Genomic DNA, 144,179 nt, shown 5'->3' with positions numbered 1-144,179 from the left:
CATTTCAACCGCCCTATGGTCAGTGTAAACCATCAAAATGTTAACCTTAAATTACTTTGAGTATATGTTAACGTGATCGTTTACCTTTGCCCAATAGTTAACTGAATAAAGAATAAAGCCATCATAAAGTAGCATTCTGTATGTTAGCTGCTCCAGGGCTGCTAACGTCACTCGGTCTCCTCCTGCCGACTTCCAACATCGATGTGTTGTTCGCAATGAATCCCAATCAGGGATCGGTGTCCCGATCACATATTTCTTTACTAAATATCAGCCGATAACGATCACCAGTAAAGCTTGATTTTCCCGACACGATTGTGCCTTAGAGAGAGGGTAAGGAGCTCGGCCATCAGGAGGGAACTTGGAGTTGAGCCTCTATACTCGAAAGCAGTCAGCTGAGGTGCAGGCATCTAATCAGGATGCCTCCTGGACGCCTCCCAGGCACGTCCAACTGGTAGGAGACCCCGGGGAAGACCCAGGACACGCTGGAGGGATTATATCTCCCAGCTTGCCTGGCAACACCTCGGGATCCCTCAGAATGAGCTGCAAAGTGTTGCGGGTGAGAGGCAAGCCTGAGTCGGCCTGCTGGGCCTGCTGCCACCGCGACCCGACCCCGGATAAGCGTCTAATAATAGATGGATGGATGGATTGTTGTACTGGGTAATTAACCGAACCGCGAGAGAAGATCTGTACGGATCACCGATCAACTACAGTCTGTTACACCACTACTGTATTGTGTTCAATTTAATTAAATGAATGTGTCCTTCTTGCTGTGAGCACTGCAGCCTCTCTATGAGGCAACCTCGACATTTATCATCATTTCCATTCAAACTCAACATTGGTAGTTTAGACTGACCGTGAAAGAGGTTCACGGAGAAAGCGCTGCACTAAGCAGTTTTCCACTTGCTTACTCAACCTTGTAAACATGTAAAAAAAAAAAAAAGACTCCCTATTGCTTTCCATTTGTGTAGAAGAGATAATCCCGTTATATTTGTGTTAATGTACTCCCTATGAACCTAAATCATTTGACAAGTGAGCAAATAAATTTCCGCACAAGGGTTACACTAATTGAAGTCCAAGCAACTCTGCGTGAGGCGTACGAATCATGGAAAAACAAACAACATGCACAACAGCATGAATATTCAAGCTCAGCCGGTACAGGAGTACATGAGCCGGTAACTTGTCACCTTAATAATTGCAGCACGGATGCATTGCGACCGACACACCAATGGTCCCCAATCTCAGCAGCTCGTTATTAGAAAGAAGCCCAGTGGAGCTCGTTAGCGGAGCAGGGGAGACACGGTAAATAAGGTTAATTGGCCGATCTGTCAGACCCAGGAAGATGCTCACGCTGACACGAAACAACCGGTACACGGTTTCACCCTTTGCGCCCAGCGCAGCCTCCCTTGTTTGCCTGCATTAGCATCCGAGGGTGTGACGCGGTAGCCGTCGCTGTGGAGATTGTAGTCAAGGTGCTGAAAACTGACGATGAAGAGATCGACCGGAGAGTTTAAACCTTTTTTTTGTGTGTGTCTGGCGAAATAGCAGTGTGTCACATCCACTGAAGTAACTGTGGTTGTTTTTGTGTGGAATAAATAAAGAAGATGTATTTGCGCGTCTGCAGTGGTTGGCATGAACACCAAGGCTGTTATTTCTGTAGAAGAGCAATGATTTTGGCTAGAAACTAGATTGCCATCTAGGTTTCCAATGAGTTTTTGTATGTACTCAACAGAAAGACTATAGTTGTTGTGAGAGATGAATAATATGTGAGCCGTCCTACCTGCGTGAAAAGGAAACAACCCAAAAGCATTGAAAAGAAATAACCCTGCTGTTAATGAGACTGACATGACAAATACTTGCAAGGGTAACTAATGAGCTCTCAATGAGAGCAGACAGAATAGTGCTGATTCTTATGGTTCAGCATGCTCTGCTTTCCTTCTTCTTCCTGCCCTCTTCATTCATTTTTTCAATCACTATGGGTCTGGTATTGTAAAGGCTAATGATAGCTATTGTCTTGATTGTCCTCTAAAGCCATCACATTTTTTTGGTGGCTCCTGACAAAAGACAGTTAATTAAAGGTATTGTCTCGTGGGAAATGTGTGCATCGTTGCGTTTGCTGAACCAATCGCAACCCTGCAAGGTGGAAAAAAGGAACTTCCAAAAGGATGCCGCTGCTCGTATGTCTTGATTAGCCGGAAACTGCTCCACCAAGATGGAGATTGCACCGAATTCACGGGGAAAAAAAGCTGAGAAAATCATCTATCCTGGATTGCTGCAGATGGAAAGAGGAAAAGAAATCACTTGAGATTATCGTCTCTTAAACTGAACATGAAATACTTCAATAAAAATACCCCCTGTACATTTGTGGGATACATTAACAGGAGCAGGATTATATATCCTTTGACATTTGAAAAATTTAACCGTGCTCATGTTTTCTCAATATAAATCCATGCTAAAAACCACTGCAGTTACACATGGATCTGTTCTTACCCCTCAAGACAATTGGATGCCAGCGATGTTCGATTATCTGGTGATGTGAGCAACGGTAAACGTTCTGGCCCTTGCGGCTAACGTTAGCTAGCATACCGCTCTTGACGGAGTAAAATCTCACCACAAGCTCTCTTTGGACAGTTGACAACCCATATTGACCGCGTCGCTGCGGCCATTTTCTCACCCGGACGACCCCATGAGATCACGTGCTCCCTCTTGCAAGAGAGGATCTTTAAACAAAACAAAAAACCCCTGCAGGGCGCCATTATTTTGAGAGAGAAGAACATCTGTGAAGCTTCTCAGGTGTGTGACGTGACCCTAATTTCAAAATCCGTTCGGTTTTTTAAACTCCTGCAGTTTGTAAAGAAACATCTCCAGTGAAAATAGCCCCTGTCCTTGAGCGACGCTCAGCTGTGTTCCAGCTAAACTCACGTTCACAGCCAGAAAAAGAGGAAATCGTGGTGGTTTAGTTTCCCCTCGCTATGATTTAAACAACATAGCTGCAGGTGCAAGTGGAGCCAAACCAAAAGTCTCGGAGCGTGAACTGAATACGGATATTATTCTTTTTTACATCCAAGTAGCCTTTTAAACCTGCAGCTGTGATCTATTGCAACATGACAGAACATTTACTAATTCAGTTTCATAACCGTCATCCCCTTGTATCTACCAATGCACGTTTCTTTCTTTTTTTTCCACGTACAGGGTAATTTGCCAAGTTGAGATATGGTTCTGTTACGGCACTGTCATTTACGAATAATGTCAAAAATAATTCAGCTGTTAATGGTTTTATCATTGAAATTTGACAGCTTGAATATTAGAGGAAACTCTGTTTAATCAGATGAGCGCAATATAACTCCACATGGCCAAATTGTGACATTTACAAATACATATATGCTTACAAATCATACATTGGAAATTAAACCTATATATAAGCCACTGGAAACTATTCTTTCTACATATTATTTACAAAGAACTAAACTATTAACGAGAATAGAAACATTTTCAGGCTTCAAGCAATGTCCCTGATTCATGTAGAATAATTAAAACAGGTATTGGTACTCATTTTACTTTCTTTGGGTATGAGGCGGACCTTTCCCCATTAGCTGATCTGCCTTTGATGTTAATTTATACTGCCGGATCTCCTTGTCTCCACTGAGCCAAAGTAAATGGATTTTGAACTCGCGATCAAAGCACCCTCAAGAGTTCCTTCTCTCGCCTTCCAGCGTGTAATCCTTCTGCATTTAAGCAGTCCATGTTCAACAAACCACTTGGTGGGATTTATAAACTCTGTGCTTTCGCTCCGACCTCCAGAAACATGCAACTTCCAATATGATTCCTCTAAGTGTCAGGATGCTGATGGAACAGCCTTCTGTTGATTTCATGTTAAAAAAAAAGATCGAATAACTGACTTGGAGAGACATGTTGTAGAAAATGTAAACTGTCAGTCGTATATTGAACAGAAGCTGTCTTTCCACTTCAGTAGACGCCTTCACCAGATGTCTCATTTCGTTAGGAAATAGTGATCCACAAGCAGATACTTTGACCCGTCATGTTCTCAAGACACTGACCCCAAAATGATGACTCCCCGAGGAGAACAAATGTGACTCATGACAGTTTAAGCTTTTTCTTTCAGCTAATTGATGTCACCCCAGCATGCACTGCAAGACATAACACCCGTCTTCACCTCGTAGAGGACCTTAATGTTTTAATACTCCCCCATTAGGTTGTATAGAAATAATGAACCAAGCTAAATGCCCCTCATCTCAGATCCCGATCTAAATCATTTTCTAATCAAGCGAGTGCCCTCCCTAATAAACGCTTGTTCTGAGAAGTGGTAGTTTGTGAGTGTGACCTTGTGGTGCTGATGTAACCGTCAGTGCTTTTATTTATGCACCCATCTCATGATCGCGCACCGATAAATCCTAGGTTAGAGGCAAGCATGTTCAAAAGACTAAAGTGTCACCTAATGGGATAGGAGGACTTTATGAGCGCGAGGAACAAAAGCATGTAAAATAGCCCCTCATTTAATCTCCGGCGGATCGAGCGGCATTCATCAATACAGCCATTAAGAGGCACCAAGGCAAGAGCTGCAAGACTGATAATAAATCAATAGTTTGCCAGGCATTGGGTTTACTAAATGCTTGGTTGTCAGAGTTTGAATGTTTGGGCTCAAGCACTTCTACAGGAAAAATAAATAAATAACAAGATATGCTTTTCTGATTATTTGAGCAAAAGTCAGGAATGTAGAAAAATTGCAGCTAATGTCAGGACTTCTTCGGTACACGGAGTAGTACGCTCATGTTTCATGCCCTGAGGCTGCTCCACTTTTTCATGTAGAAAACACTATTTTGGTTTTAGTACGAGCATCATTGAGGTGCTCCAACATAAATGTATGTTGTCAGACTAGGGTGAATGTGAGTTGTATTCCCAATATAAAGTTTCAATAAATACAAAATACAGTTGCTTCCCAATGCATCCCCAAATGTCTTCGTTTTGAGGAGGCTTCAAATTCCAGTAGCTCCATGCAAGCACGACTTACTGTGAGTGATAATCCATCAGCACGCTGCATCCCTGTTTTGACATGGTCTTCTTTTTAAAAAAGGTCACATTTAAAAGGTGTAAAAGGTCCCGGGCTCAGCTCAATGCCTGTAAGACGGTCAAGGTCAGATGTATACGAGTCTGGCAAAAAGTGGATCCCACTCGTTTCCTGTTGGAGGTTATTGTTGTTTTCCACCCACCAGCATGCTTAACACCCACCCAACTGTAATACACAATGCTGAGTGTAAATCCAGTTTACTGTTCAATTATGAGGATAATTGTTAAATATTGAGGGAGAAAGTGTTGAGAAACAAACAAGAAGAGGAAATGATAGGGCACAAAATGAGAGAAGAAGAAGCATCGAAGAAAAAAACTGGAAAACAACCTGACAACCATTTGAGCAACGTACTTATAATTGGGGGGATATTTGATTGAATCTCAATCATTTAATCCTAAACATGATAAAACATTGAATTCAAAGGAACAAATTACTGGCGGTGGCGCTGAAGTGCAAATGGTTAAAAGTGTCAAGTGATCATAAATCCCTGCTCCTTCTCCTGCGCTGACTTTTTGGCAAATTGTCTCCTGCACTCTGCGAGTGGAGCTCGATAGCTGCAAGAAAGCATCGGCTCACTGCAGAGCCTGCCTCTCTGTTTTCCAGTCAGCCTAAAATGGAACGCCCGGGCGCTATTCATCATATCCTACTCAATTATGAATGTCTGAAAACTTGAACGTGCCGCAGTAATATATTTGCAGGGGATAAGAGGGGAGAGAGAGAGAGAAAGTTGTGCTCGGAAAGCCAGAGCGAGTCATGCCGCTATTAGAATGCAGAAAGGATTCTTTTGGCAACGAGACTTTGAAATACAACCTTCCTCATGTTGAAAAAGATGGTTGCATTCACAAAAAAATTGAATCACACATCCACACTATCGTATAATATTGATTTTACAGCCTATGCTCTATATATATATATATATATATATATATATATATATGCAAGAATACCATGAATTACTGCTCAGCCGGTGGGTGTGACTAATAATACCTTTTAAAAGCTAATGCATTGACGTACATGCAGCCCTCTAGTCATTTTCTTCTTTTTTTGGATGATTTAGAAAATGGCTAAATAATCAGGGCAGACTTATTATTCCAATCATTGTCCTCTAACTAATAACAGTGAATCAGCCAAAGCCATTGGGGTTCCCAGACTTAATTGCCAAAGCTCTCTTTGTCTGAGGAAGCTCAATGGAAGATCTGAAGCAGCCTTAGATGTGTCCGATCTGATCTTCTAGCTGTGATGAGATCCCACTTCCTTTATGGCTCTAATTACTGAAATTAGATCTCCAGCAGAGACGTCTACTGTATGGCACTGCAGTAGGCGGGCCTTTTATCTCCGTGACTGTAGCCAAGTGGCTTTGTTCTGGCGCACAAGCCTTCATTTCTTCGGGAGACGCCTATTCTCTCAAACGTGACAATTGCTGGTCCTCGGTTGTAACGTGTTTTGTTTTGTTATTCTATTATTGATATTGTACTAGTGAGACATTGTTGCTCCTAACTGGCTCCACTTTCTAATGTGCATAATAAGGAGGTGGCCTGGCCCCTGGGTGTTTATAGTCCTAGTCCTTGACCTGTGAGAGCAAAACCACCGCTTTAAACTCAACCACTTGTTATGTAGTGCATACATAATTAAAAACTGAAATCTCCTGCTGCTTCCGACCAGGTTCAACCCTTGGAGGTTTAATATTTTAATGAGATACTCCGAGGGCCAATCCCTCCCTCTGCTCCCTTGCTGACTTCATGGTGTGACACAATTTGCATGTCAACATTTCATTTAAAAAAGGTATTTGCATCACGTTTCACCAGCTTATTAAACACCAATTTGTGTTTTTAAATAATATTCTGGGGTTATTTAACAGACGCACTGCTTGGTTTTTAGTGAGAGGAGAAAAGGTAACACTTATTTCCTGTCTGTAATAATATTAATAGCGTTGCATCAGAACCAATTAGAGCTACTCTGCAGCATCTTATGTCTACATGTCTCGTATCACTTCTGGTGGAGGTCAAACACCACGCAGAGTGTTGGAAGAAGTCCAGAAGGAACCTTGGGAACCGACCAGCTGCGTGGAAAAGCTCATTTTGCACAAGCGGAATCAAGATGAATCTCTAATTGATTAGAATTTCAAACGAAATTTGCCTGCGGCATTTGAGAAAACAGCTACCAGCTTTGCCTAAAGCCAACACGATAATTTGTCATAGGACTTTGGCAAAGCTATCACAGTTGATTTCTTTGAGGACAGTCCTTAATTGTGAGGACTCCTACACTGTGAAAAAGGCAGATGGTTGACAAAGAAGCTCTCTATGAATAGTATATATCAGCCTTCCAGCAATACACACGTTCCAGTTAAACTTCTTAGCTCCTATTCCTGAATGCATAGGAGTCCTGAGCATTTAGAGCCCATCTTAAATGTTGATCCAATCTTTTAAAGATCCTTTTTCTTTTCCAAAATCGGGCCCGAAAGACAATTTCATTGTTTGATATTTGATTAAACGATGCTTTCAACGGTCCATTAATTCCCTGAGCGGCTGTGCCGAGTTCATTGTTCACGGACACACTTGATTCGGCTACAGCGGCGCTTGAATGGGGTGTCAGTAAAATGCACTCCTGCACAGATTTTAATTATATAATCTAAAGGCATGTTTGGAATCAAGCTTTTTTTTTTCATATTCCAACTCCGGATCGTTCACCCCTTTTGTCTGTTGGCCAGCAACAATAGCAAATTACCACTGTGAGACGTCTGGAAGTCTTTTTCCTCTCCCAGGAGACCTGAATTAGACAGTTCATTACGGGCAAGAAAGACTTCCAAAGCTGTGCGATTAAATGACCCCTAAAATGTGAGGTTTTACTCGTACAACACTCTATAGGGCTACATAATGGTCTATAACCGCGTTGGGACCTCGAGCTTCATCTTTGTATTCTTTGCTCGCACAACAACCTGATAGCACAGAAAGAGTGGAATATGGATTTGGCTTCATTTTTTGTTTGGAGTTGTGCGTCGTAAAAATGTAAATACCGCCACAGACTCCAGGCAGAAGAGCCGAGTAAGGAGCGGGCAAATATAGCCGAGATTATTTTTAATCAATCACGTCGCTTTTTTTCCACACCCGCCTTCTGCGGAAAATGTATTGCTTTATGTTTTTCTCTTAACATAGTAACTAAAACAACCAAATGCAAGATTTACTTATTCAAATATGTATTAGTTTGCGGAGGGGGGGGGGGGGGGGGGGGCACATTTGCAATAACAAATAGATCACTGATGTCTGTTTATCGTACACCACAGCTGATTTACCATCGTGAAGGTCTTCCACGGTGGAAGAGTTCCGGAGAAAATTGATGGTATCAATATCAGAGGACTTTTTTTTCTCCTTCCCTCTGGGATTGAATCTATTCTCTCCTGAGAAAACCTTGCAGGTATGAAATATAAGCATCCCTGTTGAAGAGCTATAAGAGGGAATAACATGTCTCTGGCCCGAAGCTAAGTGACGCCGTGGTGCTGCGTGTTCAAAGGATTAATGTCTCAAACACGGGTCAACAAGTAGTGAAAAGACAATAGAGCATTTCACTGCAGATCACAAACCTTATGACATTTTTTTGGTCCATCATGGCATTCATCAGCGGTGGAAAGTACATTTACTCGAGTACAAGTGTCATTGAGTACCATTTGGAAGCTGCTTTCTACTCCACTGCATTTCAGAGGGAAATATTGACCTTTTTTAACGACAATACATTTATTCATGAGTTCATGAAATACAACGCTTTGTTTTTCCAGTAAATTAAACCACACAGAAGAATAAATATGAATAAAATGATCATCATGCACTCGCATCAATATCACAGTTCTCACAGCATCCGTATGTTTTAGTGGCGTTTTAAGACACACATATTTGAAAGAGTATCAGGATACTATGTGGTGAATGGCGAGGAAAATAATGAAATAAAATGCTCATACCGTCCCATGCCTAACTCGTACTGCGACACGTTCATCATTTGGCAAGAAATACTTGCAACATATGGAAAATAATGAACAAACAATGTATTGTTTCCATCTAAGGAGCAATATAATTCTGTTTTAAGGATTGTTAATTCAATTAAAAATCACCAAAACTGCTCGCTAATTCATTTACAATGAAAGGTTCACAAATATATATATATATTATATATATATATATATATATATATATATATATATATATATATATATATATATATATATATATAAACAAAATGCAGTGTCTTCTGGTTGTGCACTCACACCAACAGCAGAGACAAAGTGTCTGATTGCAATTAGTTTGAAGTGCTTAGAGAGGAACAGGACACATGAGAATGGGAAGAAAACAAGAACAGAAAGTCTAAAAGGTGAAAAAGGTGGAGCAATCAGTTCTTGTATTGTCAAGGAAGTGTTACTTTACAACCTACAGCTTTGTAAAAATATAAACAAAGTTGTTTCCCACAGATTTCATACCCATTTGACTTCACCGCCTCCTCCAACACGCAACATGATGTCTGGAAATAGATCCAACAAGTCCTTTCCCGAACAGACTGCATCACTCCAAACGTGACAACCAGAGCACACGTCGACGTTAATTTGACATTGTTTAATTAATTACTTATTAATTATTATCCCGGTTCCGTCTCCTTTTCTTTTTTTCTTTTTTCCGAGATGACATTACGTTCAAAGTGAAAGATAGTAGAGGCAACAAACACACTTGGTTAGGTTAAGAAAATACATGATGTTTGGGCTTAAAAAACTAATTACATTCAGGTTTAAGCAACAAAACCACAAAGCAGTGTGGAAATCTTGGACACTTGCTCTGACTGTTGTTTAGATAAGTGGATGCATTTAATTCAAAGGATTTTAATTAACCTTACATTGGCATTATTTTCATCCCGAGCGACACACACAAAAGAAACAGACAATTCATGCCCAACATAAAACCAATAATTTATGATTTGGGTATTCATGTTTTATATTGCAGTTATTAAAGTGTGCTCCCAATGCATTTTGACTGTCTGAAATTACATTCATATAAAAAGGTCTTTTAGTGAAATATAGCAAACTCCTTCATGAAATTGAAGTTGCGTATTTATTTTCATATTATATTATAAAGGTTGCTGTTCAGCTTCGAGCAAGCAATTAAAGAAATGTGCTCTCTAATTAGTTGGAAGGAGAAATCCCACTAAGTTGCTCTCCAGGTTTGTTGAGTGCTTTGGCTGTAGATTCCAAAGGTGTCTGGCACAAAGCTGAATCTTTATTGTTTTGTTTTTCAATTATATTAGAAATCAACAAACCACTCAAGAAGTTATTTGATTTGAGAGCAATCTACTGCAAAGACCCAAAAAATAGGGCCAATTCATTAATGGGAGAGTCCATGAAGGGCATTAATTATGAAGCAATGAAAAACAAAAGCAGAGTTTTACCACCTTTTTGATCTGCGCTTGGCCACGAAAGAAGCAATCACAAGCACTGTGTTATGCAGCCAGCGGCCTCTGAAACGGTGCCAGCACTAAATACTAGCGCTCGTCTCATATCCCGACTGCAAATAAGCCATAAAGGAGAAACAGCCGGTGGAAGCGACAGCTTGGGTAAAACACCATCTATAAAGAGCAGAAGCAGGTTGGCTTACTCCAAAAATAAGCAAGTCTGCAGCTTTAAGAACACACAACCTGTGTTTGTTTCGCAGTGGAGCTGGAGTGGAACGCTGCCTTATGCATGCACCAGCTATGAGTGAAGGGATCATGTGACTGTGTGATACTGACTCTTTTGGCATCAGATTCAATTCAGTTTATTTTATATAGCTCAACATAACAAATACAAATTTGCTTCGGAGGGCTTTACAATCTGTACACATAACATCCCTGTCCCGGGACCTCACATCGGATCAGGAAAAACTCCCCAAATAAAAGATAGTAAAAACCCTTTCACAGGTAAAAAAAGGGAAGAAACCTTCGGGAGAGCAACAGAGGAGGATCCCTCTACCCGGATGGACAGAAGCAATAGATGTCATGTGACCAGAGTGAACAATGTAACACAGTTACATCACATTCAATGAATATGATATACATTAATCATATAATGAGTATTAGGCATGGTCCACGATCCAGATAACCACGATCCATGAAGCAGAAGGAGGGAGAGAGGAGGGGCATCAGCAGGGCCATGGCAGGAGGCAGGACTGGCTATTAGCAGGGCCATGGCAGGAGGCAGGACCGGCTCCATCAGCAGGGCCATGGCAGGAGGCAGGACTGGCTCCATCAGCAGGGCCATGGCACGAGGCAGGACTGGCTCCATCAGCAGGGCCATGGCACGAGGCAGGACCGGCTCCATCAGCAGGGCCATGGCAGGAGGCAGGACTGGCTCCATCAGCAGGGCCATGGCACGAGGCAGGACCGGCTCCATCAGCAGGGCCATGGCACGAGGCAGGACCGGCTCCATCAGCAGGGCCATGGCAGGAGGCAGGACCGGCTCCATCAGCAGGGCCATGGCAAGAGGACTGGCTCCAGACACAGCCACGATCCATGGAAACTTGATCCATACACACACTTGTTAGTAAAGTAAGGAACGGTAACGTCTAGTGTGCAGAAACCTTCTGCTTCTCTTTCCTGGTAATATTGCATAAAATAATATTGCATAAAATACTAACGCTGAGGTTTTTCACGACTCATTTCTGCTGAACTCTACTACTAGAGATGTTCTATAGGTAAATCTATTGGCTATTTAACGTCAGACTATTTCATTTAAGTTGTATATTTTAACAAACCGTAGGCTATGTCCGTGTATTACACACAAAACTAAAATACGCCACATCCAAAATCTTAAATGAAGCCACAAAGCCGGCTGTTTCCTTTCAAAAATATTTTTTAAATAATGTAAAGGGTAGCAGGCAGACGCCTTTTTGGCTTTATGAGTGTATTATCTTGTGTTGATTAAAAAAAATACGGATGTTGACGGATTTTCAGTTTAATTATACCGTTTTTTGTTTTTGTTGCTTTCAGCCTTAAAGTGCAATTGTTATTTTCTCAGCCCAATTAACACATGCTTTGTTGCAAGTGGATTATTATTTAAAAAAAATTATAATTTCATAGAAACAAAACATTTGCAACAGCAGATATAAAATTGTTGCATATTGTAAATAGATTGGATTTCACAGAAGTGTATGATTGTCACATTAGTCCTGCGGTTACCCAACCACAGCGCTCAAACTTTCTTGGAAGCATTTTGCGACTTCTGCGTGTCAGTGACACAACAGGGCCACAGATAACGCCCCGTCTCCTCTCCACTGTAACTCCACTTTGAAGTCCAGTCGAGGGATCAAGCAGAACATTTTAAGCAGTTAATCCCTCATTTTTAGTCCAATGCACAGTATCCGCTTAATATTTACCGCGGAGGTTTCTAATTGTCCTGCTTACTAGTTCAAACTCTAAGTAGCGCACTGATATTTTTATGTGACCGCTAGAGAGACGTATGCTGCGCGTTGAGAAAATTGGGGGAATGGTGGAAAAAAATGCTCTCAAATTATATAATTAGCATACCTTTGAAAATAGCATTTCTTTTTTAATAACTGCAAGGTCATAGTGTTTAAGTACGGTAGTTTAATTAAATTTGCTGTCCATAAAGTTTTTGAGGAACATTATGCAAATACGATTTTAATTACTGCCCATTCGGAACGTCATCAAAGTGCTCGTCTAAAACGGGGGATTGAGTTCCTCCACCAGTCCTGATTCGATTTCCCCGACCCTGCATTTCCTTTCCATAAAGAAGGGAAATAAAAAAAAAAAAAAATAGTGATGAATTGAATTAGTTACGGTCCATAACTACTGCAGAAACTTTTTCACAGATATTAACGCCTTCTGAAAATAACTCTAAATCACTTTAACACCCACAGGTTCACTAAACTGCAAAGACTGCCATCCATTTTGAGTAATTCATTAGCACTTTGACAGTGTGAATTCACACACACACACACACACACACCAAAAAAAATCCATCTGTTAAGTATGAAAACATTCTGACAACACATGTGTATATTATGTGATAAAATCTGAATTTTGTGCAAAACCTCCTATCTGCAAAATCATCCAGTGAAAGTTAATTTTTGTATTTTATTTTTTTTATATGATGTATTGGGTTTCCTTAACAAATAGGATTCTGCAAGAAATGCGTTGTATTCTCAAAAAAGTGCATTTTTCAGATATATTCAGATTAACATTTATGAGCTCGGACTAATACTGCTCATTGTACATGAATACTGCAACATTTTGTAGTTTTGCATTCATTATTTTCTCCGTTTCGTTAAAGCTTTTGATCAACTTTTTGTCTCATCACATGGCGGACGTGTGGCCAGAAACCCTGAAAGCGTTTATAGACCACGACCTTTGGGTCAATTCGAGGCCCAATGGAAGCTCCTCATGCCTGAAATGATCCAGGTCAAAAGGGCCCTGATTGTGATTGCACACTTGGAGAATCAAATATTGGCTAAAGCTGCCATCCCAGTTGAATCGGATGATCAGATTTCCCTGGGAGGGAATTAAAACGGTTAAAAACGTGGTTTAGCGTGTGCTCTGATGAAGGGGACCCTTGATCAAATATCGATTGTGGACAGTAGGGGAAGGTGAATCTGCTCAGAAAACCCAAACACATACTGTGGAATGTGCGAGACGTGGGCCTCCATTGTGTAATCACCACCATCCTTGAGAGAGGTCAGCCCTCCGGTCAAGTCCCGACAGCTCCTCTTGAAGTGAAACTGCCAGAAGGAGGTGAGGACTTTAATTTGCGAGTTTTCATTTTTCTTTCAATTTCCGCATTACCGGTTCGGGAGTCGATCCAATGCACCGCAGTGAGGAACACAGAGCTGCTGCAGCGTGACTGACAGGTACTGGTAGAGGGGTTCATCACCAAAGACAACATTTAAACTGTGAGAGAAGACCTCACTCTCAAACTTCAAATGAACATACTTTGTCTGTGAATGTTGTTGATATAGGACATATACCTGGTAGTGGTGTTGCATGTGTTAGAGCACTTATTCCTAAAATGTGTTCATCCGGAGACTTCATTTGTCCTTGTGTCAATGGAATTTCAACATGGTCTTTTATAAGTCTCTTTCTTTGTGTGTGGTTTGTTTGGAGCTGAACAACACAGACAATTTGCCGACAATTTTCAACATTTTATCATTTCAGATTCAAAGGTTTTGGCAGGGACAGTGAACCTAGATTCAAAAGGATGTTTTTCTCATCTTGGTTTTTTTAATAAAGGGTGTTTTCTGTTTTTCAGTGTGTGTTTTGTGTGTGTGTGTGTGTGTGTCTGTGAACGCATTGATACCCCAACAGAAATAGATCCACAGAAGAAAGCCGTAAGCCCCGGCTCTCACGAGACCTTCATTATGTTGGGACCTCAGGTAATTAATGAACTATCAACAACCTCTGTGGTCTGTGGATTATATGTTGAGACAATATGAATTCTCTGAAACCACCCATTGGCCTGGATACAGCACATTTACATTCGTCCCCGTGTGATTCAATGCAACAAAAAACAAGTCTCATTTGTCCTAAATAATATATTCAAAAGCTTCCCTTCTTTCCCTAAAGCTTGCATTTTTCATATCGGGAGATGCAGAGAACCAGCAGGTCTGCAACATAAAGACAAAGACACCGTTATACATAACACATACAATAATGTAATTACATGACAAGAACTAAATTAACATGAGCACCAGTGTCCTCACCCAAATATATAATCCAAACTAAGGATGCATGATTCCAAATCAATCAAATTAAACGTCAAAATTAAGATCAGTGATTCCCCCAGTGAGTATTTTTCTTATTTTTTTTTTACTACTTGCTAATAGCCTGCAGCTCCACTTTTCAGGACACTTCCCTGAAGTCACAGAATCAGAAGAGGTGGCAGTGCTGTAATCATCCCACCATCAACTTAAGTCCCCATGTGGGGTTTAAAAGAGGGAAGAAGAATAGGGGCTTTAATATTGATTCTGTGGGAATAGAGTTTATAATCAATACCATATCGGAAAGTCAGCTAAAATATGTATTTTTTTTCCTTTTTTTTGTTTTGCAGGGATGAAATCATCTGACAAAAGGTCAGAAGAAAGCCAATAAAACAATAATGCAGTCTTCAGGCCTTTGGATGAATCTATTGACACACAAGGAGTCGCTCCACCTGACTGTCCTTGCACGGTGGAAAATGCTCAGAAAGTTTGTCACTTGAGTTATTTCCTCTCTTGTGATAAAAAACTTGAAAGCAGCTGCCAATCCAATTTCTATAGGGTGGGGAAAGTAGCTCATCGCTCCCGAAGGAGCGACGGGCTACTTTCAAAGAAAGACAAGTTACCGCTAGCTCACTACACTTACTGCAGTTTATGAAAAATGCTTTCCCAAAAGGCTCAGCTGTCCACCCTGCACTTCCTGTGAACCGAGCCCTAAAAGAGTAAATGCATGAAACAGATAAATAAGTAAACACACACTCAAATTTATATTCTCTGTCTGTATACACACCTCCTTTCATATTGTTGGGACCGGCTTCAAACAAGGTGAAAAGATACATCCCTTCAAGACTTCAAGAGTGCATTTGATATCTCAAGCTGGACATTTGGCGCATTAATAATTGACTGTGTGACTTTATTATAAAAAATAAAAAAAATGAGCGGATGTCTCTTCTCCCAGGACTGTTTTCCCTTTCGTCATCTTTATGTGCAAACGGGTCGAACACCAAGACGGCAACACGCGGCATAATAAAGGGGGAGCTGTCAAAACGGCACACACTGGAGTGCTTCATTTAGATTTTTTCAAAAGCCCTCCTCTGCTGCATGCTGCTATGAGGCCCATAATGCATTTGGTCCCCTCCACTATGGAAGGTTGAGCTGATCAAAGGGCTGTGTTGGTGAATGACCCCCCGTCATTCCCCCCCAATCATCTGCACATATGAAAGTCAATGGCCCACAGTTCACCTGCGTCTCCCGTAACTTTTTCTGCATTGGACAAAGACCACAGCAGCTTTTTATCGCTATTTGTTTTTTGTTTTTTCCCCATCTCGACTCAATGTCTAGAAAGCCAGAGCTCTATCTCGAGGTTCCAGGAACTTTATGAGGAACTCACCACAGATTTAGCACCATTTTAGGAAAAAGAGTGAGCATTTTTCTGCGTCTGATAACTTATTTTAAAGTTAAGCTTTCCTGTCGATTCATTTTAGTAAATTCAAAAAAGGAGACCGTGCAAGCAGCTGAGAGGGCGAGTGGGAGATGAGTGGAAAATATTTATTTTATCGAAAAATAAATATATTTTCTGATTGTTTAATGCCAATTACGCTCCACAGCACAAATAAATACCAATCAAACACTCAACAGATGATTGACTGTGGAGACGAACGCTACATCTACCGTGCATCGGTAAATACTAGTCAATTATTTATTATAGACAAAACCTGAGGTTTATTTATGTTTTTCTTTAGATGGAATGTGTGTTAAAACTGCAGTTATGAAGAGTAAACCAAAAGCTGAAGTGTCTTAAAATTTGCATAATATCTCCTGACCACCAGGTGGTGACTCCTCTGGTTGTATAGAAGTATCTGCTGCATGTGTTAAAGCTGCTTTCTCTCTCCTAAACCACGGGGCGACTCCTCTGGTTGTATAGAAGTATATGCTGTATGTGTTAAAGCTGCATTCTCTCTACCAGGGGGCGACTCTTCTGGTTGTATAGAAGTATATGCTTTATGTGTTAGAGCTGCATTCTCTCTACTGAAAAATATGAGTTTATGGGTCTTGCTTTTTCACGCGTTATTCATGCAGACTACTTTGGCTCATCTCTGCAGATCATTAGATCGCGGTGAAAACGCAGACAGGAACCTTTTAGTAACTAGAAAAGTAGTCCTGGAATCAGTGTTGGGGGTAACGAGTTACAAAGTAACGGATTACTGTAACGTAATTACTTTTATAGGTAACGAAGTAAAGTAACGCATTACACTCAAAATATTGGTAACTACACTACTTTACTAGACCTCAGTAACGCGCGTTCCTACGTTACTCAAGACATTTTTACCAGTCCGAAAAGTTCTCTTTTAGCGGCGCGCGAGTCACACGACACTTCCTGCATGTACAACCTATCACAGAACTCCATCTGAGTGATTTGAGTGACGTAGCTGCTGGTGCGTAGAAGGGAAGCGGGGAATGGATGAGACGGAGACGGAGAGCCCGGATCCAACTGGGAGGTTCTCTCCAGGTTCCCTAGGATTAAGGATATTGCAAAGCAATACAACACTCCAATACCATCAAGTGCACCTGTCTGTAATGACGTGGAGCTTCTAATGAGGACAAGACACGTCTGGTATGAACAGAATCCCTCTACTGGTGAACCGCAGTATTACAACTGTTAAAGCATTGAGAACGCGCTCTTGCACCAGACATGTATATATTTTCCACACGTAACATCAACATTAGTTAGCGTCAACAAGCACGTATCATTGTACTTTCTGCCTTCAAAGTAAAAGCACTTCCTGTTTACACGCTCTTCACAATAAGAGTAAATCATGTAATAAAACAAGTTACAACACTGTGGAAAGGCTTTCAGCCTGGGCAGTATTGTTCTGACCCCAAGGAGGAACAGGCTGTCGGATAAAAGATTCAAGAGACTTTTACTCATGCGATACAATCGCTATTTTGAAGAATAGAGAAAAATGATAAACTTCATAGGATATAGTGCACTTTCTGTTTATTTAGGCAAAGATGGAGTGGATTTTCTGTTTATTTAATTGCCTTTTCTATTTCTACTTTTTGGGTTAAGTGCATTTCTGTTTCTAATGATTCCTGACAATGATTCCTATAACAAGCTGGTTTTGTTCTTAGGAGTCGGCCCCCATTTGCTTTAGTGGGGTCTCATGTTTCCCAAAGCCTGTTTTCAATGTGTTATGCTGTCTGACCTGAATGTCCCCACCATACACAGCCTCTTGTATCCTGTTGTTTGTGGATTTTAAAGTGAGGCATATTTCTTTGGTCAGACAGTGTGAACAGGGTTAATGTTCGTTCAAGTTAATGGCTGAGTTTTATATGCCATTTGGTTTTACATGTTTACAATACACTATGTGGAAAGGCTAAGAGATGCCCTTTATTGAAAATAAAGTGATGAAAGGGCCATGATGTTTGTCCATGTATCTTTGCGGTTAATTTGGACATTTGCTTAAAAAAAAAGGAAAGGAAAGTAACTAGTAGTGAAGTTACTTTTCAAATGCAGTAACTAGTACAGTAATCTAGTTACAATTTTCAGAGTAACTAGTAACTTGTAACTAGTTACTTTTTCTGAGTAACTACCCCAACACTGCCTGGGACTAAGATTACCAGGAACTTCAGAAAAGCATGAACAAACAACGGGCTATATTCCGTGGAGAAGGCAAGTAAATCCCTGTTGTTTACAAGTAGCACAGTACTGCACTGGACCGCCCGAGGTGGAAATGGATGTAACTGAATGTGAAACTGCACATTCCTGCAAAGGAACATAAATCTCTGAACATCTGCACGGAGAGAAATAGAAGTTATAAAATATGTATTAGGCTTATGTTGTGAAGCTAAAGGGGCTGCCATTTTAGTTGCATTTATTTTGCAGATTGTGCCTGAACATGTTTGTTTAGACGGCGTTGTTCTGCTTTCGTTTATTAATTTCATTATTTGCGGTACAAGAGCTCTGAGGGCGGATCTCATTTTTCTTTTCTCCTTTCACCTGGACTTTATAGTGTTATTGATTTATTTATTTTTTATCTGATTACACGCTCTCTTTCTGTTTCGCCCGAGGAGGGAGCAGATTGAGCAGTTTTGCTTGCTTCCACTCAAAAGCACCACATACATTAACCATGAGTGGATTTGTTGTGATTAGAGGAGCGACACAATCAGCCGAGCAAAAAAAAAAAAAAAAAAGTCACCGGAGGTTTCCACACAACCCGACTGCTTGACTCCAGCGCACGACGTCAGCAGCGGATTACGAAGGCGGTGACGCGCCCTCCGGGGTGGGAACCTCTTCGTGGGTTTTTCACATTTTACTGTATTTTTGTACTGTTTAGGACTATGTATATACTTGCTCAATCCAATATGTCCTCCAATTTTCCTGTTCATCTCCTTTCAGTTTCTCTCACGTAATAAAAAAATGTCCCATGGTGCATTTTACAGTGTTTTTATTACAACAACAACATACTCAAGAGTATCATTCCCTACAAAAGGATACAATAAGACCCTTAATAGGCAAGTTATTTGTTTTAAGCAGAAATGACAACAACAACAACAAAAAATCACTGGTTCCAGCTTCTTAGACGTGGATGCTGCTTCTTGTATTTTGGACAAAATGGAGGAAATAATCAGCGGATTAATGTATGGAAAAATGAGCACTAGTTTCAGTGCTTAACCCTCAGACATGACACCTTTGATGAGTAAAGATATTCCAAATTAATGAAATGTTGTTGTTTGCCCTACACTACAAAGGTGATTAATATTCTCTTCCCTTCTGAAAGGTCTCCTTTCCTCCCGCCTCCGAATTCGACGGACACTCTTTTCATTTCTTAAATTCCTTTCATTACCTCGGTCCGTCCCCGAGCCTTTTCCACACTTCTGAACCGACACATTCTGGCCTCGCTGACAGAGACCAATTAGTGAGCAGCAAGGGTTGAACAGCTTGAGACCTCCGGCTGCCAACACACTGCTACGTAGCGCCCGCTGGAGGAAAGCGTTTGATAATGATCCCACGTCCAGCATCACCATAAGCTCAGTGCTATAATCACCAGACCCCTTATTGAGAAGGCGGGACCTGGCTTTAGAAAAGTACGTGTTGAAATAGCGTACAGTGACGACCGTTCTCCAAACCCGGACCGAGGTGTCGTGCAGCTGTACATAATGAGCCCCCAGCAAGACACTTTAATTGTATATACCTCCGATGTACTCTGTACATGTGTATTTCATTTTTTTCCAGATTGGTCTAAATGGGAAAACACATTAAAAATCTCCTGTTCGCTGTGAGCAGGAGCGGCATTGTTCCTCTGTTGATGTTAGTGAAGAATGTCTGTGATTGTTTCTTTCCTTGTCAACAGATGCAGAAATGCAGAACATCTAAAAAAAAACTTGATTTCCTTTGGTAGAAAAAGAAAAAAGAAGAAAATTGAAAATGCCCTTGCATGTAAGACGATCACACGCTGTATTTTCCTCAAAGAGCTCGCATATCCAGAGCTTGTTTCCCTTCTTACTATGATACACAAATGTGTGTCAGTGCTATGAATTATGTTCCCAGTCGAGGACCATATCAAATGATATTCCACTATTAGCTCACACATTCAGAGGCAACGGAAAGTCCCAGTAGCCTCTGGTGGAGATTACAGAAGAAATGGGGTGGCCTTTTTTTTTTTTTGCAAAGCACCCACTCCATCTGTGGCACCTTTTTCTTTTTTTTATTCATTTCATTTTCGGATTTCCCTGCAGAAATTACATAAACTAAGAATATCCCCCTTTTTTTTCTCATTTGCCACACATGTTGACCACTGATAATACATGTATGCCTAATGGATTGGACAACTCATTTAGCCGACTGAACGATGCAAACCCCAGAGTGAGATGCTTTTTGATGAATTGAGGGGGGGAAATATGTTTTGCGACATAACAACCACAAGGTTTTTATGTTCAGACAGATGTGGCTCAGTATAAAACGCAAAGAAAACAGCTGGCAGTGAAAAGAAGTAGCTGCATGTACTAATGAAATACAGCAGGTGATACAAGTTTATGAAGCTCAGTATTTATTCCAGAAACTTTAGGTACCCTTGTTATCTCCGGGGAAAACAGCAGAATGAGAAGGTGAAGGCGGTCATTCGATTGCACTGGTATCATAATTATATATTTTTTAAATGCGGTGTCTCCCGCTCTCGTTATCTGTTCCTCCCTGTGTGTGTGCATGCAAAACAATCCGGCTGAATATTAATTTAAACCCTCGGCTTGCCAAGTTTTGGAGGAAGCAGCAGTGCTGCAACAGCATCATTCTGGCTTTAATGACTCGGTGCCAAATAAATTAGACTGACAGCAATTTATTGACCCAATTTTGAAAACAGAATTGCTGGAATCATCTTGAGTAACAAATTGGGCTCTGGATGGTAACTGCTGCAGAGCCGCCTTGTGTGTCTGCAACATCCCAGGTGTTCCTGAACGTGCAGGTGCTCGTCACAATTTAGATTTCTTCTTTTTTCAATGTTATTTAAAGAGATATATAATAAGGGACATGATGATAGATAAATGTTTGGTCAAGCTGAACGAGGAATAATTCAACAATAGTGTTTTCTCCCCTACGGAGAGAGAGATGCCGCGACTTACACATCGACTGTATATAAGAAACTGCTAAATTATCTGGAAAAGCAAATTATCTGGTTGCAAACAGCATCTTGTTTGCGACCTGTCAATCACAAGGTAGCCCCGCCCTAAAGCATTTATAGTCTATTTTACTTTTAAATGGAATATTAATTTGCATTATGAATCATCAAGAAGACGTCTAGTTGGGAGCATACACTTGTGTTTACAAAGTTTACTGAGGGAATAAATCAAGAGTGACTTCTATACAACCAGAGGAGTCGCCCCCTGGTGGTCAGTAGAGAGGATGCAGCTTTAACAAATTAAGTATATACTTCTATACAACCAGAGGAGTCGCCACTGGTGGTCAGGAGAGTGAATACAGCTTTAACAAATGATGCATAGACTTCTATACAACCAGAGGAGTCACCCCTGGTGGTCAGGAGAGAGAATGCAGCTTTCACACATGAAGTGTATACTTCTATACAACCGGAGGAGTCACCCCCTGGTGGTCAGGAGTGGTCAGTAGAGAGAATGCACCTTTAACAAATGAAGTATAGACTTCTATACAACCAGAGGAGTCGCCCCCTGGTGGTCAGTAGAGAGAATGCAGCTTTAACACATGAAGTATAGACTTCTATACAACCCGAGGAGTCGCCCCCTGGTGGTCAGTAGAGAGAATGCAGCTTTAAAACATGAAGCGTATACTTCTATACTTCCAGAGGAGTCACCCCCTGGTGGTCAGTAGAGAGAATGCAGCTTTAACACATGAAGCATAGACTTCTATACAATCAGGCATCACTATGAAGGCACATAACCGCTTGGGTGAATATACTTGCTATTGCTACATTAAATACAATATAGCCAACAGCCACCTTTTTTTATTTTTTCTGGAGAAACAAGCAGATTTTTAAAAGGAATATTCAAACATAATTTTTGCTCGGCTGATTATTGTTTGTCCGACTGTTAGTCAGTCAATGTCACTGCTCAAGTGTTCAGCTGCATTTAAGCTTTAAAATCACACAAGCTATCATCAGTTAACTGATTGATTTCTCAGAAGCGTGTTCCCTGCAAAGACCAGCTTGCTGCTATTTCCATAATGACACAAAAAGAGGATTTCTTTTTTTATGTGCGATTTAAAACAGAACTAATTTCATGTTCACAAATGTGGTACACTTCACATTTACGACAACAAGCCTCGAGCTAAGTGTTGTATTTTAGCTAAACGACAAAGCGTTCGATCAATGTCAGTCACATGCAAAACACATTTGCAAACAATACCCTGGCAGCGCTGACGAATTTGCCGTGTTCAGTTACATGATAGAATATCACTGGCTGTGCGTGAGGCTTGTCGGGAGGCAGGACAAATTCTGTTTAAACACATCTGTTGATTGGCCACACTGTGGGAATTCAGAGAATAATAACCCCGTGAATGCCGTGTGTGTGTGTGTGTGTGTGTGTGGAGTGGGAGCAGGAGGATGAAGGGATCTAAATCCGTGCCGTGGACAAACAGGAAAGCCGTTTCCCTGGCATCGCTCTCTCCCTCAGAGATTACATGTCTAACGTTTTCATCATAACATCCAAGTTGGCGCGCCACCGCTAACAGGACAGACCTCAGTGCTTATCCCATCACATTGCAGTGGCCAGAAAAGCAGACCACAGTGGCGCAACTGTGTCATCCGCACACCAAAACAAACCCAGTGAAAAGCATGCTGACACAAACTGCCTGTAACCAAATGAGTTGACAACATCCTTTTATTATTTGTTTTTTTTTGGCGGTACTTTTATGCAGCAGTAAAATACTAAAATACTCTCAATAGGATCAAGTGCGGCGCCGTGGGCTGCAGTCAGGTGGACAGCATGAAAAGGTAATATACTGTAGCTGCAGAGCACAATTCAGAGTCGAGGCGCTTTTCTGCACTACACCCCCCCCCCCCCCGGCTGTTCAGTCACGTCCTCATCTTGTTCAATATACCTCCACCTCTGCAGGCTAGAGCCCATATACCGGCCGCTCCGTCTCTCCACAGTATTTAATACGTTTCTTCCTTCACCCACTCCCACTCTAAAACCGTTGCCAAACGCTTGCTTGACAACGCATCCCTCAGCCTTTGCAGCAGACGAGTAATACGGGCTCATTTCGCAGCGGCCCCCGTTGGCGCTGACAGCAGTGGGCTTGTGTGTCTGCCAGAAGTGATTACTTGCAAAGATCGCTGATCAAATTGTCAAATCGGCCAAAACTTTTGGGACGGTTTTCAAATCCTACCTGCCTGCGCAAAAAACGTGACCCCCCCGTTTCCATTTGAAGCCCGATCACTCGAAATTCAACGTTCGCCAATCCTGGTGGAGAATACGCCTCCCACTCATCGTTATCTATCGTCGGCTTGCTTTTATCTTCAAAAAACATCATCATGGAGAACGTCCGTTCGTCCTCAAATAAGCGTTTTTAATCTCTTTCATTAGCTCGGCATTACGGCTTTGAGGGAACTGATTAGACGTCTCGTTCCTCGCGCCTCGGCTGATTGTCGTTAACGGCAACCTGCATTGCCGAGGCATTGTGCTTGGCTCGCTCCGTTCAGGCAAACTCTTCTGGAAAACACACGGCTGTGTTTTTTTTAATTACCGCTCCATTCAGATCAATGCGCCGCCGGTGCCGGGATCAGTATGCAAGTTTTCCCTATAAAAAAAATTAAAAAAACACTCTCCCGCTCAAAGTGCCTCGGGTCTTGATTTTGAAGAGCCTGTTCGTGTGAGCGAGGCCTAATCAAAGATGCTTTGGCTCTGATTTAACACTTTAGATGTGAAGGAGTTCTCAGAATCGAACGCGCCCGCGTTAGCTAGTCGAAGCGCTGCCCCGACTGAGTTGTTGAAAAACCCCAATGTTGTTTTGCGGAGATCGCGTTGCCCAAAGCACACGTGTTGCCTGCGACAAAAAGTGAGTGATTACGTTGGTATGAAATGTTCCTCTATCATCCATATAATGCATTAATGACATTACTAGCTGCGTAATGCAAGGACAATACATTGTAAATCAACTTGTCGTTATTTCTTCATTAGAGAGAGGAGGGGGGGGATATATATGAAGATGTTCTGGTAATACTACAATCTAATAAATATCTCGGGAATAGAACAACATTCAATCACAAACCACATTAAAAATGTAAAACAAATCTAGCAGTTTAGATTAATTTCAACGATTTATCCCCTTTCAAAAACAAGGTGCGCTTCATCTAAGAGGCGCCCCAACCAGGCAGGAGTCATGAGCCACAGATTTTGTGCATGTGTTGCAGGATAACGCCCCGTCGCTCTCTCTCTCTGCTGCTGGTAATTGCGGTACGTCAGAGAGGAGGAGGCAGACCGAGGCTCCAGATGCCTCTTCTGGGCCAGACCTCCCTCAGGACATGCCGGTCTCGTCTTGAGCTGCATCAGCCGGCGAGAGGCAGACCAGTGATTCCATTAACTTAGCCCGCTAATACGAAGACCCACCTGGGTCCTTGTTGTCCGGCAACACATCCACATCCATCGGCCCCGACCCCCAACCCCCTCCCAGCCCTACTATCCCCAGTCATGCTCCAGAAAAAATAACGAGTGGCGAAGAAGAAGATGAATCAATTATTGGAGTAGGACGGGAATATTTCAGCTACGTGTCCGCCGGTCCAGCCGCTTTGAAACGACACTGGAAGAGTACGCCAAACAGAATACGGAAAATGATCAATGTAAAAAAAAAACATTATCAAAGCATGCGTGATTAATTTATATCCTTTCATATACACTCGTGGCAATAGAGAGGTTTCATAAAACGACACATCTTGTACTTTAAACGCATGAATATATGCTTTGAGATGGACCGTCTGATAATTGGACGAGGGGTTAAAGATTGCGTAACGCTTCCCTCACTTCTCCCTCCTCTTCTGATGCACCTTGCCCTCCAGTAGTTACGCTCATCCCTACTGTCGTTGCCCAAAGACATTTTAAAGAGAATGGGGTTGAAGAATCGTACTCCTCTGATGGCCAATTAAAGTTAACAGATAAACCCGATGCAATTAATTTGGAATTATTACCGCGCATTAGTTTTACAGTGTACGTACTCCCTTAGCTCATCAACAAGTTCACTCATGTTCGTAAGCAATATTTCAATAGTTGAATCAAATCTGTGGGACATGGCTTTGACCTGTGGATCCCAGTAAACTGCAGTTAAGTTTAAAGTAAAAGTTTTACTATTTTTGACCATACTATATTTACCTTATCTTTAAACAGATCTCCTAGTATTCCCTCAAATCCCTGTTGATGTTTTTGAACTCATCTGTGACAGGCAGGTGGGAGGAAACTGAGATTCACCGCCACTTTATAGAGTCTATCAGTCCTCCTCCTCCTCCCCGGTCTGAACTGCGTTCACACGGAGCGGTTATCCAAAGGAGCCCTGCACTACAACAGCTTAACTTATCAAGCATTATGTAATGTTGATTCGTCAGTTAGGCTCCATATGCTGTGTGCCACACAGCTTTTCTTTACTACGACAACAAATGGGTTGTTGGTGCCCGAAGCCCATATCTGTTCCAGAAGGTTATGTGTTCACAGCTGGAGCCTCCGTCGTATCGGCGGCGCCCTGAAACGTATCATGACCTTCAATTAAAAGTCACTCAATCCCTTTGTGTGGACCGAGTCCAACGCTTCTCTCCCCGTGTCCTGCAGGCGTACTTTGCGCGGGACACTTCTGTGTTCCCGTTACAGCAGTTGGCCGGTCTGGAACCCGCCCTGATTGACGCCTGACTCTGAGCATCCGTTCCACCTCTTGCTTAGCTGAGCCCGTGCCAAGAGGATTAAAAATTGAGTCCTCTAGGGCCACGCCATGCCATCTGGACAGGGTTGATCTGGGAGTGTGGTTGTCAGCCAGGAATGCTGAGTGTATAAAACGCTGCATAACTACATCAAGTACAGCTTTCAGCTTTTTCTTTTACGCTTCCAAAAGTGTCATTTGCACACAATTTAGTGTTTTCTCTTTTCCCACTCTACACACACACTCTTTACACTGCTTCCTCTGGCATTATTTGAGTTTTTACTTTTCTGCTGACAAAGGAAATGGGATGATTGGCAAATTGGAGTAAAAGCGGGAATCTTCAGAGTGAAATGCTACAGTGATTTAAACATGTGTTGTTTCCTGTCAAACACAATGCTTTCATTTTATTTTTTGGTGATTGAGGAAAATTGCTTTAATTTCAGGACAATCAAGATGGAGAACAAACCAGAAGTTTTTACTTTTCACATCATTTTAAGCAAAAGGAAAGACAAAAATAGATTTTTTCCCCCCACACTGTGGGCCCTGTCCATCTTCAAGACAGTGAAAAAGAAATATAGAGTGCACTAAATGCTAATGCCTCAATAACCTTTTCCATAGAGTGATGTGTGCCACCTTTGATTCGCCCACCGTATCAAGGACTAATTTTAAAGGTTATGACTGGTGGTTGCTCCTCGAGATGCAAGATTCCATCTGTGTGCTGCATGACCAAGTAATGCAAGTGGGAGTGCATTAAATCATGCAAAACATCAAAAACAGAAAATTTAGGTCACCGTCGGTGACAACTGCCAGACTTCAGAGAGACCCGTAAAAGTTTTGATGTTTTGATGATGTAATTCTTTCTCTGTTTGTGATCTCTGTTGGGAATCGCGGGGGGAGGTGTTGGGTTTCTTTAATAGCGCGTTCTCTTTGAGAGGTTATGGGTATTAGCAGGAACCAGCTGATGCCTCCTCTTCCAGCCGGATTGCCACAACCCCCCCAGACTATTGCCCCTCAACCATTAGCTGACCTCAGACATCCTCCTAATCTCAATTTAATCCTGATAAAACTTCTTCGTACCTAATACAAAAACTAACACTGACCAAAAACTAGTCGTCACCTTAAATAGACGCTTAAAATCCTCCCCATGAATATCAATACATAGTATACTCCTATATTAGATAAATGGATAGATATACTTTATTAATGCCGCAGGGGTTAATGAAACAATTTCCCCTTGCAGGATTAATAAAGTATCTATCTAGCTATCTAATATAGGAGTATACTTTAAATGAAATTCAATCAATATAATTGAGGTCAAAGGTCACCTTAAATTAACCCTGGATCCCCTCTTGACTCGTGGACTTATTCTCTGTGTATTGAGTGATTTCTTTTGTTCCCCACAACATCACCTTGAAACTTGCAGAAGAAGTGAGCGCATGTGGCACTTTGTGGAAGCTTTTTCCTGGATTATGACGCACGTAGAACATAGAAACGCACCAATGCTCCCACGCGTCGCCTCCTTTCCGCTGCCGTTGAAGTTGAAAATAAAAAGTGGTTTATGTGCCACTTCAACATGTGTCATTTGCTAACGAAAAGAAACAAACTAAGATTATTTGGGGTCTAAAACCTCCCCTGCTGTGTGTATATGCCAGTAGGGATGCCAGCGGGTATCTGCTTATGTAAATTTGGGAACCACATTTGCATAAACGGTGGCCGACGAATACATTGTATTTCCTAACGTTATTAGCATGAAGCAGGAGGTCGTCAGACACCTTCAGCCGGGTGGGATTCGGATTAAACGGGACAGGTCTGTTGACGTTACATTACGTATCCGCTTATCCCCCGCCAGTCAAACAAAGACCAGCGAACCCCCACACCAGAACACCTTTCACCCCAAACCCCCCAACCTCCACATCACAGGATGTATCCTCAGAGAGTATTTATACACACACACACACACACACACACACACACACACACACTTTTCTTTCACCCTGAATTAACCCCCTTCTGACTGCAGAGAGTCAGTTGGGACTTTAAAGGATCTGCAGAGCGCTCCAGCTCCGGACAAAAGGAGCCTCACCGAGTGTCTCTTCGATTAGAAAATCCCCGGTGACCACTGCACACACCACTGGCTCTGTGTGTCATTGGGGGGGGTTAGGAGTGTGTGTGTGTGTGCTTGCTAGTTAGCTCTAATCTCGTTGATGATGAAGATCCCTCTGTGCTCAGGGGACCTAACAAGGGGTGGTTGCACTACAGCCTTACAACCAATGCAATCACGACTGTCGCTCGCCACTGAGCCAGCAGCGCTCACACAAACCCCCTCACATCCCCTTTCCCTCCCTCCCTCTCTCTCTCCTTCACACACACTTCCCCTCTCACTCTCCGATGCACGCGCACACACAAGCTTCTTTCTCTCACTTCACCGCTCCCTCTCCTCTACCTCCCTCTCCTCTCTCTCTCAGTCGTCATCCTGTAGCCGCACCGACGCGCACCACTTTGGTAACGGCTCCCTTTCGCGTTCCACATCTCTCGATTCCCGGGAAAAGACCTTCGTCTCTCTTCCCCGCAAGAGCGTTTCCAGCGTGGGCTTCCCGAGTGGGATGGTGTGAGAGGAAGGCACCAAAAAAAGAGGACAGCAGGGTGAGAGAGGGAATTAAGGAGAGGAAGCGAGAAGCAGCAAAAGGAAAGAGAGTCTGCTCTTGCAGGAAAGAAAGAAGAAGTAAGAAGGAAAAGGAGGACAGTTTGATTCAGTGATCGCTTGGATTAAACTGGCTGCGTCTCCGCTCTGAAGTGTCCCACTAAGAGGTGAGTGTCTTCTTTTCCTGCCCGTCGGCATCCATCTCCCCCAGTCGTCAGCTTTGTGGGAATGAAACTGATTCCCCGGCAACTCCTCCGCTATACTTGGCTTATTTTTTGTGCAGGTGTTTGACGAGACGCGTTGGCGCTCACAGGTCGCCTGTGTCGTCCCCTTTTTTTTTTTGCAAAAAGAGAAACACAGTTGAGACACTTCTTCTCCCGTCGGCGAAGTGGGATGCAACGTGGTCTCGGCTGTGCCCTTGACCGCTTCCACCCGAAAGAACGGGAGTTGTGAGAAACAAGAGGACACAGCGCGGGTACTTGGTTCGTGCCGCGTGGCTGCTGTACTTCCTGACTGCAGCTGTCAATTAAAGCAGATTGTTGTTTTATTCTCTCCAGCACGTGCGGCGGGCCCCCATCGAGCGCGCTGACCCCATTTGCAGGAGTTGTTTCGAGTGGATTTGCATATGAAAAGGCGACGCGTCTTTTTGAACTCTGCGAGTGTTGACACTGATTACCACGCCGTGGCACGTCGAGTGACTCCGGCGGGTTGATCCCGAGCTGCGAGTTAATAAGCAGACAAACTGCGAATCAGTTTCACCGCGGGTTCATGTCCCTCTAAATGATCAAAATGCGAATCGGCTAAAGTGTAAATAGTCTACTCAGCTATTTGTGCAGCTGAGTTGCAAGCCCCCCCGTGTGCATTGGGGTTTGAAAAGTAGCAGTGTTTACACAGTGCAGGGCTCGTGGAAGTGCTTTCAGCCGAGAGTTGAGGGCACGCGGGGTCCGACGGCTCAATCGCAGGCGTGAGATTACGCCTTTTTTGTTTGCACATATCAGCAGCGCTATTAGTGCCGTGGAAAAAGGGATTAGGGAGCGCAATCTTGAAGAGGATAACAAAGAGGCTCCACGGTGTCTGATTTTGCTGAGAAACACGGAATCACAGATGCAAACCTTGCCCCCCTCCTCCTCCTCGTCCTCCTCCTCCTTCCCATTCCGCAGTGGCAGATGCTCGTTTTTCGGGAAGAGGCAGAAAAAAATGAAATAAACCTGCAAAATATAAAAATGTTGCCCGCCCCCCCACCCCCCCGGAGCGCCGTCGAGCTCCATCTGCTGCTGAAACGTAGACACATTTGATTGTTGCGTCAGCGGTCCCACTGGAAGTTGTTAAAAACCTCAACTTTGCATCCCTTTCAAACACTCCGAGGCTCAGTCACACTGTTGGGAGTCCGCCTCTCTCCAAGTGGCTGCCAGTCACTCCATCCAATGACGGACGTCACTCTAAAGACTTTTTTTTTTTTTTTCAAACCAGTGCGCATTGCTGTTATTACATCAGAAATGAAAGGAGATTACTCGCTCGCCATCCTCGGGGTGCGTGTACCAGTATCTCAGTCAGACTGAACAGATGCCTTGTGAACTCTTAGCGCAGGTTTTTCAAAGCCAATCCCATCTTCACTTACAGATCAGATCTAGAAAAAAACAGAGAGAGAGAGAAAAGAAAAAAGCTACTGCCTTCCACTACCTTTTTAGCACATCTAACGTAACTCACTTTAGTGTCGGAGTCTCGCCGAGGCTTCTTATCGGCATTCGGCTGAAAAACACCTGCTTTGGAATAATCAAATTACGCTGCGAGGAGTCCACCTTCAAGAGGGGGGAGAGAGGAGCTGGACCCTGTGAGTGCACAGAGGAGACAGTGTGCAAGGAATGAGCATTCAGGGCACGCGGCCACCGACCACTCAGGTATTAAGAGCGGCATTTCAGGGGATAAACGGAGAGACACGCGATGGACTGGTGGCGTATTATTAAGTGATGATGGTGACACGGCCGGGCTGCAAAAGATATTCAGCGACAGGGTGAAGCAGGAGAAAAGCGTTTGCATTGGAAACCATGTCAGCTCGCTGCTGTTTGCTTACTGTGGTGTCAGCACATTCGGTGCCGCCCCTTGACAACTTCAACGCAGGATCAGGACGCCGCCCCTCGTCGCTTGGATCATGTTGATACGTCAGACCCCCGCCCCCCTTGTTTCGCTATTCATTTTTTGCTTGCCAATGAAAATGATGTGAGCATGTGCAGTTTTTAACCAACACATTAACTATAATCACCCTGCAATCAAGTTTGATTAGCATTTATTTTGCAGATTTATGATGCATTTAACCCAAAACACCTGGAGACAAAGGAAGGTATCTACAGGCAGCGGTGCGCTGTCTTTTGGGTCGCAGAAGCGCGTACATCATTCTGTAGCGTATCACGGTGAACGGGTCACCATCACACAAGTTATTGGTTCATGTTTGGTGGGGTTTTGAAACACTCACGTACTGTAGGACCAGAGGAACCCGGATACGGCCCAAGTGGAGCGAGTTGTTGTCGATCACCATCGAGGCCAAGACAGCGGGGGCAAGTGGTCTGGGTCCACGTAAAGTTGCATGTAAATGCAACAGGAAAGACTTTATTGGTGGCCTTTCGGCGTTTGAGGTGAACCACAGCGATCGGTCATCCGGATGTGCCACCTATCTCAGCATTTCAACAGCCTTTTGGGCTTAAAAAGAAAGAATCAATGCTTGAGAATTATTAAGAGGTCTCCAGACTCTCTTTACCTTTGGCTCTCTCCAATCTCCCCCCCCCCAGACCATTTTACCATCATTCCGCTCTAAATCAGGTGTGTCCGAGTGTGCGTGTCTGGCTCTATGAGTGTGCCTGTGTGTGTTTGAGCGTCACAGCATGTCCGCCTGTGTGCCTTCCTGTAGCACGATAAGACGCAATAAGCCAACTGTCAGAAACTGGCCTGCACAGTTTAAAGCGTCTGAATGCTAATCAGAAAGTGGATTTGGGTTTGTTTTCCGTCTGCACTCCCAAGGCCAATCTCAGATGGTATTATTCTACTTGTACGAACGTGTGCCCGAGTGTCCGGCAGCAATTTCCTCCCCACCCACAGCGTGCCGACGCTCTGCCGACCGAGACCCCCGCAGACCTTTAAGACACGGTGCTCTGCCGGGCTCTCAGCAAGAGCCCTAAAGATCTCAAATTAAAGTCGTACAGTGATGAATGAATCTCAGTCTCCCGGAGATATTGGGCACGCTTGTGGTCTGAGCGATGGGCGAGTCCTCTTCCCTCCCGCTATATTATTTATATAGATTTGTCTCCATTCGTTTGGCACGGTGTTTCTTCCTCTATATGGTAAACAATTTTTGGGAGAAAAAAAAAAAGCTCTGCGGAGGTAAAACCTCACAGATCTCTTGCAGCCTACCGATGCTTTCTTCTTCTTTCTTTTTTTCTGGAAAGCAAAAACAAATACACCCTTCCCTGTGGTATACGCCTGTTGTTTGAAGTAGTGGCGAAAATAGAAGTGGGAAGGATGCGGTTACCTGAAGGCACCGTTTTCGAGGACACGTCTGCTTTGCCCTGTGATCACAAGAAACGGGGTGGGGGGGACTCAGTGTGTGAGTTTAAACATCGATTCTCGCTCGTATCCGAGCACCGCCGTGGCTTATCTCAGAACGGCCACATTTGGAGGGGGTCAAGGAAAAAATCCCGACTCCATTGATATAATTAAGCTGCTTTTCTCGGCCAATCCGCTCGACTGCATTATCGTACGCGACCAACTCCCTTTGAAGATGTTTGGTGGAAAGTTAAAAAGTGAGGTCAGCCCCATTGTCTCTCCTTTTTTGTTCGAGTACTGTGTGCATGAACTTTCTCTCAGCCTTTGCTGAGATGTCTTAAAAAGAAGAAGAAAAATGCCAAACGAGACGCTCGGGGCCATTTGTGCCTCTTCTTGAATACATTTGTGCCACATCTTTGAGAAATCCACCACACACTCTCCAGCCAACGGTTGGTTGTGGTCATAAAAATCTCCGGAGGCGCAAGTGGATGATGAATGGTGCTTCTTTGCCGATGCCTATGCTCTATTTACAGTTCATAAAGTTGTTCGTTGTTGCGTCTCCATATTTGCGAGCACTGAATAGCAGGTTTGTCATTGCTCGCCAGCAGCAGAAAGACAAGGCAATTAGTGGGTTATATATATGTAACCTCCGCCTCCCCCTACCTTTGCATTGGTGATGAAATGGTTTCCACCTGACACATTTTAATCATCAGGATCCGTCTAAACAATAAACAGTCATCTCTGGCTGGCCCTCAACTCCAGAACCTTAAACACAACCTCCTAGGCCCCCAATGGCAACTTGGGAAAGATTTCCTGTCACACAGGTGAATGACTATTAGTTTACTGACCCTAGAGGGAGAAGGAGATTGTAATGATTCGGAGAGAGGGTGCTAGGGGGCCTTTCATTATAGGGACTGAGCCGCGCTGTAGCACTCCTGCAGTAAAGCGTGAGGTAGAAATAGATATGGAATACACCATTCTGGTGAATTGATTAAATCTCGCTGAGGACTCCAAGGCTATCAGCATACTTCTTTTTTCATTTTAAAGATAATGGCTTTGAGACATCAATAAAATGCATACATGTTTATTTCCCCTTGAGTGTTGGGCTGGAAAAGAAATCTGTTCGTTTTTCCTTTATTATGATAAAATGACCGAAGATGCAGAACTATTCATGGATGTGGGCGTCGGGGCTGCAGCGACAAAGCGCCAGCGTGTAACACTGCAGTACTACTTCAAAGTACAGTAATGATTAAAAACAGACACAAGGGAGTGTGTGTCTGTGTGTGTGTGTGTGTGTGTGTGTGTGTGTGTGTGTGTGTGTTAAAAGGTACAGACAGGATCAGTCTGGCGGTGCTGTCAGACACTTTAAGTCAATGTTAATTGTTAATAATAGAACATTATTGAAAAAAAAGAAGCTCACAACTGATGTTATCTTTCAGTTGTGTTGCTAACATGTAAACTAGCGTGACTCATATCACGTATTCTAGTTACATGCTAATTTCTCATTAGGTTTAAAATTATGAACGTGAAAATCTCAAACAGTTACAGCTATAGTCTGATCTAAAACATCTGATGTAAAAAGCAATTGGTGGTGTTGAGCCCATGTAAGAAATCTCAAGCTAGTCTTTGCGGTTTGTGGCTGGTGAGGCCCAGATTTATATAAATATATGAACTCATGAAATATATGCACGCCCCCTTCAGTGAAGCAGAGGTACTGTTTGCCTCCCCTCTGCTGATTCACTGCACTTTTATGTCAATCAGCTAGATTAAATATGTTCTACATATACTCAAATAACCTATTCTATGGAAAGAAAGGACGTATAATAAAAGGCATCATTATTAGTTTTTTACTTTTCATGATCTCCCGTGTAGCAGCGGCATTTCCCTTTTCACCCCCTTTTTCGAGAAGCCTCTGAAATTAATTCAATCCCCATACTGTACGACACATCAAATTTCCCCTTTTATTCATACACGTCAGGACTCATCTTCATTTCATTAAAAGAAAATGTGCTCCTTAAATCATATCGTTTTGCAGTAGCGGCTGACACCGCCATCCTGTGAAGCACCGCTCACAAAGTATAACATTTCTCATTTTGCTTAACACACTTGAGCAAGTTGCCCTCCCACGGCATATAGATTACTTCAAATGCAACCGGAGCATCATACGCATTGTTTGTTGCACAACCAATGCCTGAATCATCTCAGTCTTTGATACTGCAGCGCATGCTGTAGAAGGTAAACCCTTTTTTCTCTATGAAGTCATTTGAAGATGGAAGTAAAACTCCAAGAAACTACAGTTGTGACTACAACTACAAGCCAACAGAACAAAATAAGGAAATCGCTCCGTATGCTCCACCATATCTGAGGTGTAATTCCAAGTCTGTGCGCGTAGAAACGGCCTGCTGAAGTTTAATTTAAAAATATTTACCCGTGGAAGTCGCTCCCTCCGGTATCGCTTCCTCTAATCGTTATCATGGCAGAGAGGAAAATGACATCATAACTTACTGGGGTAGAATAGAGGCAGAGCTAGCACAGCAGCAGCAGCAGCAGTGGTTTGATGAGGGAGGATGGCGGATAAGTGCAAAAACCCAGTTGCACAAAATATCCGGCCCGGCTGATTTCTATCATTTTTATCTTGTTCTGAGTACATGGTTATCACGCCAGTCATGTTACCCGCTGCTGATCTGATGGCGGTCCCTCTGTGATCACAGCGGCCTTAACGTCTGTTTTACATGCCATGGGACGTTATTGTCTTGATTGATTCAACCCAATGAACTAAGTGGGTTTTTTTCTCCCCCTCTTATAAAAGCTGTAATGTAACACAAGCATCTTTAAGCCACAGACAGCAGAGAGATCTTGCTGTACCAACAGTTTTTTCTTCTTCTTTTTCTATGATAGGAGCGATGGATGTAACACCTTTTTTCCCCCAAAGCGAAAATGTCCTCATTCACCTCGGTGACAGGTCGACGGATCGGTAATGCGGTGCAACTTAACATTAATCTGCAAAGGAAGAAGGGAGACGTTTTGAAAACCAATCAAAAGCAAACCAATCTGAACTGTGACTCCGCACGGTGGTCTTTAGATGAAGAGCGTGAGGACAAAGAAACACTTCCCTCTGTACCCAGTCATGCTTATCTTCCAACCAATGCCTCAGTGGAAAATGTCATTGAGGAGATAGGGGGGCGGACATTGCCATCTGTTTCGTAGTTCCCTATTCAGAAGAGTCCCCATTTAACATGAAATTACCCCCCCCCCCCCCTCCCTGCACCTAAATCATTGTGACTCCTAAGGCCATATTTTTGTGTACAGGCGCTTTTCCTAACAGCTTACCATTTCTAATGGGGGTCGGCCCATATGCCTTATATAAAGCATGGACCCGGGGAGTGATAAAGCATTACACTCCCACCATTAAATAGAATAAGAAATCATCTTGACAGACCCTAGATCTTGGCCTGGGTGAGTCTTCTTATGAGCGAGACTTCCTCAAGGTCAGCGTGATGGTACTTTCCCCACTGTGTGCAGTGCCATTGATGAATAGGACGCAGTGCAAGTGTTTGTGAGGGCCGGAGGAGGGGATGGAAGGCGGGGTGTGGTGGAGATTTAGGGGGGTTAATATATTGTGTTTACCTGTGAGGAGAGGCCGCCAGAGAGTATCGTGTTCCCCAAGATTAAAGAGCCAACAAGAGCCGAGTGCCTTTTCAATTGTTAATGTCACAAAGTCTCAGAAGAAGACATTATAGGCCCCAAGAAAAAAACAAAAAAATCAAACGAGGCCAAAAAGGTTAGTCAACTTCCTTCAAGCCTTTGTGTCAGGGAGAAACTTTTCTCAATGACAAAAGTTCACAAAAGTTCAAAAAAGTGTCACAATGAGGGGAGCTGCTGTCAAAGGACTGACTGGAAGACTACAGCTGCATATCGGTGACACAATCAGGACAGATAAACATATTGTTCCAATATAAAGTAAGGCAAAGCACGTCAACAACAAGGCGATTCAAACTGCTTCACATAAAACCATTGAAATCATCAAAACACATACATATTAAAAATACATATTATATGAAGTCTACTGAGTTTGATATGGTCATATGTGGAGGTGCCCCATTCATGATTTTTGGGTGCTTTTTATTTGTATACCACCTCACAAAATTCTAAATGGTATACTTTTTCATGGTACTATCACCCATGTTGGTTATTTTATACACATAAGTTAAAAGGTGAGGCAATCACTTTCTTATGTGCTCTGATTTAAAAAAAAAAAATCGTGGAATTAGTAGTTTTAATCATATTATTAGCTTAAAGTCAAACCGTTCATATTTCCCTCTCTAATATCTCTCATATGCTGTGAAAACATCTCCCTTCAAATGACTGGATTTATTCAAGTTTCTTGCCAAAAACTACATTTTAGGAGATTACTTTTCAACAAATGATGACATTATAAGCATCATTTGTTCAATCGGCATCCGTAGTTACATAACAAAGTATAATACAATCTACACATGTCCTATTCAGCTCAGTGCACTGGGCAGAAGAAGGTTGTGTGTGGTTTTTGGGTACATGGTGGATGGATAGACACTTTGGCTCTGGTTATTATTTTCAGTGCTGTTTGCGGGGTTACCTTGAGAGTCTTATTTTTTTTCTCACTTGAAAAAGAGCCGAGTGCCAACGCTGGGCAATCCAAAATAAAGTATTGCCAAAATATAACGCATTACGAGAGGGGCAGCTTTACTATGAAGGGTACAAATGTATTTCTAGTGTGTTTCAAAGAAAATAAAAAGAGAGAGGACCGCATTTGAAAAGGAGAGGATTGGAATCCAGAGAGTCTGGATTTTGACAATCAAATGCACACAGATGAAAATGTGGCAAAAGTATCAAACGGTCTTTTCTTGCCTCGATCAAAAAGAAAACTGGCCGGCATAACTGGTTCCATGGAACTTCACAGCGACCCAAAAAATAGACGGCACGGAATATGCTACAAATCAGTTTGAGTCCTCGCCGTAACAACTTCTAGTTATATTTGTGTTGTCGGCCATAATACCAAGGTGTTGAATGTGAAACCAAATATGCATTTCAGTCACTTCATTTGGGATCCAGCAGAATCATCAAGTACCTCATTCGATGCAGTATCATACGACCTTTGGGGCGTTGGAGTTTGGTGTGGCGTGAAAACCAAACGACCAAAAACAAGACCGCCTGGAAAAGTGCGTCTCTGTCCGCTTCCAAGCAAACTCTGGTTTGGTTCATTTGTGGCGTGGAAGCGACTCATCCCTCTCACCGGATTAACTCCATTAACTCACTGCGAAGGCAAAACGTTGCCACATCGGGGGACTTCAGGAAAGCAGCAGCATTGTTAGCCGTACCGTGTCATCTTCAAAGTGTTGTTGCTTTCATTCGTGTGCATGCATGCAATTTGCAAAAGGTGGAGAGAAAAGAAGAAGAAGAAGAGAGAAAAAAAACACAATCGGGGGAATCGATCCTGCTTTTGATTTTGAAGGTCGAAATTAAAAGTTAATTAAAATGCTTTTAATCACTTATGAATGAGTAATGTGTGTAAAATAAATCAGAAGTGGTTCGTTTGTAAAAGGTCAGCGTGACGTCTAAGCGTTGAACCATATTAAACAGCGTCGTCACCGATCACATTTATAGTTATTTTTCGGGATCCCAGGAGTGGCCATTGTTCTAACTAAACTTCCACAGGTTTGGTATTGACTGTTGCTCATGTGGGCAGAACCAGGAGTCAGAGGAAGGCCCGGGGCTCTGTGTTTGACAGCTGTGACCTAGCCTGCTGAGTTTTACTGATGAGCACACGGGTTCCTCTGACTCCATTGTGCAGAGCACAAACAACAACGTGCCCGGTCACCCTCGTGCGAGCAGGGCCTCCGCCGGCCCCGTTTCTGATTGTCTACACGATGCACTGGACTGACACATCTATCACATTGCGTACACGGAGCCATGAATCACTCGGCGCTACGTCTTGGGGAAACGTCTCAACTTGAAATTGGATGAGTTTTGGATTCAATAACTTTCTCGGACATAACCTGCGTGGCGTTATTAAAAATTGTATAAAGGGGCCGTTCCTCACTTTAATTTCCTGTTCGCGTGGGAGGTTTGATCCAAAATGGACTGAGCACCTGCAGAGTGTGCGCGCTCACAACAGTAAGGGGGTGGATTTTTTTTGAGATCTCAGAATCTTTGAACCAAGTCCAGATTCTGGTAAAAAGCTAACAAACCTGCGCTACGCTGTTTGTGATTTGAAAAGTAAAAACCTCTTTGCTGCAAGGCTTTTTTTTTATGAACTTCTGCAACAGGAAGCTTTACATTACAGTCCACTTGTTCTCAAGCGAGGTGTGAGGAATATGTTGCTAGCGGCCTTTTTTCACCCTGTCTTTGTTGTTGCTCAATAGTTTGGCTTAAAACCCCCCAAAAAAGCATGGCCTCTTTCAGGGTTCGACTGGCACATCGGCAGATGTTGTGGATTTTGGATTTGACTGACTCTCCTACCCCTTGTGTCCCATAGAAGTGAAGGCATAGGAGAACCAGAGCTCAGCATAGCAGACTGTCAGTAAAATGAGAGGTTTACTAAAGGGACTCTGGTGCTCGAAAACACTACCACTTTTGTCCACAGGGGTCGCCAAATCAACACAAAAAGAACGTTCCTCGGAGTAACTTTATTAGAAAATGTCTTGCGGCGCTTCACTTTGGGAAACGGGCTACACACAGGGTTCTTATGGTCATGGAAAACCTGGAAAAGTCCTGGAATTTTAAAATGGTTATTTGCAGGCATGGAAAAGTCCTTTAAAAAAATAAAATCCCGTTTCGTAAAAGTGTTCATGTCGTTCATTTACGCTGAGTTTGAAATAATTCATATGCTTTTAAAAGAAAGACGCTCAAAATATAAGCAGGCAACCATACAGGCATCTATATAAATGTTTATTCTTTTAATCAAACTATTGTCTCATTCATTTGTGTCATTTAAGGTTTACTGTATGCTTTGTATTCTCATTGTTAGTTTAAATACTACATTTACTCACTTTTTCATGTTTACACCCAGATTTCAGAACATGTTTGGTCATGAAAATTTGGTTCAAAGTCATGGAAATCCATTGGTCAAAATGTGTATGCACCCTGTACACAACAGACACAGTTGATGGACGTTCTGAGCGTTGTACAGGCAACATTTAACTACAGTAAAACGTTACTTACTGCTGCAAAAATTGCAGAAATCGCTGGTTTTTGAGGCCAGTTGTAGAATTTGATGTGGCCCAACCCGACCCCCCTTTGTCTCTCTGCAGAACTCTTCTGCGTTAGCCACCAACAAGCATTCTGCCACATGGAACATATACTCTGAAGCCATAATATATTCACTGTAAAGTGTCGCAAAAAAACACTTAATCAGAGATCTGGGGCTCATGGTTTTGATTGAACTACTGTTTTGTTGGATTTTAACCCCTCCCAAAAAGAAAATATCACATCCAGTGCGATAACAACCAGCCGCTGTAAACTGCTCTTCCAACAGGCATCAGAAAAATCATCTGAAAAAACATTTCGCCTCCAAGAACTCAAACACACTGCGGATGTTTTTTTGGCCGAGTGATTCCGTCTCCACGCGGTGACGCATGTGACAGCGTGCCATTTAGTACATTTAGATGATACAAATCATCAGTGCCAAATGTATGAAAAAAAAAGCCTAAAAACTGGGACATGTGGCTCACTGGAGAAACACATGGATGGTCTGTTATCTTATCATATGAGCATGAGTTACATAATTAACAGTGGCTCTGGGGAAATCATGGTTTGAGGCTCGGAGCTGCTGGAAGAAAAGAAGCGTCGTCGTGTCGTCAGACAGATGATGTCTCACAGCAGCTGCTCATCAAGCCTTAATCAATTTTTGGCCCCCTCACTTTAGAAAATGCTCATATTGAGTCTTTTTTTTTGTTGCACTTATCAGCCGACTCATTAGCATTTCAACATGAGCATTTGGCGAATTCACACAGTTATCCTTTGATTTATTTTTCCAGCGTTGTATGGATGCAATCTCTCCTCACTAATAACCACGATTCCAACCATGTGCGTTATTAATACACTATTCCACAGTGAATCCAACTGAATGCGTTTAAAATACTAGATTATGAAAAATGATTGAAGTCAGAGTGATGCAATCAATATTAGCCCTCTTGAAACGACAGATGGAAAAAAGGACTTTAACCTATTTCCTCACAGTATCACATTACCTCGGCATATCTCACGCCAACAATAAGAGAGTAAAAATGAAATAAAATAAACACTTAGGCTAGTTTTTATATTCACTTCCACTCACAGAATTATGGATAAACAACTTCTATTTACCTTCTGGGGATGATTCCCCTCTTTTCAGGGAATTCGCGTTAACCTGCTCCAGTTTAAATACACGGCAATCGCTTTTCAAAGTTTACTTGCAAACTTGAGCTGAATAATGTAGAGGAGGGAGAAAAAAACGCGCCATGTGAAGTTATTCATAAGCCTTTTATAGCCATTGTCAGCATTAGACGCCATCTATTCAATATTTCAATACAGCTTGCAAAGAATAAAGTACAAATGGAAAGAGAGCGAGTGAGAAAGCTTCTCTCTGTGGGACTTTTAGGGCCAGTATTGTTGCCACACCGACCAAAGATATTGCATACCATCCAGAATACAGAATAAGCCTCTCTAAAAACGCAGCTGGTGAAATGTGACAGAGGTTTTTCCACCATCAAAAAGAATAAAAGGCATTTTCCCCCCAAAAATTGCCACCTTAAATTCAGAAGTCAATATAGTTGATTGTTAAAACCAATTTGTTTCTATTGTCAGACATCTCTGCAATTATTTTTTCCCGTATTCTATGCTAGTTCAGAAACGGACACACACACACACACACACACACACACACACAGGCAATGACAAACAGAGCTTTTCACCACAATGGAAACAAAGTCACAGGCCACCAGCCAAATGAAGCGGTTGCATTCATGAGCTGGCAAAAAAAACGCAACTCCCGTTTACGGTTTTGTGTGTGAGTCATGAAACCCTCGTGGCCAAGCTCCACCCCCTTGCCCCCCCCCCCCCCTCCTTGATTGTGCACGCTGTATACCCGCACGCACCATTGACCCAGCGAGACAGAGCCATTGCAGAAAGGACTAATTCTTAATCTGGGATATTGCTTTCTCATTACGGCCTCTCTCCCTCCGGCCACTGGCGTGATAACTGTTTGATTAAGGCAGTTATGTCGCTGAGGAAACCAGAGAGAGCCCACCTTTTAATATCACCTGGCTGACTGATTAGAGCGGCGCTGCTCGGGGGTAACAATGTTGAACTGTGATGCTCGATTAGGAATGCTGACGGGCCGCTCTGTGACAACGCAGCCTTCACAATCCACAAAGAGAGGAATCAATAAACAATGCTAATGCATTTTGCAACACACCGCAAACTGGATCTCGCTGGAAATTCATTATTAATGGTGGCCGCTCAGTCCATCTACCTTATTTGTTTAATTCCAAACGGGTAACGGAGGCGTCGGCTTACGCAAGAAGGACCTGCAATGACTACTTCATCACTTATATTTTAAGAGAAAGAAATTGCAGAATCTTCTCATTTCAACTTCTTTTCCTTTTTTTTTTTGTACTCCTCTGTGACTTATAATCTTTGACTTATGTGCCATTTTATTACCAAACAAGTCGTCCATTAATGGAGACAATAACGGTGCAGATTCATCAAAGTGAGCATCGGTTGCAGCCCGATGATGCGAGAGATGATATTTCAGCTGCCTCTCCGAAAGTTCCGCGTTGCATCATCCGTCTGCAGTGAAGTGTTGAGCGTGGAGCAGGAGTCCACTTCAGCGAAACAAAGAGACTATCATACCTTCAAGGATGCTTTGATTAAACTCTCCGGCAACACCGCTCGTGTCACTTTAATTAAGTGCCGACAAACAGCGGGCTTGGAGCAGCTTTCTGACTGCGTTTGAGGTGAGACCGCTCCACTTTAATAGCGGGGCTCCGTCAAGGTTCCATTAGATTATCTGTGATTTTTTTGGGGGGGGGAGGAGAGGGGAATCTCGGGAAAGAGGAGAGCCTCGGCAGTACGACTGTGTTCAGAGGCGGGAAAAACTCTCAAAGGGACGGGTTATCAGACGGTAAACAAAAGGCGACCGCAGTTATTTGTTATTTACTTTATAAATTGGTTTTAAATTTCCGACAAGCGTCAAAAGACTTATGGGCCGTACACTCCAGTGTGCTGAATATATATATATATATATATATATATTTAAAAAAAGTCTCTTTCAATCACCCCCGCCTCTTGTAATGCTCTCCGTCGGCTTCGCGCCTCGCATTGTTTTCGGTAATCACATGCCGGATGACAGAAGGCGGCGGACGTGGAAAATAAATGTGATCACCACCGTATCAAAAGCATAATCCCACAGAACATCCGCCTCAAAGTCGGCGACTCTCGAAAGGTATCGCAGGTTAAAGACGACTTTTTGTCTTCTTTTTTTTTTAGCTGCCACTTATCTGCGAGGTGGCGTCGCCCCGGCATTGCGGCGGCAAACATCACTAGCGTGCGGCGCCGATTGCCCAAAAGGAGGCGAGGATGAGATTCCATGAGGCGGATCGTTTTGCAGCCCACGCTGTGGTCACCGCGGGCGGCCCGAGGCAAGAGATCCTCAGCACGTTCCCCTTCTTTTGAACTGCATTTATTAATTAGATAATTACACTAACTTTCCAGTGTGCGCAGTGCGCATAATGGCCCATTAGCTCGAGACGATACGATCGGACCGCCGACTTTAAGAAGGAGCCGAGTCGATGAAACGCGACGAGGAGATGTTTACTTCTTTGTTCGCCCGGCCCATCGTGCGTTCCCGCGGTGATGCAATCAAACTCTCTACCACGGACACGCACGCGTTGATGAACATGAGCATTACGGCACACACACACACACACACACACACACGTGGCGAACAGACAGCCATTAGCATAACCAATGTGACGCTCATAGCCATACATCAGCGAGTTCCGACCCTAATGCTTTCTGAGTTTATCTTTGCCCCGATAATGAGGCTCAGCTTAATGTGACTCTGTGTGCCTAATAACCCGGAACACCATGAAAAATATTTGCCTCTATCTTTCTAGTTTGCAGCACAGTTGAGCGGGGAAAAAAAGGACAATGAGCACAGGACAAAATGAAGGAGGCGGTGCAAAAAAAAAAAAAAAGGGGAGTTTGGAATGGAGCGAGTTGAGGAGGAGTCGAGGTTGACTGGAGGCCACGGCCCCGCCTGACAGGGACGGGAGTCCAGGGAGTTCAACTGCATCATTTTAGGTTCACTGACTTGGCAAAAATTTCCCGTTTTAATAAAATTACGCTTCGTGCTTCGTCTGAGAGGGGGTTTCATCTCAAGGACATAACTCAGATAAAGGAGAAATCAGCTCGGTTCTATCGCTGATGGGATATTATCCTTTATGCATTTATTTTTTCCCCCGTTTTAAAATGACATCCTGTCCGTTGACGGCTTCTCTGCATCCATACGAGACGTGACACATCAGTAAATACTATCTAGTAGATGGACAAATCAATGTAGATCAGGATGGCCGCTTCTTCAAGTGGAAGCGTACGTTGACGCGTCCCTTCAGAGGAAAAGGACACGGCTCGTATTTAAAATCAATTTGTGCCGTCAAAGCGCGATACTTCGACCAGCTCCATCCGTTGTGACGTTTGTAGCATGTTGTTTTTTTTCTCACCGTGCTAAACATGAGATTGTTACGCAACACTGAGGCCGTGGTTTTCACAGTAACAGCTGGCCAGCTGAGCCAATGCAAACGGTCTGATCCGGTCTCAATAAAACGTAGTGCTGCAGAAGTAAAGAATCATAAATATATCAGTGGAATTATTATTAATCTAGAGACCATTTTACCATTGCATCGCATGGACTGTGACACCAAACTGGGCCAGGGGAGTAGAGTGTATAAGTGTGTGAGTGTGTGAGTGTGTGTGTGTGTGTGTGTGGAGGGGGAGGGGCTTTGATCCCACCACATCCATCGCATGAGCTCTCCCTTCATTTTGAGCTCAACTACTTGTTACGTAAAGCAACGTGACGGCGCCGTGCACGGATCAACAGTGAAGTAAATCCGTCTGACATATAAACATCTGGTAAAGTACTCAAAAAACACTTCAGCTGACCAAAATGCATGGTTTTGGTCAAAAACAAAGAAAATGCAGAAAATGGAATGATATACAATAAGCAGTTGCTCTTGGCCAGGCTTCTGACTTTAACAGTTAAGGCACAAAACACAAATGTCTGCAATGTAAATATACTGCTCCATCATTAGACTCTGCCTTGTGGATGATTCGTGAACTGCAGCTCGCACATCGTAACGGCGATACCGTCGCCAGTCAAATATCTGCAGTCGTTGAATCCCGTCGGCTTCCAGTCTGACTCATCGTGTTGTACGTTGGGCTTAATGGACCCGGCTAACTAGCATGCTTCCAGCTGCCAAAACCATTTGCCTGTGAAAACAATAACATGTCGTCGTCACAACTGGTAAAAAACAACAACAAAGATATCTATTTTCAGACTGAAAAGAGCTGTGCAGTGTATGAAACAAATAAGAACAGACACTCAAATATATTGACCAAGTAAATGCAAATGTTTCCAGTATAAATTGCCTGTGTGCAATGCACAGCCCTTAGGGAATCCTCCTGCTAGACAAATAAGAGGACAGCCTTTTCTGATAATGTGGCAGACAACAGAAGTACAACCTTGAAAGGTAAAGTAGGGCTGATTAATAGGAGCAGACAGCAACAACACACACAACACAGCAGATAGCATTACAGCAGCTGCATGCACAATAGGAACCAAACGTTCCCCCTATATTCACTCTGCAGCAGCGAACCGCTGAGAGACACGAGGGGAAGTTGAGGTAACGTCGTCAGCGGCTCGGTTTTTGTGTTTTCTTTTTAAGCCGAGCTAGTCGAGAGAATATTTGGTTAAAAACAGATCTGAGAGGTCGTTTTTTCCTCTAATTGTTCTCTGGGAAGTGTCCTGGAGGTGATGGGATACAGCTCCCCTCTGGATCTAATTTAATGCCGGAAAGTAACTGATAACTATTTAAGGAAACTTTGAATGAACTTTAAAGTGCAAAATGTTAGTACTTTTGTTTTTGCAGCTCAGGGAGAGAGATGAAAAGGAACAAGTGGAGTGTGATATTTTTGCAGAGGAGCATTGTAACTCCAATTGTGATTTCTGGCCGTCAGTATGCGGTCGGTGAAAGAAAACGCACGATGATGAAACAAGGGATTAACAGTCTGTCGGCTTGGAAGAAATTAGAATTATGACCTGCGAATACTGCCGTTTACTGCACGAATGTGACATTTTACACTTTCAATGTTGCCCTGGAAGCTGCCGATACGATCCTCAGTCTGCCAAAGTAACGGCGTCGCATTCAAATCCATTTTGAGGCTGTTGTTGTTCATGCATCAGACTTAATTCAGGCTCCGTTGCTCATATAGGTGTCACAATTAGAACCGAGCAGTCGGCATTGCGCTCCATCGGATGCCGACACTAAAAACACAGATGTGGTTAATGGTGTATGATGCTCACATTTTAATGTGCAATGCAATCATTACAGTGTCTTTTTGCTTGTTTGTCAACAGAAAAGTTGTTTGAGTGCACAATGACACTCTTTGCACTCCCCTTCATTTCCCTAATGAAGTCAGCTGCAAATACTGTTTCCATTGAGTAGGCGGACAGCTGTAAAGCAGAGCTTTCCCTTGATCACACTGTTCCCGACACTTTGCCACTCGACTCCATGTTGCACATGAGAAGGAGGAGGGGTAGAAGAACAAGTGGAAACTGGTGCAACAGGACTTGTCACATGTGGAGTGACACAATCAGCTGATTTCATTTGATGCCTCTCAACGCAAATCTGTCGTGCCGACATTCTGACACTTTAAGCCATGGGAAATATCGATTTGCAGACCCAAGGTGCTTTGGCTTCCCAGTCATTATTAGAGCAGCAGAACTACATATTTCTGTCTGATGCCTGCACATTACTACTCATCAGCCAGTCATGCCATCCACCTCAGAGTCAAAAGAGACCTTCAGCCTGGCTCCAGCAAGCCTGTTAAACCTACGCACTTTATTTCCATTAAACTGGCCTTTGAGGTATATTTTTATTAACTGTTCATTAATGCACGTAATGTATCCCAGAGCGCTCTGTACCATGAAAGAGGTGCTTTGTGCCCCCTCTCTGCCTTGAAGGATTATTCTCTTCATGTATAGTACTATGGGCCTCTGTTCTTAGTTTGATGAATGCATTAAACGCAATTATCTAAAAATGGATTGAAAAGCATGTTTTCTTTAAACAATTGCCAAAACGACAGCGTTTATCCTAAACAGAGGCTATGCTACCGGTTACCATCGTCAGATTTACATGTTTCCGAAGGTCCTTGAATGCATCATGTGCACAGAACCTTTCCGCCAGAAAAAGCAAGAGCCTAAAATTGAGATATTTCATCACTAGGAAGGCGTGATTTATTGGACTGAGATGCCGGCCGCTGAGCACAGAGCATTGAGGAGAAGAAAGGAGAGGTTGTAAATATAGTTGTGAAATTCTAAATAGTTCAATATACATAATAACTTTGGTAAAACATTGTGGATATACCTAGATTCCATTGTTTTACATTGGTTTTAAAGAAATTCAACTTGTATTGTGTATGTCATAGTAACTGTGTTACACTGCACAAGAGACATCTTTGACTTGTCTTGATTGTGCTGTTTCCATAGAGATGCAGGACTTTATACATTGCGGTTAAGACCAAGGCCGCAGAAGGCAAAATGTGACAGGAGCAAAATGAACGGAGCGAAACTGCTTGGAGTTCAAAATGTATCAAAATGTCGGTTGCAAATGTTTTATTTATTACGTCGGAGCGTGCATGCATAACGACTCTGAAGTGAAGTGGTCGAGTTGAGCAGACAGGTGACGCCACAAGATCTGTTGATTGTCTGCAACAAGTTGCCAAGCAGCTGTAGAGCGTGGAAACTTCTGTTTGGTTCAGAAATGCAACGATGTTTGGAATCTTATTGGCAGATGGAAAAATAACCTTGAGGAACCCCAAAGGTTGACCTTTAGACTCAAGGCAAACCGTGGGTTAAGAGAGTGGTTCTCAACCTGTGGGGCGCGACCCTCTAGGGGGATGCGAAGGTATTACAGGTGGGGTGCGTGTTGCAAATAAGGTTTGCCAAATATTAGTTATTTTTTGCACGGATACAACTTTATTTGCATTGTTCTAACAAAGTGATGGCCCATTTTATTTTATTTTGTCAGATGGAGCAATCCGGTATACTTTAAAATGATTGGCATTTTCTTTATCCTATTATTTGAAAAAGCACGGATGGAGGAGGCACGAAAAGTTCTTTCAATACAAATTCAGCACGGACCATTTTGTCACAATTTTGTTGGGGCGGTGGGGCGTGAACATTTTTCCTCCTCCAAAGTGGGGCGTGACAAAAAAAGTTTGAGAACCACTGGGTGAAGAGTTCAGGGTGTCCGTTCTACATGCTGCAGCTTGTCTCGGTTGCCCCGGAATAAAATACGAAACTTTATATCCATACGGCATTGATCGACAGCGAGGCTCATTAAGAGACCCGCTGGACCGGCGACTAGCGACTCCCGCCGATTAGCGACTCCGCGTAATAAACCTCAGCGTCGAGGTGCAGCTTCGTGGCGGACTCCCTGCAGTGACTCTGCATCTTTGTCATTATTTTGCCGCGGCAGATGTAACACAACAAGAAAAAGACCCGCGGAGTTTGCTTACCTCGAATTTGTCAAAATCTGGAGACTCCAACATAATCAGAGCTTATCACAGCGTGCCTTTGTTGGTTTTGCATGTGTACCTTTGTGTTCTGGTAATAAAAACCATTTCATTACCCTTTGCAGTCGCAACTTTCATTGTGATGTATAAATATTGGAAAACACGGCGTGAAGTCCTGTATTTCATTATCCAACCAAGTCGGCTCTTTTTTTTGTTAACTATATTGCTTGTCTGTGCTCCCAGGAATGTGTAGGTGAATATTCAAAAGGAAATACATAATTGACAGCAAATTATTTAAAAAAAAGTGGGGGTAAGCTTCATCTTTTTTTTTTTTTGTGATGAATTGCATGTGAGTCATTTGTTCTCCGCCCTGAAGATTCAGCTGAGCTTCATGTGGAGTGGATGGGAGGTTCTCTGGTGGAATAATTGTGATTTTCCTTTCCCCTCCGTTTGATGTTCGTCCATTTGATCTTGACTACTGAATCCATTCGATGCATTAAATAATCAAGCAGGCCTTTGTAAGTTAAAAAAAACTAACACATTCTCATTATTCCTAAGGCTTAATAGTACTGCAGCAAATATGCCCTCAAACATACCCATCAGCTGACTTGACGACAGCGTTTATGAATTAATGCATCTTTCTGAAGGGAAGCTCGACATGTGAATGCCGATACATAGATTATTGGAATATTGTCAAACGCCGACAAAACCTGAATTCATACGTTTGCTGTGGGGAAGGTTAAGAAAGTACATCGACAAAAGTGACATTTTAAAAAGGGATTCTATGTCCCTGTACGTCGCTTAGTTGGATTGAACTGGCATCATTTAATTATGTCCGTGCTGAGTGATTATTATGAACTACTTGACTTTTTTTTTTTTTGCCCAACATCTCTCAAAAACACTGAGAGATGTTGGGCAACGCTTCTACCGGTGCTGCCGAGTCCGAGTCCAGCAGCAACTGAGACTCTCCTCAGCCCGCCTCAGAATAATCTGGAGTTCATTAGGGCCGTGGCTGAGGGTAATTGCTAGTTCACCTTTAAGTGTGTTGAACTATTTTCTGAGGTGAAATCGGGTCCAATCATTAGTAATTGTGTTCTCAAGAAAAAATCAATTTACACTCCTGCGTACCTGCTGCTATATCCCACATACCCTCAAGTCACGGATGAGCACCACACATCTTTTTTTGATTCAATAAATACAGCACACATTATTTAGTTCTTGTAACTGTACATCTGCCTTGTGTTGTACCAATTTACCCCTGAAATCCTCCGGAGTATACAGTAAATGACATTAATTAAAAGACATTAATTGAAACATTAAATCCAAAATGCAACAACATACATACACACACACAGCTGAGTTTGTCAGCAGAGACTGTAAATGTATAATTAGCCGAAATTCAGACGGCCGTCTTGCACTCGTCGGGTACTTGTGCCAGCAGCGATATGGCGCCCACAGCGTTGGCGTCACTCAGACGTTTTGATTCTCGTCTTCATTTAAAGGAAAAAGACGGTGTTTTGATGGCTGTCCTATTCAAACATCCCTAGAGGAGATTACAAAGAATTGGATTATCTCAATATAACCGCATGAACTACCTCTACAAAAGATATTTTTTAGTTTTTCCGTCGCATACTGCCTAACTTTATGTGCTATTCCTTCCCCAGACAGTTTAAATTCCTGCTGACAATGCACAAAAAAAGGAAGCAGACATCTGAAACACTGGTCCATTCCTTTCAATGGAAGTAAACACAACTGAGCAAGTTATGTTGAGCAGACATTGTTCCCACTGGAAGGTAAAACACAAAGAGAGAAATTGATAATTTTTTAATAAAAACTATGCATTGTGAAAGTTTTGGAGGACGTGGCTACAGCTCTTTTTTTTTCTTCTCCCGTCTGAAAGCCCTCTAGACTGTGAAAATAGAGTTTGCAGTCTTGTTTAAACAGCCTTTACATATAAAATCTGATTTTTTCTTATTTATCTGATATGTTTTTTTATATAGAGTACGTACGAGTACATGAGCATAGTATCGGCCCAGATACCCAACATCCAGGTGTCCGTATCGGTGCCATCCTTCAAAATGTTGCCTCGACAGTGAAGAAATGAACGGTGTGCATCGAGGTATCGGACAGCCTTCCCTCAGCTAATGAATAGGAGGCGATGAGAAGGTCACAGCAGCGTCCCTGACCACACTGATGGAGCACAATTGCGTGGCAACGGCGAAGTAGCAACGTGCAGAGGAAGATTATTGGTATCAGACCCCCGACACGTGGGTTTTAAAGTTACACGTCGGGCTCCTGCGCCGCCGCGGCTGTATTTACAGTGCCGAGGAGGAGCGGAGATAGGAGGAATCAACTCCCCGGGTGTCACTCAGGACCATATCCATGCAGGGGAAAAAAAATAATGGCGTGGCCGAGAAGGAAAGCAGGAATGATGAAGCCTTTCGCTGCCACCAATCCTTATCGGTGTATCCAGGACAGCGGTGGCATCACACTGTGTGTATAGTGTGTGTACAGTGTGTGTACATTGTGCATCGCCCCATTCCCCATTCGGTGCAATGAAGTTTTCTCTCGACACAGTCAGTGAGTGAATCTCTGCAAAGCTTCCATTTAGGTGCAGCATATCCCCAAATGACTTCATTCAAACATTATTTAACAAGGACTAGATGTGTGAAACATAATTTGGATCTGGATCGTCAAAGAGAACAACCACAATGGATCCATAACTCAGCTGCTGATTGTTCAGTTCCGAGTATAATATTCGGTTCAAAGACGTTCTCCTTGCAGAAAGCCTTCAGTTTGACACGGCTGGCTGTGTCTAGATCTGTGTATGCAGACAAACATGTCAGAACCCGACTGCAAGGCATTATTTTTTGTTCAATTAGTGGCATCGCTTCTCTTTCAATATGTCAACGTGATAAGCAGTCTTCATTCAAGATTACTTTCCCATGTTGAGGTGGAATGTATGGGGGCAGCACGTCTCTATTCGAGTGCATATGCTGTGCCAGGAGCATCATCCTGGTGGGGAAAAAAAGGGACAGTTAAAAATTTGCATTTAGATTACTGTGGTAATAGAAAAAAAACCCATGGTGATGAATCTTGCGCTGAAAAAGAGACTAATGTTGTATTTTGAATGAAACTGTAAAGTTAAACACAGCGGATCTGCACGAAGAGATATGTCATGGAATCATCACAATCAATCTATCACAATTAAATCAACAGCAGCTGCTAAGTGACAGTGAGTCAACACGTAGGAGACATGACCGTATATGAATATGCATAGTTCATGCTGCACATAAACTACTGTATATGGAGTGTCTTACACAATGACGGTGGAGTGCAGCACCTTGTCAAGTAAAGATCAGGAATGCAACCTGAACAAAATGAAATCTGTGACTATACATTAATAAGTGGCCCAATATGTGTGTGTTTGCCGGCGAAACCTAGCGTAAAATGTTACGAGGCAATAATTACGAGCGTCACTGCATCTTTCCAGCTACATGTATGTACAGAACGTCAAATACCGTGACTTAGGTCAGAGTTTTAAAGTGTTTAAGCTAAATGAGTGACCGTGTTAACCGGTGGGTGACTCTCAGCAGAATGCCTCCGTTGTAGCTCATAGTGATAATTGGTAATGAGGTTGTTCTTGGAAACAGCTTTCAATACATATATAAAAACACTCATCTGTGTTTATCATCTACATCAACCATCAACCAGCAGGTTACTACCAGCAACCGGCATTCAGCTGGTAGTCACCGGTAAACAAGGTCGCTCATTAAACTGCAACATCTGTTGCTCAGAAACGATCAATACATTCTCACAGCAATGCTTTAAAGAAAGCGGCTCGGACGGTGGCAACAACCTTCAAAACGGATGCTCTTCATTCACCTTTAGAGTCGGTGACGGCGCCTTGATAAACGCTACATGTATCACGTCTTTAAAACAAACTTCTCGGGCGGTAAGGGTTTAGGGAACAAAACCAATCTGTCGGGTTTAGGGAACAACACCACTCGGTAGGGTTTAGGGAACAAAACCACTCTGTAGGGTTTAGGGAACAAAACCACTCTGTAGGGTTTAGAGAACAAAACCAATCTGTCGGGTTTAGGGAACAACACCACTCGGTAGGGTTTAGGGAACAACACCACTCTGTAGGGTTTAGGGAACAACACCACTCTGTAGGGTTTAGGGAACAAAACCACTCTGTAGGGTTTAGAGAACAACACCACTCTGCAGGGTTTAGGGAACAACACCACTCGGTAGTGTTTAGGGAACAAAACCACTCGGTAGGGTTTAGGGAACAAAACCATTCGGTAGGGTTTAGGGAGCAAAACCACTCGGTAGGGTTTAGGGAACAAAACCAATCTGTCGGGTTTAGGGAACAACACCACTCTGTAGGGTTTAGGGAACAACACCACTCTGTAGGGTTTAGGGAACAACACCACTCGGTAGGGTTTAGGGAACAACACCACTCGGTAGGGTTTAGTGAACAAAACCACTCTGTAGGGTTTAGGGAACAAAACCACTCTGTAGGGTTTAGAGAACAACACCACTCTGCAAGGTTTAGGGAACAACACCACTCGGTAGTGTTTAGGGAACAAAACCACTCGGTAGTGTTTAGGGAACAAAACCATTCGGTAGGGTTTAGGGAGCAAAACCACTCGGTAGGGTTTAGGGAACAACACCACTCGGTAGGGTTTAGGGAACAACACCACTCGGTAGGGTTTAGGGAACAACACCACTCGGTAGGGTTTAGGGAGCAAAACCACTCGGTAGGGTTTAGGGAACAAAACCACTCTGTAGGGTTTAGGGAACAAAACCACTCTGTGCGGTTTAGGGAACAAAACCACTCGGTAGGGTTTAGGGAACAATGCCACTCGGTAGGGTTTAGGGAACAAAACCACTCTGTAGGGTTTAGGGAACAAAACCACTCGGTAGGGTTTAGGGAGCAAAACCACTCGGTAGGGTTTAGGGAACAAAACCACTCGGTAGGGTTTAGGGAACAAAACCACTCTGTGCGGTTTAGGACTGATTCACAAAACGGAGTAATACCAATGCCAGGATGGAATGTCGGGTAGTTGCCATTTCTACAAGTGTGTTGATTTGAATATTCATGAGCACCACATTGTTTGTCAATAGTGCATTCCAAAAAGGGCTTAATTTGTTTTCAGTCCTCCATTCGCCTAAAAGTGACTGTTCCAATGCACTTAATTAAGCTTCAGCGAGCTCCTACACATAAGAGCTGTCTGAAATAATACAATTATAAAGGCGTTCATTGTCTGGGAATTCCCCCTGCCACTGTAATGATTACCTCGGTGCGGAAAATGTAAAAAAAGGGAGAGAGACACAATTGAACAACAACTTTTTCGAGTGGGGAGAGAGCTTCATAATGCGGCGTGGCTACGAGCCGGATGTCACGCCGTTCTGCACCGAGTTTCATTTCTGTGACGTGACAACAGAAGTCTCAATGAATGGCAAACCCCGGTACATTGCATCGGCATTCAGTCGACTGCAGAGGTGAAGACGTTAGCTTCAGTTAATGGCCGTGTTGGGGGAGCTTCCCATTCATTTATTTGCGAGCGCTTAAAATGAACAGTTGAGCGATTCCATTCAATACATACTCGCAAGATTCTTTCTTTCTTTTTCTTTTTTTCATTTGGCCGACCTCAGGAGAGACTTTCATCAGTTCAGCGTGAAATGTTTAAGATATCACAGACGCTGTGTCGAGAAAATAAATCTTTTGATTTCAGTGTTGAATACGAGGTGGAATATCAAAGAAGCCAAAGAAACTAAATAAAAGGAGGAGGGCGGTGGGAGAAGGCTCACAAAACCATTAATTGTTGATTAAAATAGAGACTGGCACCTTCAAAAATGCCACAAGAGCGAACATGGCTCTTTTTCTTCTTCTTTTCTGCTACCATTAAACAGGTATTCAGTAATTGTTTAGGCCACTGTCCATTGACTCGCTCTCTGTCTCTCTCTCCCTGTCTCTCATATCTAATGTATTGCCATCTGCTCCGCCTGGCTGTTAATCTGAACGCAGGCTGACTCGCTCGCCCAAGCTTTATCTGTTAACATTTAGCAATGTCTAATTAAGCGAAAATGGGGAAACACGTTGGCTGAGAAACGCTGCGGCCGGATAATGGCAGTCATAATAGTTTGGGATGTACGTCTGTCACAGCAAGCAAATGCACTTATTAGATCGGGGTAATTAGAAGACGACAACAGCTGTAATAGGCAAAAAGCGGATTGAGCTGTGATTAAACAGGCCAACTCGCAGCGCATCAATTGTTTCCTCATAAAAATGACTGTGCAAATGACGGATGGAGGTCACAAAAGGGAAACATACCCCCCGCCCCCAGAAAATGATGCATACACAGTGAAGACTTGATGGATATTTACAAATGCAGAAATTGTTCTTTTGGATAATCTGATGAAGACAATGATTAACTGTGCTGGATCAGCTCCACAATACCGGCTCAATACGAGGCTTTATTGTGACGGCACAACCAACCGGCAGCCAGCTGAGCGCTTAACTAGATGCATTACTCGCAATCTCAAACCGACATGAATGGACGAGTATGTTTCTGGGTATGCTTGCTGACTCAATGTTTTGTCTGTGACATGACACATTTGTGTTTTAATTAAAATGCGGTCTGCTAAACAGCAGCTTTACCTCGTTCGTGTGGTATCTTGGGAAAAGTGTTCCTACAAAAGCCTGCAACAGGTGTCAGGTTTTCAAAATAAACCTCCGTTTTCGCAGTTAACACAATAGGGTAAGGATACAGTATTGTGAAGTATTTCCTTAAGTTTAGACAACAAACCTACTTATTTAGGTTTAGGAATAGATCGGGAAATATTTAGTTTAGGTTTAGGAAAAGAAAGTTATTTGGTTTAAAATAACCACCAAAGTGCCGTTCCTAAAGCACGACAGTTACGTGGGAATAAACAACAACGCCGTTATATTGGATGAGACCAGCCTACCTGGTCAGTTGAACACAATTTGCATTGCATTATCAAATGCATACGTTTGTAAATTGACTTCCTCTCTACATTTGAAATTGATTTTGAACAGATGTAAAAAATAGTCCGTGATCCATAACCCGGTCCAAATTTGATTTTTTGTGTGTTTGTTACGGCCTTGTTATAATGCAGTTGTGATTAAGGATCAGTAAGGGTTTTAAAAAACTCTTCAAGATAAAAAAAAGACCCAGTAATGGGTTTGAAACCCAGTAATGAACCCAGTAACGTTAGCTCAAAGGCTAACACATTAGCACAAAGCACACCCACTGAGCCGAAGAAGCCGATTCCAAATGAAATCACAAAAGGTACTTTCTTGAAGTCTGTTTTCTCTGTGTTTTAACGGTAGTGGCGTGTAACAACGTTGCTTATTTTTTTGTTATATTACAAAAAAAAGAAGCTAGCAGAGTTCGTAGCGAAGGCACGAGCTCTCCACTTGCCGGTCTCCCAGCTGCAGGTGTATGCTAACCGCCTCTGTGTCCCTATTAATAGCGCGGTTGCAAACAGAGATAAAAGCCCTTTAAGATGTGGTGTTCCTGGAGGGGAGGCTACCTAGTGGGCAGTTGCTTTGCAGAGACACTGTGTGTTGGTTACAAATGTTTTTTTGTGTTACTCTAAGCTTTATTTTCCTCGTCCACTTTGGAAAGAACAGGCGCTTGACCACTTTCCCAATGCTATCCGTCTTGTTGTAATCTTCTCGTCCTCGCATCACCACCTCTGTCAATAACCTTAATGACACATTTTGTAACGAAGCAACGGGGTTCAAAATTCAGCCTGGGAGTTTATCTTTTCTTAGTTCAAACCGAAGCAGCGGGGGCCACGAGCACTGTGGGAGTCTGCACTGCACACCCTGCAGGAGCAGGTGAATCTCGATTCCCCCATACTGTCAATTTAGCTGGTGGGTTCACAGTCAAGCGGAGTGCTGTCACGTTCTCCACATTCACAGCTTTTATTGTAATGTACATTCATTAAGTTCAGATCAGAGAACAGCGGCGGCTCGGAGTCGAGCAACAGGAAGCGGGGCATCAAGGCCGTTCTACCTTCAGGCTTCCTTTTTCATTTTACTCGGAAGTGTGTACAATACATCACTGATTATCCACAGCATCTAACAGAGAAGAATCCATAATTCAGATCCATGGGTGCCCATGCGAAGTTGCCGTTCCCCGTTTAATCACAACCTTTCATCGGAGCCACATCTGTTGCGTCAGAGTCTTTGCTGGCTGGGGATCCAGACGTGCTCGCGCCGGGGAGAGCGGAGTCAGTGCGGTGCTTCTTTATTGCCTCGGGCCAGTTTTGTCTCGACAGCTAAGCCTTCTATATCTTCAGCGGGGGAAAAGTTCAGCCACTACCGGAGAGGCAACCTTCGTTCAGTAGGACACGCGGGTAATTAATTTTTCATCATCGCTGGAATACATTTAAGGTAATATACAACCATCTCGGGAAGCACATGTGCTCGATGATATGCAGGCTTCTGGACCAAATTGGACTGATGAAGCCATGTCTTGTTAGTCTATAATCTGGTCTTTTCCTGACTCACAGTTTTATGTATTAAGAGGCAACAACATCCCAGAAAAGCAAGCCTTTTTTCCCCCAGAAGTCGCTTCCGAGTAGCCAATTGATTTGTGACTGAAACCGACTTTTCAGGTCACAGGTTGATTCTCGAACCAGCGGATTTGTCCATCAGCTGCGTGGGCCCGGTGTGTCCAACCCCAGCTCTTTACACGGGACACGTTTGAGCCTCATTGCTCTGAGCTCCGAGTTACGCGAGATGACCGCACAGCAGCAGCAGCGACTGTGATTTGATGCATCGCGTGTAGACACGGGAGGACTGACACTGCCGCAGTTCTGCTTCTGCTGGGCTTTCACGGAGCGGCATCTGGTCTAAACCAGTTGGACATTGAATGGGTTGTGTAAAAAAAACAAACACACAGGATGAGGCTAAAGAGTACAGAGTGTCTTCTCTCTCAGTGAGACAGGACCTCACTGAGAGAAGAGCCGCCACACAAAAATAGTGTTTGATTAGCAGAACTCCGAGGGCCGGAAACTAGTCGTGGCCCGACATGCTTGAAAACCGTCTGCCGTTGCCTGAATGCCGATGGCGGTCCACAGCCGCCTTGGGGCAACAGGGCCGCTTCACTTCATTTCTCTGCGGCTGCCTTTCGTTCGCTGCTCGGGCATTGCCTCTCGACTCCCGAATGGTTGTATCTGTCAAAACGTCAGATGTGGAAGACATGATGAAAAATAGCCGAGCACTGGATTATCAGGATAAAGAGAAAGACAAATGTTAAGTGGACTCATATGCATTCATATGGCGCTCATCTCGTCGTCCCCGAGCACTCGACGTGCTTTACAGTACATGTTAGGGTTTTCCCATTGGCACACTTGCACGCCGATGGGAGGAGCCGAGGATCAAACTGCTGATCTTCCGATTTAGTGGACGAGCTGCTTTACCTCTGAGCCACAGCGGCCCCAGAGACCCAGCTAGAAAATGATCAGGCCTGAATAAACTAGTAGTTTATTTGAAAAAAAAGAAGGTTGTGGATTCTCTGTAGCCCTTTAAGCTCTAACCCTAATAACCCTAACCCCTAATCCTATTTATTGTTTGAGTTGTGTTTAGAGGTTGTACATCGGGATTATATATTATGGTAGCCCTGATTTTTATGTTTAATTTGATAGCTAACATGTTTGTTTTTTTGGGGGGAGGGATTTATACCATGATTTTTTCTTGATTTTCCTGATATAAAAGGGATCAACAGGTAAAACACATTATAAGAAGAAACACAAGTTATCGTAACCCCCCCCAATTGATTACTGCTGATGCAGAATATGCACTCAATTGGTTTGGGTTGAGGTAGACACTTCTGTATCCTGCAGAAAGGTGTCAAAGTGAGAATATATATCGGCGATGGAGTGACAGAACAGACAAGTTGACACCTTTTGTGCTTCTGCTGTGACAAAGCTAACCTCGTCCTTTCTGCTTTCATTGCCAGACTCTGCTCTCTGACAGCCGCTCGTCACAACATTTCCATTGTGAACACAATGCACATTGAACTCAAACATCTCCGAGCACCTCGTCTGTCCTTCGACTTTTCTTGACAAGCCTTTCATCCGATCCGCCTCACACTTTGTGTTCAATGTTCTTCTGAGCTTTTGCCGCCGAATAGAACGTATACTTAAGCACAGCTGGGGCATGCGACTAATGGCATGGTAGCTGTATTTCTCAGGACTCAAGGCAGCGCAGTGTCGAGCGTGTCGTTATTAAAGACGAGCGCTTCTTGAGAAAGCTTGAAGCAGAAATACAAAGGGCCGAGCAATCAACCTGTTCCATACGGGGCCTTTTGAAAGGCCACTGCAGCACTGGTAGTTCCTGAAGCTGGAGATGTTGTGACATTTCTGTAGGTTAAATGCAGATCTGAGTCCTTTGGGTCGAACATTGGAGTCTGATGGGATACTTTACCTAAATGTTGGTTGAATATGTATTTCACACATTGGATTTAGAGCAGCTTATGTTTTGGATCGTATCTCGGAGCAATTTGAGCAATCAATCGGACAAAAAGGAGAACAGAAAAGGATCGAATAACCTTTCTGCAGCTGGTATACAAGGCTTTTTTTTTTTTCTAAACCAGCATCCGGATTTTCAAAAGGGAAACGCTGGACTAACAAATCATCTCCAGCACCCACTTTGAGAGCAAGTAATGGCCAGTAGTTAGTTAGCAACCCTGCTGTGAAAAAGGTGCTACGGAAAAACAACAAAAGAAACCTCAACTCTTGAATGTGAAGGCCCACATAATCCCCCACATCAGCCAACGATCTGATTGGCGCCACCTAAACGGTTTGTTCAGTGCTCTTCGCTGATGAGGTAGAGTTTGAAGTCAGAGCGAAGCGAGTCCGTGTGGCGTTTGCCAATTGGGTTGCCAGGATTCAGAGTCACTCGAGCTGGTTTAGTGTCATGTTTCCATATCTTTGTACCTTTTGTGGTAATGTTTTCTCTTTCGTTTTACCGCCAATGTTTTCTTCTTTTATTTAAATGATGCATTTAGTGGTTTAAGTGGTGATTACATGTTTGTATTGTATTAACTTTTTTATGCTAACATATCTGTAGTCCAACATTTTCCAATATTAAATGTGTAAAACTGCAGTTTCCCCCGAACACGACCGAAACCTTCTGCAAAGTCTCTTTCCAGTCCTGATTCTGCCGACACAGCAATTTCTAAAAAGGCTCATTCATCACAGAAATAGCCTTGGCAATGGGAGTAGTTTCCATTTGTCACTATTAATAGAATGTTTTTGGGCTCACTGCCTTAGAGTTCTAATGAACTCAATTAAAGATAGACCTGCTCTTCAACAGTACAAGTCTATGGCTCAAAAAACCTAATAATGGCATTCAATAGTGGTATCATTTATTTTATTATGTTTTTATTTATGGCTGAATCAGGTTTTCAGCAAGGCAGTGCATTCTCAGTGTTTTTGCTGGTGCACAACACGACTGTAGTTTGTAGACTAAGATGCACAAGGTGTGGACAAAAAAGAGAGAAACTCTCTTTCCCATAAAAAGATTAGACTTCTCATCAACGCAGTCTTACGTAAACCCAAATAACTACGAAACCACTTTATTTCTTTAACGTTTGGGTGGAACATTATTATATTTTAATTGCATCACTGATACACCGAGCAGTGACTTTACCTGAGTCAAATCTAAAACGGCACCGCTGGTATCGGTGCCCACATCGTGTCGTATCCAACAGCGGCCCGGACATGATGCGAGTGGAAGGCGTCACTCGGCTCTGCCCAAACATAATGTGCGTGGGATGCAAGAAAAAGTAGGGAAGACAACTCATCACATCATATTAATGTTCCCATTGTTCAGGGAACCAAGCCCTGTGCTGCTCAGTGCTCTGTGCACAACAAGCCTTTTTGCATCCGAGCAGCTCTCCCATGAATACCATAAAGAAAACCAGACAACCGCCGAGTATCGACTGCGTCTACCGGCGTCATTGTTTCACACCGGGACAGGAGTGAAACGCCTCGATCTTTTTTTATTTCTTCCGCCAAGCCAACAGAAGGGTTGAGGCCAAAACTGCGTCGTAAAGGTATCCGAGTAACTAACGGATCCATTTCATTCGCTATTACTTTGGCTGCGCTATAACCCACGCATGAGGAGTTCTTTGATAATTTAGCTCGACTGGCCAGCTGTGTTGGTACTCCCATTTTCATTACATTGCTTCCACCTACACTTCTCTCCTCCCACTCGTCCCCGGATGGGCTCCAAATGATATTACAGTCTTCTTCGGCCTGAGCCGTGCAGAAACAACGTCTTCACAGTGATCTTCCCCGATTGACTAGAGACCTTTTTGTGTTTGCCTTTGTTTCATCAGCCTCATCTTACATATTTTCTCATCAGTCAAGACCGTCGTGCAATCATTGTTTTTCTCATTGTGGCGACAGTGCTGACCTCGACACGTCTGTTTTTATGATAGGAGCCTTCACTGTTATTACCATTAAGTATGAAAACAATATGATCTGCACTTACATGCTGCAGCTCCTTTGGTGCATGTGCAGGGACGTATTAATACTCCTAATTAATAGTCTTTTGCCCGTCGTTTTTTTTCCTCGCCGAGCATATCTAGTGTTTACGACACAGGCAACTTCATACAATCAATTGTATTTTTTAGCATTTCTTCTCCATCATTTCATTTCTGAAGAAAACCCCACATTTGTTGTTCAAATGTATGAAAATGTAATTACTATAATTGTTCTGCCAATATTTTCCTCAATTGATCACCTTTCAAGCTAAGCATTGTCCCACAGGCTGCTATTCTCAGTTTCCATTTCTTCTAATGTTATCACTCTGTTTTATTGTGCCAGTAATGGATGCCCGCTTTTTTCGTGGAGACAAAAACAAACAAACAACAACACACGGCAGACAGCAGCATATGATATAGTTTAAGTGTGATCCAAAGCTGCCGATGGAGGCATATTATCTCTGCCCACATATCCATCAGGAAATAAAAGACTACGCAAAACAAGAACCCGATCCAGGTGACTCATCTCTCCCCTTCCGTTCCAGAAGTCAAAGCCCACTTATTTGTTTGTCGTGTTTTTACGGCAGCCCTGACGACTAATAACTTTCCCGTGGGCGGTAATCTGCTCCGGCAGATCGGCTGGCCATATGCTCTTTTTGCTTATTGAAGGTGATGCGTGAGAGCGCTGTCAGAGAGCCACTGCGCCGCGTTGTCTGAAGTAGACACGCGGGTCAAGACTCGCAAACCAAACCCCCCCCCCACACACACACCTCCCCTCCGACACATGCTAATGAACTCGTCTCATAAAATATGCATCGAGTCCTCCCAGGGCCGTGTGCGGCGGGCAGAGGCGTGATCTTGCAGGAATTATGGGAACAGTCATTTTCCATTATGTCGACGCTAAATGAGGAGCGACCTGCGGGAGAAGGCATGTCTGACCCGTGTCAAGACGGTTCCTGCCAATTTTGCACGGGGGGGAGAGGAGGGGGGGGGGTTTGCAGATCAGTTTTGACTTTTAAGATAGTGCGGTGACAGAGGGAATGAATGGATGGAGGTGCGCGGCTAACCTTGTTGGAGTAATCTCCCTCTGAAGACGATGTTCCTGAGTCAGTATAATTAATCAAAGACAATGATGTCAATGAGGGGTTATGAAATTAGAGGCACGCTGTCTTCCATTACTGTACAGCCTATAAGTGCATTAGGCGAACAATAAACCAGGTGTGGAAACCATTAACCCCTCTTCATTCCAACCATTCGTGGTTCCCTTCCCTTGTTTGTGCGTCGCGTGACGGAGCCGGAGCCTCAGCCTGGCTGCTGATGTGGTGGTCTGGCTGGAAAACAAGGCGTGAGTCGTGTTGTTTGCTCCATAATGAACGAGTCTTCACAAATGAGGTTATTTCTGGAATATGTCTTTGCACATTAGTCTGCGTAATGAATGATCGTTAATTAAGAGATCACACTTACGGCCCTTTTAACGATACAAAATGTGCCGCCTGTCCCGGCATAACTCAGCTGACGTCGCTTCCGTAAACAACTTACCAACACAATTTGTAGATTTAGCAGTTTATTAGATTTATCCGCACTCGTGTGTAGAGTAACTTCCTCTACATAGATCGTTTTTCATCTTATTTCTCGACCATGACAAGTTACACAGCACCTGCATTTCCTACTTGTTTGTATTCACGAGCAATGGCTGCCACAACGGGTGTTTTTAAGACTGATCAGAGATCAACTTGAGCTACTTCTATTGCTCTAAAATGGAAATCTACTGCATAAACTAGTGATTGAGTTGTTTCAAAACTTTTCTGCATATATTCCTTTTTTTCCCTTCCCATTCCTGTCTCTATTGTGCTTTACTCATGCATCCCAAATCGGACTCAACGGCATGACATGCGGCATTCCATCTCATAGCTCATTGGTACTTTGAGACTTTGAACAAAGCCCGCTGGGAGAAAACAAATTAAATATGCTTGTCTGTGAGCCTGGATTATATATTAGTAATCTTCTGTTTGAGTTGCCTCTTTCATGGAACGCGTGTTCCTGTCGAAGCGACATGCCGCGGCAACCGAGACAATCTCCCCGTGGCCGCCGGTTGTCAAATCTGTTGTCTGGTAGAGGGAAAAAAAAAGCGAAAAGCACCTTAAAGAAATCACTGCTCGGCGCCGACATCCCCCTACAGTACACACGTCGGCTTGATGTATGAGCTGCCGATGCATCATGCTATATGTTCTGATGGTGACAACCGCACATTTGTGTCACGTCCATCCCCGAGGAGTGGGTGTACCGTCATTCACGGGTATGATGATTAAAAGTATTAGGGCAGCGTTAGCGAAGCAACAAACATAAAAGCTCCTCAGCAGCCTCTCATCAAAGTGTCACTAAATAATATATGACTTTCGACCTCTCTGGGCAATCAAGGAGCGGCAGTAACACTGACAAGGCAGTGTGCGGAGGCCGGTAATTGACGGCCAGAATAAAGTCACAGTTTCCACCGCGGAGACAAGTCATCGAGCTAATTAGAGCATAACTCAGAGTCTGGTGCGCTCGTGTTTATGATTGAGCTCATCGAGTCAAATGAATCACGACAAGCAGAAACATTATTATAACTTTTTTTGTTGTCGTTGGTGTTTTCCCTTTAGGCACATTTATCATATTGATAACCATCTAATTGGCATTAGCATGTTATTACATGAATACAAATGAATGCTTTGCTATTAATTGGCTTGTGCCGTGTGCCTCACCAAGGGCTCAGTTGGGGTGAGGCTTTCCTGTTTTTTTTTTTGTTTTTTTTAATGCTGGCTCCGTGTCACTGCAGTGTGGGTGGTGCATGCAGATGGATGGCGAGCCTCTTTTTTTTTGCCAGGAGTTCCTCGCTCGCCCAGTTAGTTAGTGGCACGGAGTTTTTTTTTTTTTTTACATGATTTCAGTGTCCACATAGCAACATCAACTGCTTGCCCAGCTGGGAAATGGGCAGGAAGCAGACGGGTTATTGCGAGGCAAAGCATCACGGGAGTAAAGACACACAAAAAATTTAAAATTTAGCTCACATATGAATACTGACATTTAATTTCCCCCACATTTTTAGCCCCAAACTGAACACTGTAAACAGACTACTTGATTGTATGAGCATATTATATCAAGAACATTTGTATTTCAATGATTCTGTGTAGCATGTGGGAGGTGGAAGCAAATACTATGAGCCAGAAAGTCATTGGTATGACTGGAGAGTCCTGGATTGTCTGTAATCAGAGTAATGACATTGCATATTTGACATATTTGCTTTGTTTCTTTCCTTTTAGGTGATGAGCTCCATATATCTCTGAGTGGGATCCTGACCGACACCGAGAAAAACTACTTTTTTGGGGTTCCCGGCTCACCCGTTCCCTTACCCCCCACCCACACAAGTCGTTTCAGCGTGGCTCAGCTCTCATCCCTGGACTTTAACTTGGGGACCTGAGCCTCACAGATCGCCAATGCTAACAAGGAACTGCCTGCTGCTGTTCCTTTGGATTCTCGTCGACGAAGGCTCAGTCTCCTCTTTACGTCCACCGTCGCCGGCACTGGGACGGAGCCGGGCGGCGCGGGAGCACGCCAGAGGCTTGGTGGGCCCGATGAGGGATGGGCCGGCTGGATTTCAGCGAGTCAAAAGGGGCTGGGTGTGGAACCAGTTCTTTGTACTTGAGGAGTACATGGGGTCGGACCCGCAGTACGTGGGCAAGGTAAAAAAAAAAGGCTTATTTCTCCAGCTTTTTATGGTGCAGAAGAAGTCATAAATCACGTCGTAAGGAGCTCGGGAGAAATTGAATTGGTGGTAAATGGAGGGAGCGATAGAATGTGAGGGCGATAAAATAGAAGAAAGGGGAACAGAAAGGCACTCTAATATATGGCGTTTGAAATACTTTGGCTTCAGATGGGCAATGTCAACTGCACAAAAAGAAAATCACAATATGTTTATTCATAATTTACCCGCGTATACTCACACTATGTCACAATCATTTGGGCCGGGCTGTCCTTTTGAAACAAAACACCCTGCTAATGCATTTCCACCAACCGCTGTTGCAAACTACCCGTCTTCATTTGGCCCCCCGGACCTTAAGCCTCACCTTTTTTTTTAATCTAATAATGCTCCCGTTGTAAAGCTGTCCCCATTTGTCAGTGTTTTAGGACATAAACGGTCCCAGGCTTAGCTGCAAAATCCATACATGCTAATGGAGCTGTGCGTGCATTTCTATGTTAGACTAAACATGACATTGAAGTGGCGAGAGAATCGGGCGGCGTGCTGGTGGAAATAAATTGAAATTACGGCCCTTGTAAAGCTGTCAGAACATCACAGTTATGAGCCTGGGGAAATGCTGACAGCCATAAAAAGACAGCAGAGAGGGCCGATAGCCTGAACTGAGATATACATCCCCGTCAGACACACTTTTCCTGTCCCCTCCGCCTCCACTCTCAAACCTCTGCTGTGGCTTAACACATTCATAAGCAAACTCTGTTGGGGTTTAAGGCTAAAGTTGTAATTTGGCACTCCTGGCTTACATAGGATAATAGTAAGACTGACTTATCTGCCCCAGTGCCGCCGCAATCAGCCCTGACAAGCCATGCTGTTTGTGGAAGTCTCTGAGGCCGGGAGGGGGGGGGGGGGATGGAGGCTGCTGTCGGCCGCCCTCCTAAATCACTTAATCCTGCGCTGCTGCACTGCTTCAAAATAATTGACTGATTCTTCGCCGTATGAAAAGCATTTGTAGATGAGATCCTCGGACCTTTGTCGGGGCAATCTTAAAAGGAAGGGCTTTTTCTCGGAAATGATTGTGGCTTTAACAGGATGCCGGATGCTGCCCGGCGACCGGGACAGCGGGCTGTTAGCGATACGTCTTGCAGGGAAGTTATCAAGCGCTGTCACAGAGGCTGGCGAAGGTGGACGTTTGGGTTTTGAAAGCACATAAATGAACCTTAATGGAGCGTGAGTCTTCGTGCAATGACTGCGTGTCCAGTAATACATCAATGCCTTATTGCTGATAATGTATTTCCATGCAGGGACCCTGCAGAGAGCGGGCGCTGACCAGCAGAATGAACGAGAAATGATCAAAATTATGACTCTGCTTGTTTATTATAAGCATTCTGTTCGTTCAGTGACGGAAATTTTGCTCTTTGGTTCTCATTTTAGACAGCAGCTATGTGCTGTGCTAATTAACTGATAAACACGTTTTGGAGCAAGAACCATAAGCACACACTTACTAATCAGACACTTATGATTTTGTAATTCATGTCCATGCATTCTGCAGAAAGCATGGAGGTTCTCCTACTAGCAGAGTTCTGCTTATAACTGCCTATAACATTAACATGTTTAGCTTCCTAAAAATAACTAACAGCTCAGAATCTATAATAAAACTATTTCCAAGATTGTTTTTATTATAAAAGCAAGTATTTAATTAAAAATGCAATCATTTATTTCCTATTTGCAATGTATTTTTCTGCATTTTCTATTCACTATAGAAGTGAATAACAAGGTTAACATTTATAATTTTTGGTTGAAATAATGTTTGTGACTCTCTCTCTGAAGGTGGTGACAAAAGTTAGTCCGTAAGCCTGGCTGTCAATCGACCATTTCCTAAGCCCCGCCCCTTGCATCAAGCTGTCAACGCTAACATGGAGCCCACACTGTCACTAACTGCACTTGCTGAGGATATAAGTCTCTTTTTTGTTCATTCGCTGTTGTTATCTTCAAAAAGAAAAAGCAGCATACATGAAGTTTATCTTCTGGTTAGCGTAGTGTATAACATGCCGAGTCTGCTAATCTTCGCTCCACAGGCGTATCTCTCGTCTTCATCAGTTGAATCTTGCCATTTTATTTTATTATTTTGTGCATCAGAGCTTCAGAGTTACGGATCAAACAGTTTGCCTATTAACCGGCGCCTGAATGCGCCAGTGGTTGCTTGTAGTGGCGGCAGATGTTTGGAGACAGCGTGATAACATTCGTGAATGCCTAATTGTTTTTCTTTTCATTATAATTTCGACTACATACTCATCCGAGTCTGAGACTGCACTGAACTTCAACAGCAGAAAAGATTCAGGCCCAGTATGTTGTGCATTGTCATCACTATACCTAGCATAATATCAATTATCTATTGCTACTCAAGAAGGGTATGATTTTAACTTTTTCACCATGGTCTAAAAGTATAGCGAGAACAAAAAATCTAATCGCAATATTTGTAGAATTGCAACACACACAAAATTGCAATACTTATCGAATCAGCACCCGAGTGTCGTAATCATATTTATTCAGGATTTAAGCCCAATCATTTACTTTAAAGCCGCGTCAAGGCGGGATTGTTGAGGGAAGATACAAATGAGGAGAAGATATATGTATAAAATCGATTAGTTGATCAACTGAAAAAGTATCCCCAACTATTTGAAAAAGTAAACTTTAGTTGCAGCTCTTCAAAAAACAAACTATCTTGGTATGGATTATTTAAATTTTGACAGATACATATTGAATGAGATATTTCACAGTTGGAAAGTTAACTTGTTAAATGTTTAAACCCCTCTAGTCTAGTTTGGCATTCATGAGCTGGATTTTTATTGTCTGACAAATACAACAATACTCATATCTGCAATAGGCTAACATCAGCATAGACCTCCAGTCCAGCTCTGATTTACTGCAGGGCTGGTTTAGTGCTTCGCATTAGATTGTACTCGTCTTACTATGTTGGCGGAATTTGATTATAGATGTTAAGCACAGTCACAAGAAAAAGCTTTGGGTGATATTTAACTGATTATGTAATCTGAAAAAATATTTTCATAAGTCATCGGATGACTGCCTTAAATTAAAGCATATTTGAAACAAATATTGTCAAATGTAGAGCTCCCTGCAAAGAGAGGCACATGGCATTGCATGCTTGACTTAATCTCTTAACTTTTGTATTAAATTATCAATATTGCATATCATAAAATCACAAACACAATTTCCTCGCCCCACGTGTTACCTCCTCATGTTGCAATCCCACGAGGTAGAGGTAAAGATTAGTCCGGAGCAGGGAAGGAGTACTGAAAAACATCCATCTTTCCCGGCTGTGGTCCATTCCAGATTAATGAGTGCAAGCAAAGCAACATTTATTTTCTTCTGCGACACCAATATAACAAAATATGCCATGGCTGCATTTCCACTCGTTCCGGTGGTATGGCACGACTACAAAATAAAGAGAAGGAATTTACACTCAGGCGTTTATACCATTTACGTGAATGCAACCTAATTTGGGAAATAAAACCGCAAAAAGAACAACAAATAGCGGCAATATATTCATTTGACAGAAACAATACTAAATCTTAATATTCTTGCTTTTTTTTTTGGCCAGTTAAACTGAGGTGGCGGACTCTAAACATGAAGAGTCTGTCAGAAAGCCTCCAGTCAGGATACAGACGGAGAGCTGCTACTTGCACTGCTTACTCATTTGCCCTCTTTGCTCCCCGAGGGGCAAGTGAGGTCATGACCAGATTCAGCGCAGTGTTTAGCACGATTAGTCCCTCCTGCATCCATTAACAAGGAAGCGACCGCTCCGGGCCCTTGCTCAAGGGCAACTGAACGGTTGCTAAGAAAGGTGGTTACTTCATTTTGACAGTTACAGTGTTTCGAGAGTCTCCGAGCCAAAAGGATTGCAGCTAGAAACTATAGTTTACTTGAAATAGTACAATAGAGGTATTTATGAGATGAGAATATCCTTGATTAGTCCCTCAGCGGGTACAATAGCGCTAATACTGCAACAAAGGGGGCTCGATACCACACGACAAATCAGTCTACTGATAATCTTATATGATTATTACCACTTTAATCAGTTCAAGAGGGAAGGCCATCAAACGTCCTTTCAACTGGTCATCAGAGGGCTACTCCTCTGGTGGGAAAAATAAGTTTGAGCAAGATTGTATAGAAATCTATGAAAAAATGACCCCACAAGACTTGCTTCAGTAAACTTTGTAAACTTGAGTTTATGGTCTCAATCGCTAATTATCTTTTCTGCTTCAATACAGCATGATTTTCATATTGTAAATGATGGTACCATTTAAAGTAAAATAGATGAAAAAGCCAGATATTTAAGGGCTGGCTATGTTGTGATTGACAGGTCATTACCTCGGCGTTGTCGGGTCTTTGAGTTTTCCACTTTAAAATTATACTCTTTCCCAGTACTTTTTCAGATCATGCCCAGACCGGGAATCACACTGTGATGTGACAGTGCTAACCACTACACCATTATGCAGCCCAGTAGTGGTCATTGTAACATTGTAGTTTTAAAATATTTTATCTTGTTCAGCGTTGAGTTGTACTTGAGTATAACTTCTGGTTGCAACATTTTTAAAAAGATGGCAAAACCCCTGAAGGCGATGGCTAAAAAGATCAAGACAGCAAGATGTCCACAACACGCCAATGGGCAACATCATGGTGAGCAGGTCTACTTCCTACCCACAGTCCATCTTGACTCCATTAACAATAAATAAACTGTGAGAAAAAGAAAAAATACGAATCATAAATTTATGACCGCCTTCCTGCTACAGTTTTCAAAAGGTATAAATAAGGAAGATATTTATTTTAGAAATCACGTTGAGCGAAACCCTTTCACATTCATAATACAAGCCCACATGCTTTGAAACCTCTGACAATCTCCTGTTGACAACAACCACGTTATTGCAGATTAGCAATTAAAGCACAGAAGACTTAAGGGGGTAAATGTAACAACCCTGTGCGCTCACAATTAGATAACGCGGAGGCCGTTTCCTATGCTGAGCAGTGATTATCTGCAAGAAAAATCTGCCATTAGTGCTGTGGCTGTGTATCAAGCCAAGCTGCCTCATCTCACCCTCTATTAAACTCTCAGCTGAGTTCAGCAGCTTTTTTCTTTTCCAGCATTTATTTCAAGCGTCATGACACTCTCCATTTGAACATAATGGCCATAAATTGCTGTTTGACATATTGTCTCTAGAATTAAAGTAATTTGGCAATTCAGAATTCACTTACAAGAACGGTGCTTGTCATTTCTGAGTGTGACAAATATAATGACCACTTGCTACCAGTGAGGGTTCAATCAAAAACAGCACATCGCTCAGCCGTCGCCACCTTTCAAAATAAAATGTGCCTCTCGTTAATCACAAGGCATTGACCGCGAGATCGTTCGTGTTTATTTGCGTCATTCCCACAAGAATGTACCCACTTTAAGCTATCTAGCAAGCCACATGTCAGGTTTACTACCGTGAACCCCAAATAAAGAGACTTTTCTGGGATTTCATTGCAATGAATGGATCAAAAAGGATGCAGAAATAAAGAGATAATGAAGCCAATTCATTAAAAAAGTCATAACTCTTGTGCTTAAGCGCGTTGTTAGTGGCTAAGTAACTGGGCTAACAGTTAACAGAGGTTGCATTGAGTTACATTACAACGCGTTCAAGCTCTATTCAGTATTCGGCAAAAGTAAATTAACCGTATCTTGATTTGTTAAAATATAATCTTGTCAAATTAAGCCGAATAGACAAATTATACAGTGGCTTTGTTGCTGCTCTAGAAACATTTAGTTGTATCTAACATCTTATATAAATTAAGTTATAATAGTAAATACATAATTTCTTTAAATAACATATAAAAAGAAAAGAAGAACCAATAAAAGAACCAACAAGAGTATTGATAAAGAAGCGTACTGAAAATAAAACATTACCGTAAAAGTCGGGTTACAAGCCGCTCCTACTGAGCTAGCGCTAGCGCTGCTGTTAGCTAGCGCTGCTGTTAGCTAGCGCTGCTGCTGCTGCTAGCGCTGCTGCTGCTACAGGCCGCTGCTGCTGATGCTGCCCACGTCCCCTCTGCCCAAGTCGGGTGTCGAGCCTGGTCCTGCTACCTTCAGTGGTTTTCGGGGAGCGCTAGCAGGAGCCCCAGCTGGCTACAGCGGGGAGCTAACGGGGACACTGACCGAAGGTAGTAGCGGCTCGTAACCCGACTTTTACGGTACTCATCTCAACAAATGATACTCTTGGCAAAGAAATACAGTCCCGCTGTAAAACTATGCAGCCATTAAGTTTAGGAAATCACACCCATAACAGCACATGCACTGAAGGTTAAAGACAAATCCAATCAATTTAGATAGTCACACTTAAGACCCATGAAAAGAAAAGGGCTGACAACGTCTCAGTACCCTTTCCAGGCGCAGAGCATGTGATGGCAGGCAGTGGCACGCTCCGGTGCCCCGCTTCACACACCTGCAGACAAAAGGTTGCTCATTTAAATACAAGTCAATAAACCACTTTTGCTAGAAAGGGCAGTTTCTCCAACAACTTGTTTATTCCTTTGCTTCCTGGCTGACAAGGAAAGACCATCCTTCTCTTTATGGATGGCTCTTCCTCTCGGCCCCCCCCCCGCCACACACCTGGCTGAGATTTATCACCGCCGCAGCCCACAATTTAATCTTCCAATGAGGGCCGATGAGAAGGCCATAAAAGACGTTTCAACAAGACTTATGCACCGGGAACCAACAAAGACAGATTCCATCATCTGGCCGTGTGGAATTTACCGGGGCCTCGCTGGCGATACCGTGTCACACGTTGTTAAACATAGTTCAACTTTAAATGCTTTGGAATTCCACTGCAAAGTGCATGTAAACCTGAAGAGGCCCATATTAAAAAAAGCAGCAAACCTGTTCGCACACTACGGGGATGACAGCCTCCGTAGTGAAAAACACTTCAGCCCCGGACCGACTGCAAAGCCGGCAGGTGATTAGCATCGAGTTATCGGCTTCATAACTTGATTGCTTTGCACCGTCCCGCGCAGAGGTTTATCCAGTCACATGCAGCCGGCTACGTGCGGAGTCTGGGCAAAGTGGCGGAGGATATAATCTTGTTGATCCACCCATGACATCCATGAAGCATGTCTGAAGCAGTGACTGATGCTCTGACATATAAAACAATGCACACACGTACACCACTATACCAGCAGAGCGTGACCCCTCGGCTCCATTGGTAATACGGGGATTTAACGGTAATTATATGTAGATATTGGTTTGAATGCAAGCGAAGAAAATGCAGTAAAAGGTGTGGATTCTGTTTATTCAACATTCGAATAAAATGACGAGATCTTTTCCCCCAAATTCATCTGGAAATGTGCCGCCTCTGTGATTCTCTGACAAATGTGAAGTAATGGGAAAGGATGGCTCTCCTGCAGGTTTTTGCATGAGGTGTGCCGGTGATTCAGCTGCTCGTTAGAACATATTAAGAGGTTGAGGGCATTTACAATTGTAACGCGCGTTGATGATGAATGTTGCGGGAATATTCTGAAAAGAACATCTGAAATAAAAGCTAATGACGCCATTCATCTGTCCTGCCAACGCAATATATTTCACATATTTTGTCCTCGTGGATAATGGACTTTCCTCCTGAATTGCCGGGATCATATTTCCAAACGGTGCGCTAATGCCCCCAATCAGTATCACTTACGACCGTGGTCAACATATTCCATTTCCTCCTTGACGTTGATGGGCAATATTGTTGCGATTCTGGGTCGAAAATTGCATTCTGTATGTCGTATCAATATCACTGTATTGTTTAATCAAGTGTGATATGAGAAAAGAAGGGAATCAAGCCTCCGAGATCAATAACAGGCATGTACATACGTTAATGCGAAATGCCGAGAAATCGTTCTCACGCCATGTTATTTGCAACGCAAAAGATAACCTCGCATGCAAAGAAAACAGCATTTTTGAAACGTTTGCTGCTTCTTCATCGGATCCTGTTAGTCCCTCAGATTGTTGACGTAAGTATCAGTCACATCAACAACCGTGTTCATGGGATCTGATGAACGGCTGTCAACAACTGCAGGTGAGACGCACGGAATTTAAATGGCGGTAAAACAGTTTCAGAGGTAGAAACCACGACTACAGATATGTCAATCGATCAAATGTGGGCCTCCCTCACACACACGTCCCTACATGTTTTCTTATGTTGCGTACAAAGCTCCTATGTGTGTTTGAGTGTGTTTGTGCATTTCCCCCTCCCCCGTTACCTGACCGCAGCATGACACAGCCCAGATAGCATCTCCTGAGCCGTCAGCAGCAGAGGGATGGCTCGCCAGCCATTATCGATCGGCCCCAATAAGCCCCGCGGCGCCTGACACGCTGTTTTCTTTCCATCAGCGGCTCACCGGCGCCTCTGCCGAAGACTTGCCACGCGGGCGGCCATGATGCGGTATGACAGGGCGCTAGCAAGGCACCGATACCGACACTCTGTCATCACGGGGTTGGGAGGCTGAACGGTTGCTGGATTGAAGGGTAGTTTCAGAGCTAATAATAAATAGCAGCATCAAAATAAATCCATGACAGCGGTCGGGCCAGGGAGCAATGATTTACACTGATCAGCAGCACGTCGAATGAATTCGGATGGGGTGGGATATAGAGTGGGTTTTTTTTCGCGTAAAGCATTATGTGGATTAAAAATCAATGTATTCACACAGTTACATACATGGTTTACATATTTATGCTGCACACCAGGAAGTATCGCTCCTTCAAGAAGGTGTGGGTTAGACGAGTAGGAGGCTTCAGTGTCGACACAAAATGACTTCCATACGTTTAAATATCTGTTTTTTGGTAGCAGGCTATTGCCATACATGTCCAGTATCGGCACTAATGTGGGTTGTTGCGCAAAACTAGGTAGCGCCATTGTGAAACCCCCAAAATATATACAATGCTCGGTTTTGGTGGAGAAAAAAATCGAATTGCCATTTCATGTCCGTTGAACATAATGACGTAATCCACAACTCCAGTTCGAACCCTTTTCATGGTGTGTGTGTGTGTGTGTGTGAGGTCGCTCCATATGCGTTCCTGAGAGGAGCGCCGCATAATCCTGGCTGCAGAAATCCAATTACAGCACTTTTCTTTTATTTACAGAGGTTGGTTACGTTCGAAATCACTCAAATTAATCAATATGCGGGTTTACTGCATAACAAATGAGGGGACGTGTGCTGCAAATCCTGAAGGGAACCGGGGGGCGGAGCCACGAGTCCCCCAATCACTGATCGAAAGCGTGCGACTGTCTCACAGCCGGTAGAGATGAGCCATCATTCTTCCCCCGTTGTTGCGCAGCTTGGGTCAATAGAAGTATTTTCCATAATAGGAGATGAGTAATGGGTCTGCCGATATTTGTTTTGACAACACTGCTGATGCACTGGGCCGGATGGCCATCTGCATCGGCTCAACTGCTCCAGAGAGGGCAAGATGGCCTAATGGCTAGCGCAGTGGAAATCATAGGTCACGGCTTTAAGCCTACAATGTCTAATGCATGTCCATAGACGGCTGTAAATCCTGGCATAATGAGCTGAAGCAAGACTCAACAACAACAGCAACAGCTACGTGATCACGGAAACATCTGTTTCACAATAAGCATGAACTAATTGAGCAAAAATGTCTCAAATGTCTCGGAAAAAAAACTTTTAAACACTGAGAAAAAGAAACAACAACAAAAAAACACGAATGCAAACACAATTACTCAAACAGATGATGCGAGTTTGGCTGCTAACGGGAATATTATTTCATTTCCTCGCACTACCTGTTTCTTTTTATAGCGGCCATGTCGACTGGTACCCAGAGCGGAGCGTCTCGCTAATTATGCTCATCCTGAAAAATGTGAGCGTGAAGACATTCCTCGCCGTAATGTGGGCGCACACACGACGATTGTGTCTCGGCGAGCCGGCTCTCGTTCAGTCATCGCACAACGGGGCTTTGTGTTAACCAAATTTGCTTTTTTGGGGGGGATTGACACACTGGTTTTTATCACTGAAGCCATCGTTTGGATTCTGCCGCTTTGTTGACACAATTGTTATAAATTGGGACAGACTCTTCCAGGAAACATTTCTTTTCTTTCTTTCTTTTTTTACTCTCTTTATTAAAATCCCTCTTTTTGTCTTTTGACGTACTGTTGAACACGGCTGTGACTGTGATTCTTGCCTCTTGTCTATTGAGCCCACTGAGTGTTTTATAGTTTAAAAGAAGCCCTTGTCTGCCTCCCTGTTAATGAATCTTTTCTTTTATAATTAATTGCCATTGTTAGAGTAATGGCTTTTTTAATTAATATCAGTCAACTTTCACTTGGCCTATAATTAATGAATCAATGTGCCTATGCTTTTTAATATTTGCATTTCTTTTTCATCTTTAATTGTGCAGTGCTGAATCATTTGCAGGTGCTTTTCCCGGGGACTTGGAATGAATAAAACGGCTTTAATTCTTTTTTTTCTTTTCTTGTCAGTCAAATGACAAACAAATATAAACACCCCTTTTTATCAGAAATAAAAAGTGTCATCCAAGAGTATGCACAAATATGAGTCCGCCCACGTGACACTAATCCAGCTTCAGTTCATGCAAGTATGTTGTGCTGATGATTATTATCAGGACTGAACAGGCCCATAAACTGAGCAGACTGAGGAGGAGTTATCAAAATACTGCAATAATTATTATTTATGATATAGTATGCAATCCCCAAAACAACTAACCCTGCAACAGATGCTGCTGTGCAGCTCTACAAGGTGTAGACGTCATTGTTAGATGTTTGTAACGATGTCCATTGGGAGTGAGTGACAGATAAATGTCGACATATTGTGATACAATTCAATCTCTCTGTCACTGTATTAAAAATTCAAAAAAAATAAAGAATTCAAAGCCGTATTTGATGCAACGCGAGTGTGATTGACACGTCTTCTGTCAGCAGTCGTCTCACGAGTGAAGGATCGCGGGTCTTATTATGACTCCATCGTTGCAGCGGTCCGTCTGCCGCTCTGATCTCTTCCGTGACGCCGCGAGCGAAAGAAAAAAAAGGGAACGCCGACTTTTCCAACATTGCTGGCAAACGAGACCGGCGCTCACACGGTGTCGTCATGTCATCGGCCTAATAGGAGCCAAAAAGCCGGCCCGAATGACGCTGCGGATCATGCGGATGGATTGCAGGAAAAGATTAGGGGATTACAAAACAATAGAACAGAGATGCAAAACATCTACTCTTGTTGCAGGATCCCTCTGTTGCCGTCTGATGTAAGCGCGCGGCATGAGAATGCTCCGTGTTTTCATTAAAAGACAAGGGCACACCTGGAAGCGCAAGTTTCTGGGGAGCACCTGAGGGCAACAACACTCAAACCAGAGTGCTGACAGCCCGAAAGGAACGCACAAGAAACAGCTGGCTTTCATTTGGCTCAACTGGAAATGCAATTGCCAGACGATTGTGTTCTGTCTGTATCATCTATTGCACCAAAAAAAAGCACAAAAAAACAATCCATCCTCTGGGGTATCGACACTTTACAAGTTAAAGCTCATAAATGTTTCACATTAAATATAAACAAAACACTTGTGAAGACTCACACCACTCCAGCACACAAGAATCTACACACACGAGGCTGAAATCTCAGTGGGTTTGTGCGAGTAATTATTCCTCTGCAGCCGCACCTACAGATGTGCCAGACACACCATTTCACACAACCACAATGTGATAGAGTACTACCATCATTACTGCTCCAAAAAGTACTTCCCAATTTATATATATATTTTGTTTCTGATGGGAGCACTTTTTAATTAGAGAGAGGGCTCTCTGCCCAATTTTACAGTCGACGACTGCGTAACCATTTTCCAACAAAGCTGGATACAATGAAACAGTTGGCGGTAGCACTGCCACAGGCACACACACACACACGCGCGCGCATGCACGCTAATGGCACAGTGACCAAGATAACGGGCACGCCGGCCTGAACCCGAGCAGCTTTGAAAAGATCCGAGTAGAAAAGGAAAGATAGAATAGATGTATGCCCAGAAGACACGTGGAGGACTCGGTGGACATGCGCTGCCGTTCAATCCATCACCGTATCCATTTGCTGCTCTCCATCAAGGCTTCTTCCACTGGAGTAAAACCCTTCTGCAGTAGTGCGGCTGCATTTCACAAATCAACAATTCCAATCCAGGAGAACACATGCCATGACTTGCATACGTACAAATAGGCGACTGTGTGGTTACGGCGACTGACACTCGCATCGTTGACACGCGGGCCGTGCAGCACCGAATACAACGGACAATATCCCACCTTTTTTGTAGTCAGAGGTGTGTGCCTTTTTTTTCTTTTGTCGTGTACTAAAAAGATTCATCGAACAAGCGGACATTGCGATGCAAGATTTGTGAGCAGCAAACAATTCTCACAGCGGGCAAATAAGTGTAACGGCTTCCAACAAAAGCATAGCGGTATAGGCATAGCGGTATAGCAACATAGCGGTATAGGCATAGCGGTATAGGCATAGCGGTATAGGCATAGCGGTATAGCGGTATAGGCATAGCGGTATAGCAACATAGCGGTATAGGCATAGCGGTATAGCGGTATAGGCATAGCGGTATAGGCATAGCGGTATAGGCATAGCAGTATAGGCATAGCAGTATAGGCATAGCGGTATAGCGGTATAGGCATAGCGGCATAGCGGTATAGGCATAGCGGTATAGGCATAGCGGTATAGGCATAGCAGTATAGCGGTATAGGCATAGCGGTATAGGCATAGCGGTATAGGCATAGGCATAGCAGTATAGGCATAGCGGTATAGGCATAGCGGTATAGCAACATAGCGGTATAGGCATAGCGGTATAGGCATAGCGGTATAGGCATAGCGGTATAGGCATAGCGGTATAGCAACATAGCGGTATAGGCATAGCGGTATAGCGGTATAGGCATAGCGGTATAGTGGTATAGGCATAGCGGTATAGCGGTATAGGCATAGCGGTATAGGCATAGCGGTATAGGCATAGCAGTATAGGCATAGCGGTATAGGCATAGCGGTATAGCAACATAGCGGTATAGCAACATAGCGGTATAGGCATAGCGGTATAGCGGTATAGGCATAGCGGTATAGGCATAGCGGTATAGCGGTATAGGCATAGCGGTATAGCAACATAGCGGTATAGGCATAGCGGTATAGGCATAGCGGTATAGCGGTATAGGCATAGCGGTATAGCAACATAGCGGTATAGGCATAGCGGTATAGGCATAGCGGCATAGGCATAGCGGCATAGGCATAGCGGCATAGGCATAGCGGTATAGGCATAGCGGTATAGGCATAGCGGCATAGGCATAGCGGTATAGGCATAGCGGTATAGGTATAGCGGTATAGGCATAGCGACATAGTGGCCGGCCACCAAACAGCGTGGAGCGTAGAGCAGGAAGTCATTACCAGATACTGTACATGTGTGCACACCCACACAAGCACATCCAACTGGGCTACATATGAATACATCTTTTCTTCTTCCATCCATATCTTGACGAATGAATTCAAGGTCACATGAATAAAAATGGGCTCCCAACTCCCAATGGATGCGTGAAACCGAGTTGCACTGCTTTGTTTTACGGCAGGCGACGTCAATAACTCATTTTGTTGGCCTCAAAGTTTTGACATGATACTTTTAATAACACAATTCGCTTTGGATCCTGTTGTACACATAACGGTTCCTCTGCAAGTCAATACATTGTTATGAATTATCTCCGAGATCTTTGTGTACTCTCAACACACACACACACCTACACACACACACGTAGCAAATGTAACAACTGCCAACAGCAGAATAATGATCCGCGTGGCAGCTTTTCATCAAGCAGCACAGTATGTAACAGAGAAAGAAAAAGCCCAGGCGGCCTCCAAGAATGGTATATTATCCTTTCTTTGTGAAGTCCGCAGACAAATCCATCCTCGGAATCACATTTTTTTTCTCACGTTGACATCAGGAATACCTGTAGATGTCCACCAAAGTTCACCCTCCAGAGCTTTTTGTCCTTTTTGAGTTCAAGTGTAGAATGAGAAGTTGTTTGTTTCCAGGTGTTTTGTTCTAGTGTTTGTTTGAGCGTGTCCCAGTGTTAGTTTAACGTGTCGCAGTGTTAGTTTGAACCCCGTTTTGTCTCCTCGTAGCGAGGGCTCAAAGTGTTGGCTGGTTTGCATAATAACACAACTGGCCTGTGGGTTAATTCGGCACTAATTTCCCTTCATACATATCAATCAGTGTGCCGTAGATGGGGATGTTTACCATTAAGCTGCTACAATTTGCAAGTTGTCAATCACGTGTTGAAGTGAAGCGTCACATTAAACGTGGGTATGACACTAATGCTAATAATTATGGTAACCCTCAGCTTTAGTGCCCAGAATTAAATACTTTAAAAATGATAAATAGGCTACAGTAGGAGTAGTATATTTTATCTTGCATATAGCCTAATTAATCTTCCCCAAATGTATCATGACAATTTGATGAGTATGGATAAATAGTGATTTAAGTGTGCAATCTATATATAGTTTTTTTTACAGAGGAGCAGTTACATTAGACAATACTAATAATCTACATTTCAGATGTTGTGCTCATTGCTTAAAATGCACTGGGACCTAGTTGTAATGCAACAAGGGTCATGGACTAGAAATAGTTCTCGTACATTTGAATACTGATGAATAATGCACCGTGGGTGAGAACATCATAACGCCGTGCTATTCTTGTGTGAACTGGGCAATTTGCACCGAGTCACCAACTTCTTCCCCGTGTGTGTTTGTGCTCGTGTCTCGGGTTTGTTTTCAGTAGTAAACCCTACAGAGAATTTATAGAGCTGCATTGCAAATATCCTCTCCTCTCCATCGCTACAATTATCGCAGAGATTCACTGGATAATTGGCCATGTGCAAATGATGGCTTAATTACCTGTGGGGTGGAAAGAAAGAGACTGAATAACTGCAAAAACAAGACAGTGTCAGTGTGAGGACTCACTCAGTCATTAGCTAGTGTGCGGAAGCTGCACTGCGGCTGAGGTTAGCGAAAGCTCACGGCAATGGCATGACATGCAACTAAAACATTTAGATAAGGAGAGGTGAAATGTGGTCGGAGAGATGGGAGGGAATATCTCACCAGCATGCCATTGAGCATGAATTGTGAATCATATCAGTACATGGCCCAATATGGATGTATTTCCAAGGCTAATTAAATAAAAACGCAATAACGGGAAAGAAACAGTTATTCCGGTTACGGGCACACTAACATTCCCAATATTCAATCAAATGAGTTTGCGGAAAACATCCAAAAGCAAACCGAAAACTATTTGTACATTTGAAGAAATAATAAGTCAATCCTAAAGTGTTGAATGAGAGGTATCCTGGTGTTTAAAATAAGAAATGAAACCATGTCACCTGGAATCAGCAGGTACTGGCTGGCTGTGTGCCCTTGCTTCAGCGCTTAAAATAGCTGTACCTGTCTCAAGGAATAATACCGCTGCTGAAGGGTGGAGGTGGAAACTCCATCCAATTGGATGAGAAGGCAACATATCCTTATCTGTGTACGGCGATGATCACGTTGCATTAGAGCTCTTAAATATTTAAAAGGTTTTGAATTGTATGACTGATCTCCCCGGGAGAGGCAAACATAACTATGTCAATAGGCTTTTTGCCACCGGCCCAGAGTGTGTTTGTCTTGTACAAAGAGAGCTGCCGTGGCCCCGGATCTATATTAACAAAGATGTTCTCTGGCTGCAGGAGTGAGATTTGGCAACTGTGCCGAGAGTCATCTGGTCACAGACCTCCGCTGTCAGGCGCCGGCTTTAGAAATTGTTCTCACTTGAGTATTTACCTCTTGTTTTTCACGGCCCGATCTATGCCGCTTTGAGGAAAAAGCCCCGTCTCACGAAATATTCTGGAGTCCTCGGTGAATAGCAATGGGTCTGTGATGCTGAAGAGTTATCTCTGCAGCGTAATTGCACAGAGAAGGATCAATTATTTATGAGAGATTTAGCCTCATTAATCTGTGAAACGTTTCTGAAAGTACGATCATTTTATTTTTTCCTCATGACTTAGTGTTTTGCAGATCTTTGCAGAGACATGAATTTGCTCTTTGATGCGCAGCCAGTTTCCTTGACTGTCTCCCGTGAAATAGTGTTCTTTGACGGCTCTTCCCCGGCGCTTTCAATGAATCATTATCTGTGCCAATGTTTGCACTCAACCTGTCTTTTTTTTTTCCTCCCTTTTTGTCTTGCAGCTGCACACTGACCTCGATGGGGGGGAAAGTGCCGTGAAGTACACTCTCTCGGGAGACGGGGCCGGCTCCATTTTCACAATTGACCAAACAACTGGGGACATCCACGCCTTACGGAGTCTCGACAGAGAGGAGAAGCCTTACTACACCCTACGCGCCCAGGCTGTGGACATCGACACCAACAGGCCCCTCGAACCCGAGTCAGAGTTTGTCATCAAGGTTCAAGACATCAACGACAATGAGCCTAAGTTCCTGGAGGGACCGTACACGGCCACCGTCCCCGAGATGTCCCCAGTAGGTCAGTGATCCTTTGTTCCGCCCACGAAAGACAGAAGAACTTGTACTTTACTTAATTAATAAGAATCCTTTGCACTTTGTTTCCCCCCGTCTAGAACTACAACAATGGTTCTCAAACTTTTGTTGTCACGCCCCACTTTGGAGGAAGAAAAATGTTCGTGCCCAAACGAAATTGGAAGAAAATGGTCCATGCTAAATTTAATTCGCCCACTCTCAATTAATGCTCAATGTTGAGCTGAGATCTGTTTTCTGTTTTGAGAGGCGCAACAGCCGATCTCACGCACCAAAAGTACAGGCATTTCGCTTAATGTATTTATTAATGAAAGTTTATGTCCGTGTACTTTGTACTTTTGTACTATGTGAAGTTCTCGTGTAGCTCATGGGGAGAGTGGACGTCCTGAAACTACAAGATCCTTGTTGTCCCCATAGTTTTCATGTCCAAGTGTCCTCCCCCACGTCCCACCTGCAATAACTCCGTGCCCCACTAGAGGGGCGCGCCCCACAGTTTGAGAACCACTGAACTACAGAATAAGAAAGTTTCAGGAGCATCACAGGAACAACCAGAGGTGCAAAGCTGCTCCCCCTCCCCAGATTTCGACACTTCACAGTTAGTTATTCTCGGTGTGCCCTGAGTATCTTTCTCAGCTTTGTCTTCAGACGTTCCCCCTAAAGGGAGAACAGATCAACGTAATTCGCCGCGAGGATGGTTCCTCTTGATCTAAATGTCGCTGAAGCACCTCAAAACTCTAAAAATCTCAGTCTCTAGAGCATGCATGAAAAGAAGAAGGAAAAACAAGCGAGTAAACACTCACATGCTGCGCAACAGTTTACTTTAGAATCAGAGCAGCTGCAACGTTGATCACAAACACATCTCGTGGGGCGGCAACCGGGGTATAGCGGTTAGCGCTGGGGTTTCGACCTTCCATGTGAAGTTTGCGCGTCCTTCTCTCCGAGTTCTCCGGCTTGCTCCCTCAGTCCAAAGACATGCAGGTTAGGTTAATTGATGTCTCCTTGTGTCAACACTGTGATGAGTCTGGGAACCCGTCCAGGGTGAACCTGCCTTCGCCCTTCGGTATTCCAGCTGGGATCGGATCCAGCCTCCCTCCCGCGACCCTGAATAGGAGAAGTGGTTACAGATAATGGATGAACGGATGGATGGACATCTGGTGTGACCATTAACGCAGAGTCCAGAGATTAGCTGCAAAAGAAAACACCCGCAGAATGAATCAAGTAGACCAGTCATTCCTAAAAACTGGGTTTTCTTTTTCTAGTCTTTTATCTGACATTTCTATCTCTAGGACATCTTACAGCTACAAAACAAAGCCTGGACATTTCTATTTATCTGATCCTTGTAGACTATAACATTGAATCTGACATGAAAGGCTGGCGGATGATCTGTTTGTTTTACTGATGAGAGGTTAACAAAAGAAACATTACCTTTTTATTTAATAGAAAGTAATTATCTTTCATTTAGAAAATAGCATGAATGTTGCTATCACATTTCAATATTTTCTAATGTCTAATTATCTTATTTGATGATGGACAGTCTGCAAAAGTCATTTTAAAACATCTTGTTCATGCTTTCTTTGCATGAATGAAGATACATGCCATTAACTTTACATCTACTGATTAAGTATGTCAGATTAATTTAGTTGTTGAACTTGTAGTTCAAAAAGAATGGTAGCAGAGGCGATGAACTTTTAATCCCAGTATAGTGGAAGTGAGCTTCGTAACTGGTTCCCTCGACATAAAGCCAATGGGATTTTTTCATTGGATTTTGGATTATTGCAGAAAATAAGCTCTGTGGCAAACCCAAATTCACGATACTTACACCTTTTGTTCAGCAAGATAATCTCCACACCACTTTCATCATTTTCTGCACTCTGTTTTGCATCATGCCTCCACAACTCTGGATGCCACATTTCCCATGATACAACAGGAACGCATCTTTCATTAGATGCATGTCGTGCATCGTATGCGACGTTGGACTTCATGGAGCATAAATGTGAGCCAGATATTGGCAACAATATCAATCAATATCAGTCTAACTGCAAACACATTGCCTGTAGACTCGAGACTGTAGGTTTAAAAATAACTTGTGTTTTCTCACTCATTACAGTTGAAGCCATAAATATCACAGGTAGGAATGATAAGCTTCGCCAAATTATGCATAGTGACACCACTATCAGAAATATACCATCTGATGATACAACTGAGAGTCTGAACTAGCCGCCCTCACACACTTTATGTGGGATGTAATATTAACAAAAAACTAAAGTCCTTATCAATATTAATAGCAGCGAGACCTGTGTGATCAATGGGTTCATTGACCGCTACATCCTTCTTAATGTCTTTGGCTAGAATAGATGTTTTTTTTCTTCTTCTTCTTATGTTAGCAGAGAGAAGCAAAAACTAAAAAGGGAGAGATGCTGAATATAAATATGCACAATAATGGTTGGTAATGGAGACTATATGGACAGGTATTATGAAATCAATCACTCATAATCCCTTGGAGTCGCATGCAATTAGTTTACCCATGAATCACTAAGAAAGCGACAGAAAAGGTATCTCAGTGAGTAATTAGTTTATTTCAAACATTTCCAAATACTCAATATCAGATCTGTGCACGTGACCCCACAGAAGTCCAGTAGTCCTCCCAACATCGGCTCTCTTTGTGAAAACAAAGCATCTGTATGCGCCGTGCACTGTTCCAAGTTAATTGCTTTACCTTTTTACATCCCGGTGGTTTGTTGAATATTGTGATTTAAACCATTTTTAATTAAGTCAGATAGATAATCCATATTTTAGCTGAACTCTGTATTCCCCTCCTGTGTTTTTTTTTATCAACAATGACCTTTTCGAGCCATTTCCTCCGCCTGGCTCTCACTCACACACCTTTGAATTTCCACAATTGCGTGAATGGAATCTAATCTCCGTGTTTATTGTCTCACTGATGCGGCGAAGGAGCTCTCGGCTTCGTCTGCGAAGCTCAAAGGCTTTTAAACTTTTTTCCCCGCATCTGAGCTCGCGGGTCTGTGGATTGAAACACATGTCTACGTTTTATCTCATCTGGTGTGTGTGTGTGTGTGTGTGTGTGTGAGATGCAGTCCTTCCTCCCTGGCATGTCTAATCAGGCATGTGGGGTTTTGTTCGGACGGATTGAGACGCTAATCTCCCTCACCTAATGTTTTAATGCCATTGTTAGCGTCTGCTGCGACTGCAAAGCTCATTTAATGCACAGCAAGTTCTCTACGGACGCCAGCAGCTCCCCAGAATTCAGATTGACCGTGTAAATATCCTCCTTCCAGTGTCACCTGTTCACCAACGTGCTTTTTTAAAAACCTGCAGTCTAAAACATTTTTTTTTTACACCTCATGTTTGTGATTGATTCACTGAGCGCTCGGCCTGTGAAGTCAAACTTCTCTGCAACTAGTCTTTCTAAAAAAAAAACCCACCAGGCTCGTGGAGTCATACAGTAGTCCGGCTGACGCAGCATTCTTTATTTATCTATTTTGGTTACCCCTCTCCTTAAACTGGAAGCTCTGGACTGAGCCTGCTGAATTTAAATACGCGGTAAATAAGGAGCGCGTTCGATGCCAGCCAGTTAATGAGGATGAGCCAAAACCTCCAACAAGTAATTATTCTGTCCTCTTACCCTGGCAGTTTGGAACGCCGCCACCCTAATGCTATTCTTGCCATGGCCCTTTTGTTTTCTTAATGGTAGCATTGTTTAATGAATAGTCGCACAAGAGCCTCTTTTCCTTTTTTTTCACCCTTACTTTATTTGTTTTTAAATAATGCCCACTTAGAAATGCTGCAAATGTGCAACGCAACACATACAGCGGGGTAATCGAACGGCATCTCGACACGGCCCTCCTCTTCCTCCTCCTCCTCCTCCTCCTCCTCCTCCTCCTCATTACACCCCATCAGCGACTTTGACCGTTCACTATCAGCCGCCGCTCTCTCGGCTGCGATTCATCATTCATTAGTGTCGGGGTGGGATCGTTTCGGTAAACCGATGAACTTCAAAGAGTTTGGATCGCGGTCTCGTGAGGAAACAAATTAAGTCCAAGTCAATATGTCTTTCCACTCCTCTCGCCCCTCCAGGGACGTATGTGACGCAGGTGACAGCCACAGATGCAGACGATCCCACGTACGGAAACAGTGCCAGAGTGGTGTACAGCATCCTCCACGGCCAGCCGTACTTCTCTGTGGATCCCAAAACAGGTACGCTACCTTTTTCTTTGCAGGCTCGTGTGATACAATCTAGTGAATCCGTCAGTGTAACGCTCACAAGCATCCACACGATCGCCTCCAACAATGGCTACCTCTGTTTTTTGTGCACGAGGCAAATGCAGCGACATGAAAACAGTTATTTAGGCCATTAGTTGTGAAGTGTATGTCTGATTGAGTGGCTTCTACACCGGTCATTCCCAAAAGGCTAGGTCGGGACCCAGTGGTGGTGGTACGCCAAATAAATTCACAAGATTTCTTCCATGGTTTTTAATTTATTATTGATATCTGCAGTACACATTTGAGCCATAAGAGGGAGCCTGAATGTGTGTATTGTTCTGTTAAGTACATGGCCTACTTATAACGTTGATATTAAAATGGCCGAAAACAGAATGAGATGCATTTATTTGCTTATTTGTAAAGTATTTCAAATGAAACAAAGTTGCGATTTATAAACTCTTCAGAATGGCTTGTTTATCTATTAACGATAATTTGAGGTGATGCGGAAACAATAGTAATAATGCTCAGAGATGTTACGCACAAATTGGCTCTTTATAGATTGATTTATAGATATATGCTTGTCATTTAAAAAAAGTGGGGAGGTAAAAACGTTTTGGGAGCCATTGTTCTCGATATCTACAAGAACGAAAAGACTTCAATAAATAAATAATTGAATTATACAGATACAAAATACAGGACCCATCGTATTCAAGCACTGAATTTAAATCAATCGACATTAACATCTAGCATTTCCTATAATCAAAAAGCAAAACAGATATTCGCTTCAGAGAGAGGTACATCAAATATCGTCAGATGCTACACTTTATTTTAAGTAGAGTGTCGTAGCTCTAGTTGCTAGCTTGCTAGCTTGCTGTGGTGAAGGAATGCTATCGCTTTTGGAAACACATCAAAATGTCGCGTGAAGCCACAAAGTGACCGCAGAGAAGCACCAATGAGTAAAAACGGCTTGTTAGCTTGAATGGAAACGACAAAATAATGCATTATTTAGTCAGTTACGCATTATTATAGTCAGTTACACATTATTTAGTCAGTTACATATTATTTAGTCAGTTACACATTATTTAGTCAAATACGCATTATTTAGTCAGTTACGCATTATTATAGTCAGTTACACATTATTTAGTCAGTTACACATTATTTAGTCAGTTACATATTATTTAGTCAGTTACACATTATTTAGTCAAATACGCATTATTTAGTCAGTTACGCATTATTTAGTCAGTTACGCATTATTATAGTCAGTTACACATTATTTAGTCAGTTACACATTATTTAGTCAGTTACGCATTATTATAGTCAGTTACACATTATTTAGTCAGTTACACATTATTTAGTCAGTTACGCATTATTATAGTCAGTTACACATTATTTAGTCAGTTGCACATTATTTAGTCAGTTACACATTATTTAGTCAAATACGCATTATTTAGTCAGTTACACATTATTTAGTCAGTTACACATTATTTAGTCAAATACGCATTATTTAGTCAGTTACATATTATTTAGTCAGTTACACATTATTTAGTCAAATACGCATTATTTAGTCAGTTACACATTATTATAGTCAGTTACACATTATTTAGTCAGTTACACATTATTTAGTCAGTGACACATTATTTAGTCAGTTACGTATTATTTAGTCACACATTATTTAGTCAGTTACACATTATTTAGTCAGTGACACATTATTTAGTCAGTTACGTATTATTTAGTCAGTTACACATTATTTAGTCAGTTACACATTATTATAGTCAGTTACACATTATTTAGTCAGTTACACATTATTTAGTCAGTGACACATTATTTAGTCAGTTACGTATTATTTAGTCACACATTATTTAGTCAGTTACACATTATTTAGTCAGTGACACATTATTTAGTCAGTTACGTATTATTTAGTCACACATTATTTAGTCAGTTACACATTATTTAGTCAGTGACACATTATTTAGTCAGTTACGTATTATTTAGTCACACATTATTTAGTCAGTTACACATTATTTAGTCAGTTACGCATTATTTAGTCAGTTACGCATTATTTAGTCAAATACGCATTATTTAGTCAGTTACATATTATTTAGTCAGTTACACATTATTTAGTCAAATACACATTATTTAGTCAGTTACACATTATTTAGTCAGTTACACATTATTTAGTCAGTTACGCATTATTTAGTCACACATTATTTAGTCAGTTACACATTATTTAGTCAGTTACGCATTATTTAGTCAAATACGCATTATTTAGTCAGTTACATATTATTTAGTCAGTTACACATTATTTAGTCAGTTACACATTATTTAGTCAGTTACACATTATTTAGTCAGTTACGTATTATTTAGTCACACATTATTTAGTCAGTTACACATTATTTAGTCAGTGACACATTATTTAGTCAGTTACGTATTATTTAGTCACACATTATTTAGTCAGTTACACATTATTTAGTCAGTTACACATTATTTAGTCAGTTACGCATTATTTAGTCAGTTACACATTATTTAGTCAGTTACACATTATTTAGTCAGTTACGCATTATTTAGTCAAATACGCATTATTTAGTCAGTTACATATTATTTAGTCAGTTACACATTATTTAGTCAGTGACACATTATTTAGTCAGTTACACATTATTTAGTCAGTTACACATTATTTAGTCAGTTACGCATTATTTAGTCACACATTATTTAGTCAGTTACACATTATTTAGTCAGTTACGCATTATTTAGTCAAATACGCATTATTTAGTCAGTTACATATTATTTAGTCAGTTACACATTATTTAGTCAGTTACGCATTATTTAGTCACACATTATTTAGTCAGTTACATATTATTTAGTCAGTTACACATTATTTAGTCAGTTACGCATTATTTAGTCACACATTATTTAGTCAGTTACATATTATTTAGTCAGTTACACATTATTTAGTCAAATACGCATTATTTAGTCAGTTACATATTATTTAGTCAGTTACACATTATTTAGTCAAATACACATTATTTAGTCAGTTACACATTATTTAGTCAGTTACACATTATTTAGTCAGTTACGCATTATTTAGTCACACATTATTTAGTCAGTTACACATTATTTAGTCAGTTACGCATTATTTAGTCAAATACGCATTATTTAGTCACACATTATTTAGTCAGTTACACATTATTTAGTCAGTTACATATTATTTAGTCAGTTACACATTATTTAGTCAGTTACACATTATTTAGTCAAATACGCATTATTTAGTCACACATTATTTAGTCAGTTACACATTATTTAGTCAGTTACATATTATTTAGTCAGTTACATATTATTTAGTCAGTTACACATTATTTAGTCAGTTACGCATTATTTAGTCAGTTACACATTATTTAGTCAGTGACACATTATTTAGTCAGTTACACATTATTTAGTCAGTTACACATTATTTAGTCAGTTACGCATTGTTTAGTCAGTGACACATTATTTAGTCAGTTACACATTATTTAGTCAAATACGCATTATTTAGTCACACATTATTTAGTCAGTTACACATTATTTAGTCAGTGACACATTATTTAGTCAGTGACACATTATTTAGTCAAATACGCATTATTTAGTCACACATTATTTAGTCAGTTACACATTATTTAGTCAGTTACGCATTGTTTAGTCAGTGACACATTATTTAGTCAGTTACACATTATTTAGTCAAATACGCATTATTTAGTCACACATTATTTAGTCAGTGACACATTATTTAGTCAGTTACACATTATTTAGTCAGTTACACATTATTTAGTCAGTGACACATTATTTAGTCAGTGACACATTATTTAGTCAGTTACATATTATTTAGTCAGTTACACATTATTTAGTCAGTGACACATTATTTAGTCAGTGACACATTATTTAGTCAGTGACACATTATTTAGTCAAATACGCATTATTTAGTCACACATTATTTAGTCAGTTACACATTATTTAGTCAGTTACGCATTGTTTAGTCAGTGACACATTATTTAGTCAGTTACACATTATTTAGTCAGTTACACATTATTTAGTCAAATACGCATTATTTAGTCAAATACGCATTATTTAGTCACACATTATTTAGTCAGTTACACATTATTTAGTCAGTTACGCATTATTTAGTCAAATACGCATTATTTAGTCACACATTATTTAGTCAGTTACACATTATTTAGTCAGTGACACATTATTTAGTCAGTGACACATTATTTAGTCAGTTACACATTATTTAGTCAGTTACACATTATTTAGTCAGTGACACATTATTTAGTCAGTGACACATTATTTAGTCAGTTACACATTATTTAGTCAGTTACACATTATTTAGTCAGTGACACATTATTTAGTCAGTGACACATTATTTAGTCAGTTACACATTATTTAGTCAGTTACACATTATTTAGTCAGTGACACATTATTTAGTCAGTGACACATTATTTACAACGGCTGCTGCCGTCGGCTTCCCATCTGCAGCAGTTCAAAGCGGACGGAAATAGGTTCACAACTGGCCGATACGGTGGAATCTGTTTGCCGGTTTACGCCGCCTCATCCCTCAGCTTCCACAGAGCACACACTGTGACTGCATTTCAAAACTGATGCTGGGAGAAGTAAAAAAATAAACGAAAAAATATCAAAGCGTTAAAAGTCAATGTTTGCTCTGCTGGGCCTGCATATATCTTCAAAACGCACATCAACAACACATAACACGCACCAAATAAACACTGCGAGGAAAGGGTGAACAAGGATAACATGCTTAAATCTCACAGAAGGATCCGTCACCCGTCTCCGAAAAAAAGATGAATTGATAAGAAATAATAGCAGTCTTTGATTTTGTGTACACACGTGTTGGGGGTCTGCGGATCAAATGGTACATCCTCACACCCTCACTGTATTAAATGGAGAAAAAAGTGGAGGGAAAAAGTGCAGACCCACCTAGCTGCCCGCTTCCTTTTAGCCTGCCAACCTCCCACTGACCTAGCTATTAATCTGCAGTACAAACGCTCTCTGATCTCAGGGTCTCTGATCCTCAAGTGAATCATTATATGGCTTCTCCAGAGTTCCCTATTGAATGTCAAGTGTCTCCAGTTTGTGAAACGACCTCTATTTTAGCCTTGGAGAGAGCCGCACAAGCAGCTTCTTCCTGGGGAGCGAGCTCATGGAGTTGGCATCCGACATGTTTCAAAGGATCTCACGTTTACCACGTCTTCTTTTGTCTGTATGTCCCGTTGCTCTCGCCAGGTATTATAAAGACCGCCTTGCCCAATATGGACCGGGAGGTGAAGGAACAGTACCAGGTGTTAATCCAGGCCAAGGACATGGGGGGCCAGCTGGGGGGGCTGGCCGGGACCACCACCATCAACATCACCCTCAGCGACGTCAACGACAACCCACCCAGGTTCTCCAAAAGTGAGTGTCGTTTAGCAACAGCGACTTTAGTTTTCGCAAAACCAGAATAATGCAGGTGACCTGACGCGTGTTCACACATTTTATGATCGGGGAAATAAACACTGTGCAATTACAACGAGGCAGAGGAGAGGGGGGGGGGGGGGGGGGGGATTCATCATGTCTACTCGCTGTAATTGCTTTTCATTACTTGTCATTATGTGCCATCGTAAGCAAACGCTGTTTATTTAGCATGATTGCGTCGACGTACCGCCGGCAAATAAACCAGGATTGGTGTTATTTCGCCTCAGGGGGGCAGCCGGCTATATGTAGATCGGGCCCTGACCGGGGATTGAGTCGGTGTATTTAAACACTGTATCTCATCCGGTATTTGGAATTAAGCCGCTAAACCAGATTTATTCGATTGTACCGTGAAACGCCAAGCTGGGCGGGGGGGGGGAGAAAAAATAAAAGTACAAATACTGTAAATATGTTGATCTGTAAAACCTCCTCTGCTTATACGAAGCATCACTATATCATTTGTATGCAAAGAAAAATGTATTCTATTACAGAATCAGCACGTGTACAAGCAGAAATACAGGATGCAGTCTCTTCAGGCATCGTGAGGTCTCCTCCGAATTTAAATACGGGCAGTCTGACGGTCAAGCTCCTCTGGCTGCGGGGAAAAGATGATATTTCCATAATGCTGTCACAGCACAGAGGTGCGGGCCAAGTCCGGCGGCTCTTCTGCCCCCTGTCCCAAATCCCTTTCTTTGTTGCCTTCTCCCTTCTATCAGTGGAGGGCTTACGGGTCAGACCAATAACAAAAACATGAATGTGTGGTTTACTTATATTATTGCTGCATGGATCCATCCCACATCTGTTTTTTCCATAAATCCCCCCTTATAGATTAAGTATTTGTAAACCGTCATTCCTCTGATGGCACCAGATGTGTGAACATGTAATGGTAATGACTGATAGTGGTGTGTGTACGTCTCTCTGCATGTGACTTTGTTGGATTATCATCACAGGAGATCGTGAACCCGCTGACAGCGGCGTTTAAGGGGAGGCGGTTTTTCATGCACTGATCAATTTTGAGATTTTTGACTATTTTGCTGCAATAACAAGTCTTCTGTCAGAGAAAACTGCAACTACTTTGTATATTTATGTCTGTAGTTTTCTCCTCAATTCACTAGCAGTGTTGTAATACACATGTATTTGTCTTCATAATGTAAGTAGTCAACTGGTGAAGGGTCAAGACAACATCTATTAGAATATTTACCCTGTTCACCTTCAGTGGTGAGACAAAATGAGTTTTTTGTTCTCTGCCATAAATCTCCACTTCAGTCGCATCCAGCAAACCTTCCAGTTTCATTCCCATCTGTATGCTGAGGGGTTTGTTCATATATCATTCATAGCCTGATTCACACATGTGATTCCCGATTCTTCCTTTTTTTTATGGCTGTTGGGTGTATTTTCTGATTTATGGAGAGAGACAATATGTGAAATATGTAACAGCAACAATGAGCAGATTTCTGATTTTTTTTTAATGAATGCATATTAGCACATGGATAATAAGACAATGCTTCATTTGCATATTTAAACATACACTTTTGAGAAAACTCAAATAATAAGTGCCTTAATGCAAGTAATAAACCGGGGATTTTTCATAGAGGTGTATATATATTTATATATTTTACCCTATTCATCTGGGGTGTCTGCCCTCAACAGCTGTTTGCTAATTTCTCTTCAACAGCAGCTCCCCGTTTTGGCACCGGCGCTATGTCCTGTCTTTCAAAGGACATGAACCTGAAAAGACTTTTGAAATTAATGCACGTCCTTGAAAGCACTTGATTATTTATTGAAATCACGGGCAGCCAAATTCACCCGCGCCTCAGCTCGCCTCTCCAAAATCCTGAGGATCAACACTGAGGGAAAAAAGCCCAGATCCAAGGTAGAAATTGAAGTAACAAATTGAGGAATAACAAATGAGAGGGAGCGCTGGAATATGTACACACAGGGTTCAGACACATTCTGACCAATGGGTTTCATGACTTTTTCATGACTTTAAATCAAATTTCCATTACAAACATTTAGTGAAATCTGGGTGTAAACAGTAAAAAGTGAGTAAATGTAGTATTTAAACTAACAATGAGAACACAAAGCATACAGTAAACCTTAAATGACACAAATGAATGAGAGACAATAGTTTGATTAAAAGAATAAACATGTATATAGATGCCTGTATGGATGCCTGCTTATATTTTGAGCGTCTTTCTTTTAACGTTAAGAACACATGAATATAACACATCTCCATGACTTTTCCAAAACCTTTGGGATTTTATTTTTTTCAAGGACTTTTCCAGGCCTGGAAATAACCATTTTAAAACTCCATGACTTTTCCATGACTGTAAGAACCCTGTATGTACACAGAGGTGTAGCATGGTGTTGCGCAACCTCAAGCACAGGACTCATTAGAGTCAACATTTAATGCAATATTTTCCAAATCACCGAAGCAAATGCTGGAATTTTTGGTTTTGACTCGGTACCTTATTATTTTGGTCCTCCCCCAAAAATAAGAAGCGTCTCTGCCAAGCGGCTTCTCCTGTCACACCGCGAGTGCCTCGACACTCGTTGTAGACGCTTGTGTTCAAGTTCATCCATCTCCAAGTTTGAAGCCATTTCATGTCAAGCGGCACTATCCTCAGAAGGAGAGAAACTCCTACACACTTGTCTTCCTCTCCCGCACACAGCCTTCCTCAATCTTAAGGTTTGTTTGTCATACGAGGGCCAAATAAATCAAATTCCAAGAAGCAACTCATATTTGCTCTTGGCTGTTTCTTTGTTGCTGCAGCAGAGGAAGGTGTCAAGTTTCATCAAATGGAAGGAATGCGTTCAATTATTGTTAACAATACGGGGACGCCGGTCCTGAGTACGAGGAATACAACAAATATGACCAAATAGATGTTTGTAACCTTTTGATACATAACTCTTTGGAATAAATGCTCCACCTGAACGGCACACTGGAGTCCGTAACATTTCCTGAAGTGACAGGATGGCGTGATATAATGACGGATGTGAGACATTCCAACTCCTCAGAATAATTTCCACGCCATCTTCACGGGTTTTTTTGTCACTGAATTGCCGGCGGCGTCTCGTCGCGGTGCCGACCAGGTGTTCTCTCCGGATTTGTAGCGCAAACGTTTTTCACGAGCAGATGCTATTGTTCAAACGGCTAGCCGCCTCAGAGAGGGAAGGCGCAGGATAAAAAAAAAAGAAGAGAAGAAGAAGACGAATCCACACCCATTGTCTGGAGTGAGTGATAATCAATCAATGCTCACAGTTTGTTTGCTTGTAGGTTTCCTCCTCGGCGGCGCTTCCAGAGCCTCGGGGCTCGTGTGTTTCTCGCACAGGTTGAGCTCGCCAATTACAAGGAGCCGAGCAGCCTTGATGTCCGAGCACGTCGGCTTTGAATAATGTCACGCCCGTGTAGCCACAGGGCCGGCTTCAGGCAGAGCATATCAGCTGCTCTGCCTGTGGCCGATTAAGACACGGGGGTGTGAGGAGCTCAGCGCTCCATCCGGTGTTCCAGTGATGATAATAAATGAATAAATAAAGTCAGATTTGTTTGTTTGTTTGTTTGCCGGCAGGTTTCTTCCACCTACGGGTCCCCGAGTCGTCCTCAGTGGGCTCCGCCGTCGGCAGGATCAAAGCCCACGACCTGGACGTCGGGAGAAATGCCGAAGTGGAGTACACCATTGTGCCCGGAGACGGAGGCGCCATGTTTGACATCACCACCAACGAACACAACCAGGAGGGGATCATCATCCTCAAAAGGGTACGGAGTCTCAGAGACTAAGATTTATTAATAACAACCTGTATTCAGCACTCACCACTTTGCTGCTCTGGGTTTTTGCTGTAGCATGAATACCTGTTTCATCCATCCTTTAATGCCACTTGTTTCCACCTTTTCACAATAAAAGCCCACCAATATAATAATAAGTCAAAAACCTGTTGAGTGTCATTCTAACGCCACAAATCATTGAAACTTACAAAGTGACGGGACTGGAATCAGTTGGAGTCGGCAGGTAGATACAATGATTTAATGGGAAAAGTAAAAAGCAGGTAATAGGATATAATATTATTATATGAACTAAACACAAAGTACACGGCAGGAACGCTGACATCAGCAACTAATGCAGACAACCTGACGCTGAAACCGGGAAACAGAAGCACTGAGTACTCAGGAGGCAACTAATGAAACACAAGTGGGGGCGGAAACAGGCGGGAAAACGACTAAGGCAGGAAATGAATGAGAGTAATTTTCAAAATAAAACAGGAAACTAAACAAAAGATCACCCAAGATCATGAGATAAAAGGATTACGATGTATTACAACAATAGGACCTGTAATACACTTATGTCAATGTTATGATACTTGACCTTATAAGTCATTACAAAATGCTTTAGTACATGTATTGGTTATTGTTACAAAGCATTATGGATATCTATAAGGGCTTGTAGCTATATAATATCATAAGCAGTATGTCTATATTGCATTATTATGACGTGGGAGTCATTGAAAGACGCTTTTTTTTCAGGAAGTAGTATGTTTGCCGGTGTCACTGCACATATCTGCGGATGATTGAGTGGCTTTAACATAAAACACATGTCAGTTTTTATATTCAAGCTTACCGCAAAAATATAAATGCAAAACAGTGCTCCGCGAAACATCAATAAATCACATCACATCTCGACAGCAGCGTGCCGCATGATGTCAGCGGCAGAGGCATCAACATCAACATCATAGGACAAACCAACGCAGGAAGTAGCTCTTGAAAATAGATATTGTATAATAAACACAGCTAGATGGCCTATATGCTGGAATGCATCCTAACGAGTGTGCAGGTAGCACTTCAACGGGTCGCCGCCGCCCCAGCAGGACACTCTGCAGATGCCGGACTTGAACCTGTGATCTTTCGCTCGTGTCCTTGCAGTCCGAGCCTTAAAGCGCAGCTCAGAGAGAGCGGCGGCGCGAGCTCTCTGCGAGTTCCTGGGCAATATAAAGCATTCACTCAGCACGTCAGGGCCCATTTACTATGCCATATGCTCTTTCTCTCTCCCCGCTAAATGGATTAATGCATCAAGTGCATGCTGACCCACAGCAGGAGGTCCCGGCCTTTTGGTTTTTGCACTCTCGCTGAACCTCACGGCCTCGGCGTCTCATTTGATATCCCGACTTATACCACGCGCAGCCTCTTGCAGAGGCCGTGCTATCGACTCGCACAATGGTGGTGGCGCACCGGCACCAGCGATATTAGAGACGCGTATTATTCCGAGCAGAAATACGACGAGAGACACCGTCTCATTTCCAAGGAGGACCGGCGATAGCCAGAGGTGAGAGGGACATTACGGCCGCCTACTGAAAGGAGAGGGAGAGATGGAGCGCTGCAGCCAGGGCCGTGAGGGCTCATCCACTAAATAGCGAGGCTATAATAAGACTTATTATGCAATCGATTAATTAACATCAGAAAATTTGAATAATTCCATGACCTTATTATGTCCTTCAGCCCTTAGGAGTGATTTAACCATGCGTGGATATTTCACTGTGGAGTTTTCGCCAAACAATTCCATTAATAACTATACTAATACTAATTTTAAACTCATAGTAATACGGCGAGAGCGTCACTACGGCTCCTCGGAAAAAGCCAGCTTTCAAAAAAATGCATTCATGTTTCTGTGTATGAAGTGAAAATCTCCCCCATCTCCCGACCGCCTCCCCCTTCATTTGTGTTTATTCTGAGCTCTCCTCGGGGGTATGGCTGGTTAAAGATGCCAGGATCCATAATATCCAAGCACACTACATAGAAATATTATTATTTCTATACCCACAGGCTTGGCTGTAGAGAGCCAGAGCTTTATTTCTCTTTGGACATCGAATACATTCGGCTGGCGGACGGTGGGCGATAATATGCATTCATGAGAGAGAGAGTCGCAGTAGTTTCTCATTACGGTTCCAGGAGACTACTTTTAGACGCTACACCTACTTTTAAGATTGTGATGTGCGTCAATGCGACACGGAGGACCCGAATTAGATCAGTTGCATTAATGAAATCATCATTAGATGCTTCTCTAAGTGCTCTGTACAGAGGAGCCCCGGCTCGCCCATGTGTGTTTGTTTGCCTCTTGAATCCGTCTGGCTTTCACAGCGTCGCCGGCTGCAAGCCAGGCTGGTGAAAGAGAGCGCGCATGTCTTCAAACGGTGTCATTCTCTGCCGTTTCGGAGCCGCTATACTGAATAGCTCACGCTTCCACCAGCGTGCTACTAAATTACATCGAGTCGCCGTCTCCAGAACAGCTGGCACCATGTTGGCTCGGTGTCTCCGAACGCGCCCGCGCAACAGTTAAGAAGCATACGCATGTGAATGTGTTGGAGTTAGGAGGTCTCGCCCCCACACGCAGCAGACTACACAGGTGCACATGTACGCAGTTCCTTGTGTTGGATGCACCGTCTTGACGTTTCCCTTTTAGCAGGATGAGGTTGACCCCTGTGGCGCGTTTAAATGGCATGTGTTGTCAGTGCTATTGAGCTTCAACAGGGGGTGCCGAGTTTGCATAATGCAGCAGTCGCAAAATGTCTCTCCGATATGGGAAAGGAGAAAAATGTTAATGTCAGAAAGTGGAGATATTTGTAAGCAATGCTTGGATCCCTGGGATGAAATGGATTTCTTTTTCCTGAATGACTTATCTTCTATTTCTCCCAAAAATGCCTTTTAAAGTTTGGGGTACATTTTGGCACCTGAAACACTTTCAATGAAAACATACATACCGGCATCTTGTCAGAAGTGTCATTCTGCTTTAACGCAACCGCTATTATTAGAAGTGGAGACATTGTTAAAAAACAACCTATCTTTAGGCCCTTTCCTCAAAAATTGCATACCCAAACTAAAAAGGGTGTATCTCTGCAACCACTAGGGCTATTTTAATTATTTTGGTTATAATGAAAGGTTACACAAAAAAAAAGGTTTCATGACAGGGCATCCCTTTCAGGATGATTATTTCTTTGAAATGATGCAGCTGTAAGGTTGCACTCTAACCCAAATCATAGCTCAATATGTGAACATTCTCTAACCCAAATCATAGCTCAATATGTGAACATTCTCTAACCCAAATCATAGCTCAATATGTGAACATTCTCTAACCCAAATCATAACACAATATGTGAACATTCTCTCTGCAAAGGTTGACTTTGATAAAGTGAAGCAGAACAAAGTTAGAGAGGGTTTAAAGTACAGAGAACATTCAGGCGAGGTCTCCAAAATTTGCATTTGCGCATATCTGTGACATTTTAATTTTCTCATGTACCAAACCATATATTTCACTTGTATATTACTTATGGTGTTCAATACATCCAAATACAGCAGTTTGGGGCTTTTTTTTCATAAAAAAAGCTACAATTTATAGTTTTATAAAACAATCGCTCATTTTAAAAGGTTAAGTTTAAGTCACAATGAGTTTGTTTAGAAATCGAGTCCTTCAAACTTTGACCAAAACGTTGTAGCTTGTAAACTTCAAATTCACTTCTTAAAGATTAAACAGTGGGTTTTTCATTAGTCTCATAAGTACCTCTCTTTCATGCACATTCACCTCTATAAAATACTTTTAAGGAGTGGTAATGCATCTTTTTTTGGTGTCATAAAGTAGCAGATTGCATCTGTTCTCGTGAATTTCAGGGTGTTTCTGATGAAAGTGTTGAAAATATTCTTTTTGGGAGAGTGCAAATCTGAATTTGTTTGTTTTGTCAGATGTAACAGACTATTTGTTAACTGGTACATTTTTAGTACATGCCCCAACGCACAAAGGTGTGTGATCCTTTGATCCCCCAAAAATATGCAGCTGAGTGAGCAACTGATTCCCTAGCAGTGTTTCACCTCGGGATGCTCCTGTACAAACACATGTGTAAATAACGTATGCATGCGTACATATATTGTATGTGCTTAATGTGCTCATAAGCACGGCTATAGATCATCGTATCGTGACCTTCTCATTGACGGTAATGGCATAACAGAATGAGACAAGAAGCAATTATGATGTTAATGAGGACAGTTATTTGTTTACATCGTGTATACCCTCAATGGATGGCGAGGATGCATCTTTCCCCCCATTGTTTTCCTCGCACTCTTTGATATACTGCCATATAGCAAGCAGGCAGTATGATGTATTCCCTGCAGTGGTAAGCTGCTGCACAAAGGCATTTTCTATTGGGGATACTCTGAGCCCCCTTAACTGACCAAGCCGTGTAATTTACTAAACAACATGTGCCTCTATGCGCGTGGGATTGTGATATTAACAGGACATGGACGGCGTGAGATAGCGAGAGGAGAAAGGATGAGCTGCGCCTGTGGAAAGGTGTGGGGAGCCGGAGATGAAGCCTTTATGAGTTGTTCGCCGTGTTCCAAGAATACTGACCCACCCACAGACTTGTCTCATTTCAGATTGGTGGAATATCCCCAGAGACAGGTGTGCAAATGTGTGCAGACAATCCATCTCACTGCCTCTCTCTCTCTCTCTCTCTCTCTCTCTGTGTCTCTCTTTTGACTTTCCATCTCTTGCACTGACGTCGGAAAAAAAAATCAAATAAAACCCACAGCGGGACGGAGACGAAAAGCCACATTGTGCACTGGAGCACAGTTTGCCAGACCCCAAATTAGAGACTCCGGAATGTTGGTTATGATAAGAGGATCAGGCTGAGTAATGGGTTCAAAGGATGATCATCTGTTTCCCAGTCTGACGATACAGGGGGAGAGGAAAAAAAGGAGTCACCCAGGCATGGAGAGGGGGTTTGCACATCCCATCTGCAAAACATAGGATTATGGGAGACAATAGGTAAATCCACCAGTGAATTCCCAGGAAAAACGTGCAGACAAATGTGTGCACGCAGAGCGCCACGCTACACGTGGACCACTGCAATACGGTTCACGGGCGGCAATAGCACTCCCACGTGTCGGCAGCGTGGGAATGATAACCTTGGGTTGTGTTGGTGAAAGAATTTTTAAGTAAGATTGAATGTCATTTGTCCATGTGCATGTTTATTCACCTCCTCCTGGGAGGAGAAGAGATGGCAGATACATGTAATTGAAATGTGCCGTTCTCGGCCTGGAGGAGCGGCTTTGTTTAATGGCAGCATGTGTGGCACAATATTTGCTGGCTCACGTTCAGGGGAATCCATTTTAAAACGGGGGACTATCTTCTCACTGTACACACTGAAAGCCCCCAGCGACCACAGTGCATTGAACGAAGAGCATCTGCTGCAGACCTCTGGCACTGCCTCCAAATCCACTGCCCCAGAGCGCCAGAGGGGTTCAGGAAAAAACATTGTGGAGAAGTGCAGGTGACTTGTGTAGTGCAAAGGGCTGCACAAACAACCCGAACACGGCTTTAATCTAGCATATACGGGTGAAATATCTAATAGAATATATGTATATATATATATATATATATATATATATATATATATATATATATATATGTATGTGTGTGTGTGTAAGACAAGGGAGAGATGTCTGACTCAACCACAAACTACATTAAAACGTTTCAGCACCATGGACAGAGACAGTAACAGACAGGTTAGAGCCAAAAAACAATACAAACATGGTATAATAACCACCATTGTTAAATGGAAAACTGATAGTTAATGCAATTGTAGCTAAGAGATACCCAGATAATGTTTATGACCAATTATTAACCGAGTGTTACAAATATCTATACAACAACAACTGCAACTGATAAATAGCACAACAGGTAAAAGGAATATATAATATAAAGTATAGCATTACTAATAATTATTACACACTATTAGTTATCACTTCATTGTTTGTTAACAGTAAAATATGCAGTGGCCAATGATTCCTCCAGCTTGCATGAGTAGACTTTGTCTTTTTCCCCACTTCCAAAGTTGCAGCACATCCCGGTGATTAATGTAGTAGCGTCGCATGGCATTTAAGAAAAAGAGCTTGTCACCGACAGCGAGCGACACTAATAAACATTTGCATCCAAAACAAAATGCCACTAATTGCCTCGATTGCCGGGGCGACCACTTAGACTTCCCCTGAAGTCGTAGCCATTGGCAGTATCGAGGCAAGACGCCCTTTTCATCCTTCCTGCCATCAATTAAGGACTTAATTTCTCTAAAGTCAGACAGTGACTGCAGTCTAATTTCTCTCCATCAGAAATGCCATTACTGGGCTGTTTGAACATTAAATCATTTCAGAGAATGGAACCGCCTTTCCGTCTTGATGAGACACTAGCAGTAATGTTCAAAATGACAAAAGTAATGAACAAACTGCGAACTTGACAGAGGGCCAGAAAACAGCGAGGAACGCTGGTTTGATGCGACAAAAAAAAGAAAACACAAGTGGGCTGTGGTGTGATCCGGCTCACGCAAGGACACATCCGTGCATTGTAAAAAAATAAATAATGACAGAACGTCCTTTACCTTGTGAAAGTGTCTGTTGTATAATCTCTAAATTGCCACAGGGCGAAAGCAATATATAATAGCTTAAAACTGATAGCATTAAGAGCTCAGCGCCGGCACGATACCAAGTGAGCCTTGCTCACAGACAGGGGTTGAATCTAATCTATTGATTATAGCGCTGAATGTTCCAGTGGGAGGCGGAATGAGTTATTTCAGGCCCTGGCGTGAAAGGGAGTCGAAAAGAAGGAGACGAGAAAGGGAACAATACCTGAGAACAACAGGACATCCAGGTGCCAAACACGAATGAATAACACCTCACCGAGCAAGCAAGCAGGGAGCAATGTGTGTGTGTGTGTGCATGTCTTTACGTGTGTGTCTCTGGTTATGTGTGTGTGTGTGAGTGAATTAGTACAAAGAGGGGAAAAGAGGCGGCTGAGGCGCTGCTCGGAGTCGACGAAGTGTTTTCTCTCTGGCGGCCTGGGGAGGCGTGGGAGTAATAGATTAAACCAGTGTCTCGGGGCTCATCCCATGGCTAACCCTGCCCTATTAAGAGTGGCAGCGCAAGTCTTTCACAGTCACTCCACTCCACTGCAGTGTGGACAGGGCTGCTGGCAAGGCTCTCAGATGACACTCCACTGTTGTGAGTACTCGGAGGAGGGGGGGGTGGAGATGCTTCGAGGCAGCCAAGGACACACACCCATGTGACTGATGGCAGCACAATAAAGTGAGCATCTCTTCTCCACAGTGCTAGAGCCCCCCTTCGCTGTAGTATTCAGAGGGACAACAAATCGCTCTCTGGGGCGTGTGAGCTTTTTTTCTCAGCTGCCGATAAGCTCATTGTGCTCCGTGGTCAGTCGACCTGCTCACGGCGCGATGATGGCCAGAGGTCCTTAGCATCCTTCTGCACGGCGGCGTCTTGCTGAACTGTCAGTCAACGACCGCGGTGACCTCTTGAAGGAGGCGCTCGTACGCAACGGAGGATGCCGGGGCCACACTCAAACCGTCATCACGAGTCATGATTGTCTCGTCTCAAAAATCTCCGCGCAGTCCTTTTTTCACCTTGGAGCGGTCCCAGGAAATGAGTCGTTCGGCTCGTCGGCCGCTTGTTGGGTCTGTTAGCGCTCGCTGCGAGCCAAACGGGCAGCTCATTAGCTCCCAGTGGATGGGTGCTGTCGCCAGGGATCAGGAGGATCTTCGCCCTCGCTGGAATTAAGCATCCGGACGCGGCCTTAATGGTCGCGTGGAGGAATGCGCCGTCTCACACGGCCGCATTTAGAAACGTGTGATATTCTGGGCGTGTCTGGCTGAGCTTCGTTTTTTTGCTCTCGCAGGATAAATCGCGCGAGTGGGTGTTAATGATTCACACGAGGTATTGTAAATATATAATGCCGTGGTAAATGGATTTAAGACGACTCTGCACATCACAGATTAAACACTTGCATTATTTATTTTTTCCACCCTCTTCAGGTAATACCTGTGTTCAGCACAAACAAATGAAATCAGCCCGCTAATGACTCACCGGGGTGTGATAATGATTCTTTAAAGGGGGGAAAGGTTCGCTTCAGCCATTGTTGTTGGCAGAAGACGATCCCCTGCTGCATTGCCTTGAGATTTGAGGAAAGTATTGAACTCTGATCCTGATACTGAACCGAACACGCAACGAAACGGAGAAGCTATTCGATACGAACACGTCGCCCTGCTTCTCCCCCCAAAATACCCAGAAGGCTGGAGAAAAAAAAACAGCTGCAACTCACACTTTGCAGTGCGCAGGGAGCTCGCCGTGGGGGGGGAGGGACCAGGAACAGATTCTCTTCATGGATTTCCTCTTAGCATATCATCATCAACCGGCACATCCATTGTTCAGTATTCACACGTGTGCATCTGACAATATAAGGACTTTTTTTTTGTATTGTGTTTGAAGCGTAATACTGTACCTGCGAGACTGTGATGCCCTGATTAGTCCCTGTCCCCCCCTCCCCAACCACCCCTCTGTTATAAATTAACAAATTCCCTTGGAACATAACAGGTTCAACTGGCAGAAGCAAAAAAAAAAAAGTTCCTTCATTCAGTATCACTGCCAGTGCAATGAAGGTGCACATTTACATATCAAAGGGCGCTGCACCATGTCTGGAATTTCAAGTGTGTTCTGTTGTGATGTTGAAGAGCAGCAGCACTGACACGAGAGGAACTCAGGCTGTCCTCCTTACAAATTCCACCGTTGATACACTTCCTTGTTGTGTCCGCGGTAACCCGTAAGAGGTGCATACACCACCGGAGCCGTAATGAGACACTTCAAACGCGTAATTGAACATGCATAGGTGTGTGCAACTTGCTTAAGGATGATATATGTGTGGGTATGGGTGATACTTACTCGTACAGCACCGGTTCTGAGCGCATAAGTAGGTCATCTTCCAGGAAGGAGGAGGGGCGGGGGGGGGAATACGAAATGATAGTCAGAATTATCGGTCGTTTTCTTTTTTCCCTTTCTGAGAAATTTCCCTTATGGCCTCCCGATCTGATTTGATTCTCCCCAAGTCAAGCGTTGACACATTAGCACGTCTTCTCATTAACTCTGAGTTTCTCATTACCCCTTTCCTGGCCTCGTTTTATGCCGAGTTAACAACAGATATCCTCAGACATACTTGGACATTGGCGGATCTCAGACACATAAAAAAAAGGCAGGGGAGCTCTCAACATTGCTGTTCACACCCAAACCAGGGAGTGCAAATTAAACTGAGAGACGTGCATGACAGTTAATCATATGGCTGTCCATGAATTGTTCCATGGGCTGCTCTCTCCTCCGTCTTCTGAGGAATTGAGCTGCAATTTGTTCCTCCGTCGTCATCTCTTTTCTTTGCTGCTACTTAATAAGCATCTTTAAGAGCAAAGCCCTCTCCGTCCCGACTACAGTGCGAAACAGAATGGATGAATATGTCAAATTAACTACTTTGTGTTCAGTGATGCGTCAAATGAGTCTAAAAAAAAACATCATCTGACATAGTTTAGATGTGTGTTGTCATTGAGCACAGAGGCTTTCGAGGTCACGTAACCCGCCCTCTGGTGGCAGGAATGTGCTCACTCAACTCTTTGTAGAGGAAGTAGTCAGTTTGAGTTTGTTGACGCTGTTCGCTTATTAGCTCCAGATAATTAAGGTGTTTGCTCAACTCAGAATGACGGCCAAGTCAAACTGTAGTCAAAGTATCTGCATCTTATAAAAGACATTGCTAATGTCTGTGTAAAGATAGCAGTGGCTACATAAACAGTGCAGTTAGGGGCGCTTTCACATCTGTAGATGGGTTCCTTTGGTCCGGGGATTTTTTTTTTAGGCAGTCTTAGTATACTTCAGGACTTGATTGACAGCATTTACCCTAAATAACTGTACTGGGAAAACAGACCTGACTATGTTTTAATTACCAAACCAAACAAATTATGAATGAAAGGCTGGCCGGCAAACTGTGTAAGGCCTCCAATGTATGTATTGTAGGTTTCTTGTCCATTTTAACTTGTATTTTAATTCAAATAAACCCTTATTGGGTATCTAGTGTAACTATGTTGGGCTAGCTAGCTCTTTTACTAGCTCTTTAAGCTAGCTACCATTAGCAGGAGTCAACGATGGAGCAGTGAATTCATTTAGATTCAGTGAGCAGCGGCTAGCTAGCTTTTAGTTGCTAGCTCTCTAGTTTTAGCCTTTAGCTGACCGTCCACCGGTCAGACCGTTTAGCTGACACCAAACCGCTCGAACAAATGTGTATTTGTGTATTGGCTTTGTTATGCTGGATTAGCCTGCTAGCAATTGTAGTTCTCGCAAGATAACCGCAGGGCTCCCAAGTGTCACGCATTGAGCGTGACTGTCACGCATTTCGGTCTTAAGTCACGCCCTCCCGCCACAGATCGTATTTCTCACGCTGAAAAAAAACTCTAGGCTATTTAATGTGCCGCAGCGTGTAAACATGACCTGGTCGCGCTGCCCTCACCGTGGAGGAATCAAGCACGTCTCCCCCGAATCCCCTGCCAATCAAAAAAAAGAAATGGGCTACACGACTAGCCAATCAGAAAAACGTATCTGTTGTATCTGGGTGAAATGTAATCCAGCAACCAATGAAAAAAAAGCTAATAATAATATGGGTGGGAGGGGGGCTGGTCTGTGGGCATACGGCAGGGGCGGAGGAGGAGGAGGAGGAGGAGGAGGATATGTCACTCTTACCCGTCTTAAAAACTTGAGAGCCCTGTAACCGCAGGAGTCTGAGGTGGTGTGACGGGGCTGAACACGACTGACCCCACCGGCACCAAAATAATCAAATGTAGAATATTATGTACGGTATTTGCAGTAATTTGTCAAATGTAACACTTGGATGCAAGTGTGTGTGCAAAGAGCATTTCCTCATCACACTGCACAACACAGTGTCCTCCGGTAGCAGGCGATTACATACAAACCAGCCGGTCATAAAGGTGGAGCGTTCGGGCCTGTATCCTAACTGCGGTGAATGATGCAGCATGTTGAGATGGAAAGCAATGCGGCTCCCGGTCCCCGTGAGACGATGGCTAATGAGGCCTGCGTCATGCACACCACCCGCTGTCCATCTCGCCGGCGTCGGCCTCCCTCCTCCTCCACCTGTGTGTGGATTTCTGCTGAGCAATGCAACGCTGTCTCTGTGGTGGTTCAGGCACATTTATGATGTACTGTGGAAGACAGCCTCTTATTAGGTGATGATTCATATATATCATATTTAATTGGCTTTTTTTCAAATACACCATATACATCTCAAATAGTAAAAATGTCATATTTTAATTATCGCCACATGATTATCGCTTTTCTTCCTGTGTCAAATACTCAAAGCAAAGTACAGTGAGTCCTTTTTCATGCAGATTTTCCGCCAACTCCCAGCAACCAGCAGGGAAGTTTTTAGGCTACTTTGGAGGTGTAAACTGACGGGAAGTCTTTCAGTTTGATTGTGGCGATCAGAATTTGAATGACACCCGCGATGAATCCCATTTTGATAGGTGACTGTTGCTTTCGGGGAGCTCGGTCTCCGCAAGGTGTTGTCACTTCTTGAGAGAGATTGAAAGGGACAGAGTGTATTTCCTGTTGAAGGATCTTATAGCTGTGCCGAGCCAGTTGCATCTGGCGCACTGTAATCAAACCAATCATGGCGGTTGATGGTCAATGATTGCTTTCAGATTGGCTTGCCTTCACATTGCTCTCACTCCTTTTTTTTTTTTTTACGGACACCTGCTGTAGCGGCAATACTGTGAAACCATAGAGATGGAGGGGGAGACAGAGGGCTGGAGAAGCATCTGCTACCGCCGAGAAATCAGGACGGCAAAGCCTCTGATCATTTCTAGTGGTTGGACTCTAATTAGATCGCTAATTCAGGTGCCTTTCGTTTGGCGAGCCGATACTGGTCATGTTTATCTCGCCTCGAAAGAAAATGCTTTCTTCTTCTTCTTCTTCTTCTTCTTCTTCTTCTTCTTCTTCTTCTTCCATCCTCTTACGGACATTCCGGCGGTGTCATTACCAGCTGTTTTGCAGTCGGCGTCTTTTGGAGCAACCCCCAAGCCCCAAGTCCTGGGGCGGGAAGATAGCGTTGCTGCCACCGTGATTTACACGTTAGTCAATTTGAAATACACCGAAAGGAATGTCTCTCATGTGACTGCATGGCGAGCGGAGCGTGACCGACTGGGAGCTCGCCAAGTACGGTCGGTCACGCATGAGCGGCCAGGAGACGGGCAGGGGCACGAAACACGGGTGTCACAGCCGTCGGATGTTTACACCTCCGCTTCTGACACGCCGAGGATTCAGATTCCACCCCTCGCCTCTGGCTAATTGACCCTGAGCTGATATGTCAGGAGCTTGAGGAGGTGGAACATATGAAACCCCCTCGAAGCTCTTGTTGGGAGAACTCTTGTAAAGGGGCGTCGTCTCTTTTGCTGAACCAAGAAAGTGCAGCTTGACTTCGGGGAAGGGGGGCATTGATCTGGCCAGGAACGAGAGAGTGTCTCATATGAAATACTGTACAGGAAGCACCACACTGCTATTGACTGAGGGTATCTAGGGGGATCTGTTGGCGGTAATGGAATATGTTATGATCAAGCATGTTTTTGAGCACCTGTATCTTCATGCAGAGCAACCTCCAAACAGAACACACGCTCTAGATACGGCCAGTCACGTTTTCGCGTCGGCCATCTTTCCGTTGGTTGCAATGTGCAACCTCGTCTCTAGATCGGGGGACCCTTTTATATCAGGAAAATCAAGAAAAAATCATGGTATAAATCCCTCCCCGCCCCAAAAAAAAACATGTTAGGTATCAAATTAAACATAAAAATCAGGGCTACAATAATATATAATCCCGATGTACAACCTTTAAACACAACTCAAACAATAAATAGGATTAGGGGTTATTAGGGTTAAGGCTTAAAGGGCTACCCCTAGAACAAAATTGGATGGATATTACCATTGCAGGGAGACAGTTTCTCCACAGGACAAAGCTCATGTGACCAAAGAAGAAGTTTATAGCTCCATTATTTATATTTTTAATCATGTTTAATTGACGATTCCCAAATTTTTCACCGGATGTTGAGCCTTTTTTTAGGGTGCCCCCATGATACCTGTTTATCGTTTTATGAGAAGTTCTGCAGGGTAAAATAAAAGAAGAGTACTTTAATTGGCCTCGTATTGTTGTATTTTAATATATTTTGAGGAGAAGCCTTTTTTATCAGGTATATTATATCGGGTAAAATACACCCAACGTTAGTGATGGTGTTCCTATATGTAACGTTAGTGTTCTCGGGTTAAAGCGTGTTATCGTCATCTGTGACGTGTGTTACTACTGAAGTTCTTCTCTACGGGCTGCAGTGCTATATTCACATCACATCTTATGTATTTTGAGTGACAACATAAACAATTTAAAGCAACAAAATTGTTCTCATCATCTGTGACATCATATCTGCGTTTGTTACTACTTACGTTCTGCTCTACGGGCTGCACTGCTATTTCAATGCATTTTGAGTGACAACATAAACATTGGAAATCTTCCAAATACTCTGACATTTATTGGCTATGAGGAGGCTGATGTTTACAATTGATTGCAGTTGCTCATCCTTGAAAATGCTGACAAAAAAAATAAGCCGAGGGCAATCTCGCTGTCAACGCGGATGCTCTTGTTCACTTACTGCATTTCTTCAAGTGCTCTTACAGGATGAATGCCACGGAGAAAGTAAATTAGAGCAGAAGTGCAACCGCGTGCTGCACCAGCACAACAGTAAGGGTTATCGAAATGAGCCGCAAAAGCAATATTAACTGGACTCTTTTCTGTTTTCTCTTTCAAGCCCCTGGACTATGAAAGCAAGAAGGCGTACACCTTCAAGGTAGATGCCTCCAACGCTCATCTGGATCCACGATTCCAAAGCTTTGGGGCCTTCAAAGACACGGCAACAGTGAAGATTAACGTTTTGGATGTGGATGAGCCCCCGGTGTTCAATAAGCCCTCCTATGTGATGGATGTGTACGAGGACACACCCGCGGGCACCATTATCGGAGCGGTGACGGCACAGGATTTAGATGCCAGCAGCAGTCCAGTCAGGTAGAGTTAATCTCTTCAGTCTGACACAGAATACTCTTTACACCCGAGTAGCAACGCTGTTGAACTCCGCGTGAAAAGTATCAAATGAAATACTGGAAACAGTGGCGGCGGGGAGTGAAGACGGGCCCCAGAGCGCGCTAGTTATAAGTTAAAACACACACACACACACACATTTGTTGTGTCTGATTTTACAGTCGATTTCTTCGGCTATGGCACTGGGAATAGCTCTTTTTATGGACTCCATAAAATATTGCGCCGCTAGGGCTAAAATGCTACAACCTTTGGTCATGATTATTTTAGGTTACTCATGACTTATTTAGATTATGTTTAGCAGTGAACATGTTTTTTTTATTGGTGGGTAATATAAATGTCTTATAGAAGTTTCTTTTAAAAACACCTTTTTACAATGCTGTATAGAAATAGAGAAATAAGCGATATGTCTTTTTATATCATCCAGGATGACTGGATCTTACTCTGGGGTAAATACTGATTATGGACGAAGTGGATCTGACTGCACATCTTCTTCATGAGAGGCTTTACTATTGAACCAAATATCGCTGGTTACTCCCGCGAGGATAAGAGAGCTGAAGGGAGAAGTACTGTGATACTGCAGCCAGTGATTGAAGGTTTTAGAACTCTAATCCATTCATCAATGTCTCCAGTCGCCATGCGTCGATGTCATCGCGGCTTTAATCTTGAGAGTATTGTCAGCTTTACTCAATCAGAGGACTAATCAATCTATGCAGAGCGTTTGACATTGTCACTGTCATGTAAAATCTGCTCGCATCATCTCCCGGCAGCTCCGGACGTGTCGGCGACGTTCCGGTGCAGAGGCGATTTTATAACTGTATTAGTGGCCCCGTTCGCTTCAGCTTTGGCCAACAGCGTCCTTAAAACCTCCTCTCAAGCAGCCATGCAGGTTGGTGCTTTGTTGCCTCTCACCTTTTGATGCAGGGCCTTTGTTTTAATGAGATTAAAGCGTTAAAAAACGTTTAACTTTGAACAATTTTCCTTTAGAAGCGTCTTCTGTACTGTGACGTATTCCTCAGGAAAACTGAAAACGGATATTTAAGAGGGATTTAAATCAAATTCTTTGCATTTAACCCGCAATAGACGAAATCTGTGAAGTAATCAGCTTTATTTTGTACAATTATTATACATAACCCCTAACCACACACTTTTCTCAGACAGGCATCAACATGGTCTCACATTTCTCTCAAAGTTCAAACTTTCGCATATTTAAAAAAATAAGCGAAACGAAAGATCAAAACCTGTTTTCAAGCCCAAACATTTTTAACAAATTTAATTTTAATGATCAATCTACGAGGTTTGACACATGAGAAATGATTACCAGTAACTCGTATTGCTGTAACGTCTTTTTCCTCTGAAGGCCTTGGTGCAGGTGTATGTGTGTGTCTGTGTGTGTGTGTGTGTGTGTGTGTGTGTAGCCAACACTGAGCACAGTGTCTGTGTAGCTGTAAAGTGAAGTGGCAGCATTATGTTTTTGTCAGAATTCTTTTGTTCAACACTCGTGGCGGTTATTCAAATGGGCCGAGTATCACACACGGCAGTTTTATTCTCACCCACATTCTGAATTAGCAAGTTAATGCACATAACACATTGAAGACACTGCAACAATTCACACAGTCTAAATTAAACATGTCAGCTCATCAGTAGTTTGGTATGCAAAGCGAAAGGGACGGAATATTAATGCAAAGTCTTTTTTCCTGTAGTTTTATTTCATTCGCTTGAATTAATTTCTTACGTTTTGATTGTTTTTCATAGAACTCAAACATGTGTTCCTTTTTCTAATGAAATTCACAGCCTAATAAAATGTCCCCAGGGTCCTAAGTCATCTTACGGTGCTGTAGCGCTAGTCTCTCCTGGATAATTATCCAGTGGGACTCTGTTTTATACGAACCCCCGATCCGTCTCCGTGCAACCACACGAGTTCTCACACGCCACCCTGTGTTCCAGCATGCAACTTGAGTGGCGGATAACAATAGACCGGCAAAAGACAAAAAGAAGCGCTTTCCTTAAAATATGCATGAGAACCTTTTTGTTTGGGACCTCCTCTCACAGCCGCTGCTCTTCGCTCGGCCGCGTCGCAGTGACGGTTCTCGGAATATGTATCGCAAATACCTGTTGCGTGCACATACGTTGTTTTTTTATTAGGAATATTCTATTCCAGGGAAAACAAAAGAATACAGGACGAAGCAACAAGCGCATTTGTCTCCGGCACTTTAAATATTTATCAAAAAAGCACATCTGACATTGTTCATTTGTGTGCATTCGGAGAGCAGCCTTGCATTCGTCACTTCAGAAGAATAGACGCGATGACCCATCATGCATAGGGAATCATGCTTTTAAAAGTCTTTTAGTCTGATTCTTCTATTTAGCGGTATAGAGCTGAGTTATCTCCAGCTGGGGGAAACAAAGGGGCCTTATGAATTCTGCATTGTTGGCCGCTTCTCGAGAGCTTCTCAAAAGTTTAATGGGTTTTTCCGGACTGAACTTTTGGCCTCTTGGTCTCAAAGGGTTGCATCGCAAATCCCAGCGGAGACGAAACTGGAAGCTCTAAAATAACTGGATATCTGTGGAAAATGAACACAAATTGTGCCTTAACTTTTTCCTTGAATCACTTTTTTTGTATCGTGCCTAATCTTCTGGGCTAAATTAGCATTGCGGCAGTTCAAAGTAGGTGATAACGCCGTAATTAATTTCCCTATCTGCAGTTCTCAGTACTGACTCCAGCTTAAGTAGACTCTTTAGATCCGTGATTTCTTTCTCACAACTGTTGATGAGCTCTATTCTCCTTGAAGATAACGGAGCGATTGAACCAATTACAAGTAAAACCGTTCTGATGTTTTCAATCTCGCATGAATATAAAAGAAAAATGTAGGTTCTGAAACCTTTTTTTATTTATTTATTTCGAACATTTATACTTTACAAATTGCAGGCGCGGTGGCTTGGGTGTGTTCTCTTCCTCAAGGAAAAATTCAAAAACATTCATACGCTGTGATCTAATCCGTAGTATTCCGGCTGTGTCTAATCGCTGGGTGACGCTCACACTGTAACGTACGCTTCGGTAGCAGCTTGACTCCAGTAATACCAACAACCCCCCACCAAAAAAAAGCGTTTGTGCCCCGAGGCTAAATTGTAAGCCATTGATCTTTTGAACTCTTGATGGGAGTTTGGCCGTAATATTTATCAAAGAGACTCACACTAAACTAGTTTGGGCACGTTCGTGTTCACTTCAAGGCCGTGCACGCCACACAGAGTTTAGGGGAGCACTTGGACGAATCAGAATGCGAAGGAACCAAAGCTTGTTAAAAATAAATCTCCTGAAATGAAATCATTTTTATTAATGACGTGGCGGGTTTTGAATGTACTCTAGGCCTCTTTCTATTAATGACTCATGTCCAGTTTGAGTCTCAATGGTGTAAAATAAAAAAACAAGCATGATGAATATTAATAGGAAACACCCTTTGAAGATGAACGAGCTCGCCACGAGAAAGATCAGGCAGAATGCGGCACAGAGATTCCTTAATGTGAGTAACTCGGCCTCTAACCTGTGGAAGTTCCCCCGAGCAAAGCATCTCACCCGCTGACCTTTGACCCCCTTTGTGAAGAGGAGTGAAGCGCAACAACATGTTTTCTCCTCTGGGAACTCCGCCGACTGTCACACAATTATTAATGAAAGAAATAGCCTTTTAAGATCAAATAGCACGGCGGGATGAATGGCGCTGTCGGTGGCGTGCCGTTCGCTTTCAGATCTTTCGCGTGTCATCGTTTGCATTCAGAAGCGACCTCGGCCCGAGACCAAAGAAGTATCCACCGCACCCCTCTGTTCTCAGACAACCGAAACCAGGATTTTTACGCCCGAAAAATGTCATTTACGTCCCCCGAGGAATGCGTGTGCCCAGCATGGCCGAAGTGCAGCCGCCCCCATTACAAGATTGGAACGTATACGCGGCCCTCAGCACATTTTCTGGAAATGACCAATCAGAATGAGTAATGAAGGCGACGCCGACATCACATTACACCTAACTCATATACATGAGACCAGAGGGGGAAATCACTGCGGTTTAATTCGCTGGTTTGTGTTGGAAATGGACGCCATTAAACAAACATTTCCCTTTTTTTTTAGGTATTCCATTGACTGGAAGAGTGACATGGACAGCTACTTTGACATCGATCCGGTGGAGGGAACGATTTCCACCAACGAACTCCTGGACAGGGAGAGCATCGCCCGGCACAATATCTCCATCGTGGCGACCAAACTTAGTGAGTATGACAACAAGATCGATGGTGATTCATGCCGGTGTCGTTGTCCTTCCCCCCGCCATAATCTGTGTGAAGGATTTAAACACACTTTTACTCAAGTCAATACTCAATCCCATTTTGCTGGAAAGGTTTATAGGTAACTATAAAGCATGATGGCTCTCCTGGAGGGATGTATCTTCAGGACATTGCCTCCTCCAGTGTACCCTCCTCATTTTTTTTTTAACCGTCTTTTCTTTTTTAACACATTTGACGACATTGGAAGAGAGCATCGTGTTGCCAGAGTCAACTTTTACTTAAAAAGTGAGCTTCACACCGAGCAGATGCGGCATGTCGTGAAGAGCAGGAACAGACGCGGCGCTGCAGGTTTTTTTTTTTGAAGACGTGTCATCAAGCTAATTATGTTTTTATGAAGGAAGTGGAGCAAATTTCCGGATAAATAAGCAAATCCATCGTCATCAAGTCATCAAATCTGCTGAGAACCGTCAAAGTCATTATCCCAGACGCTGGCTGGTGCTCAATCAGAATTACACACGCTGTATATTCATTAGGACCGACTGTGAAATATGAGCTGTTAAAAATTGAGTCATTGTCGCCTTGGAAACTGATATTACTCACTTCCCCTTCAAGGTCATGGTAGTGACATGCTAATTCTGCTCCCAGTGTGTGTGTGTGTGTGTCTTTTGTGCATAAATGTCAAGGAACTGGAGGATGAGGTAGACTGATGGGCAGGCGTGTAAATAATCCACACAAACAGATTTCTTCATTCATATTCGGAACCTTTATGGGACGGGACACAACCTTTGTATGGGAAGCGTTCTGGTTTTCTCTGGAGTAACACATTCCAATCAAGGGAAATGCAAGAAAAATACCATCATTAACTTTTATATCCGTTAAAAATGTGCTCATAAACTAGCTACTCAACTCCAACCTCCAGCCGTCTTTCTTTCTTTTTTTGTTTATTTTGCAGGGACACACCAATTAGCCAAAATTAGCCGGAGAAGCTAATATTTATCTGCTGCCCTCCGGCCAGATTTTCTCGCATCTCTAGTTGCTAACCGAGGTGTAAACAACGAGAAAAGAACTCCATGGCCCGTATATATCTGGTGGCTACATAAATAAAGCCTCTTGCCCCCCAGAGGCGTGTCCGTCGTCAGCTGATGACACATGTCACGCGTCATGGTAGCGCTAAAAGGCCATTTTTTACGGCATGTTGTTGCGGTGAATCAGCGGCGGTTCAAGTCGCGGCAACAAAAACAACTTGATTTTGGAAAAACATCATGGGTGGGCTTGAAATAGCCCAAAAGTCGTCTTTATTGCGCCCTAAATGACTTGCAAATGGTTGTGTACAACTCGTTGACATTGGGTCAGGGTGAGTTGGTTTATCGTGTACTCGATGCAGGAATTAGGCAGCATTCCTGCACATCTTTGCCTCGCCCACGCTCTCATCCTCTGATCCAGGCCTCTAGCCTCTCTGGTTCCCCTTTAGAGACTAGTTTCCACCGTGAGAGAAAAGAACAGAGTTCACGTCCAAAGCCAGTGTTAACGGAAATACTGGTTGAACTGGTGAAACAGATATGGAGATAAAAACACCAGCAGCCTGCAGTTTGTATCCCAACTCCTGACTTCATATATGTCTTTGACCTTGAGCGAGATTTTGCAGAACTTTGAGTTCTCCGCGCTCCGAGTATTGGAAAAGATATATATTTTTTTACGGCTCCTCTGAGGTGCATTCCATTATCATCTGTGGGATGTTGTCTGTCTGCTATTCAGATTCGAAAACCATGAAGAACAGCGATAAATTCGGAAGCGAGACACCTTGAAACCCCGACTGCAATAATGCATTGTACGAGGAGAGGTCACGCACTGGAGAAGCAAAAAAAAAACATTCTGACATTTTCTCCACCGTGGAGCATCCTCACTTGGCCCCGCAGAACGCTTTTCAATAAATAGTAAATTCCTGCACAGCTCCACATTTGACCCGTTCCTGCGTCTGCTGTGTGTCCTTGCTGCTAATGCTTTTCAACACTCCTCCACCCACACCTTGTATTGCCCATTACAATGACTCAGAGGGAAATAATCCTAACAATACGGAGTTGTTGGATGACATTTGCCTCAAATATAAAAGGCGAGCGCGACACCTGAGCTGGGAGACTTTTTCTCCCGGAGAAAAAAGCCTTGGGAGATTAGTCCGGCCCGTTGCTACTAGACACTGCAGTCATGCAGCAAAATGAGAGCGGTCTCTCCCGAGGGGCCGCGCTGAATAAATAAAGCCGGGGTTAAATTAACGGTTTTGGCATTTATTAAGCCCGGTGGCAAAAAAAGAGTGGAAGAGCTATTAAATGCAATAATAACCTTGGCGGGAGGAAAATGAAGAAGCACGCTCTCTATCTATTCACAGCAATTGAGTGTCGTTTCACAGAGGATGGAGTTTGCGTCGCCAGTTTGCCGACTTATTCCCACCGACGGTGCACTTTCAACAGATTGCTGAGCGTAAGCAATGCTCCTATCTCTGTTTTTGCAGCACTTTTTTTTTTTTATAGATTTGTGGTTGATTGCGTGCCTGCTCTCTTGGTTGATTATTTTTTTTTTTATTAAAATGAGCTTAATCAACAACAGAAAAAGCAATATCCAGTAGAAAAGTCAGTTAAAAAAAAGCAGGCAACTTCATGCCTGACCGATCAACATTCTGAGGCAATACAGAAACCGGTTAAATAAAAATAAATAGAGCATTTGCTGTGGGGCTGAAACGCTGACTCCAGTCAGATTTAAATGTAATGGCTATACTATTGCTCCATCTAGTGGGCTGAGCGATATATCACCGTCGACCGTTATGGAGATGAGCTTTTGAGATGAGATGAGGGGGAAGCCATGAACTCCTGTATCCAAGGACTTTAAAGACACTTCTGTTTGTTTTTTACACATTTCATTCATCTAGATTTCGAAGTCGTTCAAACTTTTTAGAGGCCAAAGAACCCGGGGACCTCGATGACAGAAGAGATCAGCACTTTTTTTTTTTTTTGCTGGCTGAGCATCAGTGTTAGTAGTTCAGTCGGTTCAAAGCGGCAAATCCCCATGCTCAGTGTCATTTCTACCTCGGTGGGGAAGATTGCTTTTCCCGTCAAGGTCAGACACAGGTTACTAACTGAGCTGTGGCTGCGTCTCCAATCCCTTTGAGACGGCCCCTCCCTCCTCCGGCTCCTGCATTCTTCTAAACCACCCACCTACGCACCTACACACACACACACACACACACAAACAAGAGCACACTAAGCCCCCCCACTGCAGCGCAAAGCCTATTCCCGCACCAAATCCATAAAGTTTACCTTACTTGGGCTTTCGCACAAAAAGAACATTTCCCCGCCGTGGCCCCTGCAGTCGGGGAAAACATTGTAACAAACAACCCTGGATTCAAGTGGGTCCCTCTCAAGGGGGCTTTCACACTATAATTAATATGGGCTGCACAGCTCATGGCTGAAACCCATAACCCAACCTGATAAGGAAATATTCTCTCTAAAGAGCCATATCCCATAATGAGAGGCATGCTTTATTTGTAGTCAGCGCACGAGGATGCATTCGCCGTGTGTTTTTATTTAATTCTCCTCCGCATCGTCAATCAAAAGCGCCGTAAAGCGGCGGCTTTATGGCGCTTATTCATGTGCGCCGACATGTTCCAGACACATGGAAGGTTTTTGCAGACACATTTGAGCAGAGCGACGTACAGTGGGCAGCAGCTCTAGGACGCTCAAGGAGACACGGCGGCCTCCTTGACCACTTGGAGCCATCCTACTGCCACAGTGATACGCCTTTACTCTTGGGATGGCAGTACTCTCCGTATCCACATGATGTCAGTGCTGTGAAAAAAAGAAAAAACAGAAACAATTGTGGCTGCATTCTTTTTCTGCATTCACGTCAAAGTGTCACACTTTATTTCCTCCCCCCAGACAGCGTGGTCCTGACCAGCCGGGTGGCCGTCACCGTCAACGTGCTGGACATCAACGAGTTCCCGCCTGAACTCGCCAGTCCTCACGAGACCTTCGTTTGCGAAAATGCCAAAATGGGACAGGTACGTTGTCGGTGCTTCCTCTCCACTCTCCGCCTCTGTGGCGTTCAAACACTGCACATTTTCTTCCCCCCTCCTAAGACGTGTTGATTTCCCATTGAGTCGACAGCTGTTGTTTGTCCTCCCGCTATGAGGCGATGCGGCTTCAAGGCCGCTAATGAAAGGTGTTAAACGGAATCTGAAAGGTGTGAATTTATAAATACACGCTGGCAGAAATGAACACGGAGATGACTTTTTTTCTGCTTTTGCTGTAATAGATACACCTATTTAGCTCTCACTTTGACGCCGAACAGAAGGTTGATTTCCAGTGTTCTACTCAAGGTCACTTGAATGAAACCTTTTTATTTCAAGGGAGTGTGCAGAGACTGAGCATCTAAATCTCCAGCGTATTGTGTGGCGTAGAGTTGGATCCAGCAGAAGGAGCAATCATAAAAGCGCAGCGGTACTTTGCATATCAGCAGCCTAGAGTACATTTCAGATGATATATTTGAGATGCAGTGGAGAAAGTTGCCTGTGCGCATTGTAAACCACCTGTGCCTGTAAATTAGCCCATTAACCGTCATCTATATGCAGTTAGCGTTCGGAGGGAGCGGCTTCCTTTGGCAGTCGATCAAATTGCTGTAGACTCCTCGTCGCGCGGAGGATGTTTTTGTTGGTCCTCGGGCCGGTCGCAATCAAAACAGCGGCTGTGCCTTGCATGCGAGGACATCACTGTCTCCCTCACATGAAGTTGGCTGTGATTTTTTTTTTTTTTTGTCATGTTGTCAGCCTTTGTGATTGATTCGGGACACTTGGAAAACGGGGTTTGAGGCTAATTTGATGCTGGATGTTAAACTAATTTAATTCCAAACACAAAAAATCCGCTGCTTTCTACCTTAGGATGCTGCACAGACACACAATTATATATATTTTTTTTTACCAAAGCAACCGTAACAAGTTGGAAAAAAGGCAGAAACCAAATGCAAGACTCGACAACCGCAGCCTGATGTTCAGATCAGCCGCAATCACCGTGCCATACATGTGCCGTGTACTCAAAAAGGCATCACCGCTCTCCTCCTCTGACTCCTCCCACACACACTTTCCTCCGGTGTGTCCACAGCGTGATTCCACCAGGTGTTGTGCACAGCTGCTGGATTGTAAAGGCCTGCAGATCCTCTCGTGTAAAAACCCTCCACACGTCTCCCCAGATGATTAGCTGCACTCACGCTGCTGAAAAAAACCACATCCAAACCGCTTGATTTGTAGAGTCTTCGCTGTGCTGCGACCTCCCATCTGTAAACCCGGAGACGCGGCCAATCAAAAGAAGCTGCTGATTATTCTCGTGGAAAACGTGTGGGGCGATCAGGAGGGAGGTTTGGCCCCGGCGACCTCGCGACTGAGATTTGCTAATTCTAATGGCTGTGGCAAAGCAATGCAGCCGACTGTTTCCTTATTTCCTTATTTATTGCGTTCGGCGTCCTGACTGGTCAACTGGTCAAGTGTGAAATGAGAAAAAGCAAACATAAAACACGAATATTTACCGCCGTTAGATACACTCGGGACAGCCAGTGCTATTATGTGTTCCTCGCTCTTTAATGTATTTCGTTTCACGGGCTTTTTATAATGCCACATTGAAATGCTAACCCACCGGATCAGTCTTTTATGCCGGCATAATTACATTTACATTTACAGCATTTAGCTGGCACTCTTATCTTGCGCAATTTACAATGCATCCGAGTGCAAAAGCAGAACACACTTAACGCCATTAAACATACACAATAGGAACCCGGCAGTTAGAGCGTCCACCGCTCCACTTACGACCGGGGACGAGGTGGGAAGCACTTTACGCATTTCTGTCACCATAGATTATAATTAATAGTGTAATTAGAAAATAAAACACACCTCGCGGCTTTTTAAAGGCTAATGCCAAATTCTGATGATGAATTCCCCCTTGAGGGATTAATAAAGTACGCCTGCTTCCTTCTTCTTCTTTTTTTTAGCACTGAAGCTGATAGGCAGCGTCTTCCTCGACACATATTTTCATATGCTTAGCATTTAAAAAGGTGCTTATTATGAAATTCAGAGCCTCTGAATCTATCTATTGCCTCCACATGGCTCTCAACATGGCGACAGCTGAGCCGGCAGCTAGAGGCTAGCATTGCACAGAGGGAGGGTGACCTCATTTCTTGCTGAGGTAGACATTGCATCACTAGATCTTTGCACATCACATAGTTGTTTGCATGCTGCATTGAAGCTCTGAATGTTAAAACTTAGAGAGCGGTGAACAGTTAAAAGAAGAAACTGTTGAAAAATATGACCGGGCTGTTGATCTAAAGCTTTAATGGATCATTAGACAAATAATGTGACATTTAAATGTGTCTGTATTGTGGAGGATTTATAGACCATTAATCCGTTGGGCAGACAACAGATAATTAATTATTCATTAAGCTGTTGTTAAAATGCCAAATATTTTGCATGTGCAATCTTCTAAATTGACAAAAAGGCAGCTTTTTAATTTTTCCTGTTATTGTAAAAAATAAATTACAACTTTTTTTCCAACTTTTTTTTTGGGATATGATGGGAGAGAGCTAGTCATATTAATGTACAGGTCCCTGGCCAGTTATAATCGATCCAGGCACACAGCAGCTTTATGGCGTGCACATCCTCGTCCTCCATAACCTGCAAATGTTCAAGACATCACTTTGTGGTCAATTCTGATGGACATTAGACCATATTTCTGAAAAAGCTTATTGACAGATTAAACGCAAGTGAAAGTAATTGCCGTTTGCAGCTTTAGATTTATTCACCGCCGAGCTAATTTGGTCGCAGAAAAGAATCAATAGTGCAGAGTGTACAGCTGCTGCGGGGAACACAACAGAGCGCTCATCACACCTGGTGTCGGGTGAACTCCTCTGGAGGGGATTTCATTCAAACACCGAGAGGGGAGAGAGACGCAGAGCGACACATCGGGGGTGATGTAACGAGGCAGGAGGGCTGGCGGGGGGCTCCTGCAGCCGGTCTGAGGCATCGGGTCTGCAGCAGGTCAAGACCGGTGATGGGGGGCGGGACTGTCAGCACAGCCGGCAGGACAGACGGGTTCAGACGAAGCTCTGAGGCGGTTGGGGAAAAGAAGAAAGTCGTCAATAAGTCATCCTGTTTGTTAGTTATCTTTTCCGGTATCAACCATGGAATAAATAACCACTAGTTCTGCTTTATACTTGTTGTTGAAGTCCCAAACATGTCGGAACATGAAACGTGTTTGGGTTCATGACATCATCCGTAGCCGCACACAGCTCGGTGAATTTCACCGACTCCTCCAGGAACTGCGTCTGGCTTATCTCCGTAAAACGGATACCGATTCCTTCACCCACCATGGAAATAACTACTAGTTCTGCTTTACCCACATACGTCGGAACATCAAACTCCATGGTGTCTGGGTTCATAATATTATCCGTAGTCCCACAACAGCGTCTGAATGGCGGCCGCTACCAGCGCTACTTCAGGCGGAGCAGCAGCAGTTTGATTCAGCGACGGCAGGACGGCGGTGGTGACGGGCGGAGCTTCTCAACGCTGATATGACTCACGCGATTTTGTCGCCGGAGTTGGGATATTTCAACTGGCCCTGCGTCCATTCTGTCGCGTCCGGTGTGAACACGGCATAAGTCCCTCCTTGTTTAGCTTCCTAACGCCCTCTATGTACCAACGTACAAAAACAGCTGCTGGCCGGTTGCGAGCGAGTTGGCCAGCGAGCGGTGAACATTGACGGCGGCGGTCCTTTTCGGCGTCAATGAATGAATGTGTTTTCTCGGAAAAAATACCGTGATATACCGTGAAACCGGCAGAATCTTCCAAAATACCGTGATATACATTTTTGGCTCTAGTGTAGTCGCTGTATTCATCCGATTGAGTCTCTTTTCTTCCTGTGGGTTGCATCAGGATGTCAGCCCTGGGCCCTGAGAGGATGTACTTGTAGTACAACATATACAAAGTACTGCTTTCTGTTCTTGACCCTTGAACAAGCTGCAGCAGTTTCAAATTAACTTGATCCATCATCACCCTGTGTGCCGAGGTGATCTTGAAATGTTAACAAAAGTGCTCAGCGCCTGCACGCGAGAACAAGCCGCTGCCTTGTTTCAGCGCCGGCAGGTCTGACATGCAGTCAGTTCAGGACTCGTTGGCACTTCTGTTCAATGTTGAATACATTTTTTACATTTTCTGCCAGAGCGCTTTGACCTGTCGGAGTTTTATTTGCCATTAAAAAGGAACATCTGACATTGAACGAAACCTTCCGACTGTGCAAATCTGGATAGTTTCCTGTCAACCAGTGTACAGCGTACGGGCAGGATGAGTAGACACTTAAAGCCAAGTGAGAGAAGAATGCCGGCCAGTTCATGATCACAGAACATGATTTGTATTTTCATTTTTAACAGGTGATTCAGACATTCAGTGCACAAGACCAGGATCTACCGACTGCTGGACAACGGTTCTCCTTCAAATCACCAAAGGAAGACATGAAAAACAAGAATTTCACCATCCGGGACTTTGGAAGTAAGTCTCCCCTCATTTTATTTACTAATCAACTATTGTTGATTAGTAAAGTACAGTGAGAAACAGCTGATGGATTTCTGAATCTGGCGAGATATTTTTTTATTTTTTATTTACGTAAGACCGTATTAAATTGAGATTTGAAATCTCTATTTTGAGGTGGGTTCTGGGAAAGCATAAACACTTTCAGATAAAAAAAAACACAAAGTCACACTTAAAAGAAAAGAAAAAAAGAGAAAAGAGATGTAATTTTGGAAAAAAATATAATCTACATGAAGGTGCTAGATACAAAACTAAGAGCCAAGCTTATCTGTTGCCTTGAGGCTAACAGCGCTAACGGTGCTAACAGCGCACACAATGGGAGCAGTGATACTGGGTGGGTTTTTACTCTTCTGTTACAACGGCGCCGGTCAGGACGGAGCTTTCAGCTATAGCCGCTGGATGAGAGCAAGTGCAGAGCGTATTAACTCACATGCACCAACATGCACCACCATGCACCACCATGCACCAACATGGACCAACATGGACCAACATGCACCAACATGCACCACTATGCACCAACATGCACCAACATGCACCAACATGGACCAACATGGACCAACATGGACCAACATGGACCAACATGCACCAACATGCACCAACATAAACCAACATGCACCAACATGGACCAACATGCACCAACATGCACCAACATGGACCAACATGCACCAACATGCACCAACATGCACCAACATGGACCAACATGCACCAACATGCACCAACATAAACCAACATGGACCAACATGCACCAACATAAACCAACATAAACCAACATGGACCAACATGCACCAACATAAACCAACATAAACCAACATGGACCAACATGCACCAACATAAACCAACATGCACCAACATGGACCAACATGCACCAACATGCACCAACATGGACCAACATGCACCAACATGCACCAACATGCACCAACATGGACCAACATGCACCAACATAAACCAACATAAACCAACATGGACCAACATGCACCAACATAAACCAACATAAACCAACATGGACCAACATGCACCAACATAAACCAACATAAACCAACATAAACCAACATGGACCAACATGCACCAACATAAACCAACATGGACCAACATGCACCACAATGCACCAACATGCAGCAACATGCACCAACATGCACCAACATAGACCAACATGGACCAACATGCACCAACATGCACCAGCATAGAATAACATGCACCAACATGGACCAACATGCACCAACATGCACCAACATAGACCAACATGCACCAACATGGACCAACATGCACCAACATAAACCAACATAAACCAACATGCACCAACATGCACCAACATGCACAACCATGCACCAACATGCACCAACATAGACCAACATGCACCAACATGCACCAGCATGGAATAACATGCGCCAACATGGACCAGCATGCACACCGGCCAACCCGGCTATATGAACAGAATATTGCATGTGGAATAGCTGTTTACCTCTATATACGTATAACCTTTAAAGCAAACGGAAAACACTCACACTGACTTACTTAGTAGTTTGTGATGCCGCTTAATCATCTGAACTATGGAAACCACATCGCTCACAGCGTGACTCCTGAGAAATTACATTCCAGCAGCATGAATGATAAAGAAATGAGGCCTGCAGCCAATTACAGTTTCTCTGGAATGAAATCAGAAGGTAATTTATTTATTTTCACTTACAAAAACAAACAGCTTTAAAAAATCTGTAAATTATAATCAAAAATGGCCTTAATAGTTATTGAAAAACCTACTTATTGTATATTGTTAACAACAGCTGAATTTTGGTGCAAATAATGCAACAAATAGAACCATTATTCGTATTATTCTATATTCTATATAAGTATCTCTGCATGCAGCTAGTTAGTGGGGACCGTTTGAAAAGGTTGTTGCTCATAGCTCGCGGAGTGACACGTCCCGCTGCTAAAAATAAGTTAAACACATGCAGTCAGACGTTGTCTTATGATAAGGGCAGATATGACACTCGGCGGTGTGCGCTGGCCCGAGCCCTTTGAAGTCGAACCAGAGAGACGGGTAATGAAAAGTGGGACATGGCAGGATGAGGCCAGGGGAAACGAATGCATTCACCGTCCCTGACAACACCGGGTCCGAACCTCTGATCCAGTTTTTTTTCTCCTTTTTGGACACACCGTCTTGCAGTTTCCTGCCTGCCAGAGGGCCGTTTGCAAGCGCACACACTCCAGATGCAGAGGCAGATCTGATGGGCAGGGACAGCAAACACAAACACCACAGGCACCGCAGGACAGGTCCGGCAAGAGAGGGGGGGGGGGGGGGGGAGAGAGAGGGAGAGAGAGAGCACAAACAAGATCACGGTTTTGCACAACATGCAAGGTGTGCTAAAACACCTGACCTGTCAGGAACAAGTGCCGGGCTCCGTCAGTGGAACAAACCCCGGCGTGACAGGGGTCAGACGGTCTCGCCGCAGCAGACAGACCCGGGCAGGTCCGACCCGACACGCCCCCCCCCCCCTCCCTCCGCCGTTCGCACTGTCGGCCTCTATTCCTCTCGCCCGTCCTCACACCTCCGGGGCCGTCTTCCCAAGTCCTTCCCTATTGTGTGTGCCTTTATTTACTCTGCGTATCTATCATCTCTCAGCGCTAATCTGCCGTTCCTCCGGAGCGATGCCGCCTGCACACGGAGATAACAAAATAACAACCGATCCCAACAGTCGGCTCGGGACGCTAAACGCTTCGCAGTGTTTTCGGGGAGGGGAATGATGTACTGGGTGTGGTTGGGCTCCGCCGGCTTTTAAAGAAAAGCGGACGTAAAACGGCGAGGGCTTTGATAAGGTCCGCTCTTTGATGCGCTGCAGTTTCTCATCACATTCAGGGAGGCACATTTGGTGGAGGATTTGATATCAAACATAAGGAGTTATCAGACATTGGGAAAGTTTGATCTCTCTCCTACTTGGACCTCCAGACTTGTAATGTAGCTCAGGAGGATTGTGTGATTGATGTGAGGTTATACTTGGGGAGGGAGGTCCAAAAAAACTCTCTAACCTGTTCAGATTAAGGGATAAGCACTTGCTGCACTACTTCAGGCCTCCCAATGCAAATGTGGAAGCTTCCTTTAATCTAAAACCATGCTTCTTGATCTCCCCTCCCCCGCCCCCATCATCCAGACAATACGGCTGGAATTGTGACGAAGCGGCACGGCTTCAGACGGCGTCTGCAGGAGATCTACTTCCTCCCCGTGGTGATCGACGATAACGGATACCCTCCGAAGAGCAGCACCGGCACCCTGACCATCCGCGTGTGCGGCTGCGAACTCAATGGCTCCCTGCTCACCTGCAGCGCCGAGGCCATCTTTCTGCCCGTGGGTCTCAGCACGGGAGCTCTGGTCGCCATCCTTTTGTGCATCATCATCCTGTTAGGTGAGACCTGTTGTCTTCTGGCTCGCAAACGTTCTCCTCTGAAGCACCGGGTCCTTCGTAGTCATCATGGAAACAGGGAGTTGTTACCTGGTGCTACAGCCCTGATCTTTAACACACACACAAAAAACAGCAAAAAATAGCCTCACATTTGGCAGCTGTGACATATTTATTGTATCTTTTTTTTATATTTCAGAATGATTATTATGTTATTCTGCGTCTCGGTAAAGCTGTGTGCTCTTCTGACCTAAATTAACTCTCCTTTCTTGTTGGTATTGATGCAAAATACGCAATTATTTTGCAATTTTTCGTTCAAAAAAGAACATTTATGAGCAATAACCTTATCTAATCTCAGCAAACACACGTCATAATGTCCGTCAGCTCATTGAAAGACACTGAGCTCGTCGGCCCAAATGCAAATTTGAAACAGACGGCTCTATTACATTTTTCCCACCAGTCCAAACACACTGAGCTGACCGTCAGACTTGGTCTGGCATCTCTCCAGGAGTGTCCGCAGTTAATTACGGAACGCATATGAATTTGGTCATTCAATGAGACGTTCAAGATTGGAGGGAGGGACGCTTGGCTCTATAAACTAAATCCAATCTTGCTGCTCTGTGGCTCCTTCCCAGGCTACAGCTTTTTACATTTCCCACAAGGTCAGAGTTGTAAAACTCCTCCTTCATCCTCCGCTATTAATGTCCAAACTCATTTACATAGCAGAGAGGACGTAAATGTAGCTTTATGGGATCACTTGCTGAATTATGAATATGAGGTGGTCGGTTGTTATGGAAGTTCCTGTTTTACAATGGAAGTCAAGGGCAGCCGTGACCTTTTGAATTGAGCTCTATTCACTTCTATATCTCTCTCTCTCTCTGATATTCGCTCCGGCAAAGAACCCACTGTTACATCCCCGCTGCGTCTCATCATAAATCCCCTTTCATTGTCTTCATGCATGTATTCATGGGAATATAATATCTGCTTGGATTCCATCGGTTTGTACGTAAGCGAACATAAAAGCGCGCGGTTGTTTGTTGTGGCGGCAGAGCCGTGACGAGTGTTCGCTTCATCTCGGAGGAATGTCTTCAAAGCTCCATGTAGACTCCCCCATCCCTCCCTCAAGGCTGAGGCTGACGCCAAACTGTCACGCTGTCCCTGGGAAGGATGGCGGATGGAGAATCAGACCTCACACTGAGAACATTTCCACACAGCCACTTAGCTCCTGTGCAGGATGAGTCAGGATGACCCCGTCGTCCTGTGAGGACAAGTGATGAGGTGAATTAAACAGATCGGCGCCCGGGACTTTCATCTGCATTGCCGTTCCTCCCGAAACCTCCGATGTGGATTGGCTGCACGCGGTGACGAGCTGTGCTCAACCAGTGTGTCCTCCAGTAACTGAGTGTTGTTGAAGTCTAGCTTGGTGCCACTGGGGGGAGCTGGCACACTATACACAGGTAGATAACATCGCCTGGGAGGCGGAGAGGAAGGGGAGATTCACCCAGGGTGGAGAGAGGAGACCTTTTTTTTTTCAGTCTGAATGTATTTATTGGACTCATTCACGTGAATGATTTCAGTTTTATCCCGGCCATTGCTCTTGTGCCGGGATGCAAGAGTATATTAAAAAACCCCAATGGAAAACACATATTTCACTGCATATTTCACCGAGGAGACAGAGAGGGACACGCGCACCGTGAGAAGGATTGCACTGACGGGAGGAAGGAAGGCAGAGAGAAAGAGATTAATTGTAATGTTACGTGTTGAAAATCACACTGTGGGACTACTGTCTCTAAAATATGCAGAACCCCGGGCAACCTCTGAAGAAAAAAACTATAAACTGTGTGCTTTGGGTATATTCTCAGTGGGACAATTATACCCAACAGTGCCTACGGTTCTCATGCTATCTATTAAAAGCATATAATGCTGCTAGCACACTTCATTTGCCTTGAGCCACAAATGCAGGGTCAACTCCCAGAAGGTATTGCATTGCAGGTCAGAACTGGGAGGAAAACCTGTGTTGCAGATGTCTAGGTTACTTATAACTATAATTTCATTGGGATTGCATGTACTGTATATCAGAGTGTTGCAGGATTTTTACTAAATAATTAAATTCCGGCTGAAACATAGGTAACATGTAAACCAGACATCTATAATACTCCACGGCCGGGGCAGCGTCCCTGTGAGGCTGTACTTAGGCACAGTGTTCCCTCGAGATTACGGTCAACACCTCAATGCTAACATGCCCACAATGCTTGCATGCTGCTCCTTATATTCACCATCTTGTTTGAGCTTGTTAGCATGTTTGTTAGCATGCAAAAGACAGACACAACGTACAGCTGATGGGAATGTAACTGGTTGTCCACATACATGTATAAACCAAAGTAAAACATAACATTTAGATCTGCTAGTGGTGCCAGCAGGGGATCATTGGAGTCATGGCGGCGGCTGTAGCTCATGGGCAGAGCGGTCGACCTGAAACCATAAGGTCGACGGTTTGATCCCTGTTCTCCCCATAGTTTACATGTCTTTGAGCAAGACACTGAACCAGTTGCTTCACAGCAGCCTCCTTAATTAGTAAGGATGGGTTAGAGTGCAGAGAAATGTAAATTTCCCCACTGTGGGACTAATAAAGGATTATAGAAAAAAAATAACAATCATGCTGAGGGCGGATTTGAATATATGGGACACTTAAGGATTTTAATGAGATTTAATGGCAATCCATCCAACAGTTTTCTGGACATTTACTGCAAGACAGCAATGCTCACTCAGAACACGTATGACATTCAGGTTCATCCTCTGGGGACCTTCATATCTGCACAAAAATCCATCGCAATCCACCTCAAAGCTTTTAGTTTAGTCCCTAGAGCCATGCTGCTAACATGGCTACAAAGTGATGTCTCAATATATGAAAAAGTGAACCAAATGTGGCCCAGTTTTAACCCGAAGATCTCGTTCTTTCTGACAGCAAATGTGTTCGAGGCTCAGTAACGTTGGTGTTTCCACAGTGGACTAATTATCTTGATTTGTTCTCCCCCAGTAATCGTGGTCCTCTACGTGGGCTTGAGGCGGCAGAAGAAAAAAGAAACCCTCATGTCATCCAAAGAGGACATCCGGGATAACGTGATCCACTACGACGACGAAGGTGGCGGTGAGGAGGACACGCACGCATTCGACATGGGGACACTTCGCAATCCCAAGGTTGTCAAAGAGAATCTGTTCCGCAGGGACGTCAAACCCGAGATGAAAAAAGGTCCCAGGCCGCCGGTCTCGCAGGACAGCGCTGACATCCGAGATTTCATCAACCAGCGTCTGAAAGAGCACGACGTGGACAACGCGGCGCCGCCCTACGACTCCCTGGCCACGTACGCCTACGAGGGCGACGGATCCGTGGCGGAGTCGCTCAGCTCCATCGACACTCTTGCCGTAGACCTGGAGGAGGACTACGATTACCTCAATGACTGGGGGCCCCGCTTTAAGACACTGGCGGGGATATTTGGGGAACAGTCAGAAACTCAGTCGGACTCAACCACTACGGAGAATACACATTGATGTTATTCACAGACTCGGAGAAGCAAATATGTAACAATGTTCTTTAAGTTGGCGTCACACACACAACCATGTTTTCCCATTGTTTTCCTCCCATGTTATCTTTTTTTTAACTGTTTCCAGCTCACCGGTTTCTATTTCTATTACTTTATAAGAAGAAAAAAAAAGACAGAACATATGGTTACGTAATTAGATGAGCCATGCAGCCAATCAATTACCTTTCAAATCAAATGTTCTTGTCTTACATTTTGGTTTCCTATTGGGGAATGCGCATACACACGGAAATGTTGTCATTTCCTAGAACATCCTTAAAAGTGCCTCAATATAATTGTTCTTTCACTTGCTATTTCATGCCACACATCCAGTGTTGTCCTCTAGAACCCATAGGTTACGCTGATGCAGTCAGCATGCTGTGCTCTGACTGGCTCGAGCGTCCACCAAGACCAATGTCGATTCTGTGGGGACAATGAAGTGGCCCGAGTTTGGCCAAAGATGTTTTGAATGTTATTTATTGTTCTATTTATTTATTGGCTGATTGAGTTTGATTCGATTTTTTTTGTGTATTTATCTATTTATCTCTCAGTCATCAACCTGTATTTTTTATTTTTGGAGACACTCGAGGAATTTTGTAATTAAAAAGGCCCACATGAAAATGTATGTTTCTGTTATGTGGGTCCTGTGAATAGACTTGTACTAGAGTTGTAAAAAAAAAAAATATTAGGGCTAAATACTGCAGTTCAGTCATGTAATAAACACAGTTTTCTTAAATAAACCACACTTGGACAAAATCCCTGTCTGCCTTCACTTATTTTGCTCACATTATGTATGATCTATTAATATTTAAAGTCATCCACCACTGGATTACAACACTACTGTACTGTGCATGATGATGAGTTTGAAGTGACCTATTCCTGCTATTGCTGCAATGCATCCCCACATTAGTGGTGGAACTAGGACCGGCAATGTTGGTACGTTGGTCCTCTACTTTGGTCCAAAGCAAAATATCTCAACAAATATAAATTGCCATGGCATTGTGGAGAGTTATTCGTGGTCTCAAGAGGTTGAAGCCTACGTTGGTTTTTCCATCCCATTAGCCTGTATCATGCTAACATGCTAACCTACAATGATGAGCATGGTAAACATGTCCTGCATGTCATTGGGAGTGTTAACATAGCGTTGCTAGCATTTAGCTCATAGCAGCTCAAAGTACAGCCTCACAGAGCCACTAAACTGGCTTCAGAAATGATCTCATCAATCCCTACATTTTACATTCTCTATATTTCATAAATGATGGTTAAATTGCACTGCCTGCATTGCATCATTGCATAGGAACTTCTGTCCCAAATAACACCTTCAAGACAGCACAACCATCCTGGAAGAGGGAAATTACTTTACAGTTGACTGGTTTTCTTCTGACAAATCGACAAACAAATGCTTTTAAAGTGAGTGTTTCCTGATTTGGCTAAAAGTGCCTGTGCCAGGGAAAGGGAATCAAGTTGCAAGAAGTCCCACCGAGGCTTCAGAAAGGTATCAAGAGGGCCAATTTCCCCAGTTATTGAGTGGTGTAGCTCGGACCTTTCTTTCCATGGTCTGGCGACGGCATAATGGAAGTTCTGGATGAAAGCCAAAGCAGTCAGTGACATACAATACAGCACCTATATACCAATGGATGCAAGGTGATTCCCCTTTCTGTCTCTCTATCACATCCAATAGGTATACCTCAAGGCCGAGCTTCAGTAAATGTGCAGTGAAGGGTTTGAATTGACATTAAGCAATATATGATCCTTGCAGACAGCAGGAATTACTACAACAGGGACATAACTGACCTTCCACGCCCACACCATTCTTTTGAGTTATAGTGATCGGAAACTGACAGGACAATGTAGTCACATTTTCAAAAGAGAAATGAGTCATTTTGAGCTAGTTAGAGCAGAATCCATTACCATAAAACATACAAAATAAATAATGGAAACCGCCCTCATCAAAAGGCATTGACCAAAGTGACATATTGTGTTGTTGTGTTAGGGGTACTTGCTGCTCTGTATTTTACTTGTTATGGCTTCAGAACAAAGCAATTAGTTTCTTCTAAATGCTCTCGAACCACTGTCCTTATCATAAAGGCCTTTTTTGTGGTCATTTTGCACTACCTAGTTTATTATTAGTAATTCGTGTGACAATGCAATCTTCTGCTTTCTTCTCAAAACTGAGAGTGTAGCGCTGAAATGATCAGTCAATTATTCGCTAAGGAGATCAACAGAACAGTGTAAGCTCCAGCTTTTCCACTGTGAGGATTTTCAGTTCTTGTCTATCTTATACTATAACAAGCTGAATGGCTTTGGGATTTTAGTCATGCTAGCAACTTATCCTTTGAAACATCTCAACATCTACATTATTATTTGGCTTCAAATTTTGCTTGGAATTTGGTATGCACATCCATGTCCTCCTTGGGAAAAACTGTAATCACTTCTAGATTCCTAAATCGCCCTCATTAGGTCAACATTTTTATTTTTCCAATACTTGCCAAATACCTGCAAAACTAATCCCATTCCCATCATTCTCAGCTGTAATTTGTGTTTCATGGCAAACCCTGCTAAGCGTTATACCTGAACATGGCTCGAGCTTCACTGTGAGCATATTAGCTTCTCAACGTTAGCTCAACGTAGCAATGTGAACAGCCTCACAGAGCTGCTGGCAGGGGCTCATAGGAAGCTAACAAGTGTCAGCAGCACCTTGGGCTCTGGACTTGTGGTGACAAGTTTTGTGAGAGACTTAATGATGACTGAGATTGTATGTTACGAGGTTTCTCAAGAGATCTGGTATAGGTACCAAGACTCCTGTGCACTTCCATTTTAAGGGCGAAGCATCTAACACACACCGCTGTGTCATGTACTGTACGTTGTGTACATACATAGTGCATGCCCCTTGTATTAAGACAGAGCGAGCCAGAGTACTAGATTTCATTGTATTTCTAATGAACCAAATCTTTTAATTAAAAAATAACACTGGGATGAGTCGATAAGGACAACAATAGGTCGTCGTAGCCTTATGAGAGGGGTCGGTTTGGTGAATGCATTCTTTGAATTGATGCAGCAGACAGTTGTGATACTTGAAGACTGGGCCTGTATTCACACTTGCTGTTTTGCATTGTGTTTCCCAAAACACAACATTTCCACACGATGACTCACCACGTCTCGTAGTACTCGGCAGTGTAGACGAACCAAACAGAGACATCAGCAGCAATGGTGGGAGAGAGAGAGTGAGGGGGCTGCCATCCTATGCATAAACATGAGAGAACTGGCACAATCTACACAACGGCTCAGGGGAGAGCTACCATTACCACGAGCCAGAGCAAAAATAAGTGATGGCATTGATACTGTTTATGTTGGATCGGGTACAACCTTCTGTGCCCCAGTGAACAGCACTGTCCAGCCTAATTGTTCAGTTTGCTCCCAACTGCCAATAATCCACCATAAGTAGAGTGACTCCATAAAATCAAAATATCCCATTCCTCTCCAAATCCTCTTCCTTTCAATTTCATCACAACAGCGAAGCTTGTTCTTCCCCGCATGAGGAAAACATTTGATTTAGCGACACGTGGAAGCATCACAATCTGAAGGGCTTTCAAATTATGGGAGCTTTGTTCGGTGGGAACCAAGGTGCTTTCAGCATTTCAACATCTGAGTCATTCAAGTCTGCACAAGCACAGCTGTCATGATTCAACAAAGACGAGTTGTCACAGAATCTTTTGAATAAGCTATTGTATTGTTGTATAGTCACTTAACAATTTGCTTAGAATGAAATAAATAAATACCCAACATCACTGTTTCCACATTTGCTGTGGAAATATGCTTCAGTTTATAATGAACCCCTGTATCGCAGACTCCCGTGGTTAGGGATTGTAGTGCTGATGCATATGGGTGCTTTAATTAATACCAGTCACTTTGTATTATTCTGCATCTGAGGGTATTTTCTGAGAGTGCTTATGCATATGGAAATCAAGCTGTCACCACTGCTGCCGAGCGCTCTCTAAGCTGACAGGTTTGCTTTACTGAAATGTGCTGATCTTGGTGTGCATATATTTGTAGCCACTAACCTTTGTTAACCCTTTTAATAATGCAGCAGCGGCGGTGACTAACCTTGAGACGGCGGCACGTAAGTAAACACGGCGATCTCACTTTGAGAACATGTTTACCGAGTGTTCAGCAATAATTAAGACGTTAACTGATGGAGAAAAGAATAAGCAGTTGCTCGCAAGGGCAAGTTCCAAAATTAACCTGTTAATTAGGTAAACGAGTTGACGGGTTTGCTTTACATCTGCGGAAGATGTGAAAGAAATATATTTTTCCTGATATATATATATATATATATTTATTATCTCTGTATTTGAAAGCAAATATTCCTTTTTTGTTTTTGCTGAATTAGATTAACAGCCGTGCAATATATGATGTCCTACTAAGCAATACATGCTGTAAGGAAATGTTGTGCTAAACTACTAACGACAACTACGCAATCTAGCTTGTGGATTTCAAAATGTTAAATATATATGTATTCTCCTATGACAAGTGTCATGTGACTTTACAGTTTGTCATTGTTGGTCTTAAGTTAAAATGTCGGCAATTCAAATTTGATGCACTTCAATGGGATTTTCCCACACGGTGTGTAATCTTTATAAAGCTTAATATGTTGACTTGTGTGTTGAGTGTTGGGGTGGTTGTGAAGGCAGCACGTTAACCTGAATGATCCGTGTTTCTATGCCCCTGATTGGCTTAACCTGATATTCTTACCCTAACCTGAACACATCTCACTCAACATGCTTAAAACCTGACCAACCCAACCAAGGCAACTACCGTAAAAGTCGGGTTACGAGCCGCTACTACCTTCGGTCAGTGTCCCCGTTAGCTCCCCGCTGTAGCCAGCTGGGGCTCCTGCTAGCGCTCCGTTACTTCCCCGCTAACTTCCGCTAGCTCTCCGCTAACTTCTGCTAGCTCCCCGAAAACCACCGAAGGTAGCGGGACCAGGCTCGACACCCGTTTTGGGCAGAGGGGACGCGGGCAGTAGCAGCAGCAGCAGCGCTAGCTATCACTGCTGCTGCTACTGCTAGCTTGCTACAGTGGGGACACTGACCGGACTTTTACGGTAGTCAGACTGTCTGACTGTGATCAGATATTGTTTGCATGATATCTAAAAAAGTAGAGACAGATTGTAACGTGTGATAATGCAGAGGGAACATGGATCTGAGGGAACATAGTGCTGAGGGGGACATTGGGCGTATTTTGGATGGAGAAGGAAATAATAGGTGTTGTGGGAACACAGAGCTGAGGGAACATACATATTGTTGTCAAAACCCAAATAAAGTACAAGTGCAGCTCATTCACTTAATCACTTAAGAAGTCTCAGCTATCAAACACAGCCCTGGTGTTACACTGGAGACAGGCCTGAAAAGAACAGGGTGAAAAAAGCAGCCGGTGAATAAAAAGCGTTGTATTTTTCCTCTAAAGGTATTACAGAAAAATTAAGCTGCAAAGTCTGGTTTTAAATCCATCCACACATTTGAGAAGGATGTGTGAAATTCTTCTTTTATGTTTCGCAACTTTATTTCCCAACTTGTCACTGTTCTCCTGTACCGCTGTGATTCTTGACAAATAAACAGAATCAATGTATTGCTTTCATTGTTTCCTACTCGGCAGGGAAGGCAGAACTGCTGAGGAACAAATCAACACTGACATTCAAATTACAGACCAACACTGAGAAACTGTAAACTCACAAGACACTTGTCATGGGAGAATATCTATATATATTATATATATATATATATATATATATATATATATATATATATATATATATATATATTTATATGTTTTGTTTTATGGTGATATATATAAATATATATGGATTTTTACATCGTGATTTTCATATATATGTATATAATTGTGAAATCCACTAGCTAGATTTATATATATAATTTTGGTAGTTGTCATTAGTAGTTTAGCACAACATGTATTGTTTAGCCTGGAAAGCACATCATATATTGCACGACTGTGAGTCTAATTTAGCACAAAAAAAGAAGAAGGGAATAGTTTATTTCAGATACAGTGGCAAGAAATACTTTATGACAGAAAAAAGAAATCCGGGGAAAAACACGGTGAAAGAATTGAATACAATAAAACTCTCACATCTTCCATATGAAAACAAGATGTAATGCATCAAAACTTTGCTTTCGTGGCATTTGTTTTAATTCACCGAGGAACATGTAGCGGTGGAGAAAGTTCCACGTTGAATATTGATCTTCAACCCCAAAATCCTCACTGACACTCCTGTAGTTCAGAATGTCCTGGATATTACAGCCCCGGGCGATAAATGGCAAGAGTGGGAAACAGATGCATTAAACATTAAATGCCACAATAACCCAGCATGCAGCAGGTGCTCCAGTCCACACTCCTTCTCTCTGGCTTTAATATGGCTATGACACACAATATAAAACAGAAAAGCTTGCATCTTTTCTCCTGCAGGCTAACATGCTGTGCAACGCAGTTTAAAGACATGCCTCTTGCCTCACCTTACAGTCAGTTCACCCACCTCTTCACTCATGCTTGGATAAGTATAATACAAATATAAGATGTATTATATCAGCATGGTTGACTAAGAAACAAAGAGCAGAAAAGCTTTACTTAACCCTACTTCAACATTTCTACAATAATAACTACATGGCAAACAATAGTTGTAATAAAAGTGTTTCACAGGGTGCCACTGAAACCGATACAGTCCTTTTTATAAATCACTAAAAGCAAAGAGAAATTGACGCCAATTTGCACATCATTCATTTTACTTCTCCTGGAATGAAGACATTCTTCTCATAGCTAAGAGGGTAAAATGCACTGTCGCTGCAGTTGTTCTTCAATAATACAGAACATAAAAACATACAAGCTTCTTTTGTACGGTGTTGAGGCTGATTTCTTTCTGGATCTATGATGACTAACGTTATGTTCCAACAACCTTTGGGTGGTCGTGACAGAAAGAGAAGAGGTCCGGATTCGATGAGTTATAATAAAACAGATTTAATAAAAAGTCGAAGGTGACACAGTATCAAATTCTCAGCCGAGGGTTCACAGCTTCAGCGTCCACAAACCATTTACAGTCTAACCTGCTAACCAGTTCACTGTCTCTACCTCCGCTAATGAACCCCGAACAACAAGTTTGGCATAGTTGTGTTACTCCCAGACACTGAGCCTATTCACCTCTCATTGGTTGGTGTCACAGCATGCAATTGGCTAAAAGTTTCACAGGGGCGGAGCCATCCTCTTGCTCGGTAAACAGTCCATACTTTAGTAGCTCTCCCTAAAAGTTATACAGGCCTATCACGTGCAGCCTCCATGTTAAATACATCCCATGCATACCTGATACTTCTCAGTGATAACAAACTAACAGTGACTTTCTACTATGTTACCAATACACATTTCACAAGGCTTCATTAATATCCCTTATTCATTATTATATCCTTCTTAAGTATTGCATTTTACACATAGACATTCTTTATTTACAAGTGTAAGTCATAATACATTATTATAACTCTACACTCATCTTTAAAAACTCAGTATCGATCACCCACAGAACACCAGAGAGACTGGATTAGAGTTAAATTCACGTCGATGTATTTGCACGCCGTTCACAAATAACTCGAGTTGGCTCCGGTATTTTAGACAACAGCTTCCGACCCCGTCTGTCTAACACAACTAAGCCAACAAACAAAAAAGCATATTAGATATAACTTAACTTTTAGTGCAGGTAACGCTCCCGTTCCCTCCCTCATTACATATTTCTCATCACTCACTTTAACCACGTTCACTAGCTATGTTTAAAGTCAATATGTGTGTGTGTGTTTCTGCTGACTGCATCACTTCATGTCATAGCATCCTGTCTCTTCATGACGATTGCCAGATCCTTTGATACTTTATCATGTTCTGAACCAGGAAATGACAACCGCACCGCCAGGAATCCCCAAATAGTCCTCGTTAAGAAACCCATTGTCTTCACCAGTTCATTAACTGAGGAGAAACAGCTCCTTTGTTCACCGCCGACTGAGTCGAGGGCCATATGCTCGGTGCTCTGCTCAGTCTCAGCGCGTGTAAACTCAATCCTCCCCGTCCAATCGGCTGCTTGTGTGCTTTACAAACGCTAACCGACACAGACCATTTCCCCACGCCGTTAACTGGCCCAAGAGGGATGTGTGCTTTCTTCACTGCAACAGGTTGTCTGGGGAGATACAAACGCACATTTTATTAGAAAAGCCTACTACTAAGGAACACACACATCATGGGTTTTATTCCCGGTCAGGGCCGCTCCGTCTTCTGTCCTCCTAGACTTCTTTCAGTCAATTTATGACTATTTTTTTTTTTGGTGTACAGCTAGTTGCCTCTGTAATACCCTAAAATAAGGATGTGCACATGTAATGCCTGAAGCGGTATATTCAACAAGTCGTCAGAAGATAATGTCGCTGTCGAACGATTCAGCAAACCACAGGAAACGTTAAAAGGCGACGTTTCTTCACCAGAAATACTTTTATCATCAGTTTTACAGAAACTCCCAATGACACTTAGCTAATGTTGCGAAACAAATGGTTGAGTTTCGGCAACAAAACTACTTGGTTAAGATTAGAAAGAAAGATATAATTGTATGTGTTGACTAATTTGTCATTTGTTACTCGTGAGGCACTAAAGAACGACTCCAAGATGATTTAAAAAATGCAGTTCTCAGTTTCCAGCCAACTGTAGTGGTGCTTGTGGCATTTTAGTTATTAGTCACCGGAAGAAAATACAGCTAGCAAACCCAAAATGCACGCTTTTATGGCCATTAGAAAGGTGTATGAAAATATCGAGTAGGCAGCACTGAGTACAAACCTCAGCTTTAACTGTTGCAAACAGCAGTTTTTTTGTAGTATTGCTGTGTCTGGGGTTTTGTATCTGCACCATGCCACCCAATTTGGATCTGGGTCTGCTGAGAGTGGGAGCTTCAAGAGTATTAGCAGAGCATCCGTGCCTGAAGCTTTCTTCTATGCACTACTGGTACAGTAAATGATTTGACCACAGATCTGTGAAATTGAACAAATGACTGATTAACAGCAGAAAGCTCTCAGAGAGCGCACACCTCGCCACGGCAGCACAATCCCACGCTGACATAGGACGGGCTGGCTGGGACATGTGACACCGTATTTCACTTCCTGTTTCCTGCTGACAGCTGTTTTTATGCCCACTATCCCTTAACCAACAATTAAACAGAGTATCTGGCTGATTGAAAACGAGAAGATTTGAAGTGATGACAGCTTATTAATTTAACATGCAGCTGACACGTAGAATAAAACAAGACTGAGTCTATTTAAAGGCCAGGTGCATTTGTTGTAGAGTGAAATAACACTGGTTATAATTATCATAGTCGTAACCTGCTGGAAAGAGAGAGTAATTGTTGCCTGTAACAACATGCCACTAATTTGCTAATTTCATGCTACATTCACCGGGGCCACTAAACACATTTCAAAAGCACCACATTCTCTTGAAAAACGACCCAAAAATAATACCTCAACCATATAATACAGTGTAACGACGCCTGTGATTATCCTTGAAATGGCTCCTTGGCCACCTCTATTCAACACAGGCATTCAGTCTGAAGCTATGGGTGAATGCATTCAAACCAACCCAGCAACATATAAACAAGCTGGGATGGATGCAGGTGACATAAGCCCTTTTTTAGGGCAAGCAGGGGAGGAATAAGAGGAAAGAGCATTGACGGGCTACAGCGTACCTTTATTATAATCGTTCATCGTCCGAGCGAAAGAAAAAATACTCAGTTCATTCATTCTAGTACTGTACTTAATTACACGTTTTACTATTTTAATTATTTTACATGAGAATTTACATAATTGCTATTTTCTATTCCAGATAAATTAGACCCCTTTTCCTCACATTTGATTGCTTTAGTTATTACTTTGAAGATTACAATTTTGCATTCAAAAAGTAAGATGAGGTCATAAAATATGATGCTCTGTTATAGATATACCAACCGGATATGAAATTGATTAACTTATCTCAAATTCAACGAGCTGCATTTAGATGCTGCTTACAAATTAATAATCACAACGTCAATAGTCTTATCCCCAAAATATAACATTCAGTGTATAATGATAACACTCTGGAAGGGGATACACTTCACTAATACATTTTGAAAATACTATTTTTGTAATTTAAGTTAGCTGAGTACTTCTACATTGTTGTATTTCTACACAAGTAAAGGGATCTGCTGGTCAGAATTATGGTTTTAGAGGATTTGCCAATCCCTTTGCCAATGTCAATGTCCTTCAGTTAAATACACAGCATATAGCATGTGTCTGGCTCTGCCTGCAATGGCACCAAGCTCATTGCAGTTAAGGTGAGGCGATCCAATGTTTTAATGTGTGTGTGTAGGTTGAGGTTTAAATTACACGGAAGCCAGGAGGTTGCTGTTCAAAAGCAGACTCTCAAATCACGATTGTCTCTCAGATGGGTCTCATTGAGTCTCATTGGGTCTCATTGAGTCTCATTGGGTCTCATTGAGTCTCATCGGGTCTCATCGGGTCTCATTGAGTCTCATCGGGTCTCATCGGGTCTCATTCAGTCTCATTGGGTCTCATTGGGTCTCATTGAGTCTCATTGGGTCTCATTGAGTCTCATCGGGTCTCATCGGGTCTCATTGAGTCTCATCGGGTCTCATCGGGTCTCATTCAGTCTCATTGGGTCTCATTGGGTCTCATTGAGTCTCATTGGGTCTCATTGAGTCTCATCGGGTCTCATCGGGTCTCATTGAGTCTCATCGGGTCTCATCGGGTCTCATTCAGTCTCATTGGGTCTCATTGGGTCTCATTGGGTCTCATTGAGTCTCATTGGGTCTCATTGAGTCTCATTGGGTCTCATTGGGTCTCATCAGGTCTCATCAGGTCTCATTGAGTCTCATCGAGTCTCATCGGGTCTCATTCAGTCTCATTGGGTCTCATTCAGTCTCATTGGGTCTCATTGGGTCTCATTGAGTCTCATTGAGTCTCATTGGGTCTTATCAGGTCTCATTGAGTCTCATCGAGTCTCATTGAGTCTCATCGGGTCTCATTGAGTCTCATTGGGTCTCATTGAGTCTCATTGGGTCTCATCGGGTCTCATTGGGTCTCATCTGGGTCTCATTGAGTCTCATTGGGTCTCATCGGGTCTCATCGGGTCACATCTGGGTCTCATTTGGGTCTCTTCGGGTCTCATCGGGTCTCATTGAGTCTCATCGGTTCTCATCGGGTCTCATTGGGTCTCATCTGGGTCTCATTGGGTCACATCTGGGTCTCATTTGGGTCTCTTCGGGTCTCATTGGGTCTCATTGAGTCTCATTGGGTCTCATCGGGTCTCATTGAGTCTCATCGGTTCTCATCGGGTCTCATATGGGTCTCATTGGGTCTCATCTGGGTCTCGTTTGGGTCTCTTCGGGTCTCTTCGGGTCTCATTGGGTCTCATCGGGTCTCATCGGGTCACATCTGGGTCTCATTTGGGTCTCTTCGGGTCTCATTGGGTCTCATTGAGTCTCATCGGGTCTCATCGGGTCTCATTGGGTCTCATCTGGTCTCATTGGGTCTCATTGGGTCTCATATGGGTCTCATTGGGTCTCATTGGGTCTCATTGGGTCTCATTGGGGTCTCATTGGGTCTCATTGGGTCTCATCTGGGTCTCATTGGGTCTCATTGGGTCTCATCTGGGTCTCATTTGGGTCTCTTCGTGTCTCATCGGGTCTCATTGGGTCTCATTTGGGTCTCTTCGGTTCTCATTGGGTCTCATTGAGTCTCATTGGGTCTCATCGGGTCAAATCAGGTTGTACTGAAATGACAGCGGAACAGGTCTTTAAAGTTTGAAGGTACATACAGTATATGATTGGCTTAGGGAGGCCGTGGCGAAATTGCCCATAGTCAGCTGATAGAGTAAGAGCCAGAGAGCCAGAGCCCGAGGGTGAGTGGATGAATGAGAGCATAACAAGACTGTCCTAATGTAGGAAGTCAGAGTTAATCCCCAAATTGTACATAGAGTTAAAGTTATTTATTTTCTAACTGTTTGACTGTGAATACTATATTTTTTAAATAAAGATGTATCTACCTTTCTCTTTCTCAATTAAAAGCAAAGCTCTCTTCCTAAGTTTTACAATACTTCACTCATAATAATAATGTTTGCTACAGTGAGACTAACACGTCCTTCACTTGCAAAGGAATAGTAGACATATTGGTTTGCATCCTCAGTACATCCATCTTTCATTTACAAGCAACATCAAGATATATAATGAAAATGAACTCAGATGCCAACCCCCCGTACAGTACATTATGTGGATAATGGCTGCTTTTCCCTTTCATCCACACAGACATGTCAGCTTTGTTTTAATGCTCTGGCCGCTTTACTTGTCGGTGGAGAAGTGACACATGTTGTGTTGTTCAGACAACTTGATGATAGTCATTATTTCTTCATCATTCAAACCGCTACTGATTTTTATTTTATTTTATATCCCAAATGTATTGATATTGGCGGACATGTCTTGTCACATTTCTTTTTTTTTTCTCCCTTTTGTTCATTTTGATTTAAGAACTGCAGCAGATTTATTTATGTATTTTATCTTTCAGTATCCTTAATCATCACAGACACTAGATTGCATCACCTCACATCCTCTGCCATGTGTGAAAGGAGTTATGTAGAATTCATGTGAGAAACTAGAATCCCTGTGCGTAGATCTGAAAAGTCACTTAAACATTTATTTAAATCCGTCTGGTACTCCGGGGATTATTCCAGCCTGGAGGTGAGAGTGCTGCAGATGTTTTATCCACATGATTCCATCCTGATACTGTGTGCATGTACGATCTCTTTCACCTCGGTAGTCAAAGATGGACACCACCGACAAGATTTAGGATTTTAGAAGATTCAACCACACAGTTTTCTTAACCTTGTGCATCAAATGGGGAATATCTTCAACGGAGTCTACTGCAGCCGAGCGTATTCATTAATCTCTCTCGCAGTTTGAGGCATCTGTTTTTATTTATACGTTTTGCTAATCTTTGTCATTTATCTAGTTATTACGATTTGTACGTGTTTTGTTATTAGGTTATTATCCCACTTTAATCTCAGCTCCTTATTATATTTGTCTAAATAAACGCACCTTCGGGTATCATCACATTTCTGACACCTCTGCACCACCGAAGGCGCTTGAGAGTCCTCCAGTGGCGATCCTAGCTGCCACCTATTTAATGAAAAGGAAGTTCAACACCTCTGTCAGGAGAGATAACTGCTTTCCTGTGTCACTGGCAGCACTGTAATTAGCTTCTTCCACATACCTTGAGTGTTTTTAGATCTCCTGTGTGCTTTCTTTCTTTTTTTTTTCTAGAGGAAGGCTGATTAGAGGTTATATAAGTTAAAAATGAAAGCTATTTTAGGATGCTTATATCATGTTTTATCAGACGTTAGTTTAATGAGTAGGTTGTTTTTTTTCCACTTAAAAATAATCGTATGGGTAAATTGCTTGACTTACTTGAGACTTTCCTAAAAACCCGGTGCAGAAAATAGCAGCAGACAGCGGCACAAGTCCAGCTCTAATGACTTTGCCAACAGCACCTACGTCGCTGAAATAGAAACTCGGCAAGAGAAAATGAGGAAACTCATTACCCCATGTCAGTTTTATTCACTGATGAGAAACATACTATTCCAACTCAACAGCTGCCAGAGGGGAAGAGGGAACAGAAGAAAGAATATAGCAGCACAGAAATTGGCCACTGCAGTCAAGTGTAAGTGCAGACGTTTACAGCGTGATTCGGTTCTGCATGATGGAACTCTCATTATCACTCCAGCGAACAGGGTGGAACTTATTATTGGTGCGAAACTAAGATGGTAATGGAACCCAGCAAACATTGTTTCCTCTGCAAACAAGCCGACTTCAGACACTCGACTGAAGAAGCAAATGTGTGTGCGGTGGGTGTTGTTTCATTGTGGAGCTGTTTTTTAAATCTGTCAAGACCAGGAACTCCGTGACGTGATATTCCAGCATCTAAACACTCACTTTAAAAGTTGCATGGCTTGTTTCTTTAGAAAAAAGCAATATGTAATAATAACATGCCGCAAACAGGATTTCACCTTTACTAACGGGTCCATACCATAAACTGTATGTTAGAAGTGGACATAGACACGTCTAAAACCTAAAACCCTCTCTAACTTTGTTCTGCTTCACTTTATCAAAGTCAACCTTTGCAGAGATAATGTTCACATATTGTGTTATGATTTGGGTTAGAGAATGTTCACATATTGAGCTATGATTTGGGTTAGAGAATGTTCACATATTGAGCTATGATTTGGGTTAGAGAATGTTCACATATTGAGCTATGATTTGGGTTAGAGAATGTTCACATATTGAGCTATGATTTGGGTTAGAGAATGTTCACATATTGAGCTATGTTTTGGGTTAGAGAATGTTCACATATTGAGCTATGATTTGAGTTAGAGAATGTTCACATATTGAGCTATGATTTGGGTTAGAGAATGTTCACATATTGTGTTATGATTTGGGTTAGAGAATGTTCACATATTGTGCTATGATTTGGGTTAGAGAATTTTCACATATTGTGCTATGATTTGGGTTAGAGAATGTTCACATATTGTGCTATGATTTGGGTTAGAGAATGTTCACATATTGAGCTATGATTTGGGTTAGAGAATGTTCACATATTGTGTTATGATTTGGGTTAGAGAATGTTCACATATTGTGCTATGATTTGGGTTAGAGAATGTTCACATATTGAGCTATGATTTGGGTTAGAGAATGTTCACATATTGAGCTATGATTTGGGTTAGAGTTGGACCTTACAGCTGCCTCATTTCAAAGAAATAATCATCCTGAAAGTGTTTTTTTTCTAGGCAGACCTGAAACCTTTTCATTTGTTTCTGTGTGTCATCTTCATTTACTCTTAACCAGTAACATATAGACTGATATTTACACATCTGAACAACATCTCACATGTGTACCTTTTATTATAACACCAACATTATTCAAATAGCCCTAGTGGTTGCAGAGATAAACCCTTTTTAGTTTGAGGATGCAATTTTCGAGCACATTTTTGAAGCTTTCTTTCGGTCTGTTTGTGTCCACGTCGCATTCAGTTCTATTATAAATATAGCAGAATTATTCTTTCAACTACAATCATTTTTGTCCCACCGTAATTGATGTTTGTTTTCACATCAATATTGGGATAAAACATGACACGTGAAATTGATTTTACATTCATATTGCACACAGGTCTTGCAGATATTTATTCCTGTTTAACTTAATTTTTTTCCCGTATGAAGTCTTGCTACTTTCATATTTGTTCTTCCTTTCTGCATCTTGCCATATGAAATTACAATTCACATCTAAATAGTGGTAACGCACTCCTGCAGGCCACTCATGTATGCAGCGTGCACTTCAAAAACACATTTCTTGCAAACTTTGTATCCCAAAAGAACAGAAAACTAAACGTATAAACACGGGCAGAAGCTGCTTCTCAGTACTCATTATTCTGACATGATTCTGTTGAGAACAATCATGCAAATGAGCACAGGAGTTT

General features: G+C 43.0%; 1 protein-coding gene across 1 annotated transcript; it reads left to right on the top strand.

Moving 5' to 3' along the window:
* Positions 1–64,155: 64,155 nt before the first annotated feature.
* Positions 64,156–128,557, top strand: LOC306751000 (cadherin-12-like; the record flags this gene model as incomplete). Its single annotated transcript, XM_079234497.1, has 11 exons — positions 64,156–64,404; positions 80,712–81,006; positions 85,113–85,232; positions 90,510–90,677; positions 94,304–94,491; positions 108,453–108,706; positions 112,857–112,993; positions 116,935–117,056; positions 121,463–121,580; positions 124,763–125,014; positions 128,046–128,557. The coding sequence occupies exons 1-11, from the start codon at positions 64,159–64,161 to the stop codon at positions 128,555–128,557; spliced, it is 2,412 nt and encodes an 803-aa protein (XP_079090623.1). The 5' UTR covers positions 64,156–64,158.
* Positions 128,558–144,179: the final 15,622 nt, after the last annotated feature.

This window comes from Taurulus bubalis (genome assembly GCF_910589615.1).
Source record: "Taurulus bubalis genome assembly, chromosome: 18".
NCBI lineage: Eukaryota > Metazoa > Chordata > Actinopteri > Perciformes > Cottidae > Taurulus > Taurulus bubalis.
This window is presented reverse-complemented; position numbering and strand designations above follow the sequence as displayed.